General features: G+C 34.3%; 1 protein-coding gene and 1 long non-coding RNA gene across 2 annotated transcripts; one reads left to right on the top strand and one right to left on the bottom strand.

The window, feature by feature from the left end:
- Positions 1-32,896: 32,896 nt before the first annotated feature.
- On the bottom strand, positions 32,897-89,478 carry LOC144350785 (uncharacterized). The gene is made up of 4 exons (XR_014927045.1): positions 89,323-89,478; positions 88,051-88,173; positions 87,287-87,384; positions 32,897-33,092 (listed from the first exon to the last, which is right to left on the bottom strand). It is a non-coding gene; the product is annotated as an uncharacterized LOC144350785 (long non-coding RNA).
- Positions 89,479-89,605: 127 nt separating this feature from the next.
- LOC100373019 (tektin-B1-like) lies at positions 89,606-94,307 on the top strand. Its single transcript, XM_002734286.4, has 6 exons — positions 89,606-89,685; positions 90,421-90,862; positions 91,103-91,317; positions 91,600-91,822; positions 92,194-92,417; positions 93,455-94,307. The coding sequence occupies exons 2-6, from the start codon at positions 90,437-90,439 to the stop codon at positions 93,657-93,659; spliced, it is 1,293 nt and encodes a 430-aa protein (XP_002734332.2). The 5' UTR covers positions 89,606-89,685; positions 90,421-90,436; the 3' UTR covers positions 93,660-94,307.
- Positions 94,308-102,740: the final 8,433 nt, after the last annotated feature.

The following is a 102,740-nucleotide window of genomic DNA, read 5'->3' as shown; positions in this document are numbered from 1 at the left end:
TTCTGATAAGGTGATCACTACATTTAGACATTCTGGTAAGGTGATCACTACATTTGGACATTCTGGTAAGGTGATCAGTACATTTAGACATTCTGATAAGGTGATCACTACATTTAGACATTCTGGTAAGGTGATCACTACATTTGGACATTCTGGTAAGGTGATCACTACAATTAGACATTCCGGTAAGGTGATCACTACATTTGGATATTCTGATAAGGTGATCAGTACATTTGGACATTCTGATAAGGTGATCAGTACATTTGGACATTCTGGTGAGGTGATCACTACATTTGGACATTCTGGTAAGGTGATCAGTACATTTGGACATTCTGGTAAGGTGATCAGTACATTTGGACATTCTGGTAAGGTGATCAGTACATTTAGACATTCTGAAAAGGTGATCACTACATTTAGACATTCTGGTAATGTGATCACTACATTAGGACATTCTGATAAGGTGATCACTACATTTGGACATTCTGATAAGGTGATCACTACATTTGAACATTCTGGTAAGGTGATCACTACATTTGGACATTCTGATAAGGTGATCAGTACATTTGGACATTCTGATAAGGTGATTACTACATTTGGACATTCTGGTAAGGTGATCACTACATTTGGACCTTCTGGTAAGGTGATCACTACATGTGGACATTCTGGTAAGGTGATCACTACAATTAGACATTCCGGTAAGGTGATCACTACATTTGGATATTCTGATAAGGTGATCAGTACATTTGGACATACTGATAAGGTGATCAGTACATTTGGAAATTCTGGTGAGGTGATCACTACATTTGGACATTCTGGTAAGGTGATCAGTACATTTGGACATTCTGGTAAGGTGATCAGTACATTTGGATATTCTGGTAAGGTGATCAGTACATTTAGACATTCTGATAAGGTGATCACTACATTTAGACATTCTGGTAAGGTGATCACTACATTTGGACCTTCTGGAAAGGTGATCACTACATTTGGACATTCTGGTAAGGTGATCAGTACATTTGGACATTCTGGTAAGGTGGTCACTACATTTGGATATTCTGATAAGGTGATCAGTACATTTCGACATTTTGATAAGGTGATCAGTACATTTGGACATTCTGATAAGGTGATCACTACATTTGGACATTCTGATAAGGTGATCAGTACATTTGGACATTCTGATAAGGTGATCACTACATTTAGACATTCTGGTAAGGTGATCACTACATTTGGACATTCTGGTAAGGTGATCAGTACATTTGGACATTCTGGTAAGGTGGTCACTACATTTGGACCTTCTGGTAAGGTGATCACTACATTTGGACATTCTGGTAAGGTGATCACTACAATTAGACATTCCGGTAAGGTGATCACTACATTTGGATATTCTGATAAGGTGATCAGTACATTTGGACATTCTGATAAGGTGATCACTACATTTGGACATTCTGGTGAGGTGATCACTACATTTGGACATTCTGCTAAGGTGATCAGTACATTTGGACATTCTGGTAAGGTGATCAGTACATTTGGACATTCTGGTAAGGTGATCAGTACATTTAGACATTCTGATAAGGTGATCACTACATTTAGACATTCCGGTAAGGTGATCACTACATTTGGACCTTCTGGAAAGGTGATCACTACATTTAGACATTCTGGTAAGGTGATCAGTACATTTGGACATTCAGGTAAGGTGGTCACTACATTTGGATATTCTGATAAGGTGATCAGTACATTTCGACATTCTGATAAGGTGATCACTACATTTGGACATTCTGATAAGGTGATCAGTACATTTGGACATTCTGATAAGGTGATTACTACATTTGGACATTCTGGTAAGGTGATCACTACATTTGGACCTTCTGGTAAGGTGATCACTACATGTGGACATTCTGGTAAGGTGATCACTACAATTAGACATTCCGGTAAGGTGATCACTACATTTGGATATTCTGATAAGGTGATCAGTACATTTGGACATACTGATAAGGTGATCAGTACATTTGGAAATTCTGGTGAGGTGATCACTACATTTGGACATTCTGGTAAGGTGATCAGTACATTTCGACATTTTGATAAGGTGATCAGTACATTTGGACATTCTGATAAGGTGATCACTACATTTGGACATTCTGATAAGGTGATCAGTACATTTGGACATTCTGATAAGGTGATCACTACATTTAGACATTCTGGTAAGGTGATCACTACATTTGGACATTCTGGTAAGGTGATCAGTACATTTGGACATTCTGGTAAGGTGGTCACTACATTTGGACCTTCTGGTAAGGTGATCACTACATTTGGACATTCTGGTAAGGTGATCACTACAATTAGACATTCCGGTAAGGTGATCACTACATTTGGATATTCTGATAAGGTGATCAGTACATTTGGACATTCTGATAAGGTGATCACTACATTTGGACATTCTGGTGAGGTGATCACTACATTTGGACATTCTGCTAAGGTGATCAGTACATTTGGACATTCTGGTAAGGTGATCAGTACATTTGGACATTCTGGTAAGGTGATCAGTACATTTAGACATTCTGATAAGGTGATCACTACATTTAGACATTCCGGTAAGGTGATCACTACATTTGGACCTTCTGGAAAGGTGATCACTACATTTAGACATTCTGGTAAGGTGATCAGTACATTTGGACATTCAGGTAAGGTGGTCACTACATTTGGATATTCTGATAAGGTGATCAGTACATTTCGACATTCTGATAAGGTGATCACTACATTTGGACATTCTGATAAGGTGATCAGTACATTTGGACATTCTGATAAGGTGATTACTACATTTGGACATTCTGGTAAGGTGATCACTACATTTGGACCTTCTGGTAAGGTGATCACTACATGTGGACATTCTGGTAAGGTGATCACTACAATTAGACATTCCGGTAAGGTGATCACTACATTTGGATATTCTGATAAGGTGATCAGTACATTTGGACATACTGATAAGGTGATCAGTACATTTGGAAATTCTGGTGAGGTGATCACTACATTTGGACATTCTGGTAAGGTGATCAGTACATTTGGACATTCTGGTAAGGTGATCAGTACATTTGGATATTCTGGTAAGGTGATCAGTACATTTAGACATTCTGATAAGGTGATCACTACATTTAGACATTCTGGTAAGGTGATCACTACATTTGGACCTTCTGGAAAGGTGATCACTACATTTGGACATTCTGGTAAGGTGATCAGTACATTTGGACATTCTGGTAAGGTGGTCACTACATTTGGATATTCTGATAAGGTGATCAGTACATTTCGACATTCTGATAAGGTGATCAGTACATTTGGACATTCTGATAAGGTGATCACTACATTTGGACATTCTGATAAGGTGATCAGTACATTTGGACATTCTGATAAGGTGATCACTACATTTAGACATTCTGGTAAGGTGATCACTACATTTGGACATTCTGGTAAGGTGATCAGTACATTTGGACATTCTGGTAAGGTGGTCACTACATTTGGACCTTCTGGTAAGGTGATCACTACATTTGGACATTCTGGTAAGGTGATCACTACAATTAGACATTCCGGTAAGGTGATCACTACATTTGGATATTCTGATAAGGTGATCAGTACATTTGGACATTCTGATAAGGTGATCACTACATTTGGACATTCTGGTGAGGTGATCACTACATTTGGACATTCTGCTAAGGTGATCAGTACATTTGGACATTCTGGTAAGGTGATCAGTACATTTGGACATTCTGGTAAGGTGATCAGTACATTTAGACATTCTGATAAGGTGATCACTACATTTAGACATTCCGGTAAGGTGATCACTACATTTGGACCTTCTGGAAAGGTGATCACTACATTTAGACATTCTGGTAAGGTGATCAGTACATTTGGACATTCAGGTAAGGTGGTCACTACATTTGGATATTCTGATAAGGTGATCAGTACATTTCGACATTCTGATAAGGTGATCACTACATTTGGACATTCTGGTAAGGTGATCAGTACATTTGGACATTGTGATAAGGTGATCACTACATTTGGACATTCTGATAAGGTGATCACTACATTTGAACATTCTGGTAAGGTGATCACTACATTTTGACATTCTGGTAAGGTGATCAGTACATTTGGACATTCTGATAAGGTGATCAGTACATTTGGAAATTCTGGTGAGGTGATCACTACATTTGGACATTCTGGTAAGGTGATCAGTACATTTGGACATTCTGGTAAGGTGATCAGTACATTTGGACATTCTGGTAAGGTGATCAGTACATTTAGACATTCTGATAAGGTGATCACTACATTTAGACATTCTGGTAAGGTGATCACTACATTTGGACCTTCTGGAAAGGTGATCACTACATTTGGACATTCTGGTAAGGTGATCAGTACATTTGGACATTCTGGTAAGGTGGTCACTACATTTGGATATTCTGATAAGGTGATCAGTACATTTGGACATTCTGATAAGGTGATCGCTACATTTGGACATTCTGGTAAGGTGATCACTACATTTGGACATTCTGATAAGGTGATCACTACATTTGAACATTCTGGTAAGGTGATCACTACATTTGGACATTCTGATAAGGTGATCAGTACATTTGGACATTCTGATAAGGTGATCACTACATTTGAACATTCTGGTAAGGTGATCACTACATTTGGACATTCTGGTAAGGTGATCAGTACATTTGGACATTCTGGTAAGGTGATCAGTACAATTAGACATTCTGATAAGGTGATCACTACATTTAGACATTCTGGAAAGGTGATCACTACATTTGGACCTTCTGGAAAGGTGATCACTACATTTGGACATTCTGGTAAGGTGCTCAGTATATTTGGACCTTCTGGTAAGGTGATCACTATATATGGACATTCTGGTAAGGTGATCAGTACATTTAAATATTCTGGTAAGATGATCACTACATTTGGACATTCTGGTAAGGTGATCACTACATTTGGACATTCTGGTAAGGTGATCACTACATTTGGACATTCTGGTAAGGTGATCACTACATTTGGACATTCTGGTAAGGTGATCAGTACATTTGGACATTCTGGTAAGGTGATCACTACATTTGGTCATTCTTATAAGGTGATCAGTACATTTGGACATTCTGGTAAGGTGATCAGTACATTTGGACATTATGATAAGGTGATCAGTACATTTGGACATTCTGGTAAGGTGATCAGTAAATTTGAACATTCTGGGAAGGTGATCAGTACATATGGACATTCTGGTAAGGTGATCAGTAAATTTGGACATTCTGGTAAGGTGATCAGTACATTTGGACATTCTGGTAAGGTGCTCAGTATATTTGGACCTTCTGGTAAGATGATCACTATATTTGGACATTCTGGTAAGGTGATCAGTACATTTAAATATTCTGGTAAGATGATCACTACATTAGGACATTCTGGTAAGGTGATCACTACATTTGGACATTCTGGTAAGGTGATCAGTACATTTGGACATTCTGATAAAGTGATCACTACATTTGGACATTCTGGTAAGGTTATCACTACATTTGGACATTCTGATAAGGTGATCAGTACATTTGGACATTCTGGTAAGGTGATTAGTACATTTGGACATTCTGATAAGATGATCACTACATTTGGATATTCTGATAAGGTGATCAGTACATTTGGACATTCTGGTGAGCTGATCACTATATTTGGACATTCTGGTAAGGTGATCAGTACATTTGGACATTCTGGTAAGGTGATCACTACATTTGGTCATTCTTATAAGGTGATCAGTACATTTGGACATTCTGGTAAGGTGATCAGTACATTTGGACATTATGATAAGGTGATCAGTACATTTGGACATTCTGGTAAGGTGATCAGTAAATTTGGACATTATGGTAAGGTGATCAGTACATTTGGACATTCTGGTAAGGTGCTCAGTATATTTGGACCTTCTGGTTAGGTGATCACTATATTTGGACATTCTGGTAAGGTGATCAGTACATTTAAATATTCTGGTAAGATGATCACTACATTAGCACATTCTGGTAAGGTGATCACTACATTTGGACATTCTGGTAAGGTGATCACTACATTTGGACATTCTGGTAAGGTTATCAGTACATTTGGACATTCTGATAAGGTGATCAGTACATTTGGACATTCTGGTAAGGTGATTAGTACATTTGGACATTCTGATAAGATGATCACTACATTTGGATATTCTGATAAGGTGATCAGTACATTTGGACATTCTGGTGAGCTGATCACTACATTTGGACATTCTGGTAAGGTGATCACTACATTTGGACATCTGGTAAGGTGATCACTACATTTGGTCATTCTTATAAGGTGATCAGTACATTTGGACATTCTGGTAAGGTGATCAGTACATTTGGACATTATGATAAGGTGATCAGTACATTTGGACATTCTGGTAAGGTGATCAGTAAATTTGGACATTATGGTAAGGTGATCAGTACATTTGGACATTCTGGTAAGGTGCTCAGTATATTTGGACCTTCTGGTTAGGTGATCACTATATTTGGACATTCTGGTAAGGTGATCAGTACATTTAAATATTCTGGTAAGATGATCACTACATTAGGACATTCTGGTAAGGTGATCACTACATTTGGACATTCTGGTAAGGTTATCAGTACATTTGGACATTCTGATAAGGTGATCAGTACATTTGGACATTCTGATAAGGTGATCTGTACATTTGGACATTCTGGTAAGGTGATCAGTACATTTGGACATTCTGATAAGGTGATCAGTACATTTGGACATTCTGGTAAGGTGATCAGTACATTTGGACATTCTGATAAGATGATCACTACATTTGGACATTCTGATAAGGTGATCAGTACATTTGGACATTCTAGTGAGGTGATCTCTACATTTGGACATTCTGGTAAGGTGATCAGTACATTTGGACATTCTGGTAAGGTGATCAGTACATTTGGACATTCTGATAAAGTGATCACTACATTTGGACATTCTGGTAAGGTTATCACTACATTTGGACATTGTGATAAGGTGATCAGTACATTTGGACATTCTGATAAGGTGATCTGTACATTTGGACATTCTGGTAAGGTGATCACTACATTTGGACATTCTGATAAGATGATCACTACATTTGGACATTCTGATAAGGTGATCAGTACATTTGGACATTCTGATAAGGTGATTACTACATTTGGACATTCTGGTAAGGTGATCACTACATTTGGACCTTCTGGTAAGGTGATCACTACATGTGGACATTCTGGTAAGGTGATCACTACAATTAGACATTCCGGTAAGGTGATCACTACATTTGGATATTCTGATAAGGTGATCAGTACATTTGGACATACTGATAAGGTGATCAGTACATTTGGAAATTCTGGTGAGGTGATCACTACATTTGGACATTCTGGTAAGGTGATCAGTACATTTGGACATTCTGGTAAGGTGATCAGTACATTTGGATATTCTGGTAAGGTGATCAGTACATTTAGACATTCTGATAAGGTGATCACTACATTTAGACATTCTGGTAAGGTGATCACTACATTTGGACCTTCTGGAAAGGTGATCACTACATTTGGACATTCTGGTAAGGTGATCAGTACATTTGGACATTCTGGTAAGGTGGTCACTACATTTGGATATTCTGATAAGGTGATCAGTACATTTCGACATTCTGATAAGGTGATCAGTACATTTGGACATTCTGATAAGGTGATCACTACATTTGGACATTCTGATAAGGTGATCAGTACATTTGGACATTCTGATAAGGTGATCACTACATTTAGACATTCTGGTAAGGTGATCACTACATTTGGACATTCTGGTAAGGTGATCAGTACATTTGGACATTCTGGTAAGGTGGTCACTACATTTGGACCTTCTGGTAAGGTGATCACTACATTTGGACATTCTGGTAAGGTGATCACTACAATTAGACATTCCGGTAAGGTGATCACTACATTTGGATATTCTGATAAGGTGATCAGTACATTTGGACATTCTGATAAGGTGATCACTACATTTGGACATTCTGGTGAGGTGATCACTACATTTGGACATTCTGCTAAGGTGATCAGTACATTTGGACATTCTGGTAAGGTGATCAGTACATTTGGACATTCTGGTAAGGTGATCAGTACATTTAGACATTCTGATAAGGTGATCACTACATTTAGACATTCCGGTAAGGTGATCACTACATTTGGACCTTCTGGAAAGGTGATCACTACATTTAGACATTCTGGTAAGGTGATCAGTACATTTGGACATTCAGGTAAGGTGGTCACTACATTTGGATATTCTGATAAGGTGATCAGTACATTTCGACATTCTGATAAGGTGATCACTACATTTGGACATTCTGATAAGGTGATCAGTACATTTGGACATTCTGATAAGGTGATTACTACATTTGGACATTCTGGTAAGGTGATCACTACATTTGGACCTTCTGGTAAGGTGATCACTACATGTGGACATTCTGGTAAGGTGATCACTACAATTAGACATTCCGGTAAGGTGATCACTACATTTGGATATTCTGATAAGGTGATCAGTACATTTGGACATACTGATAAGGTGATCAGTACATTTGGAAATTCTGGTGAGGTGATCACTACATTTGGACATTCTGGTAAGGTGATCAGTACATTTGGACATTCTGGTAAGGTGATCAGTACATTTGGATATTCTGGTAAGGTGATCAGTACATTTAGACATTCTGATAAGGTGATCACTACATTTAGACATTCTGGTAAGGTGATCACTACATTTGGACCTTCTGGAAAGGTGATCACTACATTTGGACATTCTGGTAAGGTGATCAGTACATTTGGACATTCTGGTAAGGTGGTCACTACATTTGGATATTCTGATAAGGTGATCAGTACATTTCGACATTCTGATAAGGTGATCACTACATTTGGACATTCTGATAAGGTGATCAGTACATTTGGACATTCTGATAAGGTGATCACTACATTTAGACATTCTGGTAAGGTGATCACTACATTTGGACATTCTGGTAAGGTGATCAGTACATTTGGACATTCTGGTAAGGTGGTCACTACATTTGGACCTTCTGGTAAGGTGATCACTACATTTGGACATTCTGGTAAGGTGATCACTACAATTAGACATTCCGGTAAGGTGATCACTACATTTGGATATTCTGATAAGGTGATCAGTACATTTGGACATTCTGATAAGGTGATCACTACATTTGGACATTCTGGTGAGGTGATCACTACATTTGGACATTCTGCTAAGGTGATCAGTACATTTGGACATTCTGGTAAGGTGATCAGTACATTTGGACATTCTGGTAAGGTGATCAGTACATTTAGACATTCTGATAAGGTGATCACTACATTTAGACATTCCGGTAAGGTGATCACTACATTTGGACCTTCTGGAAAGGTGATCACTACATTTAGACATTCTGGTAAGGTGATCAGTACATTTGGACATTCAGGTAAGGTGGTCACTACATTTGGATATTCTGATAAGGTGATCAGTACATTTCGACATTCTGATAAGGTGATCACTACATTTGGACATTCTGGTAAGGTGATCAGTACATTTGGACATTGTGATAAGGTGATCACTACATTTGGACATTCTGATAAGGTGATCACTACATTTGAACATTCTGGTAAGGTGATCACTGCATTTTGACATTCTGGTAAGGTGATCAGTACATTTGGACATTCTGATAAGGTGATCAGTACATTTGGAAATTCTGGTGAGGTGATCACTACATTTGGACATTCTGGTAAGGTGATCAGTACATTTGGACATTCTGGTAAGGTGATCAGTACATTTGGACATTCTGGTAAGGTGATCAGTACATTTAGACATTCTGATAAGGTGATCACTACATTTAGACATTCTGGTAAGGTGATCACTACATTTGGACCTTCTGGAAAGGTGATCACTACATTTGGACATTCTGGTAAGGTGATCAGTACATTTGGACATTCTGGTAAGGTGGTCACTACATTTGGATATTCTGATAAGGTGATCAGTACATTTGGACATTCTGATAAGGTGATCGCTACATTTGGACATTCTGGTAAGGTGATCACTACATTTGGACATTCTGATAAGGTGATCACTACATTTGAACATTCTGGTAAGGTGATCACTACATTTGGACATTCTGATAAGGTGATCAGTACATTTGGACATTCTGATAAGGTGATCACTACATTTGAACATTCTGGTAAGGTGATCACTACATTTGGACCTTCTGGTAAGGTGATCACTACATGTGGACATTCTGGTATGGTGATCACTACAATTAGACATTCCGGTAAGGTGATCACTACATTTGGATATTCTGATAAGGTGATCAGTACATTTGGACATTCTGATAAGGTGATCAGTACATTTGGAGATTCTGGTGAGGTGATCACTACATTTGGACATTCTGTCAAGGTGATCAGTACATTTGGACATTCTGGTAAGGTGATCAGTACATTTGGACATTCTGGTAAGGTGATCAGTACAATTAGACATTCTGATAAGGTGATCACTACATTTAGACATTCTGGAAAGGTGATCACTACATTTGGACCTTCTGGAAAGGTGATCACTACATTTGGACATTCTGGTAAGGTGCTCAGTATATTTGGACCTTCTGGTAAGGTGATCACTATATATGGACATTCTGGTAAGGTGATCAGTACATTTAAATATTCTGGTAAGATGATCACTACATTTGGACATTCTGGTAAGGTGATCACTACATTTGGACATTCTGGTAAGGTGATCACTACATTTGGACATTCTGGTAAGGTGATCACTACATTTGGACATTCTGGTAAGGTGATCAGTACATTTGGACATTCTGGTAAGGTGATCACTACATTTGGTCATTCTTATAAGGTGATCAGTACATTTGGACATTCTGGTAAGGTGATCAGTACATTTGGACATTATGATAAGGTGATCAGTACATTTGGACATTCTGGTAAGGTGATCAGTAAATTTGAACATTCTGGGAAGGTGATCAGTACATTTGGACATTCTGGTAAGGTGATCAGTAAATTTGGACATTCTGGTAAGGTGATCAGTACATTTGGACATTCTGGTAAGGTGCTCAGTATATTTGGACCTTCTGGTAAGATGATCACTATATTTGGACATTCTGGTAAGGTGATCAGTACATTTAAATATTCTGGTAAGATGATCACTACATTAGGACATTCTGGTAAGGTGATCACTACATTTGGACATTCTGGTAAGGTGATCAGTACATTTGGACATTCTGATAAAGTGATCACTACATTTGGACATTCTGGTAAGGTTATCACTACATTTGGACATTCTGATAAGGTGATCAGTACATTTGGACATTCTGGTAAGGTGATTAGTACATTTGGACATTCTGATAAGATGATCACTACATTTGGATATTCTGATAAGGTGATCAGTACATTTGGACATTCTGGTGAGCTGATCACTACATTTGGACATTCTGGTAAGGTGATCAGTACATTTGGACATTCTGGTAAGGTGATCACTACATTTGGTCATTCTTATAAGGTGATCAGTACATTTGGACATTCTGGTAAGGTGATCAGTACATTTGGACATTATGATAAGGTGATCAGTACATTTGGACATTCTGGTAAGGTGATCAGTAAATTTGGACATTATGGTAAGGTGATCAGTACATTTGGACATTCTGGTAAGGTGCTCAGTATATTTGGACCTTCTGGTTAGGTGATCACTATATTTGGACATTCTGGTAAGGTGATCAGTACATTTAAATATTCTGGTAAGATGATCACTACATTAGCACATTCTGGTAAGGTGATCACTACATTTGGACATTCTGGTAAGGTGATCACTACATTTGGACATTCTGGTAAGGTTATCAGTACATTTGGACATTCTGATAAGGTGATCAGTACATTTGGACATTCTGGTAAGGTGATTAGTACATTTGGACATTCTGATAAGATGATCACTACATTTGGATATTCTGATAAGGTGATCAGTACATTTGGACATTCTGGTGAGCTGATCACTACATTTGGACATTCTGGTAAGGTGATCACTACATTTGGACATCTGGTAAGGTGATCACTACATTTGGTCATTCTTATAAGGTGATCAGTACATTTGGACATTCTGGTAAGGTGATCAGTACATTTGGACATTATGATAAGGTGATCAGTACATTTGGACATTCTGGTAAGGTGATCAGTAAATTTGGACATTATGGTAAGGTGATCAGTACATTTGGACATTCTGGTAAGGTGCTCAGTATATTTGGACCTTCTGGTTAGGTGATCACTATATTTGGACATTCTGGTAAGGTGATCAGTACATTTAAATATTCTGGTAAGATGATCACTACATTAGGACATTCTGGTAAGGTGATCACTACATTTGGACATTCTGGTAAGGTTATCAGTACATTTGGACATTCTGATAAGGTGATCAGTACATTTGGACATTCTGATAAGGTGATCTGTACATTTGGACATTCTGGTAAGGTGATCAGTACATTTGGACATTCTGATAAGGTGATCAGTACATTTGGACATTCTGGTAAGGTGATCAGTACATTTGGACATTCTGATAAGATGATCACTACATTTGGACATTCTGATAAGGTGATCACTACATTTGGACATTCTAGTGAGGTGATCTCTACATTTGGACATTCTGGTAAGGTGATCAGTACATTTGGACATTCTGGTAAGGTGATCAGTACATTTGGACATTCTGATAAAGTGATCACTACATTTGGACATTCTGGTAAGGTTATCACTACATTTGGACATTCTGATAAGGTGATCAGTACATTTGGACATTCTGATAAGGTGATCTGTACATTTGGACATTCTGGTAAGGTGATCAATACATTTGGACATTCTGATAAGATGATCACTACATTTGGACATTCTGATAAGGTGATCAGTACATTTGGACATTCTGGTAAGGTGATCAGTACATTTGGACATTCTGATAAGATGGTCACTACATTTGGACATTCTGATAAGGTGATCAGTACATTTGGACATTCTGGTGAGGTGAGGTGATCACTACATTTGGACATTCTGGTAAGGTGATCAGTACATTTGGACATTCTGGTAAGGTGATCAGTACATTTGGACATTCTGGTAAGGTGCTCAGTATATTTGGACCTTCTGGTTAGGTGATCACTATATTTGGACATTCTGGTAAGGTGATCAGTACATTTAAATATTCTGGTAAGATGATCACTACATTAGGACATTCTGGTAAGGTGATCACTACATTTGGACATTCTGGTAAGGTGATCACTACATTTGGACATTCTGGTAAGGTGCTCAGTATATTTGGACCTTCTGGTTAGGTGATCACTATATTTGGACATTCTGGTAAGGTGATCAGTACATTTAAATATTCTGGTAAGATGATCACTACATTAGGACATTCTGGTAAGGTGATCAGTACATTTGGACATTCTGATAAGGTGATCAGTACATTTGGACATTCTGGTAAGGTGATCAGTACATTTGGACATTCTGATAAGATGATCACTACATTTGGACATTCTGATAAGGTGATCAGTACATTTGGACATTCTGGTGAGGTGATCACTACATTTGGACATTCTGGTAAGGTGATCAGTACATTTGGACATTCTGGTAAGGTGATCAGTACATTTGGACATTCTGGTAAGGTGATCACTACATTTGGACATTCTGATAAGGTGATCGCTACATTTGGAAATTTCACTAGGTTTTCTAATTGATCATGTCTTTCCCATATGCAATGATTATTTATGCATACTGATTCGATCACGACATTCTCCGATTAACAAATTCGTTGGAAACAATCAATATACGAAAGAGAACTATGTGGTGGAAGCTCAGATGGTGGTGAAAAGGCTATTTTAAGAACTGTTTACTGTCATATTACGTCTTTCAATTGTTTGAAACATATGCCACTCGTGAAGCATTAACATCTTCATTATTATGACGTCATCGTGTAAATACCAAAAACAGCCCAAGCATGTACAGCAACGATTATACAACAGTTTAAACATCAGTATGACACATCGTCAAATGAACTGGAAAATTGGCAATTACAAGGAACATGTTGAGTAATTCATAAATTTGATAACAAAAATTCTACACCTTAAATTGCAGCACTTCAACTCAAAAGCGATACCATTCAGAGACCATGCGTGTAACGATTATGACAAACATAACAACCAGCCACAGTCAATTTCCAAATTGACGAGGCATACTATTTATAGAATCTGCTAACACTTGCGTTTGAAAAGCTTCCAGAATGATGAGTTATTACTTTATAGAAATTCTAGTGTGATGTTTAGAATTGTATTTTTAACGAACAAGTGGTATGAGGAATGTACTAGGAGTCTTGATACCTTCAAAGGATTTCAATAAAACATCTGGGGAACAAAACAATTCTATTTCAGTCAAAGTTTTCATCAAAATTATCCTAAATACAAATTACATTGCCCAGCTATCTACTTTTTTATCAAAGACACACATACATGTATAAACGGATCCTGTTCTGCAAATGCTAGCTACTTTTTTTATCAAAAATATGCATACATGTATATCTAGATCCTGTTCTGCAAATGCTAGCTACTTTTTTTATCAAAGACACACATACATGTATAAACGGATCCTGTTCTACAAATGCTAGCTACTTTTTTTATCAAAAATATGCATACATGTATATCTAGATCCTGTTCTGCAAATGCTAGCTACTTTTTTTATCAAAGACACACATACATGTATAAACGGATCCTGTTCTACAAATGCTAGCTACTTTTTTTATCAAAAATATGCATACATGTATATCCAGATCCTGTTCTGCAAATGCTAGCTACTTTTTTATCAAAGACACACATACATGTATAAACGGATCCTGTTCTGCAAATGCTAGCTACTTTTTTATCAAAAATATGCATACATGTATATCTAGATCCTGTTCTGCAAATGCTAGCTACTTTTTTTATCAAAGACACACATACATGTATAAACGGATTCTGTTCTACAAATGCTAGCTACTTTTTTTATCAAAAATATGCATACATGTATATCTAGATCCTGTTCTGCAAATGCTAGCTACTTTTTTTATCAAAGACACACTTACATGTATAAATGGATCCTGTTCTGCAAATGCTAGCTACTTTTTTATCAAAAATATGCATACATGTATATCCAGATCCTGTTCTGCAAATGCTAGCTACTTTTTTTATCAAAGACACACTTACATGTATAAATGGATTCTGTTCTGCAAATGCTAGCTACTTTTTTATCAAAAATATGCATACATGTATATCCAGATCCTGTTCTGCAAATGCTAGCTACTTTTTTTATCAAAGACACACTTACATGTATAAACGGATCCTGTTCTGCAAATGCTAGCTAAAGTCGTTGTCCAACCCAACGAAATTGAAGATTACAGTAATAGCAAATTATGCACAAGAAGTTTTAAAATTAGAAAAAGTCAAGAAATATTGAAAAATTGTTAGTAAGGGATGACTGTGAATTATAAAAAAATATTGGATGACATCAAATTATGAAATTTCATTTGCCATTTTCCAGTTTTTCTGAAACATATCTAAAATCAAAGACCAAATTGTTTACTTGTCAGTATAAAAACAGTTTATATGTATTTTGCAGTTGCTCTTTTTTTGAATATTTATTTATTTATTCAGTGTATAGTGGAAATGTGTTGATTGCCAGCTGAATAGAAATGATTTATTATTACAATATTATTGAACAATTGCGTGATTAATAGGAGTGTTTTATTAATATCAATAAATTACTCATTTTCTATGCGATCCATGACAAGTTTAATTTAACAATTAGTTTGACAGATGTGTTATGCTTTTTTAAGCACTGAATGGAAGTTGATTGATGATGGACTGATTGTTTATGTAAATATAGAAGTAATAAAAGAAACCCATTACAATGCGACAAATATGATTGGTTTTGATTTTTTACATTGTACAAAATATTTTACAATTTATTATTTCCGCAAAGTAAATTTTTTTGGTATTCTCGAGCCGGACATCCGAGCATTTTCATTGCCTGGCAACCATCACCAGTGAAAACAAAAGCCGAAAACTCTCAGAAAAATGTACTATTCCCCTACAGGTGCAACATATATAAATTTAGTTTTTCAGGATTAGCACAAAGTTGAGTTTGTGCTGTTTTCTCAACTTCAGCTGTTATCACCTGCTCATCGACCAGCATTCCACAGCAGTCATATAAATGATGTGCGTTCAAGCAATGTAGAATGTTCTTTGACGTAGTTCCACTCCCAAGAATACTGTGGAATACTTTATTTTCGCTGGAATTAATTTTCGCTGATTTTTCATGAGTTTAATGTGAAATATAGGAAAAAAAGTATATTTGCTGGATTTTATTTTCACGGAATCATCCCTTCAGAGAAAATAGCGAAAATAAATTCCAAGCGAAAATAAAGTATTCGACAGTATTGCTCAATTTTATGTACACGTAAACTACCGGTATATAGGCCTAATTATTCGTTCAGTTTCATTTTCGCTTATTTCTCCGATATCTAAATATGCTAAAATAAAATCCAGTGAATAAGCAAATTCAACAATAAGTGTACATCATCAAATCCACTAAAATTAAAAATCAGTGAATATTTTTTTTTTCTGCAGTCAATAGTTTTTCAAAATGAGCTACATTTGGGGTCTTAGAAGATTGTCACCAGGTGTCATCACAATTTAAAATACATGCAAAAACCAATTAAATTACAGATGACAGTATCTCATGAAACATGCACAATAACAATACTGCGACTTAAAAAAACAGCATTACTGAAATATCAAAGCAATTTTGAAGTACCATTAATATTTTAAAAGTGTAATTATGGTATCACTTTTAATCTGATTTTTTGGAAACATCAGTAAATAATGTCATACCCCCCAGGAACGACATGAACCAATTCAATAATCGGATTTCTTTAAGACATATTGAAATATTAACCATTCCTACCCGTCTACTTTAGTAAGACACAGAGAATAGATGAAAAGATTAGTGAAAACCAGATTTAATTTAGCTGAGAGAAATAAAAGAATGGCATTGGATGGACGTATGTATTCATTGCCCCATTAAAAGCTATGCGCCATGCTGGTACTGATATTATGTTGCTCACATCTGTACCTGTACTGTCAGATTAAAATCATCTGATTCAAACTACCGTATCTGGAAGCAGTTTGGTTTTTTTTTTATTAAGAATTTCTCACTCCCAGTCCATGTTAACAATTTAAATGCTGTATCATGTAACTTTTGAATATCAAATATCATCTTTCACAAAATAATTTAATGCTGCGTTGTTTTCAATTTGGTTCAAATTTACCAAATAAATTATTAAAAATTGTATTACTTTTTTTATAATAATGAAAAAAATGTATCAAAGTTTTGGTTTTAAATAAATCATAGTGTTTAAAAGATGACAAAAAAAAGTTTGATTACATTTCAATGCTCAATTCAGTTTCTTGAACATAATGGAATCAAAAACACACATTTTTAACTTCAAGCTGCAATTGTTTTTTCGGACATGAAATATGCATGACTGAGATCTGGTTCCAGAATGGCAGCAATGCTTGATTTCCATGACTTTTAAGCACAAAATTGGATTGAATTGAATAATGATACAAATGCATGTGTGAGATGGGATTTACTGTGGAATGCTTTATTTTTGCTGGAATTAATTTTCGCTGAAAAGGCTTTTTGGACGTTTTGTATGGAATATATTTTCACTGATTTTTTATGAGTTCATATAGAAATATAGGAAAAAATGTATATTCGCTGGATTTTATTTTCACGGAATCATCCTTTCAGCGAAAATAGCGAAAATAAATTCCAAGCGAAAATAAAGTATTCTACAGTATGTGAATGTATGTCTTAAATACAAGCTTGTCAGTCACCAAGACACACAGAGGTAAAATTATAAGTTTCTGTTATGTGACAAACATGCCCTTTTATTATTTTTCTAATATTTGCTATCACAATCAACAAATCTCCATCGGGCATAGCTAAAAGAGCTGTTTGAAAACAGTGAATAGGAAATAAGTTTTATGCTTCTTATTGATTGCATGTAGCTGAGTGGTTGACATGTCAGATCAATGATCAACGGGTCCCCGTTTGACAACCTACATGTGGTTGGATGTCAACAAGACCCTTACTATAGATGAGTGTACCAAAGACTATAGAAACAGCGAGGCTAATTAGTAATTGGCTGAGATTTGTTCACTACCAGTAGTGTGGATTTGGGAGAACTTTGGTGTAGGTCTACCTGTACTTGCATTCAATCATAGACCTCAGAAATACATGCCAGATATTTTTCTTGCTAAAAATTAGGTGCAAATATTTACACATTTTGTAAAATTTTCAGTAAACTTGATCAACATTTTTGGCAATACAGACAGTTTCGGATATTTCTTATAGTTTTTAACCAAAAGTTTTGTCAATTTTTCCAATATTTCCTGTAGGGAGGAGCAGATTGTATAGATGGTGACAGAACTTGACAATGATGCTCAATGGGTTAATGCTAGAACAGGGAAATTTGATGCCATTATAGGCGCTAGCATGTAGTCCACAACATGGATTCTACAACATACATGTATCATGGATTTTTATCTCATATCAAATAAATTAATAAGACATTCAATGGTCCAAACTTTTTCATTTTTTTTGAAAACAAAATCTTGAGAGCAACATATTGCATATGACGTAGTAAAAGAATCGAGAACCGATTTAAAAAGGAATTAAACTCACATGGAATGAATTGATTTGTGTTTGCATGGATATTGATTTATTCTTATCTTTATTCTCAGTTCTTGTAGAAAAGCGACTGATCTAGATGCGGTAGGAAAGAAAAGGAAACTATCGATCACACTACGATATGGATACCTGTGATAAAATATGTCTCGTTACTTTCATGATTGTATTTTGTCATCATTTCTCTCGCAAAAAAACTTGGTGCCACATTTTCATGTATTTTTCAATAATTTCTTTGTTAATTTTGGACCAAGTGGAATTAATTTTCTATTGACTAAAAGCTTTTCACAAAAAGATGACTTTGACAGTCAAATTAAGGGTTGTAGTGCTCACAAATTTGAATGACAGAGTGGTACATATTTTATAATTCTTGAGATACAGCACAATACATCCATATATTATCAGAGGTACATTACCTGAGGTTTACAACTACGGTGACATGATACCAAGATCCTGATTCAATCTCGCTCTCGCATAAGCGTTCCAACTAAGAAAAACGCGAATGCGCATGCCCAAGGTAACTAGGATACTGTGATGTCCAGGTGGATCAAAATAGCAGCTCACGATATGACGGACTACGATAACTATATTTTCTGTACATTTTCATTGTATTACATTTTTTCACTATGAATGTGGTAATACATGTTTTATTATTTTATTACAAACTGCCTATGTCATGTCAGAAGGGCGTAGCATCAGTCTCGCTATCTATGAGATGAGACTTGAATGGGATTTTGGCATGATGTCACATTACAGTAGTACTATGCGCGTTGCAAACCCCAAGTAATGTACCTCTGATGTTATATATATATTTTTTTAATTTTATAAACTAAAATAGGTACATTGCTTGTTTACATAAAGACTTTATCGATGTAAGTGGGTGAGTTAAATAACTATTATCCAGTGTCATTTGACCGATGCGTGAATGAGACTGAATGTTATATATTCATCCATGAGCTCTGAATACTGATTGGTCCAGCCAAACACACAAGTAATAGCCGATTTCCAAATAAGGTTGGATGGTTCGCTTTTGAATTGACAATGCAGATTAAAGTTTATGTTTTTGAACTTCACAGGTTATATAATTATTTCTATTTGGTACAATGTTATTTCTACTCATCAACTTAATATTTTCAATTATTATTTTTATAAATGTTTTGAGGTGGATTCTTAATGTATAATATCATTCAAGTATGAATAAATTCATCTGAAAAAAAGCCAAATTTTAAAACACAGTAAAAATGACTTTATTAATCATCAATTGCATTATAGTGGCAGTAGTGTTTTGAATTGTATTCATACAGATAACATGTTATTCACATACTGTTGTTTTCTTGCTACTATATGTGCTACATCGCACCTAAATGCCAAACTCAACTTTAGTACAAATTTGTTTTAACGATTTTATGGATACAGTTCTGTAGTCAATTACAAATTGATTATATGTCAGTTTCCACCAACAGTAATTATTAAGAAAATATAAAATGCACAAATGTATTTGGCAAGAGAATATTTGAAGCTCAAATATTGTATCTTCAATGTTGGCAGAGAATTCAACAAATAAGACTGACAGGAAAAGATATATGCGTCACTGATGTGTCACATATATTGAAATAAAAAACCATTAAAAAAATGTGTCAATAAATGATTTATATACAGGTATCTAAACTGATTGATCAGTTTTTAACTATTTTCCAGTCTCTGTGATATTGGCACTTCAAAATAACAGTCAGTGTTTTCATGTTTTGAACTTTATATCCAGTGTAGAACACCCAGTCATAATGACCAATGAGTTATTGTTTCCGTCCTAATAACAACGTTTCAGCTACAACGTCATCATTTACGATGATTCATGCAACCATTAAATGTCTTGATATCGTGGCAATTGTTAATAAAAAAAATAAATAATAAAATATGCTGCAACTTGGAGCGTAACAAATCATTTATTTTTGACATAAAAACTGAACATTTTTATGAGAACTGTTTAGAGTTGACTCTTAAGATCATAGTACAACTATCATAAAAGCCATTGTAGCCTATGATAAAATTTCCTTTAATAATTTTGTTGCGTATTATTATTCTTATATGAAGTGCCTTTTATGATGAGATAAATAATATGTTGGTCAGAGTGCTGCAAATACTCACTGTTTTCATGCATCTGCCCCAAACTACAGTTAAACATGTAAATATATTGTAGAACATATTGATTTTATATAACTGAAAATTTGCATCTAGCTTCATTGTACTACACTGTAAATCTAATGTCATTGCAAGCACAGACAAATTCCAAGTCTGAAATTAAAACTCAAAATAATTATCTATCATATCAGGTCCTTCATATTTTTTTTTTACAGCATTAATTTGTTACAAGCAATATAGAATCATTAGTATTCCACTTTGCAGTTTGCGATATAAGCTTTTATATTCAGGTCACCATAGCAACAGGTGGTTAAACTAGTGAAGCCTCAAACATCATGCACGATACTTTCTAAACACTTGAATTTATGAATCGTAATTTCAGTATGAGATCTATACAATAGAAAATGTTTTCAATCATTTTAATAAGTACAACATTTCACATGAGAAGAGAAATGCATTGGTTTACTTTGTATGCCAGTAAATTCACTTTTCCAAGGAGTTGCATGTGCGTCATTTGTATGGCATTCAGACTGGTAGCATAGCAGCAGCTTATCTTAATACTGACAAGCTACATTTTGCTGGGCAGGCCACCTGCAAATATGTGGAACGAAAATGTGAGAAGAGCTGGTCATCTTTTTATATAATTTGACAATAAACTCAAAAACGTTGCATGATATTTGTTTACCACAAAACATTGTGCCATTCTAGCAATTCTAAATGAGAAAATTAGGTTCATAAAAATACAACTTTTTTTCCCAACACTTGTGAACGAGTATGAAGTTATCGTCAGATTCATATTTATAATCATTAATCTTGGATTCAGGAAAACAAACTGATGTATTCACCACACATTATTGAATTTAAATTCTCTGTGTCTCAGTCATATTATCAAGCCTTGTTATATAAATAATCCAGAATACTGTCTGAAAACACTGTAAATAGTTTCTCATTTATGCAGCCATACTTTGCGAGTCAATTCCAATCTCTATGAGTCTTCCTATGTCAACGGTTGATCATGTGACATATACATGTACCGGTACTTTTAAACAAATTTAAAAACAAATATTTCTTGATTTCCTATGGCTAGCAAATATCACTGAAACATACTCTACTGTATCATGGTTACTTTGAATCGACCAATAAATTTCAGAGTAGTTTTATATTATATATTATATTATTTTGTTCTCATGCTGTAACCATTACATGAATATGATTTATCAATAGTCATTGTCAGTGGGTTTGTTTTTTCATTATTTTGAATCTGAGTCTACAATCTTCATACTTATAATCAGTAAAGTTTCACTTCACATGAAGACCTGAAATAAATTCTTGTATGAGTCATTGTCACATGATGTGTATACTGTAAAATACACTACTTTTTAGCTGCAATTAATTTTCGCTGGGTGTTTTGTATAAAATTTATTTTCACTGATTTTTGACTAGTTGAATGTAAAATATAGAGAATAAAGTAAATTCCTTCAGCGAAAATTAATTCCAAGCGAAAATAAAATATTTTATAGTATTCCTACAAATATTCCAAAACTTCTGGAAAACAAATCCATCCAAAAAAATAAGAAAAACAGGACAATCAATATAACCATACCAGTATTCCTTCTGGCATAGCTGTAAATTAAGCGGCCAGATGGAAGAAACGGAAATTACTTGTCAATGAACAATATTTCACCATTGCCTATGGGTGCATCATGAATCATATTAATTTCATGTAATGTGAATATTTTTCTGATTCATACATTTAAAACTCTTGTCAATGATCATGTTTGGTCATTTTCCCGCCAAAATTTAGGTCCAACATATTGCACATTTCTTATTCATGTGGTTTTCTGTAATTCTGTACTCAGATCAAATATACATAATCTACAGATCTTGAACAAAATCTTTTGAAAAAAAATTGAAAATAGGGAATTGCTTGGAGGTTTATTTTGTGACAATACTTGACTTCCGCGTTCACATTTGTTAATTCAAGAAATCGTGGGATGCCAAACGAATATGGAAACGATATCAAAAATGACTTTAGTATAAAGTACATTATTAATGATATGGAAGATGAATATTATATGTCCAACATGAGAACATAGTACGAATTGATTAAGTTCTGAAACTATCTCCACAGCCAGTCATTTAATATATCCCAATATCCACACATTTTATAATTCTATATATGGCAATGTATATTGCTATTTGATAGCACTCTGCTTAGTATCAACACCATATTAAATGACACAATGGAACGTGGTGTGAATAAACTCAACTGACATCACCATAAAATAAGTTATTATATTTCAGAATATTATTAATATCTGCAACACAAATCAATGCAATCTGAGGCGGAGGAAGATTTCCTAATTCACCATCAAAAAATATTAATAATTCTATTCGACTATATCATTGATATCATTTGTCAATGAATATAAAAATTTTGTGTTTTTTTTCTTCTTAAAGTTAAAATGTGAAGCAATTTCTACTATGCACATTATTGTGAAAGTAGCATTACAATTGAATAAAAAAAGACTTTTATTGCAATTATGAAACATGAGTTCTATCCGCTGATATTAGTTATGATATTTACGATACAGATATCTGATCAATACTCAGACGCAGATTAAAGATATAGTAACAAAATAAACACATATGATGGTGGTCAACCCAAAGAATATAAACAACACGTACGTATCAATCAGTCAGTTTTTTATTTCACCAAATATATTCACTAAAAATAGAGAATTATGATATCATCACGAAATGATCAAATATGACAGGTCCACCAATGCAATTAGACTAGTAGTTTCAAAGAAGAAGTTGATTTTTTCCCAAAAATAACAATATATTTTCTAAAAAAGAGAATTAATGGTTCTGTCACGAAAAGTACAAATCTGACAGTAGTCTACATATAAAATAACAAAAGCAATCAGGTTAGAAGTCAGAAATATCATAGTTTTATGACAAAATGGCAAAAATATTGAATAAATCTGATAGAGGACTACTCGAGGTTGGTACAAGATATCAAAGCAATATGGCTTGCGGGAGAAAATGTGAAGTTAATGCCAATGATGCCGACAATGGACAAATGGTAATATGACAAGCCCCGCTTATCTTTACCTACAGTGTAGTTAAAAATCATTTTTTTTTTTAACTTCTCAGAACCAGAAATAAATTATTCTTCGTTTTATTTTTGACTTTAACAAAACACTAAACATGCTTCCCACCAAGTTTTTAATGTGACGTTATTCATTTATCCTTAAAATTGGCACTTGTCTACTGCTTACTAATCTTGCTCAAAATTGTTGAAAAAAAATATAAAAAGTTAAATTTGCAGGTTATTTTGGTGCTAAAACTTTTCATGATTAAACGGAATGGTTGCTAAAATTACTCAACCTTGAAATTGTGTAGAAAAGAATTTTTTATTTTATTTTTCTTAGATTTTTTATTAATTTTCAGATGTAAGATATAAATTAAATGTACATTGATAGAAGTATGGCACAGAAATGGGGTTATTTAATCTTTGAACACAAATCATCAACTTTTAAAATTTAAACCTTTATAATTTGTAAATATTTTTTTTTAAATTTTAACAAAAAAAAAATTACAATTGGGTAGCATGTCTGCTAGACCTATAATTAACCAAGTAGTGATAGAAAAACACATAAAAGTCTGCAGAATTTATTATCAAAATTATGGTGGGAAAATTATGGCATTAAACGATTAAGCACAACATCACATAGATAGGATTACCCGCAATACTCACATTAAGATTCAAGTACCATATGACATCACAAATTGAGTTGTAATCAACATCAGATGGAATTATCTTCCTGTATTACATAATATTGGATACTTAATTTCATGAAATGACTTGAAATAGGTTGGCTTGAGTTAAACTACTTATATTCCTGTTATCAGCCATTATTGATTTTTATTTTTAGTACGCAGATATTTTTTTTTTCTCGTCTGAATCTGTATATTGTATTTGCTCTGTTACTTAGTAGCACTTATGTATTGACAACAGAAAATATTTGAATGACTCCACAAAATAAATTAAATTTTCCATTTACCTGCGCTTCTATAAAAGATAACGTTTTGACAAATTAGATTAAAAATACAAAATCATACCAATTCATGAAAATATGTAAAAAAATGTATTCTTGCTTAAATGTGTTGTTTTATGTTATGTCACTCAAACCAATCCTAAAATTAACAAAGGCATATTTTATTGTGAAATCTAAACTTTCGGAAATAAAATTATTTTAAATGACAACCACTTGTTGATGCTTCTGCATCTTCAATTTCCTGTCTGAAAGTAATTTTCTTCATGAAATTAATTTACCATATGGCTAATATCCTGTAGTATACTGTACTTTATTTTTTAATTAAAATATATTTTTGCTATTTTTTTACTGAAGTGAAAATAAAATCTAGTGAAAATACTTTTTTTCCCATATTTTAACATTCAACTCATCAAAAATCAGTGAAAATAAATTTCATACAAAAAATGTAAAATGTCTTTTCAATTAAAGTTGTTGAGAATTCACATTTTTAGGAACTGGTAAATTTGTACAAATTTCACAAAAATTTTACTCTCACTATTAAAACTAGAGTGGTTCAAAGTTACACCCAACAGTCAGGAGTATCTTGTTTGTTGAAAGGTTTTTCTAACGTATAAAATTCTGCCTTGTATATATGTACTTTAACTCTGACTCTTCTCACAAGATTAATACTTTCACAGACATCGTCCCTTAGCAGTTATAATACTTGGATATTTCCGACAGAAATAGACAGTCACGACTCAAATAAAAGATCCTAAATTTTTTATGATGGCATGATTGCAAAAGGAAATAGGATTTGCCTGAAAACACATTGTAATCGTGTTTATTTGTTTGCTGTCAGTGCAACCCGCAGGAGGTCAAAATCCCCAAGAGACAACAAAGTATACAAACATCTACTGCAAAGATTTTCGTAAACCGTTTAAAACCGGGAGAGATAAATATTCACAATTATTACAAGTCTGAAAAACACTTTACATAACTTTCGCAAAATTTTAAACTCTTAAACCCCTGAAATTGTTAAATAGCAAGAAAAAAACTGTCAACAGCAATTAATGCATACAGTGTGGATAGTTTTAATTGTCTGTAAATTGAGTTGTCCGTTGCTATGCAACAGAGCACACTGTTGATAGGAAAGAGAATAATAATTGATTTTTAGCATCAATTATATTACAAATATTTTCTAACCAGGTTTGTACACTAAATTCCAATGCAGTGTTCTCACCAGATATGAGACGTGAAACATTTTCCTCATGGTTTAATTTTTTTGTCCCAGGTTTTTTATTCAGATTAGAACATTTGAGTACACTGTTTCTACATAAATGAATAACTGTCTTGTACTTTCTAAACTGGAACAAATCCAACCCTTCTATTTATTTCTTAGTGAGAACACAGCTATTGGCCGTGCAAAATCCCCCCCCCCCCTTTTTTTTTATTTATGTATTATTCCCCAACACGTTGAAATCACTCCACTAAGTCATCTAAGTGCTATTTAGAAGAGCTATTTTTTACTCTCAAGTCATTTTCAAAAGGCTCGGCCTATACTCGGCTTTGATTATTATATCATTCTTTTTTTTATAAAACATTGGTAACGCCACAAATGGCTATAATTATATGACAGTCAGATTGTAAATCAAATTTTATAGTTGTAGTATTATTATCCTCCATTGTCAAATCCGTAATTGAACACTGTGAATATGACATCATAGTTGAGGAAAGCGCCCTCAGTGTTCAGTTTTGGAAAGTTCAGACGTCATGAAATGAAAAAACAAGTGCATTATTTAAATTAAACAAGAAGATGAAGAGTTTAACAACATGAAATGGTTTTCAGATTTTGGATATAAAATAGAACAACTTGTTAAAACAAAACCATTTCCACACTGGACTATAACTGGCTTTGTGATCAAGTAGACAGGGGTCTTCCATAAAGTAAAGATACCGGTTCTCCTAATTGTATTAAAGTAGATGAGTGGGTTCAAATTTCACCACCGAATGCAGCAAGAAGGATTTTATATTCGAAGAGGAAACTGAAACTGTGAGTGTTCTTCTCACTGCAGTTTTCACATAACCAGATTATCATAAATCTAGCACCAAAAACAAGAAAGTTTACTGTTGCGTATCAGCACACCTTACAAAGCATATCTGCATTCATTCACATATTCCAATTTTGTCCTCATATGAGGTAAAATATATGCCTCCAACATTTAACGAGCTGAAGATGATGATGTCCTATTTGAAGACTTTTCTTTGTTAATGAGAGCAGGAGCATTTTAGCATGGCATAATAGAATTCAAACACTGAATGCAAACAATTGCATAGTGCAACATATTTTTCACTGACTTTTAGGGCTGTTATCTCTCATTAAATTATTATTACAAACAGGAAAAAGATGTATAATAAAATGAATGACGAGAAAATATTGCGAAGAACAGGCAGTACAGGGATGCATCAATCTCTGCATTGGCAGATACAATGCCACACTGCCTACTTGCATGCACACTTTGCGATATTCTCTGGATACCTTCATAGCATTGTAACCTACAAAATCATGCAATCACTGAGAAAAATAAAATAAAGAGAAAAAAACAATGTACCGTAAATATAAGAATTAGATTTTTGAGTACCATAATTTTCACACCAAAATTTTGGTTCAACATTTTGCCAGTTTCGTTTTTCTATAATTTTTTGATATTTTTAGATATAAATCCGTATTAAAATTTTTAAAACAAATATGAGAAATGTGAGAAAGATGATGAAAGTTGAATTTGCTACTCAATACATGTAGAACTAAACTGATTCCAAAATAAATAACAATTTTCTGATATTGAAAACAAAAAATATATTATTACGCCTCTGAGAGAACACTCAAAATATAAGAGGACTTAAAACGCAATAATTACTAGAAGCAAATAGAATTTATGATAAAATCCTTGAAATAAGCAAGAAAAATGCAACATATAGTGATATACAGTCAAGAACCCCTGGAGCAAAAAACTCCATCTTTTGATTAAAACATTATTAGCGATAGACAGTGATAAATGGCTGACAGGAAACACTGTTTTACAAATCTAAGGCAGTATATTGACATGTTTACTTTAAGTCATGCTTGTTATTTATTTTGCTGGTTGGCTATATTGACATTTTTGTGATTTTTTACACAAATAATGCACCACAATGTAACACAAGTATTACTTGTGGAAAACCTGAATGCCATTTTTTTTTTTCCACCCAAATTTTTGTACAACATTTTGCACATTTCAACATGTATTTTTTTCAAAAATATTTTTCTTTTTTTGACAAATCAACAAGTGGTCTTACCAATGGCATGAAAACACATCCATCATTGCAGAATTGAAAATGGTGTGTACGTACTCAGTTATCATTCAGTGTTATTGTTTTTCAGAATCAGACGTCTCCATACATATTAATCACCATGTTGTAATGTTGTTGTAACATTTATTTAGACCGACACCAAGAATAAGGGCTAAGATAAGAGATGGCTTGCACTTACCCCGGAGACTGATTTTAAAGGCACATGAGGGAAATTAATTGTGTTACATTTAAAATTAATATACAGTTTATTATCATTCATTCCTTCATGCGACAAAGCAATGAATATATTTTCCAGATCAATAAAATTGGAATCCGTTGTACCGGTAATACACAGGGACAGTCTAGCGACAACACTGGTACCACAGTTATGATGGAATATGCCAACTAAAAACAATGAATAGTTTTCACCAAAAAAAATAAATGTTTATAATAAAAACATCCAAAGCTGAAAATATGACCATAATCACAGAATTAATGTTATTTAACCCAAATATGGCATTCCATTTTGATTAGTTTTATGATTATAGTATTTAAGCATTTCAGGGATTAAATGCATGTGTCGCTAAGCAACATCTCAACAAGCTTTCATTTAATCCTCTAATCTTCTGTTATAAATAAAGATTACATCTATTGATTTAAATCATTCTCGGAACAAATTTAATTCCTTTTTCTGTTATTTGTGTCACTCTCTGAGTACATGTCACGAATAAATCACGATAATAACGCATGTAAACATTTCCACATTAAGACATGTATTCGGTGGATTGATATTAAAATCACAAATTTTACAAAATGTCTAAACTTCATTTGAATTTATTAATATCATTGTGTTAATATAATGTGACAATGTAAAATTGAATAAAATTTGTTGAAACTGCTGAATCTACTAAGCACATTCAAACCCAAATCAGTGCAGTGTCTAAACCGAATCAAACCAGCTAAAAATGGGAACTTTTATTGTTTAATAATTCACTGAACAACGTATACAATTTTTGGTTTACATGCACTACTATTAAGAGTGTGCTTCTAGAACAATTTGGTACGCGTGTATTTCATAGCAATACTAGAACAATTTGGTACGCGTGTATTTCATAGCAATACTTGACTGGCAATGTGTAAAGACAAATACACACATTGCGAAAAAAATAGTATTGTTTATGAACAACAATCTGACAGAAAATCAAATTAAGCCAATTGAACTGAGCTATTTTTAATGAAGGTCAATGCTACAGGAAATTCAATATTCCTAATGCATTCATGTGAGAAGATTAAATTAAAATAAAATTGTAGAATAATAGAAGTTAGAATAAAGTGACAAACATCAAATATGCGTCGGAACATTTTTAACTAATTTGTTGTTTTAATTACATGTACATTTGACAGCGTGAATACAATATTGGTTAAAATACTATAAAGCATTCAATTTCCCTGCTAACAAATTTATTTAATGATTTATATGCATTTTAATATGAGAACGAAAAATCCTTGCTATGGATTATTTATTGGTCTCCCTGAGCGGGTAACCGGGGCGCATTGCCACCATGGGTTTTGTTAGTGACCGCCCCCTCTCGCACCTTATTTTAAATTCTTTGTTTTCCAATCTTGACTCGGAACTGAAATAAAATTCTCAGTAAAAATTTGATGCTACACTATGCCTGTTTTCATGTATTTTTCTATATTTTTGGACCAAATGAAGATAATTTCCCACTAACCGAAAGTCGTGATCACAATTTTAAAAGAATTAGTTAAAAATTATGTGAGTTTAAAATTAGTTAATAAATAAAAAATGTTGACTTTGGTGCTCAAAGAGTAATAAAAGCAACTGTATAAAATGCAGGGAATACCTCCATACTACAAGTTTCCTCAAATGGATTTCCTACTTAATGATCCTGGCAAAAATACTGCGTTATTGATCCTATAAAAAGAATTCAACAACATTTGGTACTTTTAATAATGAAAATACAGGTCATGATAAAACATCACTCTCTGTATATTTCATACATTTTAAAAGAACCGTGTGACATAGCCATGATTTTGTCACACATTTTGCGTTTGAAAGCACAGTACGCAGGAATGATTATGTTCATACTTAAATATACATGTACATTATTATTATTATTATTAGAAATTTCTTTACAAAACTCACTATTAATAGGTCTCAAAAAAAATGCTGTTATTAAAGAGTTAAAATCACAACAGGTGATGTTTATAGAAAAGCTCAGTTTTTAAATTTCGTTTTAAAGTACTATTATAAATATCAAACGATAATGGTTTCACTTTATTGACACGCAAAAAAAAAAAAAAACTCTTCTCACACAATTTACGATTTTGTATATAGCACTGTTAGACTAGGACAAAATAGTTGGGTATCAGTGGAAACTGAACATTATTTATGTGATCAATATCACATGAGTTAAAGGCTCATACTAAATATTATAATTGTTGATTTGTAAAAACACTACAACATACCAGATTAAAAGTAAGACAATTTATTAAAACTAGTCAGCTATAAAGAAATAAAATATATGCGATAACATAACTACTAATGGAAAGATTACACAATAAAAATACACACTAAAAAATTGGGCAAGGGGTCACCCTTCAAAACTCCCACTGGTGAGCATTGGGCAAATAACAAATTAATCTGCAGAAAAATTCTGAAAAAGAAAGATGACAAACAATTAATTGGTTAACCATTTCACCACCAGTTTCCTCTTTTCATCACAAATTCACAAAATAGTCCTGTTTATAGTCTGTACTTTCCTTTAGAAGTTTGGGACAAAATAAGCCAAATTTTTTGAGTGAAATTTGACTCTGTTGGCTACAAAATTAGGGAAATATTGAAGAATATTAAAAAATGCAGAAAAATTTGGGCGGGGAAAGTCTGGTGGTGGAAAGGATAAGTATCAATTACCAGACTGATGGATGTATGCTTGAAATAGCCGGTATAATTGTTTTCATATTTTTTTACCAAAACTGGTCAAAACAAGTAGGTTATTTAACAATATTCAAAAAATACTAAAATATAAAATAATAAAAAAATTTGGAAAACTTTGAAACAAATGTTGGCAGCCTAAATTATGGATTTAAAAAATTAGATCTAAATTTGTTTCCTATTTAACAAAAATGATGACAAATAAAAAATTGATATTATGTAAACAATATAAACAAATCCGGCTTAAGAATTGTCAGTAAGGACCAGCAGGTGTCTTAATATCAGATTGCAACATCAACGTAATCTTCTTGAATCTATTTTTTTAATCAAAGTACTCGTCATAATAGTGTAAACCATTTTAATTTCACACAACACAAATTTTCAAATGACAGAAAAAATTGTAAAATTTTGTAGCAATGAAAATTTCACTGGTGTTAAAAGTGACAGTGATTAATATTCAGGAATCTCTGTTCTCATGAACCACCAAAACGTAGAGCAGCAAAAATGAAACAGAAATCAGTACGTGTATCAGAGTACTTCATTCCACTGAAAACGACTGCGTTAAGGTTACACCAGTAGCGAGTAAAGCATTATTGACAGTTTTATATGACAAACTGTCACGTTACAGATGCGATACATTTATTAATATCACAATGTTGGCGCTAAGCCTACAGGGCTCAGACATGCATTTGTGATTTCATATGTATGGTTTGTATCTTAAGACAAAATGGCAGATTAAATTTAAATCTGAATGGAGATACCCAGAACTGACTTGGTTACAGCGGAATTTGGTTTAATATTTTCAATAGCGAAAGACTATTTCACTGAAAACTCTTTTTTTTCTGGTTTTGCACGATTTGTATATTATGTGAAAAAATCAAAAAACTGTTCTATTTCATTTTCAATCCACCTAACCAGATTTTATTAGCACTTTTCACTAAACACTCAAATGCTAGATTCTTCAAAAAATTACAGTTCTATTTGATATTTAAGTCAACAATGTCTGAAGCAGAAAAACTTGCGTACTGATTTTCAACTCAATATTAAAGAACTAGCAGAAACATGCAATGGTTGCTTCGCTGCTCGGTATTCGATTCTGAGACAAAAAATTTTATAATCACAGATTTCAAGTTAAAATTTTCATTATTCAAAAACACATACACAATGATTCTTAATATTATAAGTAATTAAAACAATAAATTTGTAAAATATGAATTCTACGTCACCATTTCATATCTAATTACTAATGTTGAATTGCGTTGATGTTTTGTCCACTATTCCACAAAAATGGAACATACATTTCAGAAAACAAATCATCTCAATTTAAAACACAGTACCTTCATATAAATAAAATTTACTTGATTATTGAGGTAAAAAATATCTACTACAGACAAAGATAAATAGAGCATTATTATTTTCAAGGCGAAAAGCACAAGGGAAGGAAAGAAATCTTCCATTAAACTGTCAAACATGATTATCACCTATTTGGAAATACTTGCATTTGTTGAAAATAGCAATTAGCGAGGACTGGCAATGAAAACAATGTCAAATATGAAAAGACGGAAACTTACCAAATATATTACCACCACTTTCATCTCGTTATTGTTGTTATTTTTCTTCAATTTCTGCTGGTAATGTTTCACTACTCGTTCTGTTCTATTCTCACATTGGCAGAGGTGAAATCTTCAAAAAATATTTGAAGTCCAGCTCGTACTAATCCGGGAATATGCGATAGGGTCGTGGAGAGAAAATGTCGGAATAGGGAACGTAATTGTCAGATGTATTCACAACAGGTGTAATAATACGTACTCCTCACGTCTAGAAGAGAAAAAAAAATGAAACTGCATCAAGAGAGATGGCAATACTGAGACTGTTCCATTGTCATTGAGGGGTGGGTTGGTTGATTGCAAAGGAGGGTTATTCAACAGGTGAAGTGAGAAGGCACAAGACTGTACCATTCACATATAGGGGTGGGTGTATATAGTGTAGTGTGTATATAGACTATTAAAGACTGTACCTGTGAATAAGAGCTGCTGTGGAATATACCACTATTACAAAGGGGGATCTTGCTTTCGATGTGATGAGAATATGAATTGACCAGTAAGTACAGTAAAGGCTACTGATGTTGTTAAAACATGTTTTGAAATGAAGTGAGATTTAGGACATTCCATTGTTTAATACGTGTACATGTACACATACAGAGGGATATTTTTTTTAATTTAAGTAGAATAGAAATAATTCATAAAAAATAAAAAGAGTGAAACATTATACAGCATATTAAAGTAAACCAAATTTTTAAATTTGATTTTCCCAAAATTATAGAAAAACATGTGCAAAATAAATTTGATCCAAAAACGAACAAAAATGAAATCTACAGATTGTTAGCGTCAAAGTCACCATGAACACATTTGTTGACTGCTATGTGTGAAGCACACAATGGGAGTCTTTGCATTTAACCTGTATGTGTGTGTGATTCACCATTATCTCCAAGCGGGAATTTGTTTGTTTTTTTCAATTTTTTTTTTATATAACAATTGTGCTTGTTGTTTTGTTTTTTAAATAACAATTTTGCTTTATTTGCAATTTATAATTTAAATATTGCATGTTCTTTTGTTTTTTGGAAAATCTGACAAAAAAAAATTGTGGCATGCATATTTTTAGCTGATATACATGATGACTAGAAACAATATTTATGGAAACATGAAAAAATGAATATATTAAATCATTAAATACTAATTTTCATCATGCCATCTCTTTATTAGTTAATATATACTGCACATGTTTGGTATTCTGTGCACCAATAGCTGTGTGATTCAGCATAAAAAATTACTATTTATACTCATAAACAGAAAGATCATAGACACCGATTTTATGATGTCAAACGTATTACTAATTGAATCAAATGAATTATTCATGAGATAAGTAAACAAATATGTAAGCAAAAATGATCAATAGGCATACATAAACAGTTCAAACTGTCATGTTTAAATAATCTTACAACGTTTTTGTTCCGGCAGTGAACTTCCTTGAAATTTTCAACATGTCAAAAGCTGAAGTAAGGATTAGGGTAGGAAATTTATTTTAATATAACTGCCATGTACAATGACCAGAAAATTGTTTTTTGGTTCAAATTAGAGATTTATAAGTAGCAAATAAAATTCATTAATTTTGGAAAATAATAATATTAAATTCTTAATAAGCCAAAACATCCCATGTCTGAGCCCTGTACAAATCACAGCCACAGTATGGCTGCCCAGAACTCAGAGATTAATATGGTACACACTTTAATTAAGACACAAATTAAGATCCTCTTGCCTGCATACAGGCACCATCAATTAGTATTTAGGGACTGCAAGATTAATTTAGTTGTAAAAATACAGTTTTCATGGAAGCAAGTTTAGTACTGTAGAATACTTTATTTTCGCTTGGAATTTATTTTCGCTGAAGGGATGATTCAGTGAAAATTAAATCCAGCGAATATACATTTTTTCCTATATTTCACATTAAACTCATCAAAAATCAGTGAAAATAAATTCCATACAAAACGTTCAAAAAGCCTTTTCAGCGAAAATTAATTCCAGCAAAAATAAAGTATTCCACAGTATTGCATTCAGTTTTGTTTGTTTTTCAGTCTAGCAGTATGATAAGTTAACACTATTGTCAAAATTTTCAGAAAATATGATATATTTTTTTCAATTTACGATTGTTCTTTCTGAGTAAGCTGAAATGTTTGGCATACATATTTATATCTTGATCACTGGGATTCTAGTAAAAACAAGTCATTGTTAATGACATAGTCCCTGTTGGAATAAAGTTCATGCCAAAAATAAAATAATATGGTCCAAAAGCATAGTTAATAATTTTGAGTGAATAATTTGCTGGTTTAGTATCAACAGAAGTTAGATGTATTAAATGACTCAAAAAATCTTAATATATGGCCAGAAATTAAACAGGATATGCTATTCATTCATTTTTTGTATCCAAACTGAATTTCTTTTGTCCAGGTTCATGTACAGAGATATAAAACACAAAACGAATCATCATGGACATGTATAATGTTTGAAGAAAATTTGAATGAAAATCAAGAAATCATGTCCAAGATACCACATTTTTCAAAAAAAACAAGATGGATGACAGTCAGCTATCTTTGATAAGATTATATGACAAATTGTCATGGACATGTAATTTAAAATGTACAATGTACCGGTATATATAAAATTTGAACAAAAACTTTGTTTGAACGGAGACTAAAAAAAAAAGTTTGCAAAAAATTGGAAGCAATGTTTATATAATGTATAATGCACAGACATCTAGAATTTCTTTTTAGATGATTTTGATGTTAAAGATTCAGATAACGCATTGTAAATCTTATCACTGTGAGGGTGCATTCATTAAGATGCTATTTGGAGCAGAAATTTTGGTGACTGTGACACACTGATCGAGGTGCAGGCCTACTTACAGTGGCACTCTAGACTGGCAAAGTCAAGACATAATTGTCAAAAAGAAGTCCCAACTTTGCCAATCTAGCTTAACTCGCATCTTCAGAAAGCTGAGACGCTCTTAACAATGAATAGAGGAAGACTACTTTTTGATGAGTCCTTCTTACAAGGTCATAGAGGTTAAACTGCATGAATATTTAACAAATGTCCTCTCATGTGAATACGTGAACTTGTGTCAACTGAACATACGGTAGCTCTCATTACATTACCAGCATTCCATGGTTTATCCCCACGCATACTTTTAAAAGTGAACGTACGCTCAACTCGTATCTTCATGAAAACTATGACGCTCAGTTACTGTGCTCAACTACCACATAGAGACTCATTTACATACATGCATTTTGTCATGATTGCGAGTTTGAATCCTGTGTGTGTGTGTTTATATGTTCATATTCTGCCTGTACTTTATTTTATTACAAACCATATGTATACCAAAGCAATCTTGCATAATAACTATGTTATTTACAGAAATATTGAAATATGTGAATAAAAAAGAATGTAAGTGAACCGGTTTTTAATTTTCAAATTAGAATATACTTCAGTTGTCAAAAAAAAAAGTGTCACGAATTACAGATTGGTCAGTATGATATGAAGATTACGTGCAGCGATATAAAGTCTCTCAAAATAGGATTACATATCGATGTTGTGTGGAGAATCTCTTTCTCCCAGCTGGGCACTCATATTTATATAATGCACAGCTCTGCAGGGAAATTACAATTTGGAATGAAATGTTATTAAGTGCTATATATTCATGTATTTCTCATTCAAAGCAATTACATAGTGGATTCAAGTTCTGAAAATTGTGGATTGAGTCTCTGTGTAGAATAGAATAGAATAGAATAGAATTAGAATTCTTTATTAATACCGTAAAAATAATGTGACATTTCTATTTTGGTTAACAAGTTAACAAAGTTTTTACTTATAGTTGTATAATATAATCAAAGTAAAAATTTGCAGGTAGCTATGTTGTCATTACTGCTATCACTGATTTTAACTTATTGCAAACAGCTAATTTTCTGTTCACTGCAAGGTGTGGCATGTGAAAAGCACGGACCAAGCGTCCGCCACAAAAATTGAATGATTTGATTTTTTTATAGTTTAATGTGGGAACGCCAAACTTTCAGAGGGTAATACGGTTTTGAGGTACCCTTAATCAATCAAAACTGACAATCATCAAATGTGAAAAGCACATACATTACAAAGCGTGAATACACCCATGCTACGACAATGCTATATCTTTTGTTTGTCCTATTTTGATGTTCGAATTCACACACAGCGACGGATTTTGCAATGAACAGAAAATGGTCTATTATCAGTCAGGGGCATACACACAGACATATAGCATAGTACAATGAGTCTAATAAGCACTTTAGACAACTCATGCAAATCAGTTTACATCTCCGTAAAAAAAAAATCAGACCTTCACCCTTTTAAAACCAATCAGCTTTAACAAAATAAATCTGTGAATATTTTTATTTATTTATTTCAACAATTTTCATCAATACATGTAGCTGCAATGATAAATCAAGTCAATTTGGTTAAAAATGAAAAAAGAATCTATTGAAAAATATACAACAATTTTGTTGTGAAAACAAAGGGTTATAACCAAATTTAATTTTTTTGTAGTTTCAAAATTCCAAACTCTCCCCCCTGATGTGTATCGTCTTATTTTTTTTGTCATTCATTCATTCGCAATTTTTTCAACCTCTTTACATGTGAATACACATTTATAAAGATGTTTGATATTCAACCTGACTTATATACCATTTAACAGGTGAATTTTTCTCATTTGATGCCAAAAATGTAAATACAATACCTCTATGGCCTAATAGTTATAGCATGACCACCCAGTGCATCAAGGAGATTGTGGGTTCAAGTTTAATGGTTGGCTTCCTTTTCAGCAATGATAAAAAGTTGTGAATATATCATCCATGATCCAGTGGGGGAGGGGGGAATGGTGCTGTTCCCGTTCTCAGTGAATTTAAATAATTACAGCATCCCTGTTACAGCAAGAAGCCGATTACAGTGGGATAATTGGAACTTTAATACCCTAAATCCATTTGAATTTATAGAACTCTATTTGGAGTAAAATTAGTTAAATAATGACACAAACACATAATGAATAAATAAGTTTTCAACAAATGGAGCTTTTTCCTTTTTTTAAAAAATATTTATAGTTTATTTGGCATAGTTGATTATGGTCCTTTTATCTACATCTACATATACATTGCATCTGATTTATCAAGTTTCTATTCCTAAAATAATACTAACTTTATTTCATTTATGAATCTAATTTAATAATGTTCATGTACAGTATTTATGCAACTATATTTGTTTTTACCGGTACTTGCTAGCCATGAACTTATGGATTCAATTTATCTACGCTTTGACCTATAAACTCCCTCTTATTAATTTAAATTAAATTTGTATTTATGCATTATTTATATAATTAATGAACAAAAAATAATCAGGCATGAAATGGAATTGATTTTTTCTAACATGCACACTTCTTTTTACACCAGGAAGGACTTGATGCATTGTTTTTCCACTATCATGGTAGCCTCATGTGCTTACATAAATGTGTCTGTGGTTAGGTCATATTTTCATCATCTCTAGTATAGCGTGAATGCAATTGTTGACTCCATGTAGTTACTCTGTCTGTCTGTCTGTCTGTGTGTCTGATATCCCACAAACCAGTCACCTGATTCCAACTACATACATACTGTAAAATAGTTTATTTTCACTTGAAATTAATTTTTGCTGAAGGAATGATATATCTTCTCCCTATATTTTACATTCAACTTGCCAAAAATCAGTGGAAATAAATTTCATCCAAAACACCCAAAAAGTCTTTTCAGCAAAAATTAATTCAGATAATCCACAGACCTAATGACGATGGTTGAAATTTATGCATGTTTTTTACCTAATTTACATAAATTAAAAAAAAAATATATTTTATGAAGGATTTATGAGATTTAACTTAAAGTGCCTGTGCAATGCCCACCCTCACGTTTCCCATTTTAGATCTGTGTCCCATTGAAATGGGCAGATATTGAATTTTTTGCCGAAAATGATTACTCGTATCCAAGTAAATTTGGGATATTTCTCGTGTTGTAGCCACGCCCACCTATCCTGAAATGGTCGACTGTTTCCGGATTTCCGACTCTCATCGCAAGTGCGCCACCAAATGCCAAAATGTGAGAGGAAGTCATACCCCTGAGCCATAATAACACTGGTCATTCAGTATACTTTTAAACAATATATATTTTCCGGTCGGCGTTTTTTTCTTCTTTTTTTTGACTATTTTAATTTTTTGAGAGAGAGTTTTTAGATGTTGTGTTGTGGGCAGTTGCAGTGAAACGTATAGTCATAGTGTAAGTATTCACACGTTTCTAATCGACCCGAAGGTGCGACATCAGTGAACAAAAGCCACTTAACATCAGATTCTTTTTTTTTGGAGAAACTGTCCTCGTCCATGAAAAAACAACGTTGACAACATAAACCTGGCGCAACACTTTTGATTTCGGACCATGATCACAGAGGTGGATTTCAGAAGAGAGAGAAACGTCCGGCAAGTGTTTCAAATGAGTTGACTTTTTTGCGATCCTGATTATCGTTTTATAGAGACCATTTAGTCCCTGTTAGGTAAAAGGTAGCAATAATTTTGACAGTGACACGAAAACGAAGCGTCGGACAAACAGAAAATTACACAGCCCTTACACACTGCTAATTGTTTTCATTTTCGAAGGCTAAAACTTTCTGAATTGTTTGGTGATTGGTGTTGAATGTCGAATTCACACCTCTGTTCTTTTTTTACCTCCATGCTTACAGCTTGATCTGCGTAATAATTTCTGAAAGAAGAATCCGGGCTTGGTCAATGTGTTTCCACCAAATAAAGTTTTAATATGATGTTATAATTATGACAATTACGCCATGGATCACGCTAACTCGAATTCGCTCTGAATTTATCGGTATGTGTGTCGATCTCGATTATTTTTGTTATCCAATTAAACGCCACTTTTAACGCACTTGCCCTCGTCGTGACCCAACGCGTTCACCTATTTCAACAAAATTTCAATTTATTTCCACGCGGCTGTCATTTATTTAGTAACTGTGATTTGTCGTTTTTTTAATTATTTTATAGTGATCACTATAGTCTAATGTTTAGAATGTCAAAATATGTTCTCTTTTATTTTAATTTTGAAAGTTTCAGTCAGACGATCGATGAAATACAACAGTGTAGTGACGTGCCTAGTAACCTGCTAAATAACGAGATAATTCCGACGTCAAATTCTATTTTGTCCAGCGACAGTGTACAAACGTGCGCCGGTGACGATCACGGTGACCAGCTACACCAGCACGGACATATTTCGCATCTAACTCAATCCCATGCAACAAAAATTGATACTATGTGTTCATTACGGTCCATTCCTCCTCGACGAACAAGTACATAAGTGACAATATAGTCAAAGACGAGAAAACTGCACAAGAAATTTGCCTTATTTACACGTATCGGCAATGCAAGCTGCCATGCGACTTCCCCTTCTGACGTCACAAGGGGAATTTCTGTATGCAAATGAGAAGCTAATGAGGAGCCTCGTTTTCAAATACACAAAATAAAGTTGCCATAGATTGAGTTTAAAACACATTTTTTCACTTAAAAAAAATAATTCATGCTTAGAAACATAAAAATTAATAATATTTATGTATCAATGGATAATTTTAGGCGTGAAAATAGCAGCCATTTCACAGGCACTTTAAATACTCTCCAATATCCTGGGCTCAGTACACAGGAGTTTTTTTCTAATATGTCTTAATAGATTGGTTTATTCACATAGCCTGAGATACATCACAAAATGCACCACATATTATTAAAGGGTTTATGTGAGCTGCTTTCACTCCTGAGAACATATGTGAGTTTATATTGATGCATTTCTAATATTATATATACAACGTGTTGTAATTGTGCAGTATTTTACGGGGTATTTTCATCCTACCATATTAAGGAATGCAAATTCCAAATATGGAATGATTACGCACGTAAGCGTCCTCTAATAATAAAAACAAACAATGCTCCCATCAGAGTTTGACCAGACTCCACACAAAGAAGTTCGCTGATTCTGTTCTAAACATTTTGAATTTCGGCATTCCCATTGTGTATTGGAAGGAAAAGATGTATAATAATATAGTTATTAGGAGAATACCTCAAAGTATGCACTCAGACAGTACGCTGCACATCGGTCGATACTCCAGCTGTACTGTCTTTGTGCATACTTTGAGGTATTCGCATAATAACCTTATATTATATTTAAATATTCAAGGTACAGAGGCCACCGGCTTATAAGTACAAGTAAAATATTTCAAAAATGAGAATATATATCACTATCTATTTTTAGTCCTACATTACTGACAATAAAGAAATAATTATTGAAAAAATACATAAAAATGTTACACTAAAATTTACAACTTTTTATCAAATAAAGCCAGGACTTAAATCAAACAAAATATTAATGCTTTAAATATGGAAAATAATTTTCTCTGGTTCAAGACATGAAAATTAAGATAATGGGTTATTTAAGGTCCAAATATATTTGGCAATATTGGTATAACATTTGGTCACAACATTTGTTTTACTCCATCTGTAATATAATATAATTTCACAATATATAATATAAGAAATTAGCAATTATAGTTTATGATTTTATTCTAATCTATTTATAGATAGATCAGTGGATTAACCACAAGACTACATCACAATTAGTAGTTTGATTATTTAAAGGTTTTGATACCATGTACTATTCTCAGGAGTGGGCATTTAAGACAGTCGATAGGATGATAATATATCATCATGGATGTACAATTTCATACAAATATAATCAAATATCACCCAGACAGATGTTATATTATTATTCAAATTTTTAAGGCTACAAAAAAAAAATAGTTAATGAAATCAAAGTTTGCACATATATGATTGGGAAGACAATAGAAATCTGTAATTTTTCTGTAATTTTTCTGTATTTTTGTCATTTTCAGATCACAATTTTGTGATTCAACTGTTGTAGCATCTTCATCTCTTGTTACCAAGCACCCTTATCTCATTTTTTTTAATGCATATGTCTGCAACAGATAAAATACATTGTATATTTAATAGCTTCTTATAATAATTAAATGAACTTTAATATCAACAATAAAACATTTACTAATGTCAAATTAGGACACATAGTTTTATAATATAAATTTAGTACTCCAGTTTATGGTCTTGTTTTATTGTTGTAATCTGCATCATAAAATACAATATTCTATTATTAATACAAGTCATGAGATGACACAGACCCCATTCTTTTTAATAAAAGAGTATATTTGAGTACGTGTGAACAGTACATTGTATGTCTCATATGTGATAGGTACATGTAATCACTCAAAATATATTTACATTCTAACATACAGCTCAAAATATCTTTTTGTTATGCAACCAATTTAAGCTACATACGTCAATGAATACTATAAAAGCTTGAAATTTTTGCATTATTTATCCTGTCTGACTGGTATGTGAGAGGAATAATACAAACTGGAGTTAGTTGCAAATGTTTAGAAACAGGTAAGAAAAAATCATGAGACAAATGCATGTATATGCATGATATGATGTTAGCTGACAATGAAAATATGCGGATTTGAAGCATTTGAGTCCTAAAATGGCAAGTGACTGTGATTGAAAAAAAGAAAGTGACTGTGAGTGAGCGCAAGCAAGTGACTGTGAGTGAGCGCAAGCAAGTGACTGTGAGTGAGCGCAAGCAAGTGACTGTGAGTGAGCGCAAGCAAGTGACTGTGAGTGAGCACAAGCAAGTGACTGTAATCTTTTGAAGGAAAGTGCAGACTATAACAGACTATATTAGGAATTTGTGATGAAAAGAGGGAACTGGTGGTGGAAAGGATAAAACTGTATTTCTGCTGGACGTAAGTGAATCCAAGTCAATGCCCGTTGGACGTCAGTTTGCAGGCATGGTATATATACATTTATGTACATGTAAGCAACCAAGGAACTTTGAAAATTAAACCCCAAATTTTAACATTATAAAATTTTATTTTCACATTTCGAAAGTGAAAGTGTATGAAGACTGTATCCAAGGGTTTTTCTAGTAAAAATGAACAAGAGGGAGCACACACATTCGATAGACCTGAAAACGCCATATCAGAAGTGACTGTGATTGAAAAAAAGAAAGTGACTGTGAGTGAGCGCAAGCAAGTGACTGTGAGTGAGCGCAAGCAAGTGACTGTGAGTGAGCACAAGCAAGTGACTGCAAGCGAGAGCAAGCAAGTGACTGTGATTGAGAACAAACAAGTGACTGTGAGTGAGCGCAAGCAAGTGACTGTGAGTGAGCACAAGCCAGTGACTGTGAGTGAGAGCAAGCCAGCAACTACGAGTGCATGAGCGCAAACAAGTGACTGTGAGTGAGAGCAAGCCAGTGACTATGAGTGAGCGCAAACAAGAGACTGCGAGTGAGAGCAAGCCAGTGACTGCGAGTGAGCATATTAAAGTAAGTGACTGTGAGTGAGTGCAAACAAGTGACTGCGAGTGAGCACAAGCAAGTGACTGCGAGTGAGCACCAGGAAGTGACTGAGTGAGCACCAGGAATTGTATGTGAGTGAGCACTGCTAGCGAGTAAAGGTAAATGTACCAGTGATTGCCAGTCAATGAATAAAAAAACAAATAAATGAACAAACTGAGGATTAAATTAATAAACAAGTGATATGTCTTGTGTATGTATAGAGACAGTACAGTGTACATTCATTATAGTAGTTACTATTATGTTGTCTGAATGTTGCGGGCTATAGCATGCATGTACTAGCAATGAAAACATGCATCCGTAGTATGTATACCAAGGTCAATCATTCCCCTGTTCTGTTAAGATTTCTTTATTTTCACTGACAGCGAGATAAGTAAAATTTTAAGGTAAATCAAATATTTTGTTGATTAACGATACGTATGGGTGGTTTATAATGCACTAATTATCTAATGACATTAGTCTCAAATTAATAAACATTATAGTGTCTATACAACATTATAAATAAACATTATAGTGTCTATACAACATTATATTAAAATAAACATTATAGTGTCTATACAACATTATAAGAGTTATTAAGATACTTCTCTTTAGGGAAATCAGAAAATATGAAAATAAAATTGTAGTCATGAATTCATACTTCTGTAAATTCTTTCAGGAAGATTGCTTCATTATGTTTAAAAGAATATAGATTACCGGTAATTGACCTTTGAAAGACAGGAAGATCAGAGTTGGTGAGAATTATGATTTTAGAAAACTGTCATCATACATGTATCTACAGTGCACCGTATTGTTTGGTGATAGATTCAGAAAATATTTATACTATGATCTGAACAGTTTATTAAATTAAATGCATATAACAAATCTTGACTACAAAATGCTATGATCAACTGCCATGTTTTTTGTACCTGCATGGTATGCGTCACAGTCAACTGACAACAGACAAGTTTGAGTTTCCGATTTCACAACCAGTCATCTGTGAGCCTGTATGTTTGACGCAGATTTTTGTTGTTGAAAATACATGTCTGTATGTCTTCTTCCAGAAATATTTTATAAATTATATTTTGTTCGTATTCATTTTGTGTGTATGAATGTAATGGTTTGTTTCTATATTTTATGAAAAAATTCAAGAGTAGTGTTGGATATAGTAACAGCTTAACCTTTTCACCATGAGACTTTCTCACCAACATTTTTCTACACTTTTTCTAATATTCTTCAATATTTCTGGAAGCAAACCCTAATTTTGGAGCCAACAGACATAATTTTCGTCAATTTTCAGTTTTTACTTCGGCTATTTTGTCCCAATCTTTTGAAGGAAAGTGCAGACTATAACAGACTATATTAGGAATTTGTGATGAAAAGAGGGAACTGGTGGTGGAAAGGTTAAAACTGTATTTCTGCTGGACGTAAGTGAATCCAAGTCAATGCCCGTTGGACGTCAGTTTGCAGGCATGGTATATATACATTTATGTACATGTAAGCAACCAAGGAACTTTGAAAATCAAACCCCAAATTTTAACATTATAAAATTTTATTTTCACATTTCGAAAGTGAAAGTGTATGAAGACTGTATCCAAGGGTTTTTCTAGTAAAAATGAACAAGAGGGAGCACACACATTCGATAGACCTGAAAACGCCATATCAGAAGATTTCTGTGCCGTTTAACGGTGTATCTATCGCCAATACATAACATACTGGAGAGAGAATATGACAAATGAAAAAACAAAACTGAGAACATACATTAAATTTAAAATTAATTACAATCTGGAAAATTACATTAATGTTTTGGATAATAATCAAAGAATATCAATGGCTAGATTCAGGACAAGTAGTCACAATCTAGCCATTGAAAAAGGCAGACATACCAATCCAAAAACCCCATTAGAAAATAGAATTTGTAAACAATGCCCATTACAGGAGATCGAAGACGAATTACACTTTCTTTTAGTTTGCCCACGATATCAAACAGATAGAAATGATTTTATTTCCAATATTTTATTCCCCAAAGAAATCATTACCAACCTGCAAAAATTCACATATTTAATGAAAAGTAATGACAGAAATATAATAAAACTTTTAGGGGAATTTTTACATAAATCATTTATTTTAAGAAATGAGCTTTTGGATATAATACCTTGACTCTTTTTTTTCTATTTTTTACGTTATCGTACTTTGATTTTTTTAATCACTTATATATTTATTGCTGTAAACCAATAGAACATTTGTAATTCTAAGGATGCAATAAAGTTATTATTATTATTATTATCGCCATTGAAATATTTTTGGAGTACTTTTAGTGTATTTGGTGTCCAGACACATTGTTAGCTTGTGTTGCTGGGAAGTTTTCATGTTGTAAGGCAGCACGGAAGTGTGCGGCTCAAGAAATATATTTATGACTTTAAAGTTCAATCGGTAATTCGATAAGAGGGCAGCCACAAGTATCAGCGCGATGCGCCCTATTCCCCGGTTTAGAAAAACCCCTGAGTATTCACTTGCAATCATGCAGACAATTCATTGTCATGTTGGTACACAAGGCACTGAGTAGTGTATATATAGAAAATTCATTGAGGCCTTTGAGGACCAATTATTAAGTAAAAACAATTGGATATCTCTGTACTATTAAAAGAAAATTCCTTTGGAATTTACCAGTTTATAGTTAAGAGACTGAATGTCAAGGAGGATTTGGTGTTTTGCTAAATGATATGGGAGGATTTGTTCAAGTACATTCTCTGGATAACCTTTGACATATGAACACCTTTGTAACTGCAATAACACGCACGTATATAATGAAAACGGTTTTTATTTCGTCAAATTCACAAGACAAAGGAGAAAAATAATATATACAAAATTTTTTTTTTTCTGATGGAAGCTGAAAGTCAATACACTTCAAATAGCATAGAAGCTCGGTATTTAGGTTGCCTTGAGTGGCCATTATAACAAATGTTTGATTTTGTGATTAGATGTCACAACCTCAGTGCAGGCTAGCTTCAGGACCCCAATATTTCAGGATTTGTTGTAAAATCAACTGATTTTATCATTTTTTTATTCAGTGTGAAGTGTTTTCCATATAATACTTAGTGAAAACGTAACCTTAAATAATAATATCAGGATTTGTCAATGAAACCCTAACAAGGCAATCATTCTCCCATCTTGTAATAATAATAATTTATTGACATTAATCATTTTGAAGTATTTTTCTAGGGTTTCTTTGTTGATTTTGGCCGAATAATACAATTTTACCTCACCAGTAGATCTTTATCTAAAAAAACATGAGAGCAAATAAGTACGTTTTTTTTGTCAAAAAGTAAATGAACAGCTAGTGACTAGAAGATAATCTAGTTATTAGAACATTTTTTGTTTTCATTACTGTGTAAAAACATAGAATAGATCTCTGTTGATAGACAAAAATTCTTGTAGGCTTTTGAGTATAGTTGATAGCCAGCAGATTTCAACCGATTTTCTGAAACACCTTCATGTCAATATTACCCACACTGTCACCTGAGATAGTATTTACAATTTAAGTCTTCGATAATGAATAGTGCTATATCCGTCTTACTCGCACAAGAGGAAAAGCTGGCAGTGATGGTTGCCAGGGCAACCAATGATGCTATGGATGATTGGAATACCATTTTGCAAGTGTAAGTGATGCTAAATGCTTATTTGATGAGTTGTCACAGTAACTAGGTAATGTATATACTCAGTTGCCATAGCAATCTCACCCGATATTAAAATCTGCGACATGAGAATGATGACCCAATTGCAACATAATATATCAGGAGGAACTACACAAGTGAAAATGACTGATCAAAGTGTGTGGATAAGATAATCATGTTGCGTCTCGCGATAATCCATCTTTTTGAGCGCTAGAGATGCAGTGCTCAAGAAAATTCCAATTGCTATTAAACATGCAAAATACAGAATGAATTCTGAATGCAGATTTTGTTGAATTTAATCCAAGTTTTATGTCCGCAAAAGTATGATACAAGTTTCTTCAACATCACATACATGATACATATATAAGAACAATTCTGAGCTGATATAACTCTGGTAAGAATTTTTATGCATCTAATTTTTATCATAAGATGTGCCACATTTACTCTATCAGAAGCATGCATATATTAAAATATAAACATGTTTAAACAGAGTAACATTGGTACTCTACAAAAAGCAATATTTTAGCACATACACAAGACAGACATAGCTTAACTACAGTCAGTGATATTTACCAAAATATTTATTATAACTTTTATAACTTACTGGCTTAGCAATTAATTTCCACCACCAATTAGATTAACAGTGTCACAGCATTTTGGCTCAATTTTAACAAATCCAAAATCCCTCTGGATAATTTCCATTAATAGTTTGCATGTGTACTATGTTTGCATTTGAAGTTTCGGTGATTTTAATGGGTGTATATATTTTTATAGTACATACATGTACAATACCCATCAAATATTAGTAATTTAGAATTTATTACATAACCTGACTTCCCTTGCCATAGTTATGTAATGTACACCCTGTAACTTTATGCAGGAATCCTAAATAATAAAATTTAAACTATTAACTCATTTTGCATTATTAGCGGCTGCAAATTTTTTTTTTTTTGCAAATATTAAATTCACAGACATTTATTTTGACTTCATTACTGATTTGACTATGTTGTGTAGTTTGTTTTAAATTTGTGGATTGTTTTGACGATTGTTGTATGTTGTTTGTTTTGTGTTCTTGGAAATGTAAATTTCCCTATATGGTTTTCGTACAAAGAAATCCACAGCTGTTTAATAGGTATGTTATTTCCACTTTGCAGTATATTGTATCCGATACGATTGTAATGTGAATTTCATTTATTAATGCTGTATGGTGAGTAGGGAATACTTGTGACTCCAGAGCCCAATGTTGACTTTGTCCCGGACTGTTCACTTAATTACTTGTCAATATCTGACTGGCATATATACAAAGTGGGACCAAAAAAAAAGTCAAATAAGTAAAAATAGAAAGTTAAAAGTTAGTTGCCGGTGTCAAGAGAGCCATAGAAATCGGGCTGTCAGCTGTTGCTGTCCATAGCAGCGATTCGATTTCGTACCAGAAAGTGAGAACCACAAATATAGACACATTACACCAAAATGAACACTAAATCCGCTACTCTGGACAGCCAGTCCTTGAATCATTGATCGCCATGAGTGATGCAACCAGAGTTTACATCTATTTGCTCCTATCATTGCAAAAAAAAGCTCGAGCGAATGTTCCTGAGTGTGCATCTTTAAGTGGCGTGAACATTACTACAATAAAAGATGCAATGAACAGGAACTCCATTCTGGGTTTGTACCATTGTCAAATTTGGGAGAGTTGAGAACTAATTATACACGAGATGTTCCAATAAGGAATTGTTAAAAGACTTTGATAGACATATCAAAATCCTTTATTGGAACAGAATATCTTGTTGATCCACCAAAAAAACAACGTTGCCATGTTTATAGACAAACAACAAACTTGAAACAACTGAAACCATTGGTCCAAACAATCTGCATCCTTGAAAATTGAGTCTTATCGCCCTTCAGTTTCCGAGATAAAAAACTTTTAGGCCAGATTTTCCCCCAATCTTGTTCGAGTTTTTGATAATGTCATTTTTTCAGTCCAGCAGTTAGTCCAGCTATTTATTAGAGATGCCTGGGGACCCAAAATTTGGAATGTGAATCACTCCGGCAACAAAAAAAACAAACAAAAAAAAACCGGTGTTACAGGGGTAATAACCAAAGGGGTGAGGGACTGCACTGCATATCTGCAATTGAGGATGTCCATCTTTCATTTTGTCGGTTCATTCTTGGTCTCTCAAAATTCACACCAAAAATGGCTGTTTATGGTGAGCTAGGAAGGTACCCCATTGACTGTTTTATCAAGAAACAACAACTTAAATATTTCAACCGGGTAACAAACTCTGATAACACATTACTAAGAGAAGCCTACTTAGTAAACAAGAATGTAAAAAGTAAATGGTTTACAAGTGTAGAAACCCTCATGCAAGATTTAGATGTTGTCACCATTGTAAACTCAAGTGAAAAAATAATTAAGAAAAATTTAGACTTTATTCATAAAAAAATAAACAAATCATTTGAGAACCAATGGATCTTAGACATGCATAATGATAATAGAAAACTAACCTTGGCTAAAAACAAACTAAGAACATACAGACTTTTCAAACAAGATTTAAAAATTGAAAATTACCTAATTAATATGCAGAACCATGGTCTTAGAAGGTTAATTGCAAAATTCAGGACAAGCAACCATGACCTTAAAATTGAGAAAGGCAGACATAATAATGTGCGGCTGGATAAAAGAACATGTGATATGTGCAGCCAAAATATAGTTGAGGATGAGCAACATTTTGTAATGAAATGTCCAGCTTACAGTCACCATAGGGACAAATTATTCCTGACTGCACAAAATAAAATTCCAAATTTTGATAAAGAAAATAGTCAGAATAAATTCATTTTGATTATGGCAAACCATACTCTAGCACCAGCCTTAGCTGTCTTCTTAAAAAACAGCTATGGAACAAAACAGCAACAACTATCAGTGTATTAGGCCACATTCTGTGTTCATTCTATATTCTGTATTCACCATTGGCTGCAAATTGTATTTTTTTGTTTTTGACTTGTTTTTTTTTTGTTTTTTTTTTTAGAAAAGTTTTTATTTTTTGTTTTCTTTTTTAGATTGTATTTTTTTTTTTTTTTTTTAATTTCTTTCTGTAAGACCCTTTTTATCCTTTCCTAAGGATTTTATGCGTCTAATAAAAAAATATATCAAAAACATATTTTATATATAAGGCATATAAGAAGACTATGAGAATGCTTCACAAATATGACTAGACATGTCAGTAGTGCAAAATAAAAGTTCAGCAAGCTAAACCACCTTAATCAATGTTAGTTTCACAACAATTGTGTCGCGCGCAGTTATCTAACATGAACAAATTTTACTTTCTGTATGATGTTCTCCAAGCTAGTTTGTAATTTCAGACATTGTTTTGATAACCACGAGTTGAGTCCTGAGAGACTAGATCGGTTTCTGTAGCAACCGTGACGCTATATCCAAACGTTCGCTACATTGTTTCCCATTGCGTTCTCGCGGTACTTGTCTGTTTACCGCCCAAAATTCCCACCAAAGTTCTGCCTCGTGTTAGTCGCGTGTCACACCTAATATGGAATGACAGCGTTATGTTTCGTTTGTATGCGCCAATCATTAGCGTTGTTTTATTTTCGGAACGTTTTGACATGATATATTCTAGAGTACAAACACATGTTTGGCACTTCTCCGATTAGCTGTCACCGAGACAAATGCCGCTCTAACGTTGACAATTACATTAACCAGGCAAAGCGCTGTCGTGAGAAGTCCGATTCAGGCCGTCGCTGTAATTCTTTCTATGGTAGCTTCGCAACTTGATGCTCGTTATGCACACCCTCCTTTCTATGCTCTCTACGATGTCAACTCCTCATGGAGCTATTATTTAGTGATCTATATTTTATACCAAGAAGTATTTGCTGTACAACGTATTGATGTTCATGTTGAGTACAAATAAACCAGTTTGAATTATACCTCACGTCTGTTCAACTCAAGAAAACACAACGCAATCGATGTCCGTTTCAATAACAATTCCGCATGATTAGTCAGTTCGTTTTATGTGACGAAAAGAACACCCCAACGCCTAGTTTTGCGATATAAACTTATCCACCACATAAATTTGGTGCCGAGACCAGGATATCCAATACTGATTCATCATGCCTCGAAGAATCCTAAACAAAGCAATGGATAGACTGAACAAAGTTGTGACTCAATTAAATATCGCGTTGACACTTGCTGAGGATAGAATCCAAGACTTTGAAGTCACTGACAACAAATCTGAAGTATATCGGCTGATCAAAGTAAGCATACTAGCACTTGACAATCGTATCTCAAACTTACAAAAGGCCTGCGACGAAGTCAGAAATTATGCCGATGTTCTGGACGCAGAGTTTACGGAAACTGAAGAAATCGAACTCAAATTACTAGAGAGGTTTAGTTCGATCAATTTATTCCTGACAGAAAACAAGCCAGCGAAGCAAGAAATACATCCAGTCCCACAACTTGGTCAACACGAAGTAAATCAACAACCAATCCCTCCAGATGATCAACAAGCACCGGTCCAACAGGTCGTACCGCCGCCGACACCTCAAGTCGTACCGCCGTCGACACCTCAAGTCGTACTGCCGCCGACACCTCAAGTCGTACTGCCGCCGACACCTCAAGTCGTACCGCCGCCGACACCTCAAGTCGTGCCGCCGCCGACACCTCAAGTCGCGCCGCCGTCGACACCTCAAGTCGCGCCCCCAGTACCGACGTTTCAAGTCGCGTTTCAACCACCTGTACAACAGTTCGATCAACCCGCTAATGCACCAGTGCCTCAAGTAGAAGTTACACAAAATAACTTTTTGAAAAATTCAATTCCAACAGCTCGTATTTCAGGTATGAATCCACAATACACTCAATTTAATTCTGTTCAATTGCCACGTATTGATTTGCCCGTCTATTCAGGCGAGTATACAGGGTGGGCTGAATTTTGGGATATGTTCAATGCTGCTGTAGGTTTAAATCCACAACTTAGTCCTATAATCAAATTTGCTTATTTGAAAAGGTCGTTAGAGGGGGAGGCTCTAGAAGTAATAACCGGCTTAGATCTTACTATAGTAAATTACAGTTTGGCACTCCAGCTTTTGACCGAACGATTCGGCCAGCCTCATCAAATTATCGCTGCTCACATGCGTGCATTACGCACAGCAGACGCACCCAATTATGATGCCAATTCTTTACGGAAATATCATGATACCCTGGAAAAGCACATCAGGGCACTTCGTTTATTAGGTGTACCAGAGGCGGGCTATGAGAAACTCCTCATACCCATGATACTGGATACATTCCCAGTTCAATTTCAACAAAGTTTAGCGCGATCCAACCCAAGCGGGGAATGGACATTAGTCACACTCAGTCAGCACATGTTACACGAGGTTAAAATCCTCGCCATAGGTCAGGTAAATTACGACACAAACCCTTCAGCAATACATGCTTTCACCCAGAGTACACATGACTCAACACAGTTCAAGTCCAAACGATATGGGCGTCGTAATTACAATAATACTGACAAATCTTACAGTGGTACCACATATTCTGATCAACAGAAACAAAACCATGTCACACAAACTGATCACACTCATGGTAGAACACAAATTGGTGACAGAACCCCACATTGCATATACTGCAAAGGCAAGCATTACACCACAAATTGTACAAATATTTCAACTAGGAAGGATCGAGTCGAATTTATTACCCAAAATAAACGATGCTTTAATTGTTTGGGAAAGCACATGTTGTCTCAATGTAAGTCTCATTTCACTTGCCGTGTTTGTAAGAGTAAACATCATACGTCAATTCATTTTGATAAATCTGGAACTGCGCAAACAAATTCAACGAATTCTAGCACGGCAAACTCGCATTTTTCACATTCAGCAAATACTGGTGAACAATCGCGTTTTACCGGGAGTGACTCAAAAATTAACTCTGACAGTCCGCGACGCGCAATGCTTCAAACCGCACGAGTTAGTACGCATTTTCGAGGTACTAACTGTGTTGCTACCCTCCTATTTGACAATGGCAGTGATAGAAGCTTTGTCACAAACTCTTTCGCACGTAAACTTGGTGTAATCCCAAATTATAACGAATTATTGAGTCTGAATTCGTTCTCCAATCCGCGTTCCGGTGTGCAGTCCATACCGAGAACCACGCTGTCACTACAAAGCAAAGATGGCATTAAATCCACGATCGATGTACTGATGGTCGACTGTATTTCTGAGGGATTGGAGAACACTGTAACTTACGATATTGCACGTTTGCCACATTTGAGAGGTCTATCGTTGGCCTATCCGCCGTCAAATCGATCCACATTAAACATCGATATTTTGATAGGCGCCGATCATTATTGGGATTTTGTTATACACAACTCACGCATAGTTAGGGGCAAACCAAACGCTATACCGACTGTCTTTGGGTACCTATTGTCAGGGCCTTTCACTACACACAACAGGACAAACAAAACAAATTCATTCACCATTGCTTCTATCCGAGCACATGACAGTGTAATGGATAAAATGATTGCTAGTTACTGGGACCTGGAGTCAGTGGGTGTTAAAGATACGATTACAAGACAGCAGGCACTCAACATTACACATGAACAACAATACAAAGAATACCGAAAAATCCAAAATTGAAAATAATATTTCGACCCCAAAAGTGTCCGAGAAATGTGCCCAGTGTCCGACCACTGGTACGAGTGACATCGTTAGCGATCGACCGCTACTTTGTACGCCCCCAAGTCAATCCAGAGGACATGTCAATTCGGAGAACGAAATTAGTCCTCATTTCCATAAATCAGCAGAAGATTTCATAAAAACTGCTGAAACAGTGTCAGGAGATATCATCGATACAAACCGCGAACCTCCTGAGCTACAAAACTCCAAAATTAATGATCAGATCGTTTCGTTACATGTCGCCTCTGAATCTGACAATTTACTCGGCCACCATTTTGAACTTCACAATGAACCAAACATCTCACCGAAGGAGATTATTCACGCAACTGAATCAAACTCAGAACCTAGTCTTGAAAAGATTATCGATATTCGCCGTTTCAACGATCTACATCGTCTGTTGAAAGCAACTGCTTATATATTTCGTTTCATTTCGAAACTCAAATCCAAATTGAACCACACTCCGAGTAATTTGTCAAGTAGACTTGCTCTCTCAACACAGGAGATATACGACGCGGAACACGCTTGGTTGACATCGATTCAGTCAACACATTTCGGAGACGTTGTCAGTTCTATTCGGAGACAACAATTTAGACATGGCGTACTTCAAAAACAACTTAAACTATTTCTTGACGATAAGTCAATACTGCGAATTGGTGGTCGGCTTCAGAATACCGACTTTCCTTTCGAAACCATGCATCCAATACTCCTTCCTGGTAAACATCGGTTTACTACGCTCATAATTCTTGATGCTCATCATTTATTAAACCACGGTGGGCCGTTAACCACAGTTAACAAAATTCGGGAAAAATATTGGATCACCGCGATTCGCAGACATGTGAATTCTACATTGAGATCTTGTGTCGTTTGTAAGAAGGTCGATGGAACTCCATTTCCCCTTCCTACTCAAGCTCCACTTCCTGATTTTCGAGTGAAGGAAGCAGTCCCATTCGAATTCTGCGGAACAGATTACACGGGACATTTGTTCGTTAGGGACCAACACACTGGTCTTTCTAGTAAAGTTTATGTACTAATTTTTACGTGCGCCTCAACTCGATGTATTCACTTAGAATTAACTCAACATTTGACCGCCGCATCATTCATTTTGGCTATGCGACGTTTCACTGCTCGACGGTCAACGCCCCGGAAAATGATCTCAGATAACGGTTCCACATTTATAGCCGCCGCTAAGATTTTGAAAGGACTCGAGTCCAGTCCTGAGGTACAAAACTATCTTACCAAAAATCGTATATCGTGGCGTTTTAATCCTAAACGAATGGCGTGGGCCGGAGGCCTATTCGAGAGAATGATAGCCATAACAAAAAATTGCTTGAAGAAAATTCTAGGTCGTGCCAACGTGACTTTTACCGAACTATCCACAATTTTAGTCGAAGTCGAGTCGTCAATAAATGACCGCCCATTAACTCATCTCTCCGCAAGTGTCGACGATTTAGCTCCACTGACTCCATCTCACTTGTTAAATGGACGTCAGATTAGAATGTTACCCCCAGCTATTCCTAGTGTTTCTGAACCCAATTTTGAGATTGATAATATTACTGCAAATAAAAGAGCTATGTATTTATCCTCCCTTCACAATGCTTTTAGTAAGAGATGGCAAAGAGAATATTTGACGTCACTTACTGAGCGTCACTTGAATCAAATCAAAGGGACAACCAATAATTGTATAAAGGTGGGGGATATTGTCCAATTACACCAGGACATCAAAAAACGATGTCATTGGTTACTAGGTCGTGTAACTAAATTGCTTCCAGGCAAGGACGGTATCGTCCGAGTAGTAGAAATACAGACCAAAAACGGCTCAACAAATCGTTCTATACACCATCTTTATCCACTCGAACTTAATGCAGAAACACCAGAGAATACACTCTCAATTCCCGAGGAAGTTATTGGTAGTCCCTCCGTTGAAAATGAATTTTCTAGTCAAATCCACGACTTTTCTAGTCGGCCCGAACCAAGGGCTTCAGCGCTCAAAGCGAGCGAAAGTATACGGCAAATGTGCCGTGATGGTGTTGTATAACTTTGTAGAATTTTGAACTTTGTATTGCACTGTAACTTTATTTCAAGTTTTCAATGAGAATCATTTGTTCCGTGCAGTAAATCAAAACCTGCAATGTGTTCATGATATACCGTGTTATTTGCTGTTTAGCTAAGATTGAAACTCACAATTCATATCTGATGTTCAATGTGATTGACATGTGTTTATTGTTGAGAGTCTGTCATTTAAATTTCAGAGATTTATTCAAGTTAATTTTAAAATTTATCATGTTCGATTCAGGTTATCCCGAGATCTTCTCGTGATTTTTGCGCCCCGGAGTATGTCGCGCGCAGTTATCTAACATGAACAAATTTTACTTTCTGTATGATGTTCTCCAAGCTAGTTTGTAATTTCAGACATTGTTTTGATAACCACGAGTTGAGTCCTGAGAGACTAGATCGGTTTCTGTAGCAACCGTGACGCTATATCCAAACGTTCGCTACATTGTTTCCCATTGCGTTCTCGCGGTACTTGTCTGTTTACCGCCCAAAATTCCCACCAAAGTTCTGCCTCGTGTTAGTCGCGTGTCACACCTAATATGGAATGACAGCGTTATGTTTCGTTTGTATGCGCCAATCATTAGCGTTGTTTTATTTTCGGAACGTTTTGACATGATATATTCTAGAGTACAAACACATGTTTGGCACTTCTCCGATTAGCTGTCACCGAGACAAATGCCGCTCTAACGTTGACAATTACATTAACCAGGCAAAGCGCTGTCGTGAGAAGTCCGATTCAGGCCGTCGCTGTAATTCTTTCTATGGTAGCTTCGCAACTTGATGCTCGTTATGCACACCCTCCTTTCTATGCTCTCTACGATGTCAACTCCTCATGGAGCTATTATTTAGTGATCTATATTTTATACCAAGAAGTATTTGCTGTACAACGTATTGATGTTCATGTTGAGTACAAATAAACCAGTTTGAATTATACCTCACGTCTGTTCAACTCAAGAAAACACAACGCAATCGATGTCCGTTTCAATAACAATTCCGCATGATTAGTCAGTTCGTTTTATGTGACGAAAAGAACACCCCAACGCCTAGTTTTGCGATATAAACTTATCCACCACAAATTGGATTCCATCAAAATCTTGATTACAATCAGTCTGTGAGAGAAAAATGAATCAATTTTAATTCACAAATTATTGATAAAAGGGTTCAAAATAACTCTCGCGATCCGAGACCAAACTCAAAATAATTTGTTGTCTTAACAGAATGATGAATGTTAGAATGAGGAATTGTACATGATAAAACTTACGATTATTAACTACGAATCAGTCATTACAGAGTGTTCTCTCCTGAGTATACATTAGCCTACCTTGCTTTGTTTTTAATACCCACCACATTTCTTGGAAACCATCACAGTCATTATCTTGACAAATTCACTTAGCGTTATTACAAGATTTTAGATAGTTTGAACCATGAGAATGATTAAATGAAATATTATTTGCTAATATCTAATAAACGTGATTCTGGAAATAAAAATAATATTACCTTTCTATAAAATAGTAGTGATCGTGTCATACATACACGTCAACACATACACTCATCAAAATGTTTGGATTAAGTTTGAATCCAAAATTAATGTTTTTTTTTATTCAAATGAATTTGAAAAATATTTCACTTGCAGTACATGGAAAATTTGACTGTTTGGCTAAAGCAGAAATGTTTGTCGTAGAGGGCGTATTTTACTTGGAACTTAAATAAAAAGGCTTGATACAAATACACCATCACACATACATCTACCAGAAACAATACTAAGTGTCATCACAAATTCATTGATAAATAAAAGTGTTACTGAATTGAAAATTCAAACCAATTGCACAAAGGACATTCGTTCATTCATGGACCTATATAAAAAAAAATATGTATGAATATCAATGTCTATTAAATTAATGCTCGTCTCTACAGGTGAACAAAATCAATGCTATATAAAACATGATGATGAGAAAATACAAGCAATATTCTCTTTATGAAATTTAATTGATCAAATGAATGCAAGTTAATTTTAATACTCTGCATCCATTTCTCATAAATATGTAAATGTCTACTCTGACGATATTCATATTAGCGATTAACAGAACGTGCCATCGATGAAATGAAAAAAAAATAGATCATTGGTAAGAAGGTTTCAGAAAGAATATTACTTTTTATAATTAACAAGCTCGGGTAAAAGTTTTAACGATTTTTCAAAAATATGTTATGGATAAAATTTTGCATTTTAATAAATAAATGCTATCATGTTTATTCCCAAAATATACTTAGCTTTAAATAATATTGAAAACGAAAAAATACCATTTTATATGTAAAATATCCTTTTGTGATTGAACCCATTAGCATGCCATATACAATAATGTAGCTTCAGATAGGATTTGTACATTGACTGCCTTGGATTGGCCAATCAGAATTTCAAAATTACCATGGTTATATGCCGTAACCTGGTTATATATATTGTGATAAGTAAGTGCAATGAGTAAACCTAAATAGCAGACAGACACCATTATAAGTCAAGTTCCAGTCCCAAATATTGCACAGTAATCTGCCACTCATTGTTGTGATGTATTAGATATATGTATAAATGCATATACATGTAGGACTGACAGTTAAATATTCATTCCAACAAGACACAACCCTGGCAAGCGGTAACAGCTGAGTTTGCACATAGACTCCATCTATACTATGTGAATTATAAACAATTATAAGCAGATTTTGATTAGACAACCATTGTTTCAAAATTGAAACGTGTAGACACACAAAACTGAAAACTCCAAATGAAAACAGAATTTGTTAATCATGTGATGAAGGAGGAAATAAAAAATGAATTTCACTTCATTATATCTTAATTGTTTCATTTATAATCAACAAAGACAGCGGCTATATGAAGAACCTAAAAAATCCATCCCTGGCTTTACAAATCAAGACGAGAAAACTAAATTTATTTTAATAATGAACAAAAATGACATAAATACTGAAAAAGCTAAATTTATAGCGAGTCATTATATAGAAAGAGCAAGTTACATTATATGTTATTCTTTGTTCGTTTGTTTTGTTACCCTTATTGTGTTCTTGGTACATAACTTAAGTGACCTTACCGCTGATCTTGTCGGAGACAGTGTTGTGTCTAATAAATATGTTAAATACTGGAGTTTAGTATTTTGAGAAATGTACGCTTACCATGGAATTTTGTAATCACATTGCAATTTTTATGACTTCCAATTGGGATCTTTGATCGTTGCATATGTTTATATTATAAATACTTGCTCTAATAAATTATCAATACAACACGATACATCGCAGTGATGCACAAAAACACAATCAGAATACAGGGCAGTGGAACACAACACAAACACATATATCTTGCTGGCTCGCGACTGTTTAGATCAAGTAAGTACGTGGCACTATTAAATCAAAGATAAGGTGAACATCTATTGATTATTTGACTGATTGAAAACAGATAATAAAATTTATTACAAGTACACCCCAAGGTTAATTACATCGGAGTGTGCTGTGGAATTTAAATTATTTTACTTAACTGCACTGCAATAACAAATTAATGAAATAAATTCCAATGGCGTATTTATTTCCTCTATTTGAGTACATGCACTAATTCGTAAATTACATCAATGTACACATGTGAAGCCTTTGGGAGTAAACTTTTAAGATAATTTAAAATAACTATCGTGTCTTATTATCCATAATAGTCCAATGACATTTGCACATGATGCTATAATAGAACTCAAACAACACTATTACAACGACTCCTGGTTACATTATTTTAATATTATCAAAAACAACTACAATATTTGTTTAATATTGTTTAATATTGTCATTGACAATATTAAACAAGCTACCTGATGGTTGAAATAGCTCTACTGTCCTACAAGAACATGGTAGCCAAATCAAGCAACGCATACCAACAAGACAAAATGTGGTTAACCCACAAACAAGTAGTTTGGTCCTGGCTATTGAGAACATGTCAACTTAACTTTGTCAAACAAATTGTTCACAAAAATTATGTACATCTTAAATATTGAAGAAATATATTAATGGAGTGAAACAGTGATAACAAAAATTATGTACATCTTAAATATTGAAGAAATATATTAATGGAGTGAAACAGTGATAACAAAAATTGGTTCTAGGTGAAGTTATAGTACCAGCCTTCACCCAAAAATAAAAACCCTTGTTCTAAAATATCACTCAGGACATGGTATTACTACTGTACTACTACTACTTTCTACTATTGTAGAAAATAATATTTTATATATACATACATGTAATAATAATCTAAAATTGTTGAAAGTTCAGAATAACTGCCACTTGTAGCTAATGAAAGTTTTGCAAACAAAAAAAATGTAATAGATTACCACACACCATGTTATTTTTAAATTCACTATCAATGAAAATTACTCAATTATTTTTCCTGGAAATCAATAAGAATTACAGTTCAAAAAAAATTATTTGACATGTACTATTGCGAATTATTTGTCATAAAGTACCTTTCGAGGTCAGACATAAGTACCAGGATGTGTGACCTTCAGGGGTCAGACATAAGTACCAGGATGTGTGACCTTTTGGGGTCAGGCATCAGTACCAGGATGTGTGACCTTCAGGGGTCAGGCATCAGTACCGGGATATGTGACCTTCAGGGGTCAGGCATAAGTACCGGGATGTGTGACCTTCAGGGGTCAGGCATCAGTACTGGGATATGTGACCTTCAGGGGTCAGGCATAAGTACCGGGATGTGTGACCTTCAGGGGTCAGGCATCAGTACTGGGATGTGTACCCTTTAGGGGTCAGGCATCAGTACCGGGATGTGTGATCTTTTGAGGTCAGACATAAGTACCGGGATGTGTGACCTTCAAGGGTCAGGCATAAGTACCAGGATGCATGACCTTTAAGGGTCAGGCATAAGTACCAGGATGTGTGACCTTTAGCGGTCAGGTATATGTACCAAGATACGTGACCAATAGAAGTCAGGCACAAGAGGTTCAGCATAAGTTCTATTGAGAAACTGAGAATGCAATGTAAATTTTGACCACTTTGAAATTGTCAGCCTTTCTATAAATAGAAATCTTATTACTTTTCCTGCAAGCTTAAGTTAGATTATCCAAGATTTTAACAGACTCATAAGTATGGAATATCATATAAAAGGACGCATGTGGGAATTCTTCGTAATGATCACTGTAATTGACACATGATTTTTAAAGATTTTCTAATCTCAGTATTAGACATTGGTGGCGCAGACTTTTAGATAAGAATCTGTACATGTGTTGTTACTTATGAATAAGAATGTAACATGATTAGCAATCGTTCTCTCAATACTGCTGATCAATGGTATATATATAGCCAGCAACTGGAAAATAATCCTGCAATTAAATCTTCAAGTATCCCAGAAGACTATTTTTTGTATAGATAATAGAAAGTGCAGGTCTAAAAACTTTGGCGAAATGTTAGATAGCAGTGCCAAATCTGTCACCACAGACTTGTTATAAATTTTTTTTTTTTTTATTATTTATTTTGTAATTTACTGGTACCTGGAAATTTTGAATCATAATTGGACAGGTTTGCAGAAATTTTGTCTGTCAAATGAAATTGTATACCTGTTTAAAATGTGGAGTGCCTGTGTAAAATAATAGCCTGAGGCGACTGGAGAAAAGCCTGAATTACAGCATGTCAGGTGCAATCAAGTTAACTCCTCCTATGAATCAGCTGCAAATTATAGCAGCAACCTGGGAAATTTAATCTTTATTTAATATCAATTATTGTTCATAAAAACTTTGTATGGAATTAATTTTCACTGATTTTTGATGAGTTTAATGTGAAATATAGGGAAAAAAGTATATTCGCTGGATTTTATTATCACGGAATCATCCCTTCAGCAAAAATAGCGAAAAAAAAATTCCAAGCGGAAATAAAGTATTCTACAGTACATGTTATTTGTTAACCTAATAAACCTTCACTAATAATATAATGTTTACTTGGTAAACATCTTTATTGAAACATTTAAAATTCTCATGAAACCATTACTCAGGGAGAGTAGTAGAACTAAATGTACACATAATTTTTTTTCTTTTCTCTAATTTTGACGTACTTTTTTTTTATTGTTATGCTACTGTACACTGTATATGTAGATATTTGTTTACGGTAACTCTCGCTGTAAATTTCTTTATATTTGTTTTTTTTTCAAATTCCAGTACCATTCAGACTTTTTAATGGGTAGCCCTTAAAGTCGGTTATCATCCCTATCTAGGGTAAGGTATATATAGGGGAATACATATGGACATATTTTGTGTCATATTTATATAGTTTGCCTAATGGTATATGCAACGAAAAGTCTCATATACAATATGGTGAAACAATTGGTGACAAAGATTTCCAGGATTGCAAGCTACAAAAACATTATTTGCAGTGTACATAAAGACTCAAGGCTGTAAATCAAACAGGTGGTTGCTATGCAACTCTTACAGAATATCTTTAAAAACCACTGTCAACACTTTCAATCAGTACCCTGAATTGTTTTGTAGAATGGAGATCACTTGCATGTTTCAAGTGAAAATAATTATAATGAGAAAAATTATGCAAAGATGTTAAAATTGTATTTTGGTGTGTAAGAGATGATAATATGTACAATGTATCTATCTATCTCTGAAATGGAAAGACCTTCTGGCCAGGAGCTGACATATGTTGACAGTGATTGTTTCATTTGTAACACAAAACTGAATTTTTCATGATATAGCGAGATCACATCACATTCTACAGTTACATGTATATATGCATTTAATCATCACAACACAAGCATGACAGTTGCCATGACAATAGTGCTGAGTATGAATTGTGTGTGTCTAGTACTTAGAAAGCACTTAATACGTCAGTACCAGACATTTAGACTGTTTTAACCTTTTTACCACACTTAAGAATACTGCACAGACTACAATGTAGGTAGTTGGGAGTACCTGCTCGCATTTGTGCTAAAAAAAAATCTATTGATGCAGGTAGACAATATCTCCATGTAGCTTGAATGTTTCAGACAAACTTGTATCTATATATTTAGCAAAATTATTTGAAACTTCAAACACAAAATCACTAGATGCAATAACGGGCATGATTCAAAATGGCAGCTGCCAAAATAAAATGTTTAAAATTGTTTTTTTTTCAGTGAAATTGGGACAATTTAACGGATGACATATTCGTAAACAGCACCCCAAAGAACCTCAGTAACAAATATTAACAGTTATTATTGCAATTATTAATTTTATATCATAAAATTAATGGCAATTTTTATTTCTATTAAAATTATTTCATTACAATATACATGGTTGTGTTGGAGAGTATTAAAGTTAAAATAAAACAAAGAAAATGCAATATTTGTTTTACAATTGTTGCATAATTGTTGACCAAAACACAAGACATCATCTTTTAGGATTTTTTTGCTCACTATGAATTCCAGTTTTTGGGAAAACGTTGTCTGAAATATGCGAATGTATGTTTCATGAAAAAATAAATAGTATTCAGAATTTCATGCTACACATGTCATAAGGATGCAACACATGTCACAAGGATGCTCCACATGTCACAAGGGAGCTACACATGTCACAAGGGAGCTACACATTTCACAAGGGAGCTTTACATGTCGCAAGGATGATACACATGTCGCAAGGGTGCTATACATGTCACAAGGGTGCTACACATGTCACAAGGGTGCTACACATGTCGCAAGGGTGCTACACATGTCGTAAGGGTGCTACACATGTGACAAGGGTGCTACACATGTCACAAGGATGCTACACATGTCGCAAGGGTGCTACACATGTCGCAAGGATGCTACACATGTCGCAAGGATGCTACACATGTCGTAAGGATGCTACACATGTCGCAAGGGTGCTACACATGTCGCAAGGGTGCTACACATGTCGTAAGGATGCTACACATGTCGCAAGGGTGCTACACATGTCGCAAGGGTGCTACACATGTCGCAAGGGTGTTAGACATGTCACAAGGGGGCTACACATGTTGCAAGGGTGCAACCCATGTCGCAAGGGTGCTACACATGTCACAAGGGTACTATACATGTGACAAGGGTGCTACACATGTCACAAAGGAGCTACACATGTCATAAGGGTGCTACACAAGTCATAAGGGTGCTACACATGTTGCAAGGATGCTACACATGTCGCAAGGGTGCTATACATGTCGTAAGGGTGCTACACATGTCGCAAGGGTGCTATACATGTCACAAGGGTGCTACACATGTCACAAGGGTGCTACACATGTCATAAGGGTGCTACACATGTCATAAGAGCGCTACACATGTCATAAGGGTGCTACACATGTCACAAGGGTGCTACACATGTCACAAGGGTGCTATACATGTCGTAAGGGTGCTACACATGTCACAAGGGTGCTACACATTTCACAAGGGTGCTACACATGTCATAAGGGTGATGCACATGTGACAAAGGTGCTACTCATGTCACAAGGGAGCTACACATGTCACAAGGATGCTACACATGTCACAAGGGTGCTATACATGTCATAAGGGTGCTACACATGTTGCAAGGGTGCTACACATGTTGCAAGGGTGCTACACATGTTGCAAGGGTGCTACACATGTCGTAAGGGTGCTACATATGTCGTAAGGGTGCTACACATGTCGCAAGGATGCTACACATATCACAAGGGTGCTACACATGTCATAAGGGTGATACACATGTGACAAGGGTGCTACACATGTCACAAGGGAGCTACACATGTCACAAGGGAGCTACACATGTCGCAAGGATGATACACATGTCGCAAGGGTGCTATACATGTCGTAAGGGTGCTACACATGTCGCAAGGGTGCTACACATGTCATAAGGGTGCTACACATGTCATAAGGGTGCTACACATGTCATAAGGGTGCTACACATGTCGTAAGGGTGCTACACATGTTGCAAGGATTCTACACATGTCACAAGGGTGCTACACATGCCACAAGGATGCTACACATGTCACAAGAGTGCAACACATGTCGCAAGGGTGCTACACATGTTGTAAGGGTGCTAAACATGTCGCAAGGGTGCTACACATGTCGCAAGGGTGCTACACATGTTGCAAGGGTGCTGCAAATGTCACAAGGGTGCTATACATGTCATAAGGGTGCTACACATGTGACAAGGGTGCAACACATGTCACAAGGGTGCTACACATGTCATAAGGGTGCTACACATGTCACAAGGATGCTACACATGTCATAAGGGTGCTACACATGTCACAAGGATGATACACATGTCATAAGGGTGCTACACATGTCACAAGGGTGCAACACATGTCACAAGGGTGATACACATGTCACAAGGGTGCTACACATGTCACAAGGGTGCTACACATGTCATAAGGGTGCTACACATGTCACAAGGGTGATACACATGTCATAAGGGTGCTACACATGTCACAAGGGTGCTATACATGTCACAAGGGTGCTACACATGTCATAAGGGTGCTACACATGTCATAAGGGGTACTACACATGTCATAAGGGTGCTACACATTTCACAAGGGTGCTACATATTTTACAATAGTGCTACACATCTCATCTTCGTCGTGTTATGGCTTCTTTTGCAGATATTCAGGTTTATGTATGATTTGCAACATCCATACATGTTTTTACTGACTTTATATTATGTGTAATGCCCCATGAAAAATATAGATACATTGTATTACTAGTTCTTTAAGAGATGTAAGCTTCACATAAATAAACTTCACATCATGTGATGGTAGGTTAGCTTTGCCCGACAGTAGCGTGTAGTTACCAAATTGATTGATTGAGAATGTCTACGTATATAAACAAGAAGATAATGGCTCAGGCTACTGTAAAACGACATACCAGAGAGATGTGATCAAGTAATCATCTGTTACCATGGAAACAAAAGAAATGTAATTTGTAGATACATGCTATATCTGACAACGTTGGATGGTACGTTTTGTTTTGTAATCCGATTATGACTTTTATGAGGCGAGACTTGCATCGCTGTGTGTCAAGCATTGGCCTGCTAATAATTGTAACAATTTTTTAGGTTTGGCTGATTAATATGGTTGATAGAAATCTAGGCCATCTGTTGAAATGTGACCCTCTCATTGATACATGCACAATTGAATAGTGAATTGTTATTGATAATTAATAAGTCATTAACATTATTAATCTGCCTGAGACTTCTTGGACAAATTATTGACAATGAGTATAAAATGCAAGTAAAACACACTATCCATTTAACTCAAAATTAGAACCTGTGCTGTGAGACAACTATAATGCTTTAAACTAATCCATCTTGGAAGTGGGGGAAAAATTGTCACCATTCTGTCATCATGTGACATGCTTTTTAATGGTTATCAAGTATCTAATTTAAATATGAGAAATACCATTATTTTATGTTACAGCATTTGTTTCTTCACTGTGCACAAGACACATTTTTGTTTCTCAGTTGCTAATATAAAAATCCCATGTCTATCTTCTATATATTTCTCTGATTAGATTGTTTTTCTGAATGTGTCGTACCTAGTCCACTGAAGCTTCTCTCCCCTTTTTCTCCTCTGCAGCAAAAATAATATTTCATCCCTCCCCACTGGTTGCTATACATGAGGTGAAAGGTCATTGCTATGGAGATGGTAGTTTCCTGTCTGCTTGACAGAGGAATGCCAATACTCAGACAACATATAAGGTGTGACATGATAACTATCATATTAAAGTTATATTGTCTGCAAAACTCAGTTGAAAATCCTTTCAATTTGAATAAACTTGGTGTTTGCCATTCAAGGTTCACAATATTATTTAATAGTAGGCACCCGCAGGTTAAGAAACTTATAATAAAAAACCTGCTGACTATTTAATTACCTAGCTGATGCACATATTGAAAACAGATTGTTGCTTTGCATATAAATTACCTAATCCTTTATAATTGCTTGCATAATGGTAAATAATAGCACAAAATAAAAGTAATATTAATACAATCGCAAGAAATTTACACCAGCAGTTATTGCCAGTAATCAGTAACTGCTGGTGAGCATATGGTGTGTGGTTTCCATGGTAACCTCCAAACAATCACACTGAAAGCGTAAAAAGTCCATTTTACCCAAATATTACATGTTATAATTTCATAAAAAATAAATCCTAAAATTTCATAGCAGTTAAAAATTTGCTGAGGTTTTTTTTTTTTTCAGGCAGGGGAGTCATGGTGACCGTGGGTATGATTGTGTTGACTCGGGAACACCTGAAACATCAAAGAAACCAGATAGCTTTCCCTATTTTGAGCATCACTACAGCAAGTCTCAGAGTTATTGGGGCAGCAACATAGCTAACTTGATCACTAATTCACCAACGACTTTGGTTTTGACTAATAAAAGCAGATGACCTACAATTTGAATGTTACAATTCATTCTGTCACCATCAAATGCTGGAAATACATTAAAAACAGTATTTTAATTAAGCTCTTGAGATTCTACGGGATTGAAAAATATGCACAATTATTACGGTATAGTCAAATCTGCTTTGTCAAAGCCAAATAAGATGTGATTTTGCTAACTTGTTGCCCTAATACTTCTGAGACTTGCTATAACCTGCACTACCTTTTATGTATCAATACACCCAGATGATCAGGAGACATACAACATCATTACAAAAATATTCTGACGCATGAATAAAGTACTCCCAAAAAATCACAATGACATTTGTCAGATTATAAAACATACAGTATGCACTATATCATTTTTTATATAATGTCATCATTTCTAAAAAAAAAGTTTGCCAATTATTGCACATTTTTATTTATTTTTCAACAATTTGTTTATTAATTTGCAAATCACAAGGTATAGTCACAGAATTTGTATGTCAAATCATAAAAATACTACCTGATAGTGAAAATGTATTGTGAAACACTACAAGCTATAAGCAGTTCATTCAAATTTTGCTGTGATAAACTATTAAGTTGTAACTATAAATTGGTTTCGTTATTTTGTTTTTTTTTGTATTTAAAAGCATACAAGAATTTTGGCAGCTCTCAAAAAACCTGAACCTTTGTGTATTTTGTTAGCCTCACCATGAATGCACACAAGTGCTGTTATGAAGACAGTACTAGTGATGTTTTAATCACATTGACGCTCAAAACAGTTTGAGTTGCATGTTTATAGAATCGGGAATGACAATCTTTACATACACTGCACATTAAGAATCAATTCAAACTGAAATCCAGACTGCAATGAGCTATAGCATTTTTCATGTGGTTTTAACGAGTCCTTGTCATATTGTCGAATATATGACATATTTCAACTTTTGGTTGATTACAGTTCAAGAAGGTTGTGCCTGTTTGAACATAAAAATCATGATGTATGAACAGCATTTTTTCTGAAATACCAAGAAAAACACTCAATCTAATCACCCCATCAATACTAGATGATTGTGTGCAGTGATGCATCTACCCAATCACGAATCAATATCATTTCTCAATTTCACCACAGAGGACACCCTGCAACTATTCATTGAATATATTTTCTTTGTATGGGCAGCTATTTTTGAACTTAACCATTTATATATCATATGGTATAAAACAATATTGTTATTACATCTAAAATTCAATGGAAAAAAATTGCAATTAATGTTAGAATGATGAATATTTCAAGCATGTGTCAACATTAATGAAATATAACTTGTACATTTGTGTAGCTTACATCATTTCACTGGGATCCTAAAATCATGGAGTATTGTAATAGCTATGATTATAGTATCATCTTTCCCAATTTATTAAAAAAAAAACGCAATATATGAATTACAAGAGTATATTGCAATAGGTGTGACTGTGTTTTGTTCAGTTTTTGAAGCCTTGATAAAGTTTAACTGAGTTTAAAAACACTAAAGTGTCAGATATTTCTTTATAATAAAAATATACCACATACAATCTTTGCAATGTTTTGGATCATGTCTTGCCACAAGACAGAAAAAGAAGCGAATGTGATTATGTTATGGTTAAAATAAGTAACATTTTAATGATTCAGATGTGATATTCGGTTTATATGTGTTTCGTTTCGATTACGCTTCTAATACAGAAAATATCATTAATAAAACTATACTCTTACATGTATATAGGTTGGCTCAGTACTATTGAGATTATAAATATAAAATCATTGGTGAAAATATAGCTCATGCCGTTTAAAAGGTTTACATTACAATTTATTTTCAACAACCTTGTAAAATAAATGGTCCAAAGACTATTGAAACTCTCGTAATTGTCTCAACAAAGAAAAAAAAAAACTCTTTGAGATCAAGTTATTTCAGTAAGTAATTGTCTTTGGGATACAAATGATTTTTTTTATATTTAAAATGATCTGTAGCTAACATCGAGAAAAATGACACATTTCACGAATCATTTCAACATGTTATATTAAAGAAAGCACATCAGTAAGGAGTAAATAAGTCAGCTTTACAAACACTGTTCAATCTTACGTGGATATTACATTCATTGTAACTTAAAATGGAATCTAAGATTGGTTGTCGTGATATCTATCAATGCCACTATTAATGAGCATCATCATCTGCTTCTCAGAATCCATCAAAATATCAACTCAACATTTTTTTTTTACATGTTTTGAATTTTGATTATTTTGTAAAAAGCAATTGATGGAAAATTATATTTTCGACGTTTAATTGGGATTGAATTTTAGTAGTTATAAGAAACGCAAATCAAAATGACTCAAGTATTAGCAAATTTGATTAGTTTTCACTCGTGAAGAAAATTTTAAACATAATACTCCCATTAGGGCGAAATTGCTAACAGGGTTGTCATAGAAACTGGCATTACACTCCATCATTAGCACTGATTCGGAAATGATTATTAACAGCTTCTATTATTTTCATACTCAGGGATGGACTTTAAGTAGAGAAAACATCTCACAAGTGATGCTATGAAAACTAGCTTGTGAAGATGACAACAACCAGTACGCGATTTCAAAAATTTGTCAAAGTATTATGAAATTTTGTGCACAATCAGCTGGCGTATATGTGATAATAAAATAAATGCAATATTTACTAAATGGGGGATGCCATCTTGAATACGGTATGAAAAAAGAAACAAGTTGAGAACCATATTTTTCAGATTCCTACAAATCAGGGAAAAATAAGAAAATTTCACATACAGATGATCCATTGGAGTAATATTAAACCAACCACAAACCAAATCTGTCCAAATTCGTCTTTTTGGGTGGAAAAATCCCTTGCATACGAACCCCTAATTACACAAAGAATATAGAACACTTTCCCAGTGTTTTTGAAACCGAAATCGTCATCTAAATGTAAGGCCGTCGCTGACTGGTTCCTGACTGTGATTTGTAGAATCAGATTGAGGGGGAAAACAATTACGGTGCTTTTTAAAAGTAACATATGACTAAACAAATTTAAGGGCCACAGTTGTAATAACACATCCTGTTCCAAATAGGTCTTATTTTTAGAATATAATAAATGCAAAAAGCATACATAATAGTTTACAGAAAAATGCATGCTGTGCACCAACTGTATCATTTTAATTCAGAAAACTTTGAGTTAATTAATTGCTATTCACAGCTCATTATATCATATTTCACTGAAGCAGCCTAATATGAATTAAAAATAATTGAAAGCAAAAATTATTCATAAATGTGGAAAAACATAATTAAAACAATTTCACAAAATTTGAATATGAAAAGATTATTTTAAATTAAGATTATTTTAAGTACTGTATGTGTACACCAAAAACCTGTATAATCTAAACACTGTGTATACTGAAACCTGTATAAACTGAACCCAGTGTATACTGAAACCTATATAAACTGAACCATCTGTACACCAGAAACCTGTATAAACTGAACCCTGTGTACACCAGAAATCTGTATAAACTGAACCATCTGTACACCAGAAACCTATATAAACTGAACCATCTGTACACCAGAAACCTGTATAATCTGAACCCTGTGTATACAAGAAACCTATATAAACTGAACCATCTGTACACCAGAAACCTGAATAATCTGAACTCTGGCTACATGAAAACCTGTATAATCTGAACCCTGTGCACACCAGAAACCTGAATAATCTGAACTCTGGCTACATGAAAACCTGTATAATCTGAACCCTGTGTACGCAATAAGCCTGTAAAATCTGAACTCTGGCTACATGAAAACCTGTATAAACTGAACCCTGTGCACACAATAAACCTGTATAAACTGAACCCTGTGCACACAATAAACCTGTATAAACTGAACCCTGTGCACACCAGAAACCTGTGTAATCCGAACCCTGTGTACACAATAAACCTGTATAAACTGAACTCTGTGTACACAATAAACCTGTATAAACTGAACTCTGTGTACACAATAAACCTGTCTAAACTGAACCCTGTGCACACCAGAAACCTGTGTAATCCGAACCCTGTGTACACAATAAACCTGTATAAACTGAACTCTGTGTACACAATAAACCTGTATAAACTGAACCCTGTGTACACAATAAACCTGTATAAACTGAACCCTGTGTACACAATAAACCTGTATAAACTGAACCCTGCATATACCATAAACCTATGTGAATCGTAATGTGTAAACCAGAAACTGAGACCTTTGTACAAGAAACCTGTCTAAACTTAAAACGTATGTTAGTGACTACCTATAGTGAATGCTTTTAGGCAGTTGCAGGAAATAATGTATGAGCAACCTGTGTATAAAGACCACCTTCCTATAGTGACCTATAGTGAGTAAATATATACATAAATGTAAAAAAATAATATATTAGTACTACATAATAATAATAATAATAACTTTATTGCATCCTTAGAAATACAATGTTTCTATCAGTTAATAGCAATAAAGATTAGTTGTGATAACTACTACTACAAAAAGAAAGTTAGTTGTTAAAAAAAAAAAAAAAAAAAGATAAAGCAAGTGTTACATATCAAATGGCATTTTTATTTCTTGATTGAAATGCATTATGAATATAGTTGCCAATCTTTTTTATTATTACATCATCTTTTGAAGTCATCAAGAAATTAAATTTCTGGAGATCATCCTGGGTTTCTTGTGGAAATATAATGTCTTGTATGATTTGTTGGCGTATTACTTTATATTGTGGACATTTCATAACAAAGTGCAGTTCGTCTTCTATTTCATTCTGTGAACATTGTTTGCAAATTCTATTTTCAGTAGGTATTTTTGGTTGCATATGTCTCCCTTTTTCTATTGCTAAAATGTGATTACTAGTTCGAAATTTTGTCATTGAAATTCTTTGTTTCAAATTTAGCACATCTAAGTATTTTTCAAAATTATAAGAGTCTTTGAATTTTTCATAAGTTCTCAGCTTTGTTTTTTCAGTTATATTTTTTCTCCAGAAATTTATGTATTTTTGTTTGACAACTTTGCCAATTTGCTGTATATGTTTTGTTAACCAATCATTCTGTTGTTCTCGTGAAAAGTTCATGTTGTTCATCATTTTTTGTATTGAAGAGTACCATTGTAAATTGGATTTCTTTTGTTCAAGGTATGCTTGTTTTGTGATATTATTGTCTGGTAATTTACTGATACGAGTCCAGTATTTTATTAAATTGATCTGAATATCTACTAAGAGTGGGAATTCTCCTACTTCGGCTCTGCATGCAATGTTTGCCACAAATTTGTTCAGTCCTAGTAGTTGTTTGTAAAAATTCAATTGTGTTTTTTCTGTTATTGTTTTGTCCCATTTGTTGTAATCTTGAATTTCATGGCCCCAGATTTCAGACCCGTACAATAATATTGGTTGAATACACCTTTTAAAAAGATGGATGAAAGTTCTACAATTTGTTTCTGGTGGTAGGAACTGTTACATGTAATAATTGTTATAAATGCAGAGGAGAGTATGTTGAACACAGACAGGGTAAACATGCAAGTATTCATGATTTGCTAAAAACACTTACAATAAAAACAATAAAGAGTTTTACCTGAAGTGTGAGCTACTAAACTGTGCTTCAAGTTGCTAACGGCAACCCAACTACAATTACAGATGACAAGAAATACTCCGGCTGTTTCGTGTGTTAGTCGTTATGCAGTTATTGTGTCACGGTGTATTGCAGCATGCAATCATTGCTTTCAACTTGTACACTAGCTGATAGGTTTTTTACTGGCGTAGTTAGCGGTAAAGTGATGCGCTATAGTTGCGAGTAATTTGTACTCAAAGGGGTGCCTCTCCTAGATATGCAGTCCATGGCGATGCACCGACAATAGATATTATTATTTAAAACAAACAAGAATCTAAATTCGTCTCTGAATGAAAAAATAATACTATTTGTTTGCAATCTCCGACCCATGCATAAAAATGTACCAGTGGTGTGAACAGAATCAGGGATTGAATTAGAGGGAGCCCAATGCATTGGGAGTGAAATTTTTTTTTTTTGCTTTTTATTATCCAGACAGTCTTGGCTATAGACTGTAAAAATGTTGTAGAATTGTGAATAGTGGAACGTACTCAAAAAACGATTTTAAAATATAGATAACAGGTGCAAACATTTCTCTCTTATGAATGCTTAGCAAGATTTAGCAAGGCTGTACATAAATAATAAAAAAGAAACATGGTGAAAAAAAGAAATGACGGGATTTCCATATTATGCACTATATTTAACTTTTAACAAAACGAAAATATATTTAAATTTGGAACTGTTACAGCCATTTTAATAATGAGCATTAGCAAACTTCTTACTGAGTGAATTGTTATGCAAATTAGCAATTATCTCAGCTTCTTTTTAGTGCACATCCCAGAACTTAAAAAAAAAAATAGCTCCTAGATGCTTTGACCTTTTATTTTGAAATTTTCACAAATGATTGACAATGTGCTTATCTTCAAAACGCCGTTGGGGCTTTGTTTTTGGTTGAACAGTGTTACAACAATCGAACAGACAACTGGCCTGGGTGTTAATTTATGCATAAACTTGAAGTAGTGAAATTTGGGCTGCTGCCCTGTGAAATTGACAACTGGTAGACAGTTTTCAAGATGGCACTTTCTTCATAGTAAACAGATGTACCCATAAACCAATTTTGACAGGAAACAGAAGCATGGTTTAGAAGCTAATTTTTTTTAAATCACTTTTGACCAAAAAAGCACATTTTTGTGCATATTTCAGACTACAGTGTCCATAAAAAAAAATACTAAAATTTTTTTTAAATTCATACAATAAGCTTTCCGAAAATATATAGTTTTGTGGACAAGAGAGGTCATCTTGGTTTCCTAATTAACTAAATAAAATACCTGTCAGGTAAACAGCATCTCTAACTTGATTCTTGATTCTGTAAACTGATTCTCCCCTATACTCCAAGCCATATCTGCCATAAATCTGCTAGACACCCTGCCTTACTTTATCACTGACACATTCATGTCTAAACGCTCATCTTCATACTATTTACCATCATTCTATAACTTTTTTTTCTATAAATAAATCTATTTATTGCTAACTGATAAAAATGTACTTTTTCTGAAGATACAATAAAATCCTCCTATTACTAAGATTTGCCTCACAGGATTTTTCTCCTCTTCATCACTTTCATCAGCGCCATCAATATTCTATCCTATACCCTCCTCATAAATCAAGCACTCCCTCAGGAAAAGTTATGACTTCTCTAAGATTTTGTCTCAAGGCTCCTTGTTTTTGACACTTTTCACATTATTGTAGCCAGAAGCCAGTCTGTATGGATTTCAAATTGCACATTTTATTTCTGGCTGCGAGTACTATCACAAGGTGGATTTATTAGAGAAAACATTTATTTCTGTCATTTTGTTTTTCTGATAAAATTAATTCAAGTATAATAGGTTTTTTTTATTGTATAACTGTTTTCGGGGGGTTGCACAATGTGAAAACCCACAATGTAAATGCAAAGAATCCACAACGCAAAGAATCCACACATATTGGTGCAAAGAATCCACACATATTGGTGCAAAGAATCCACACATATTGGTGCAAAGAATCCACACATATTGGTGCAAAGAATCCACACATATTGGTGCAAAGAATCCACACATATTGGTGCAAAGAATCCACACATATTGGTGCAAAGAATCCACACATATTGGTGCAAAGAATCTACACATATTGGTGCAAAGAATCCACACATATTGGTGCAAAGAATCAACACATATTGGTGCAAAGAATCCACACATATTGGTGCAAAGAATCCACACATATTGGTGCAAAGAATCTACACATATTGGTGCAAAAAATCCACACATATTGGTGCAAAGAATCCACACATATTGGTGCAAAGAATCCACACATATTGGTGCAAAGAATCCACACATATTGGTGCAAAGAATCCACACATATTGGTGCAAAGAATCCACACATATTGGTGCAAAGAATCTACACATATTGGTACAAAGAATCCACACATATTGGTGCAAAGAATCCACACATATTGGTACAAAGAATCCACACATATTGGTACAAAGAATCCACACATATTGGTGCAAAGAATCCACACATATTGGTGCAAAGAATCCACACATATTGGTACAAAGAATCCACACATATTGGTGCAAAGAATCCACACATATTGGTGCAAAGAATCCACACATATTGGTGCAAAGAATCCACACATATTGGTGCAAAGAATCCACACATATTGGTGCAAAGAATCCACACATATTGGTGCAAAGAATCCACACATATTGGTGCAAAGAATCCACACATATTGGTGCAATGAATCCACACATATTGGTGCAAAGAATCCACATATATTGGTGCAAAGAATCCACACATATTGGTGCAAAGAATCCACACATATTGGTGCAATGAATCCACACATATTGGTGCAAAGAATCCACACATATTGGTGCAATGAATCCACACATATTGGTGCAATGAATCCACACATATTGGTGCAATGAATCCACACATATTGGTGCAAAGAATCCACACATATTGGTGCAAAGAATCCACACATATTGGTGCAAAGAATCCACACATATTGGTGCAAAGAATCCACACATATTGGTGCAAAGAATCCACACATATTGGTGCAAAGAATCCACACATATTGGTGCAAAGAATCCACACATATTGGTGCAAAGAATCCACACATATTGGTGCAAAAAATCCACACATATTGGTGCAAAGAATCCACACATATTGGTGCAAAGAATCCACATATATTGGTGCAAAGAATCCACACATATTGGTGCAAAGAATCCACACATATTGGTGCAAAGAATCCACACATATTGGTGCAAAGAATCCACACATATTGGTGCAAAGAATCTACACATATTGGTGCAAAGAATCCACACATATTGGTGCAAAGAATCCACACATATTAGTGCAAAGAATCCACACATATTGGTGCAAAGAATCCACACATATTGGTGCAAAGAATCCACACATATTGGTGCAAAGAATCCACACATATTGATGCAAAGAATCCACACATATTGGTGCAAAGAATCCACACATATTGGTGCAAAGAATCCACACATATTGGTGCAATAAATCCACACATATTGGTGCAAAGAATCCACACATATTGGTGCAAAGAATCCACACATATTGGTGCAAAGAATCCACACATATTGGTGCAAAGAATCCACACATATTGGTGCAAAAAATCCACAAATATTGGTGCAAAGAATCCACACACATTGGTGCAAAGAATCCACACATATTGGTGCAAAGAATCCACAAATATTGGTGCAAAGAATCCACACATATTGGTGCAAAGAATCCACACATATTGGTGCAAAGAATCCACACATATTGGTGCAAAGAATCCACACATATTGGTGCAATGAATCCACACATATTGGTGCAAAGAATCCACAAATATTGGTGCAAAGAATCCACACATATTGGTGCAAAGAATCCACACATATTGGTGCAAAGAATCCACACATATTGGTGCAAAGAATCCACACATATTGGTGCAAAGAATCCACACATATTGGTGCAATCACTGTGGATGCAAATCTTTAAAATGAAACCTATAAACAACAATTGCTGCTAGGAATTGTCTTCATTAGACAGCATTTGTGACAGAATTCTCATGAAAGAGACTATGACCTGACATCTTCAGTGGAATTCTGGCAAAAGACACTGTGACGCAACGCCTCCAGTGAGAATTTTTGCGAAGAGACATTGTGACCTGACGACTCCAGTGAAATTTTCATTGCTGATTAAATTCCAAAGTTAATTTCACAAAATCACAGAATTTTAATGCTGTGTATTTCTTATACTTAAAGATGCATAATATATATCAAAACCTCAAAGAAATAATTTTAATTAAAAATTGTTAATCTACTCTATTCAACTTCTCCCATATACAAAATCGGAAATTAAAGTCTAGCATAATGTAATTTTCCTCAAGAAATATTTATAGATAGAAAAGCCCATATTAAAAATGATCAATGACATTGCCATTGGTGAGAACATGAATATCTCCCAGCACAGTGGTTGATCAAAATAACTTCAGGTGCTGTGCCATCCAATTATCAGCTAATTTCCTCATCAACTTTGACCCAGTTATGACCTGTTCAAATGAATACCTAGGTCAAGACCTCATCTCACAGTCTCATCATTTTGAGTACCCGCATCTATTGCACTCAGAATATGTTTATCGGTTATAAATGCCATGTTCAGTTACACTCAAAATTCCGACTTTCAAAAAAAATACATTATTTTAATTCACATAGCATGCAAATGAACAACAGAATAACTGGTTACCATAGTTTCAAATTTAATTTATAACAAAATAGGATGCAGCCACGTGGAGGGAATTCCAATGAGTATAAATGCGATAAAAGAAATAAGAGGATGATATTAACAGAGAGCGACAACGGAGCAGAGCGGAAATGAAAGAAAAAGATAAAAGAGGTGCCATAATGCGAGACGAATGAATAGTTATTATAAAAAAGTGGGTAAATGAAGAGGAAAATGAACTAAGAGAAAAATAATTACTGGCATTAGTAGGTGAAATGGGTCCATGCTAATATATCCTTTTTTATTACATAGCACTTTTATGATTTGAAACAAAAACACCTTTCTAGCATATATGGGTACTAATGTATCAGTCGTCACAATGCATTATGTTTAAAATACATCCTTCATTAGAATACATTGATTTGTATGAAATTCAAACGTGCATCGTACAACTGCTGCTTTGACATATGTAAATATTACAAAACTATTCAATGGCCATAACAAGTCGTATATTCATCATTTTTTTAACATTAATACTACTACTTTAATAATCGCAATTGTTTCATGGTCAACCAACACTAGTCATGAATGTTTTCGGGAATGGATATAGGTTATTACTCAAGCGCCATGATCTGTATACTTCGCCGTTTTTTCAAACCATGTAGTATTAACCTTTGTGGTTCTAAATGTGCCTGTATCAGGTTCTCGCACCATGCAACATGTGATCATTATGTCAGTTGTGTTTTTAATAAATCAACCCAATTGTGATGTTATTACATATCAACAATGCTATACCCAACATTTATATTGGATACAAAAGAGCAAAATGAATCATCAGACAAGGCACCAAGGGATTAATAAAACCATCCGAGCTGTTTCAGTAACATAATATTCAATTGACCTTATTAACCTGTAGTAGAAAATAAAATTTCACTTTTATGACAAATTGTTTCATCACCATAGTGATAACAATCTCCTGATGATGGATTCCACCATCAACCTGTCATGGATGTAGCATTGCTTCCATGGTAACAGCAAGGATAATTCCCACATCAGATAAATTCAATCACTGTGTATATGTTTCATTAATCAAGACCTCAGCTTTCCATAAAAACTTAGCGCTTGAGGGTAAAACGAAAGCACACTATATATCGCTTTCAATTCATTGCAACAAGAGACTCAAGAAATATAGCTAACGATAAAAAATGTGGTTATCACAAAATAACTCTTGGTTGTATGGTTTCTTTGAAGTGATTTTATTATTCCTCATATATTATAGTTATGTGTTGGTATCATTACCATTTATGATTCTTATTAGACTTATCTGAAGTGTCTGTAAAACATCAATTCAACAAACTTTGAATCTATCACATAGGATGCAATCGGAATATCAGAATAAATTTTCAAAATGCATGATTTTTCCCCAAATTCTGATAAATGTTGAAAAAAGCTGTTTTTTAGTATAATTTCCTCTTTTCATCACAAATTCACAAAATACTTCTGTTTATAGTCTGCACTTTCCTTCAGAAGATTGCAACAAATATATCCAAATTTTTTGACTAAAAACTGAAAATATTCTCAAACTTTGTCTGCGAGCTCCAAAATTAGGGTTCATTTCCAGAATTTTTAAAGAATTTAATAAAAAATTGCAGAACAATTGGATGGTGGAAAGGTTAAAAGTGATAAATTTGATATCACGGTGAAAGATTAATAATGAAGCACAGCTGCCATGGATCAATTTTTTTGCAACTGAAGAGCTATTTGTTATAGTTTTATGACATGAAAAAAAACTAGAGAACTGTGAACTTTTTTTGTCTAAAAGATGTTACAGCTTATATTCCAAAATTGCTTGATATTTGATGATTTTTTAGCACAAAAATTACCACCATTCGGCCATTTTTAATAGGATCGTCAAACCAATATATCTGTATATCTATGACATGATGTATAATGAATATTTAAAACTTGAACATAATCAGTCAAAACAAGTCAGAGATATTGGTCTAGAAGCCCATTCATTAAAACAATATGGCCGATAGTCGGCCATTTTGAATCTTATCTGAAAAACAAAATGATGTCCTATAATGTGTAACGTATATACCAATTTTGAACAAAATCCATCTGTAAACAGCCGAAAAATGCTTGATTTTGATGATTTTTAGCACAAAAATGGCCGCCATTCGACCATCTTGAATCAGATTGTGAAACAAATTGACATGCATATGTATGATGTATGTGTGAAATTTGATTGTTTTGATTGGTCCAGGCATTTCTAAGATACAGGTCCGCACGTACGGACGCATGCACGGACACACGGATGCACAGAGGTCAAAAACATAAGTGCCCGTTTTGGACTGCGTGTGCATTGACGAATATTTTTTGTGAAAACTTTGTCATAATAAACAACCTTTATAATGATAATTTAGTGAAATGACAAACATTTTTGGTAGTACCGCTACTGTGCTGAATGGATGTAGAAAATGTAAATCAATTTCCATATGCTAGACAAAGACCAATCAACTCATAGACCTTATTAAGCAGCTCACCCCAAAAAACCACTTTGACCCGAAACAGGGCCACCAAAGAAATATCTTTACCAAAATTGCTGATTTTTATGTTGTACCGGTAGTAAAAAAACATTAAAGCAAAAAAGTCACCTACGCATGCGTCAAATGGCCATAGCGTGTCATTGTTTACAAATAAGCGTCTACCCATAAGCCTTTGCATTTTTAATATGTGTAGTTATTGTCACTTGGAACTCAATTCTCGAGTGTGCGCAGATGACAACCCTCCCGCTTTAACTTTAGGCCAGACTCCAAAATAACTTGCTCATTCGTGATTCATGAAGCAGGAAAAAAAAATTGTTCTATGGAAAAAAAAATGTTTGCATCCTCTCGATTATTTTTCTTGGAATATCAAAAATAGAAGTATTTTGAGGAATCAGTTTTTATTTCTTGTCCAAAATGTATACAAAATATGTTTGTATTGATATTTGATTACTGATAACAATACCAGCTTTATAAGAATAAATTTTTGAATAAACAAGATTTGTCACATTTTACAATATAAATCAGTATAAATTTTTCCCATAATTTGTTTTTCAAACCCTTGAATAATTTTATTGATCTGACCCAGTAGCCAATGGAAAATTATGACAAAATGAAAAACTAAATTATAAAAAAAAAATACAGACAAATTTACAAACAGTATTGGGCGAAAAAATGATGATGTTCAAAAGTGTTAAACGTAACGAAATAAACAACACTTAATTTTAGTGGCAATTAAAATGACAACGTCATTAAAATACAATTTACTGACTGATTATGCTGTTTCCGTCAAACGTACGTCAATAGAAGATCATCAAGTTCAAAATCACATTTCCGTTCATATATTAGAAAAAGATCTAATGACGCTTGACGTAGATTATAATATGAATTGCCTATCTTGTCCACTGTACCCCAGATATACACTAAAAATAATGATGCAGAAATCGGTGATAAACGCGTTTGTCATTTGAAGCGCGAGAGAAGTTTATTACTCTGCTATAAATCGGTACCAAGATTAAATGTCAGGGAGTTGATCTCGCATAACAAATGATACTTAACATAAGAACTGTATTTGTTCTATCAGTAGTGTAAATGCAATAATTATTCACTGGGTTTTAATTTCACCATTTTTTTCTAATAAGTAAAATTAGCTATAAATTGAATCCATATGAACATATGAAATAACAATAGAATTCTTTTGTTTATCTGCCAAATTTGTGAACTTAAAGGGGCACTTCCAGTTAAGCCTAGTCTCACAACAAATTTACTCTCTGGATTAAAATTACAATGGATATAACAGATATATTAACATTGTAACAACATAAACAATAGTGTCCCATGAGTCTTTGGTGCAATCCCTGGGTTTGGAAGGTTCCCCTTTAAAATCTATTGAAATTGTTAAAAACAGTAAAATTAAATGCCAATGAAAATACATAGTTTGACAGTATGTGCTTATGTGAATGACTACATATGTGCATGTCACAGTGTTTATTGTAATATTTAATCATATTTTAATGATTCAGCATACAATACATGGAAATACAATTTTTTGGTTTATATCTCTAATAAAAATGTGTTTCTAATAGAGCTAATACAGTACATACTCTAATTTACTTTAGCTGGAATTAATTTTCGCTGAAAAGACTTTTCAGGTGTTTTGTATGGAATTTATTTTCGCTAATTTTTGACAAGTTGAATGTAAAATGAATGTTTTAATTGGTAACTGGAGATGATTTTTTGTGTGTGTGTGTGTGTGTTCGTACTTGAAAATAATCTTTCATACAAAGGTCATATGACAAGGTCACTTCATTTAAATTTAAAACTCCAGTGAAATAAAATGAAATAACATCATCGGATTAACTTTGAAAAATAAGATTTTTGCTGAGCCTTTAATAAGTGCATATAAGCATATAAACATGAAAGGAAGATAAATGCTAATTCCAATTACCACTTGTAGTCAAAAATACAATGAAAAAGACAAACACAAGAAATATCAGCATGCATTTATCACACTCACGAATGTTATCGAATTAAGTAGTAAAGCGAGGAAACAGTTGATTGTAGAAATTTACGTTCAAAGTGATGGTTATATCACCAAGGTTACCATAGTATACCATAATATTTTAATACTCTATGAAAGGTTTCAAATTGTCTGCAAGGAAATGCTTTTCCCCCTTAAGGAGAGCTACAAGAATACACAGGTAAACAATGACAGTTTTCAATTTAAATAATATTACCGGTATAGTACAGGACATTTAGATGTCAAGGAGAAGAAAGGCATAGATCACCAAGAACAGCTAGATGCTGTGTAAAGAGTGCTTTGATTGGTTAAAAAATGGATAAGATTGGGGATAACAAACAACCTGTGATTGGTTTACAGCCTAGATCTAAAAACCTAAAATTACACAATGCTCAGTTTAATGTCTTTACAACTCAACCATAAAAATATTTTCTTTTTCTGGTAAGCAAATTTTGTGAGTGTTGAGTACATAATTCATATGTTTAGCATGATATGATGAAAGCATCTAGAGAGTTCTGACAGTATGTGGTCAATAAGATATGAATTACTAGTAATGTCTTTAACCTGTTTTTGTCCATTCACATGCTTTATTGTGAGAATTGAATTTAATTTCTATCACTGTCCAACTACACAAGGTACTGTATTGGGAAATAATTTTAAACTCATAGTATGTGGTCAATGAATGGATAAGATATGAATTGCTAGTAATGTCTTTAACCTGTTTTTGTCCATGCACATGCTTTATTGTGAGAATTGAATTTAATTTCTATCATTGTCCAACTACACAAGGTACTGTACTGGGAAATAATTGCAAACTCATAGTTGCTGTCGACATAGAAAGTAAAGTAAGCAAATAACACCGAATAAACGGCAAGGTAAAGACTATGTCTAATTATAGTAAATACGTACTGCGTGCGTGACTCGAACCGGCGCTCGCGTACGGCACCAAATCGCATGGTAAATACTACCCTGGGGAGCAGATCCTCTGGCAACCATAAAATCGATCATTTTGAAATCAAAATACATGGAGTATTTTATGTGTCTGAAGTATTGACATGTTTATGAAGAAAACAAATACTGTAGAATACTTTATTTTCGCTTGGAATTTATTTTCGCTATTTTCGCTGAAGAGATGATTCCGTGAAAATAAAATCCAGCGAATATACTTTTTTTTCTATATTTCACATTCAACTCGTCAAAAATCAGTGAAAATAAATTCCATAAAGAACGCCCAAAAAGCCTTTTCAGCGAAAATTAATTCCAGCGAAAATAAAGTATTCCACAGTAGTTTATTAGTTGGGGCGGGATTTACCGGGGTAATCGTAATTCTCAAAAAAAGATGATGAGAAAACATCTTTTAAGCAGCTCTTCGAAATAACTGTCAATCACTGGTTTATTTAATTTATTCTTTATTAAAGGGTTAATCAAAAATTTTTCATGACAATAGATCCTTCCACGGCAGACAATGGTGTAAGTGATATGTTAGGCTTAACACCTACATGTAAATTTATATTTATATACACAGCAGGCCAGAGGCTGGCCATTTAAATTGAATGTCCTATGAAAAAATGGTGCATTCTCAGGGATTGCAGATTATAGTTTAACAATTCATTGAAAATGACACAGTCCCCGTTAAGTTCTCTTTGTGCTCGTCATATTAAAGCGGAGGGGTTGTCGCGAGCGTGTCCTTGAAACTTGAGTACCAAGTGGCGTATATAAAAAATAGTTTATTTACATCAAAACACGTGTTTCGTGTCATAGTAATATGGCTGAAATAAAAACAGCCGTTATTCAGCCATCTTTGATCTGATTATGAAACACACTGATATGTATGATGTATGTGCCAAATACGAATGAAAATGGTACATAAATTGTGGAAATATAGTAGTAAGGCCAAAAAGTCAGATGGCTGTCAATCGGCCATCCTTGACCAGATTTTGAAACAAAATGTCATGGACATGCATCCTAACATGTGTAAAGTACATGTATGTATCAAATTTGAATGAAAACTGACAGAGCACATCCAAGATACTGCATAAAAAAACAAAAACAAGATGCCTGCCAGTCGACCATCTTTGATCCAATTGCGAAATAAATTGTCATGGACATGTATCCTAACATGTATAATCTATGTACCATGTTTGAATGACAACTGACAAAGCATGTCCAAAATACAACATTTTCAAAAAACAAGATGGCTGCCAGTCGGCCATTTTGAATCGAATCGCTAAACCAGTGCATGTGCATATGTCCCACATAAGGTACTAGGCACATGCAAAGAATGAACGGAATCGGTCCACAGAATTCTGAAATATGATGTTGGATAGACTGACGCACGGACAGACTGACACACGGACAGTCGGACAGACAGACTCAGGAACTCACGGACGGTCGGGGACATGTATGCTAACATGTATGATCTATGTACTAAATTTGAATGAAAACTGACAAAGCATGTCCAAAATACGACATTTTCAAAAAACAAGATGGCTGCCAGTCAGCCATCTTTGATCCAATTGTGAAATAAATCATCATGGACATGTATCCTAACATGTATAATCTATGTACCAAGTTTGAATGAAAACTGACAAAGCATGTCCAAAATACAACATTTTCAAAAAACAAGATGGCTGCCAGTCGGCCATTTTGAATCGAATCGCTAAACCACTGCATGTGCATATGTCCCACATAAAGTACTAGGCACATGCAAAGAATGAACGGAATCAGTCCAAGGGATTCTGAGATATGACTCCGGACGGACGCACGGACGGACGGACGAAGACCGAATTATAAGTCCCAGTTTTCGGACTTCGTCCGAACAGGGACTAACAATGATAGAAATTATGAAATCATAAATTAATTAATTAATTATTATACAAAGTAATGCTCTCTCATTTTAACAGTAATTAGCCATGAGATAACGAGAACTATGCATTCCATTTTAATCTATGACTGACATTGAAACAAAGTTATCTGTCACGAATGTAATTTAATAAATTGAATATTCAGACAAGAAAATTTATATTATGTGTGATCATATACATGTCTTAGCATTGCCAGTCAATGTCGCTAGACAAATCAAGAACACAATCAGAATAGATTTGGCATTTTGGGGATGACATCGTAGCATCAGTCCTTCGACCTTCTGTAAAATGACTTCAAAGAAATGCCTAATTGATAAATTATTGCATTTAATATATTAAAAGCATCAACGGTTCATGCAAATAATTTAATTACAGTCTCTCTTTGTGGGACAAAATGAAATATTTTACAAACTGTGCTCGACAAAGATGTGGATAAATAGAGCAGTAGCCGTGTATGAAAGTTAATTACAGATGCGCATATTGTCATGACAACTGCATCATCACCACCGTGGAGGAAATCAGTTTGCCATCAGATGGTGATATCCAGGAAGAGTTGAAGTGTGCCCTCTACAGGCAAAGCTTAGAAACTAATACTATATTATCAGCGTTAATAATGTAAATCAATGAATGTATTGTGTTTTTTTTCATGTTCAATTTAATCCACGAATCACCAAATATGTTAAAATTAAATGTAATGACAATTTCACAAAATAGTCCTGTTTATAGTCTGCACTTTCCTTCAGAAGATTGCGACAAAAATAGCCAAATTTTAGTAAAAACTGATAATTGACTCAAATTTTGTCTGTTGGCTTCAAACTTAGGGTAAATTCCTAGAAATATTCAAGAATATAAGAAAAAAGTGCAGACAAATTTGGCCAAGAAAATCTGGTGGTAAAAAGTTAAAAACAAAGTTTAATAGAGGACACTAGGTAGTGCTGTTCAAAAGATTCCCCAACCATAGCTGTTTTTTTGAAATACATATTACCGATATTTAGCGAACTCAAAAACCAAAATTAAAAAGAAAGATGAAAATGGTGATCTTATGATCAGAAGTTTTTGTTTGATACTCTCATTAAAACATTTTTTCCAAAGTATGCAATATTTAATTTTCCATTACCGATATACTGTAAAATACTTTATTTTAGCTGGATTTAAATTTCGCTGAAAACACTTTTTAAGTGATTTGTATGAAATTTATTCTCACTGATTTTTGACGAGTTGAATGTAAAACATAGGGAAAAATGTATATTCGCTGGATTTTATTTTCACTGAATCATCCTTTCAGCAAAAATTAATTCCAAGCAAAAATAAAGTATTCTACAGTATTTAAAATACAACACATACCACTTACCTGTATTTTGTTTTCATTTTTTTTTTACTCTTTGCAGTTCAGGCTGATTATTAGATATATCATAATCAATGTCTGTTACACATACTTTCTGTGATCTTCTAGTCAAACCCATCATTTTTAATGTTTTCTTTACATAGATTTCTTGTCAATTTACTTTATACAAAGTTTTCCTCCGTGTGATAAGATCAACACACACTTCCACACTTTACCTCAGTGTATGCGAGCACTATCAGCAGTGTGTGCAAGTACTACAATGTTAGTAAAAGTTACATCCTGTAACCAAAATCATCCTCAAATATACCTCAGTTAACTTGACTATCAGTTATATTTTGCTTCCATATTGTGCAGTGCATAGTTGAATTTGACGAAACATTTTACAGTTCATTCAGCATAACATATTTATTTCTGTACCGACAAGGACTGAAGCAGCCAAGTGAATGCGCTTATTTTACCAAATGGCACATTATAATTTCAATGTACACATAACTTCATAATCCATAGTATTCAAGTATGGTTATGTTACAGGCATTTCAACATTTTTTTCGATAGCTCTTTTCCTGTGTGTGAGCCATAGAAACAGAGAGAAGAAGAATGTAGAAGTACAAAGAATCCTGAATTATTCTGGAAAGGGAAAGCTCTCCTAGTTGATAAAACAACAACATTTTTGAATTCAGATTTAAAAAGTATTATTAAAACTCACTACCGAATCTCTACCATAACTATGACTTCAGATCAGATCAGATCAACAGTGCCCTCTAGTGGCATAACAACATTATGCTTTTTGTAAGTCTAAAGATGTAGGTTATTTTTGTGACATGAATGGGTGAAAGGAAAGTCATGATTTTGATTTTTAGTTCAATAAATACAATTTTTTTTTATTGTGTATGAGTAATGAATGTTTACACAACAAAGTTGTCGCTGTGAAGAATGCTTTCCTCCACCTACATCAATTACAGAACTGCTGTCACAAGAGGGCATACTCCTAATAGAATTATTGTTATTTTTTCAGGAACATTTTATGTTTGTGCGATATTTTTTAAATCAACACATTTATTAAAAACAATCAACATGGCAACTTACCTTTTGGGAACACTTGTAACCATGGTAATGTGTATCACCGAGACATTCCATCTGTGCTGGTTTTGTTGAAACATAGTGAGAGTTATGGGAACATAATCCTGCAAAAAATGAGATATATCTGTTACTATATATATCTTGGTGTCTATTCAAATTCCATAATTTTGGTGATACATTTTTGCTTGTCTTAATCAACCATTTTCAGGAATTTCTAACCACATTATGTAAACCTTAAATCGAGGGAGTTGTCAACTGCACACGCGTCAGATGGTCATAGCGTGTCATTGTTTACAAACAAATATATACCCATGAGCCTTTGCGTTTTAGTGTGTGGTGCTATCGTCAATTGTGACTCAATTCCCGCACGTGCACATGTGACGACCCTCTCGCTTTAATAAAGTCATTTTAGTAAAGCTTGTCATACAACAATATTTTCATGAGCTGGCAATTGCATGCTTTTGAATAAACTTACAGTGAAAACCATTGAGATTTGGTCATTGAGAATGTTCTGGAGCTTGTAAGATCAGAAGAAATGATAACCATACTTTGTTTCAAAATATTGATTACCAACAGACTTCTGTCTACAGTCTAGATGTATTTACATCATATTTATGTGTAAATATGTCAGGACTGTTGACAGAGCTTTTAAGGTGTTCTAGTCTTACAATATCCAGAGCATTCTTAATGAAAAATTCTGGGTGGTGTTCACTGTAAGTGACAATATATATTGTCATACAAATACAATATGAATGGAGCAGTGTTATTACCTTGTAGTGTCACAAACATTTTTTTTTTCTTACATGAGGTGGAGTTATGATCAGAGTGTACATCCCATGTGTTTCCATGCTGCAATATTACCACTAGGACAATCACATATCGCAGACAGGGTACTAGAAACAAAAAAAATAATTGCAATTGATATCCTATCATTTTTCTGATGGCACCCATTTTCAACCTCAAAATTTGTAAAAGTCATTGAAATTATGAAAGAAATATCTGACTGATCTGACCACCATTAATTTCCAGCCCTGCCATATTTCCAGCCTGTCCTGCCATGTTTTTTTCCCTGATCATTTCTTATGCACATAATTCATAATGTTCATTTTAACTTCTTTTGTAATCATACATAAAATGGTCCTGTTAAAATTTAGCATATTTTTGTTTCAAATCCCAGTTTTGATTGTAGAACGCTATTTTTAATTCAATTACACAAAACACATGCAAGATGTTTAGGATTATACAGTAGCATTGAGTTTAGGCTTAGAAGTTTTTATAGAGCAACACATTTGGTCGAGTTTCAGCAAGGTTGTGGGTTTGAAATATTGGGGTGATATAGGAGCAACATTTTGAAATATGAAGAAATATTCTCACCATAGAAACCAGTATACAATTAAATGCAAATTTTTATTTTTTTTTATCTTGAAAAATTGAATGTGACCCTATTTTTTTTTTATTTTCGGTATCCGGATGGCATGAACTCATATAAATGATAGTTTATCAAACTTCATTAATATTATAATAGTAGTTTATAAATAAATAAACGCTGCTCGAACTGATAAATATGATATATAGAAGATAATATTTGGTAATCGTAGTCCTAAATAACTATTAAAAATAGCTAGACGTTTCGAGCAATGGCTCTTTATCGATAGCATAGAACACTTTCTAACACTTTCTTCTATGCTATCGATAAAGAGCCGTTGCTCGAAACGTCTAGCTATTTTTAATAGTTATTTAGGACTTCATTAATATTAAACTATGAGGGCAGTGTTCATAAGGGACATTTAAGAATTCTTGTTTGACTTTGTAGAATTCGTAGAATGCAATTAACCATGTATATAGGCCTGAAGGGGTAAACGAGTGTGCGAAATCTATACTAGACCAGGCCACCACTAGGTTACAAAACTGACCTCGGCTATTTTTCATTCATTCAAAATCAGGGCAAAATAATTAATTGGGCTGGTACAATAGCAATGCTAGTTGTTATTTATTTGTTTGTATCATTCTTGTTCTTGCTTACGATCAGTAAAATCACTAACCTCTGCATGTATCACACAGAAGTGAACAAGTATCGAAAGAAATAGAAATTCGTCACACCATCCGAATCTCCTGCAAAAAGTTTCAAGCAGCGCCATCTTTCTTTGGTTGTTGAATATTCATCACAGTTGGATATTTACATAATTTATTCATCGCCTGTCGCGACGGTATCTATGGAAATACACAAATAAGAACGCAACGTCGGCAATGAAACGAAGTATCTGATTCGTTTACGTCTAACGCGTAAGATAGATTGGCCAATAGAAGAAAAGAATCTTCGAACGGATCGAAGCCTAGCAACGCGGAGTTTATAGGCTAGCTTCGAAGCAAACAGTTCCATACATTCTGTGCACGGAGTCGGTTAGGTAAGTTGTGCTGTCCTCCCCTTGTTTCCGTATATTTTCGCCTTTTTGATGGAGCTATACTCAACCTTACATTTAATATCAACAATCGTTTGCATCGATCCTGATTGTATTGCACTTTTTCGGTGTATTTTTCTGATCCGGTCTCTGTTTCCAAAATCATGTGCTCAGGGCCACTCGTACACTGTGTATACAAAGTCTGTCAGACAGCAAAACAACTTCATTATTCTATTGTTTACATTTATTAGCCATTTAAAATATTACTGCTTTGGTTACCGACATTTTAATAATATTAGCAAGTATATCTGAAGCGGCATGCTGGAATTTGTACTGCAATTCGCAAAACCGGTGGACGAGGCATAACGTTTTCTTTCCAAAATGGCTTCCTTCGCTTTGGAAATATTATAAACAAAGTGTGGTCGTGGCAACGAAATGTTTAAATTTTCTGTGATTGTACGTACATGCGAGCAATCTACTCACACTGGCTACCATTTCAACTGCTCCCACTATATTTATTAAAAATTTAATATTACATGTCATGTTATATATTTTAGAACTTTGAATTTACGTATTAACTGTCACTGCTAAATTAATAACATCCCTGATGGGAATTATGTTCTGTAAATTTAATTTGTAAAGACCACTATATTTCTAACGGCTGGGTACATATTAGGATGTATGCTGTCTACATAACATACAATACATTAATTTACTGATATGCCACTAATTTTTCAACAGGTTATAAAAATTCAAAATGTCCACACAAACAGACATTAACTACAAGACCGCCACCCATTATGCCCCATCAGATTGGCATACATCAAACTACATCTTAGCAACAAATTCAGAGCGCCAGCGCGACTCATCGCATCAGATCCGTCAAGAGGGGCGTCAACTGAGAAACGTCACCGATAACAAAACATGGTGGGGTACTCACGACAACACAACCCGTCTTGACAACAGGATTGACGACATCAAGCAGTGGAGGCAAATTTTGGAGAAAACTCTTAAAGACACTGATGAAGAAATTGAGAGGTTGCAAGATGAGAAAGATAACGCTGAGCGTGCTCTTGAAGCGAAAGCCCTCCCCCTAGACGTTGCTATTGAGTGCCTCACTCTTAGGGACGGTAGGAAAAGTATCGATGTTGTTGATGATGATCCAGATGCAGAACTTCATAAGGTATGTGTCATTGATTAAAAACAATTTCATGTAAATGAAGTCCATTAATTTATTAAATGTCAAAAGCTTCTATTATTTATTGGTTTTTGAGCCCATAAAGACAATCTACCGGCCACAATACTGATTAGTCTATTGGACTTTTTACATGCATTTTGAACAGAATAGGTTTACTGATATTTACCATTGTCACAAAATGTCTACTACTTTATTTTTTATTCTTTATTATGTTTTCTCTTGTAGGAAGTTGAGGTTATTGAAGGTGCTAAGAAAGCTTTGCAACAGAAAGTCTCTGAATCCTTTGAGCAGTTGTGCCTTCTCCAAGAAGCTCGTCAACAATTAGCCGCTGATCTCCGAGATAAGTTTGAAGCCAAAGGCATTGATACTTACTGCCGTGATTTGACCATTGATTCTCCGGATATATGTTTCCAGCCCGACCCAACACGTACACCAAAAGGGTGAGTTTTGTAGTTTACTGTATTACAATAAGATACTTTATTTTCACTTGGAATTTATTTTAACTGTTTTCACTGTAGGCCTGAATCAGTGAAAATACATTTTTTCCTACATTTTACATTCAACTAATCAAAAATCAGTGAAAATAAACTTTATAAACTACAGCCAAAATGTCTTAAAGAGAAAATTAATTCCAGCAATGTTTTGATATTTTATGGTTGACCCCACTGATTCTCAACCATCCTGAAAACTCACTATATATAAAATTCTGTATTTCATCACAGGAGCACCACACCACAAACATGGGAAGACTACAGTCGGTACAACAGAGACCGTGCTGTTGCCGAAATGAAGGCTTCGCAAAGACTACGTGAGGCTGTTAAAGCAACCATTGCGCAAACAAATAATGACTTGGATGCACAGAGACAAGCACTGGACTATGCATTCAGGAAGAGGATACATGATATGGAGAGAGCTAAGGATGAGGATGAGTGGCAAAAGAAAAATGTGAGTATTTTCTCGTTTTTTCTTGATATAATTGCAACGTCTCAGCTTCATACTTGGGCAGTTGTTAGAATGTTCGCCTCGCATCAGAGAGATTGTGATTTTGACCACAAGACAGCAGCAGTATAAATACATACATTCTGCCAAACTACCAAACATGTGGTTTTAGTTAATGGGAGATTGGTGTTCTATTGGATGAGGACAATAACATACTTTCTATCTAGTGTGCTATTACCGTTGTCAGTGCGCATTGAATATTCCTGGCATTCTCATCACAGAAAGTAGATGATTCCTATAGGATGATGGCTGCTAATAATTGAGCTCTTTGCATGTTGAGCTGTGTAACAAATAATTACATTTTTTATTCCGTTCAGACTGAAGAAGAGATTGCTGACATGGAGAAGGATATCCATGACTTGGAGGCAGCAATTAAAGCCAAAGACAACCCATTGAAACTGGCAATGACTCGCCTTGAGAACCGTACATACAGACCTAACGTTGAACTGTGCAGAGACAATGCTCAGTATGGTCTGGTAAATGAAGTGCAGGAAATTCAGAACAGTATAAAAGAATTGAAAGCTAAACTTCAGGAAGCACAGTAAGTATGCAATGGGAATGGTGTGGTTTTACTTTCAGACCTCAACAGCCTACTTTCAAAAATATGTCAAAACTTTAGTGGTAAACTAAACTTAGTATTACTAAGTCAAAGTAATTTCCAGAGAGTATCATTTTGAGCACCTAACAACTTCAACCTTATCACACCAGACATTCTCACCCAAATTGTTCTGATTTTTTTTTTTTTTTCTTCAATATTTCTGGAAATTAACCCTAATTTTGGAGTCAACAGACAAAATTTGAGTCAATTTTCAGTTTTTACTCAAAAAAATTGGGCTATTTTTGTCCCAATCTTTTGAAGGAAAGTGCAGACTATAAACGAGACTACTGTAAAATACTTTATTTTAGCTAGAATTTATTTTCAATGAAAAGATCGTTTGGGTTAGCTTTTGTATGGAATTTATTTTCACTAATTTTTGACGAGTTCAATGTAAAATATAGGAAAAAGGTATATTCGCTGGATTTTACTTTCACTGAAAATAGCGAAAATAAAGTATTTTACAATATTTTGTGATGAAAAGATGGAACTAGTGGTGAAAAGGTTAATACATCATCTGTTGAAAGCTTCCATGGAAAATAAAAGTCAGCAGGTGATATTTCAGCTCCTTATAAAATCTAAAATAAACAAGAAAATAAATTGTGACAAAAAAGCACAATTAAAGAAACATCTGAATTTACAGGATTTGTATGAACCCGATTAAACCCCCCTGTGACTGTATATTATGGGCAGCTCTATGATGCATAATTTTGTTAAATCGGGGGAGTCGTCACCTCCGCATGCGCCAGATGGCCATAGCGTGTCATTTGTTTACAAACAAGCGTCTACCCATGAGCCTTTGCGTTTTAACATGTGATGTTATCATCGCTTGGGACTCAATTCCCGCGCCTGCGCAGGTGACGAACCTCTTGCTTTAACCGTTTTACTCTTAGTACGTTAGATTTATGAATTCACTTGCAGCTGGTTTTTTTCATTTATTAGTTTGGTGTTATAATTACAAATATTTTGTCTTTACTTTGTAGTAATGCTCGTGATGCCAATGAGAAACAGCTTTATCGCATCAACCAAGACTTGGAAACTAAGAAAAACTCTTTGGATCTCGACAAGAAATCTATGCAAGTTCGCCGGGCATTGACAACAGGACCCGTCACCCAAACCACCCAGAATCTTGCAACATTCAAAACTGATAGAGAACTATATTCTGCAAGGCAAAAACTTGTTGCTTAAAAAGACATGAAATAAAATAAAGACACTTAAACAGACATTTTGGAATGTTCTATTATTATTAGGGAGGGAGCACAGACTATTTTATGTAAGGTATCACTGAAGACAGTTGATTAGAGGAAGGAGGGGGGGGTCACATCATTTGCATGTGTCTGTTATAGAACGATAAAACAGTTGCAATTCAGTAAATCCGTCCTGTGTGCAGTTTGTCTTGTAGAGCTTGATATATTCTAGCCCAGCAATATATGTGCCTTCCAGACTGCATTTTAATCTAGCCCACTGTATTACCTGTACATCAACAATAAAGTCATCTGTGGGTCTGTTTCTTTGTTCAGAAAATCTTGTGCTAAAACTTGGGAACAGCTCCCTATAAATTTACATAACGTTAGTAGCTATTTGTATATTTTTCTAGCTGCCGTGTTTTTACTAGTAACCCCAGCAGTGGTAGTTATTTCAGTACAGACATCAATCAGGTTTGACTTTAATTCTTTAAGTATAAGTGTGAGCTTCTAAAAAAAAATAACGTCTATGATTTGTGGAGGACTGAAGAAGTGTCATGCATTTCTTTAAATAGTCTTTATCATTCATAAGGTGCACCATATGTAACATTTATCAAGTATTTTAAACAAAAGAATAAATTGATTGAAGTGACTTTGTGTGTGTATTTTCACAGTTTTAACATTGTCAACAACCGGCTTCACGTCACACTGGAAATGTCAACCACCATGTGTAAACTAGTGTTATTCAAGTTGCACTCTGAGATGAAATACTGTATTATGGAGGTTTTGGCACTATTATGTGAAATATTTTGATGGTCTAAATGTTTGCAAAGACTCAGAAATATTTAATAATTAAAGAGCAGTGGTTATTGCATCAGCACACCTGCACAATATACCAATCGTATGTGAACATGTATGCCACAGACAACAAGTACAAAAACAAGACATTATCTAGGTACTAAGGTTTAGCTTGGTAATTACTGTGGTGATTGTTTCTGCCATAGGAACCAATTGTGAACTATTGGATAAACGCATTTTAAGCGTTGTTTTGTGAAAACCTTATTTCATTTCAGAATTTTGAACATTACAGTAACCCAACCCCTCTTGCTGGATTTCAAACAAATTCTGAATATTGTTTTCAATGGAAGCAAACTACCTTAACATCATCGGAATGTTGCTGATCATTTTAGTTTACATTTTGAATGTACATTGTATCATTTTTAATAGTTTTCCAACATATGTGGCCCACAGTAACAAGAATCCTGGCAAATTGTTGATTATTTTTCAAAATTCAAAAAATCAAATATTTCACATAAAGTCATAACACCCAAATAAAGCTGTCTCGTAGTGTAGACACAATTTGAAATCTAATGGAAACATCTTAAAGAGGAAAATATCAAGAAAAGTCCCATGAATCTGTTGACAACCTTTCTTTCATTTATAAATGTAAAACTGGTTTTGACTCAGAAAAACCTGAAACAGTTATTCCCAGATTCCAAACAGTGTCATCACAGTACCTAAAATTGAATCTTTAAATAGGACTCACTAAGGACTTGTCAATTCATGTTCAATACACACATTTTCAGTGTAAAATCTGGGTTTTGTAAGTTTCAACCAAATGCTAGATTTTGCATTTCCTGAGCTTATGTACAATGCATTTTGGAGAACACATTTGTGTTGAATAATATACTAGTCAAGTATTACCTCATTGGAACTGAAAATTTGCATCAATAATGGTATTCAACATTTTCAGTTCCTGCAAAATTCTACATATTTTAAAATTCTTTCATCGCTATGGAAACCAACACAAGGATACAATACAAGTTGTTGCTGTTTTTAAACAGGAATTCAAAATTTATTGGTGACATCTCAATTTTGTTTGTATATTTGATATATTTCTTAAAAAGAATGAAGAACCCTTAAGTTTTAATTTTCAATCTGACTTGAAGCTTCTTAAGTTGCCTTTGGGGTTTGAAGCATAAAAAAAATATAAAGAATCCAAATTTGTGGTTGCATATGCATACAATCAAATTTTATTGGTTAATGTATGCCCTCAGTGTTGAACGTTGCACAAAGTTTATATTTGTTTTTACCTACTTTCATTGAATCGTTTACATTCAAATGAAACAACCCGGACTGAGGTATTGGTGAAATAGTTGTACAAATTACAGTAGATCATGGGTGTGAGTGATATATAAATACTGTATGCTGACAGAGTGGTGTCCCATTTACCAATAAATGTACTGATGTTGTCTTTAGTTATAAACTAATTCTAAATTTATCTTGTTTAGGCCCAAAGTTTTGATAAGAAATTAAAAAAATTACATGGTAATCTATGCGGATAACTGTGTTATACTCAAATAAAAATTCGAGTTATTTTGATATTTCTGTATCACCTCAGTGTATCCAGTCAGACTGAGTCTGATACATAGTCATAGCGCAGATGCTCATGCCGATCTAAATAGTTTAGATATGTAAATACATATCCACACACATATGCATATTATATATTTATTATACATCTGTTACCTAACCTGGGTGACAAGTTACAGCGTGCCGTAATTAGCGGTATTGCACTGGGTATTTTCATCCTACCATATTAGGAAATGCGAATTCCAAATATGGAACGACTATGTGCGTAACGTCCTCTAATAATACAAACAAACATGGCAGCCGGAGTTTGACCGGACCCCATACAAAGAAGTTCACTCAATCTTCTCTAAACTTTTTGTATTTCGGCATTCCCATGATGTATCATTGAGAGGAAAACTTGAAGATGGATAATAATAAATGTTACGAGGATACTGAAAAGTATGCACTAGACAGTACACTGTCGCATCGACCTCCACTGCACGTTGGTCAGTACTACTCCTGTACTGTCTTCTTGTATACTAGTACTTTTCGGTATCCTCGTAATAACCTCATAATATATATATATATAAGCTGCTAAACATTGAATAATATTTACATCTTTTGTCGACAATAAATCAATAAATTTGGTGACAATGTTCTTCTGAAATCTGAAACTCACGAATGCGTTGTTACTGTACATCATTACTCTGCTCCGTGTGGCGCCCTCATCGGTATTGTCATGTGCTACTAAATTGTACCGAGTGATGGTGGGTGGTGGCGGATTTCATTACTCGTAAAAACTATCTCCAACTATCTCCTAGTTTTTAGTAGCAGTCGGGTGTCTACGCCAATATACTCGTTGTAAGGTCTTACTTCTCATCACAAAATGTAACCAGAATAACATAGGCTTGGACACAGTCCCTCTATAGGGACTGTGCTCTGAAAAAATAAACCTCAAATTTAAAATAGAACTTCTACACGCACATGGATTACCGTGTTCAGATACGGTGGTTTTTGTTTGTTTTTTAGTATTTTTCTTGAAATGCTGAGTGTAAAAGAAGTGAGTTTTGCATGTGTGTTTTAAACTTTTGGAATCTCCCTTCCAACCCTGTTTTGTTTTGAGCTTTTTTGCGTTGGTAAAATTTATGTTGCTGTTTTACCTGAATATTCACTCCACCACTGTCTCATCGTTGAAACTATACTTTTGTTTACATTCATCGTTACATTTGTGTGTATTTCAATGGCAAACAGACACAGCTGTAGCATTGCTGCGTAAATTAGCAAACCCAGGGAGAGAAATATTTATCCTTGATTCAATGTCAAGTATAAATCTCTTGGCCAATGAGCGCTAAGAGCGGGTTATTCGACAAGTTCCCATCAAGACTATATAAAGGCAACTCTGTATTATTTCCTTTCTGCTTCTTTACCATACCAGTCTGTCATTTTCTTATATATGCTGTGCGAAAATACAATACAGTACATATGCTCAACCGTATTTTACTGTATACCCCGGTAGTTGAGTCTGTCACGACACCCTCTGTCATCATTCCAGTATTACGACCCCCACCCCACCACAAGTTTCAACTAGACCTAGTAGGTAGAAAGCTGTAACAAAGATTGTGATAAAGGGAAGAGTGATATAAAAAAAGATCAGTGATTACTTGAAATCGATACCAGGAAGAAAAGTGATATAACATTTTATTATTTAATAATTTATTAAAATACATAAGTTTGTCCACCTCCCTGTGCTCGAACTTTAATTAGCAGTTAACAACACAAATCTAGGTTGCCTAAGAATCGATATTCGGTTAACTGTTATTTCGGCTTACTAAATGTGGACGTTCAACAAACAAAAATATGTGTTGCCCTTTAACTCGAAGTTCGGTTGAATTGAATTGAACATCGAGGTATAATTTGTGTGTGGTTTTGTAAAAGTGGGCGTGGTTTCTAAATTATTGTCTTAGTCATATTCGTAACTCGATGTCAGTAACTGGAACAATTCAACATCTCCTTTTTCATGTGTATGGTTACTTGAAATCCAAAAATAGTGTAGATATAAGTAGCCAAAGTGTTTTACGGTTTTACTTCAATAACAAGCCCATAGCTCATACAAATTGACAACCCCAGAGGTGGCACGGAGATGTCTATGATTGATCACAGTGAGAGACTGTGGTTAAATGTTAGTGCGAGTCATTGCCATGTGAGCGAAACTTTAGAGGGCAGTGTTTATGCCGAAGACTTTAAATGTGTTTTCGTAGGGAGTTGAATAAAAAGAACGAGTTTGCGTTGGCTGAGCGATGGCTCTGCCATCGAGCGAGCGACCGAGCTCTGCCAGTATACGACCATCGAACTGAACATGTCGTGTTGTGTTAGTAGAATGAATGAGTTTCCCCGAGAATGTACCAAGTATTGAAAAGATACAGAAGACTCAGAAACAAACATTTCCGAGTAACCTAGGTGACAAGGGCGACAGCATCCATATGGAATCGTGCACTACTTCCCACAAAAAATTGCGGAAAATGTATTCCTCGGGCTGTTTAACAAATTAAATTTATATGTTTTTACTTATTTTGTCACAGTATGTTCCAAACCGTTTTCCACCACCGAAATAAGTTGAAAACGTTTTTTTTTTTTTTTTTGGTTTCCCCGCTAGAAATAGATTTTGTTTATAGGTTTACTTATTCTTATAGTTATGATTATAACAATGATTCCTTTATCCGATTCGAACCCGGTGAGCAAAATTGTACTCACCGTTTACTGGCATCATCCACGGCCAGTCTCAGATAAATGTATAACGCTAGCTCGACTGTGTACTATATCGCAAGCATTTCAACTAACAATACGCAGTGATATGGAATTAGATTAACGCCAAATATTTACAAAGACAATTATGGATATAGTACATTAGAGTATTTTTGCACATGTTAATGAAAATGTTAACTGAGAGGTGACTCCTTTAAATATTTTTTTCATTACACAACATGAGTAACTCGGGCTGTTGATGGGCTTCGTACTTGGAATCCACACAAAATGCGTGGTGTGACGATTTCTCATAAATTATGCAAGCGACTTAGGTGGGGGTAAATATCGATACAAAGTCATTTTTTAATGATTATTGTCTCTCTCATAAAATTCCGATTTATCGTAGGTTTTGATGTTTCTATTCTCCATCAATATGGTTGAAAAATAAACACGTACAATGTGAAAGTTTTTGATTCTCGAATATTTCCCAGTACATCGCTTAGCTATTTTGATTTTGGTGAAACGTGTTTTTCCATACGAAGGTAACCAGACGAAGTTCTCGGTGTATTTTGAGCGAAACGAAAACAACTATCGTTCAATTGTGGAGCAGGGAACCTTGGAACCTTAGCGAAATCAATCGAGAATGTTCCCGTCAAATGAATAATTAGACCTCACATTAAGCTTTGACCTCTGGCTCCATTTAGAAGGAACTGGAGCATTTCGAATTTTGGGAGGGGCTGCATGGCCTAGATTGGAAATAGAATAATCTACTCTTATGCTTTACTACTAGTAATAGCTGTAAAATGACCATGTCGAAAAATAAACACGTACAATGCGAGAATCTTTTTCGATACTTCCAGTACTTTGCTATTTTGATTTTTAAATTTCGAAAAGAATCCCGAACCGACCCGGGCATGTAGTGTACAACTTGAATGTTGGTAAAACGTTCATTTCATTCCGCTGAAGTTGGTTTTATCAATTGTGGCGTGATGAAATCTAGGACGATAGTCTCTGCCTACCTCCCCATTGCCAAACCTCATTGTTTCGAGGCGATTTCTTCTCATCACGTACCCATATAAATGCGAATGTAGGTTAAGTTCCCAGTGACCTTTGCGCGAAAAAAACAAACAAAACAAAAAAACAATAGATTGCGGAGTAGGGGACTTTGGGCACCAACGAATCTAGAATGTTCCCATCAAATGAATAATAAGACCTCACATTGAGCTTTGACCCCCATTTAGAAGGAACTGAGCCATTTCGATTTAGGGGGAGCATGACCTAGATTAGAACATGATTAGAAATAGAACTACAGTAACTTAAACGATCTTTAAAACATAACCGCTTTGAGTTCGATAAAAAAACGAAGAAAAAAATATCATACTTATGAACATAAATACCAAAATGCATTCACAAATGTTTCCTTATGAGAAAAGAAAATATACAGAGATTGCCAGCTGCCCTGAAAATATAATGCATTCTTACATTTATATGTAAACTATTTACAATGTATTTACTACTTTGTCAAAAACTTTTTTTAACAGTTATTTTTTCTTTTTCGGTTATACTTTTATTTATTGTTGTTGTATTTTAAATTTCTATTTTCTGTATCTTTTAATCTTTATTGTATGTTAGTCCAGATCTCAATGGAGATAGGTTGACAATAAAGTTATTATTATTACAAATGCATTTATCAGACCACAGAGATGACATTTCAAAGATCATACGCAATCCTTTGAATGGGCCATAAGTTGTCAACAAGACCTAGAAATGGCTGGGTACCGCCAAGGTACCGCCTGCCATATATGGAAAAATAATTACCATATAAGAACGGTACGGATTTTGCATCTCATTAGTCCCAAAAGGTCACCTCAGTATATACATGCATACGAATCAGTCAAGCATTTGGCAACACTGTATTCATTCTATGATACCAGACGTATCCGTATTATTCTATAACGAGACTGCTTTCACGGTAAGTACGCATACTGCACAGACAGACAATTTTACTAAACAAAGGTGGGTGTACTTTTACTGTAAACGAAAACACAACCTAATCAACAGGACTACGATATAGCTCACTGTTTTGATAACTGTACATGCACCACACTGGCAGTACAGACCACAAGCGCCTGTGATACAGACGTGATTGCTTGCAGCGGATGCACCAGAAACCAACTATAATTTCGAGCTTTATCAAATATAATAAATTTCGCAGTTTTGCTAAATTATTCGACGTAGACAGGTCGTACTGCGAATACTTTGATCTGATAGCATAGGTAAGGTGTTTTCCCCGTCATAACTGAATGTTTCGCCTTATTTGTTATGAAAACGCACACTGGTGTGCTGAAGGTCAAAGTACATGGAATATACAGAATATATCAAAAGGGGGGAATACATTACTGTGAACGAATAAGCAATATAACTGGCAGTGTATACACAAAATAGCAATATTAATTGTACAAATATAACAGTTTGCAGGAGGGGGGGGGATTCCATGTTTGTTCAAACCAGCATTGTTTGAGTCTACATGACCAATCTCAAAGTAGCATGATGATGCAAGAGAGAATGTATCAGATTAGCAAATGTGTGTGAAATTTTCTATTAATTACTGCTGACTTAAACCCATTGCTTTGATTTTTATAAATATTCAAAAACTTCAATAGCAGTTGAATCAGCACAATAACACCATTTAGTTTTATTATTTTAGACTAGTAAATAAAATGTATACGTGACCAATAGACAACTTTCATTTCAGTTTGAATGGTGAAATTGATAAATATTTATGAAAATCAAGAGAATGCGTTTGTTGTGTCGCAGTATTATTTGACTGTACACAGGTCATATTGATCTGCGTCATAAACTAGATAAGGTGCGTGTTTTTCTTCATCAATAAATTATTTGTTGTTACCTGCACTTGATTGCTTATGCTGGTCAAAGTACAGAGAATCAGAACGAGAAGTTACAATGTTTTCCTTTATAGTAGAAATGGACTACAATCATTGTCACCGTTTACCTTGCAACACATCTTAAATTTTCAGTATCTTCGGGGATAGAACTTCAGGGCAAATATATTTTTGACCATCTTAGAGGGTAGAACTTTTGGGTGAATATATTTTTTACCATCTTAGGGGGGTAGAACTTTAGGGCAAAAACATTTTTGAGCATCTAAGGGGATAGAACTTTAGGACAAATATATTTTGACAATCTTAGAGGACAGAAACTTTAGGGTGAATATATTTTGAGCATCTTAGGGGGTAGAACTTTAGGGCGAATATATTTTGACAATCTTAGGGGGGGGGTAGAACTTTAGGGCGAATATATTTTGACAATCTTAGGGGGGTAGAACTTTAGGGCGAATAGATAGATAGATAGATAGATAGATAGATAGAATTTTTTATTTGGAACGTACCAATGAAAACTTGAGTAAAGTCCAAAAATAACAATAACAAAACAAAACATTCAGAACAACAAAAACTTTCAGTATTAATACATATCAAGAATATAGAAAATAAATTTTGCAAAAATGCTAAGAATGAAAAAATCATTACTTGAAACAATAATAGGAAATAATTCATCCATGCTAAAATCTTCCAGCTTTGGGGCATAGATGTATAAAGCTGCAAGGAATCTAGATCTTTGTTCTTTGATTTGACAATTATTACAATATAAAATGTAATGTTTCTCATCCCCTACTTCATTGCATTCATGGAGATTACATAGCCTGTTTTCCTTCAAAATGCCTTTATGTCTACCGGATTCAATGGGAAGAAAATGTGCAGAAGTTCTAAATTTAGTATAAGCTATTCTATGATTTTTATTTTTAATTTTTTCCAAATAATGTTCAAATTCAAAATTTTCTTTAGCACACCTGTAAAAGTCAAGCTTACAATTGTTCAACAAATTGTTTTTCCACTTCATACGGTACAAACATTTGAGCTTCTCTTTAAAAATATCACAAAAATTGTTCTGATGTGGGTCTGAATTAGTTAGA

Source organism: Saccoglossus kowalevskii, chromosome 18 (genome assembly GCF_978046115.1).
Source record: "Saccoglossus kowalevskii chromosome 18, keSacKowa6.1, whole genome shotgun sequence".
NCBI classification, from domain to species: domain Eukaryota; kingdom Metazoa; phylum Hemichordata; class Enteropneusta; family Harrimaniidae; genus Saccoglossus; species Saccoglossus kowalevskii.
Note: the sequence above shows the minus strand (reverse complement) of the source record. Positions and strands in the feature narration are given on the sequence as shown.

Coding starts and splice junctions, on each gene's coding strand:
- LOC100373019 (XM_002734286.4), top strand. CDS start 90,437: ATGTCCACACAAACAGACATTAACTACAAGACCGCCACCCATTATGCC. Junction 91,318..91,599: donor CCAACACGTACACCAAAAGG/GTGAGTTTTGTA, acceptor ATTTCATCACAG/GAGCACCACACCACAAACAT. Junction 91,823..92,193: donor ATGAGTGGCAAAAGAAAAAT/GTGAGTATTTTC, acceptor TATTCCGTTCAG/ACTGAAGAAGAGATTGCTGA.